Source organism: Hakea prostrata, chromosome 3, assembly GCF_041222555.1.
Source record: "Hakea prostrata isolate BN-2017 chromosome 3, UWA_Hpros_2, whole genome shotgun sequence".
Classification (NCBI taxonomy): domain Eukaryota; kingdom Viridiplantae; phylum Streptophyta; class Magnoliopsida; order Proteales; family Proteaceae; genus Hakea; species Hakea prostrata.
The window spans coordinates 19,050,030-19,162,379 of record NC_142602.1 but is presented as its reverse complement, the minus strand read 5'-3'; the positions used below and the strand labels follow the sequence as shown (position 1 = coordinate 19,162,379).

General features: G+C 38.4%; 6 protein-coding genes and 2 pseudogenes across 9 annotated transcripts; 5 read left to right on the top strand and 3 right to left on the bottom strand.

Moving 5' to 3' along the window:
• The first annotated feature begins 3,125 nt into the window (after positions 1 to 3,125).
• LOC149021392 (Protein kinase superfamily protein) lies at positions 3,126 to 15,006 on the top strand. The gene is made up of 4 exons (XM_089149628.1): positions 3,126 to 3,657; positions 3,901 to 4,887; positions 13,211 to 13,258; positions 13,336 to 15,006. Exons 1-4 carry the CDS (start codon positions 3,457 to 3,459, stop codon positions 13,771 to 13,773), a joined length of 1,674 nt encoding a protein of 557 aa, XP_089005754.1. The 5' UTR covers positions 3,126 to 3,456; the 3' UTR covers positions 13,774 to 15,006.
• A 156-nt stretch (positions 15,007 to 15,162) lies between these two features.
• On the bottom strand, positions 15,163 to 39,377 carry VTE5 (phytol kinase 1 VTE5). 2 transcript variants are annotated; one of them, XM_089149629.1, is made up of 6 exons: positions 38,737 to 39,377; positions 16,358 to 16,425; positions 16,082 to 16,213; positions 15,867 to 15,982; positions 15,674 to 15,788; positions 15,163 to 15,559 (listed from the first exon to the last, which is right to left on the bottom strand). In XM_089149629.1, the coding sequence occupies exons 1-6, from the start codon at positions 39,070 to 39,072 to the stop codon at positions 15,352 to 15,354; spliced, it is 975 nt and encodes a 324-aa protein (XP_089005755.1). In that variant the 5' UTR covers positions 39,073 to 39,377; the 3' UTR covers positions 15,163 to 15,351. The 2 variants fall into 2 exon arrangements, with proteins under 2 accessions (XP_089005755.1, XP_089005756.1); XM_089149630.1 differs by lacking the exon at positions 38,737 to 39,377 and adding an exon at positions 16,928 to 18,003.
• Positions 39,378 to 49,951: 10,574 nt separating this feature from the next.
• Positions 49,952 to 52,023, top strand: LOC149021390 (late embryogenesis abundant protein, putative / LEA protein). Its single transcript, XM_089147450.1, has 5 exons — positions 49,952 to 50,244; positions 50,284 to 50,422; positions 50,942 to 51,502; positions 51,582 to 51,706; positions 51,792 to 52,023. Exons 1-5 carry the CDS (start codon positions 49,952 to 49,954, stop codon positions 52,021 to 52,023), a joined length of 1,350 nt encoding a protein of 449 aa, XP_089003576.1.
• Positions 52,024 to 52,611: 588 nt separating this feature from the next.
• MGT10 (magnesium (Mg) transporter 10) lies at positions 52,612 to 65,622 on the top strand. Of its 3 annotated transcripts, none has more exons than XM_089149625.1 (14): positions 52,612 to 53,093; positions 54,919 to 54,991; positions 56,631 to 56,701; positions 57,896 to 57,981; positions 58,093 to 58,183; positions 59,326 to 59,394; positions 61,229 to 61,309; positions 61,401 to 61,566; positions 61,677 to 61,722; positions 63,516 to 63,596; positions 63,929 to 64,011; positions 64,673 to 64,716; positions 64,887 to 65,024; positions 65,290 to 65,622. In XM_089149625.1, the coding sequence occupies exons 1-13, from the start codon at positions 52,677 to 52,679 to the stop codon at positions 64,980 to 64,982; spliced, it is 1,404 nt and encodes a 467-aa protein (XP_089005751.1). In that variant the 5' UTR covers positions 52,612 to 52,676; the 3' UTR covers positions 64,983 to 65,024; positions 65,290 to 65,622. The 3 variants fall into 3 exon arrangements, with proteins under 3 accessions (XP_089005751.1, XP_089005752.1, XP_089005753.1); XM_089149626.1 differs by having other exon boundaries at positions 65,272 to 65,622; XM_089149627.1 differs by lacking the exons at positions 57,896 to 57,981; positions 58,093 to 58,183.
• A 79-nt stretch (positions 65,623 to 65,701) lies between these two features.
• LOC149021388 (ARM repeat superfamily protein) lies at positions 65,702 to 77,394 on the top strand. The gene is made up of 9 exons (XM_089149624.1): positions 65,702 to 66,702; positions 67,028 to 67,393; positions 67,597 to 67,662; positions 67,768 to 67,907; positions 69,054 to 69,180; positions 71,721 to 71,869; positions 76,081 to 76,216; positions 76,534 to 76,618; positions 76,699 to 77,394. The coding sequence occupies exons 1-9, from the start codon at positions 66,433 to 66,435 to the stop codon at positions 77,088 to 77,090; spliced, it is 1,731 nt and encodes a 576-aa protein (XP_089005750.1). The 5' UTR covers positions 65,702 to 66,432; the 3' UTR covers positions 77,091 to 77,394.
• Positions 77,395 to 77,957: 563 nt separating this feature from the next.
• Positions 77,958 to 78,746, top strand: LOC149021387 (protein MIZU-KUSSEI 1 pseudogene; annotated as a pseudogene).
• Positions 78,747 to 80,587: 1,841 nt separating this feature from the next.
• Positions 80,588 to 100,413, bottom strand: LOC149021386 (uncharacterized). The gene is made up of 10 exons (XM_089149623.1): positions 100,086 to 100,413; positions 99,014 to 99,165; positions 91,480 to 91,551; positions 91,300 to 91,380; positions 91,165 to 91,194; positions 90,580 to 90,666; positions 89,244 to 89,304; positions 89,019 to 89,094; positions 81,766 to 81,839; positions 80,588 to 81,262 (listed from the first exon to the last, which is right to left on the bottom strand). The coding sequence occupies exons 1-10, from the start codon at positions 100,231 to 100,233 to the stop codon at positions 81,138 to 81,140; spliced, it is 906 nt and encodes a 301-aa protein (XP_089005749.1). The 5' UTR covers positions 100,234 to 100,413; the 3' UTR covers positions 80,588 to 81,137.
• A 7,481-nt stretch (positions 100,414 to 107,894) lies between these two features.
• LOC149021385 (pentatricopeptide repeat-containing protein At1g80270, mitochondrial pseudogene) lies at positions 107,895 to 109,079 on the bottom strand (annotated as a pseudogene).
• Between the last annotated feature and the right edge of the window lie 3,271 nt (positions 109,080 to 112,350).

The following is a 112,350-nucleotide window of genomic DNA, read 5'->3' as shown; positions in this document are numbered from 1 at the left end:
AATGAAAAGGAAGGTTTCCACATCTTGTGGGAGTATGGTTCATCCATCATTCAAGTGTCATAATGAATCACTGAGTTTGTTGGAGCTAGCTTTAAGCAAATCTCTTTGGTTGATTGGGTTCAAGGGTGGACAGGTGCATGGGTTCATGGTAAGCAACATTATTGATCCTGTCTCACAAGTGGACTTTCTATGCTTATTTATTTGGATAGCCAAAGAAGAATATGGAGTCCATTTAAAAGTATAGAAGGAGCTAGAAGAGGTTACAAAGAGTTTGCCAACACCCAACCGAGCCTGAACAATTCACCCAGAGACATGGCAATACCTTTGAATTGGGTTTGGTCTGCCATGGAGTAGATAGCCATGTTAGGTTTGCTCTCTTTGTCCCAATAGTTTGTCGAGGTGTTTTGCTATGAGAGTCACTGAGGGTATGCTAAGGATTTCAAGAGATGCTAGAGCGTGGAATGCAAAGTATTAACTCCTTGGCCCAGAGGGTGTCATTTTTTCCATGTACCATTTCTTGGCCTATTTTCACTATGTGATTTTTTTTTTTAGTAAACAGCACTTCATTCAGAGAACTAAAGAAAGTACAGACACAACTGCATGACACACAAGGTTCGAACCGAACCAAGGAGCGAAAAGTGACCAAACTGTCGTACATGCAATAGACAGGGTCATCCAAGCTAAGGGTTGGGACAAGCCCAAAATGGGTCACGCCGAAAGAACCCTTAGAACAAAGATTGTAGCAACTATAGCAGCAAAGATATACAACACGCCTCAAGGGCGGACATACAACACGCCTCATAGGGCGGACATACAACACCCACATAGGGGGACATACAAAACGCCTCGAGGGCGGACACAAAACTCCTACAGTTGGAGCGACGGTAGCAGCGAAAGTACGGAGAAGGTTCAGACCTGCCATCCGGCTTTGCCGTATAGACGTACCTGTCAAGCTCGATGCAGAAGAACTTGTACCTCCGTATATGGTTGGAGGATATTCTACTTTGCTCCATGAGTTTGCATGTCCTTTTCTCTTAATACAAGTCATTCTTACAAAAAAAAAAAAAAAATCATTGAGTTAATGTGTAACTCCATTTGTATCCATTTTTCTTCATAATTTGAAATCATTCGATTACTTGTCTATGTATAATATTGTTGTTTTTTTTTTATTTTTTTGGGATTAAGGTTCATATGGGCTAGTTTACACGCACCTCGACTAATTGTATAATGTTGTTTATTGTACTTTCTTACTACATTCATTTATGTTGATTGCTCGAAAAACTAAAATTTGAATATCTATTAATGAAGAGGTCATAAGTTCTAGTCTCCCTGATGCTATATATAATAGTTTCCTACTCCTTAGTATAAATCTACCAATTCCAAAACTATATTTTGATGAGAAAGTTTTGGATTTTTTTTGGGAAAAGAAATATATAATTTTATGTTGTATCTTTAGTTAATATCTTTGTAAATTAGTATTCATCCTCAAGTCCATTGAATCTATCCGTAATTGCATGATGGTTGTGTCCATAAAACACCTTAGAAACTGGACATGGATCCAACTAATAATGTCTTTTGCAATTTTTCTTTTTCTTTGGATTAGTTAGATTTGTTAAAAAAAGTTATTAAAATTGGAAAGGAAAAAAAAATTAAGTATTATTTTTTTAATTAGTATTAAGAAAAAGTCTGACACACTACCTTAGTACATGTCCTTTAACAAGTCTAACCATCCATGGTTTATAGTATTTTTTTTTATCTAGGTTCATTTGGGTCAGTTAATGTGCTCCTCGATTATATCCTTAGAAGAGCTTTTATAAAATTAATATAGATGCTTTGTCTAGTTTATAAATTTTCTTTTGTATAATGTTCATAATGTCATTTTAGTCAAATATTAAATTTTAAAGTTTAAACCAATTTAATACCCTCTTAAATAAACATGCACAAATAATTTCACGAAGAGATGCAAGCTAGCTTGGTTTGCTATATGAGCTAACTTTTTTTTTTTTATTATTATTTCTTTTTATGTCAATTCTCAGTGAAGAGATCATGGGTTCGACCCTTGTGGACGACAAGTATCCCCCGAGGATGTAATCAAGGTGCGCGCAAGCTGGCCCGGATGAACCTCAAATACAAAAAAAAAAAAACACTATTTTTTTTTATCATTATCAATCAAATTAGAAGGACTAAGAGCCATTAGGCCCAGTGCATGAGAGAGGTGGGGGGTGAGGGGTATAAGGTGCGGAGGTATAGAGGTTAAACTTGAAGCCTCTTTGGTTTTATTGACTCCATATAAGAGTTTGTCACCACCATGTAAGAAGCACAATCACCATATGAAGATCATAATTATAAATTAAAATCATTATATTATGATAAAGAGGTTAAAAATCATTATATTATGATAAAGAGGTTAAAATGTAAATAGTCAATTATTATGTTTGTTTCCCTTGAAAAAAAAACTATTATGTTAGGGGTATCAATGTTTTGAATAGTGGATATGACCATCTCCTACTATAGGCAATAAGATTAAAAAAAAAAATTTATTTCATTCAAATCTCCATTTCTCCACACTTTCTATTTTTCTTTTCTTTTTTTTTTTGGGTTGAAAACATATTTATTCAATCTGAGCTAAAGAGGGAGGATGTTAGACGTCTATCATCCACGAGCAGAATATGACCAGTCTATTGTGCCTAGGGCGATAGGGTGTTCCAAACTATAATGTCAACAACGGTATTAAACCTTCTAGTTACAAACAGAGCTTTAAAGCCCAAGAAAAATAACTCTAGGAATTTAATATCTAACACAACGAAAATGATCTCTATCGGTATTGGAAGAGAAGTGTCTTGAATGATCTTAACAAGCTATTGACAATTAGAGAATGTAACCTCCTTAAGAAGTTGAGAAATGAAATTTAATTTTAAGTGGAAAATTAGAAATCATCCAACGAGACAAATGAATTTGAGAAGAAATTTACAACCTCATAAAGACCTAGTTTCTAATAATCAATATCTATATTTCGTGAAGGGGATGCAACCGTGCAAGTCTAAATTGTTTTTTCAGTTTACCAAAACAAAAACAAAAAAAAACGAATTGAAGTTTATTTGTTTATTTGTTTATATATTATTTTTACCATCCCTTCCCTGAGACCCTGAGACGGTGAGACCTGGGTTTGAGTGAGTTGGGTTCTCTCCTCTCCTACTCTATCTGAAGAACCCTAATTTTTTCATTCCATCTTCTCTTCTTTTGAAGGGAAAACAATTTTTGTTTCTCGAACAAAAGGAAGAAAATCTATCTGGAAATATATAAGATTTCGAACTTTTCATTTCCGTTGAATACAAGGAAGGACTAATCGATCAAATCTGATTGTTCCAAGCATCATAACCTTTGTTTTTCTTTTCATTCCATCTTTCTGGCTGCAAATTTCTATTTCCCCCCTTCTTCGACCTTTGTGCTTCTCCAATGGGGGATAACCAGAAGGAGGATCGCAGTGAGAGTAGCGATTTCACATCGGAGGATGAAGGGACAGAGGATTACAGACGAGGAGGTTATCATGCGGTGCGAATTGGTGACACATTTAAGAACGGACGCTACGTCGTGCAGAGCAAGCTTGGCTGGGGTCATTTCTCCACCGTCTGGCTCGCTTGGGACACTAATAACTCTGTATGGCTTTCAAAATCCCTCCACCTAAATCTCTTTTTCCTTTCACTCTTGTTGTTATTATCATCATTTTGCCTTATTTTATTATCATCATTTTCCCTTATTTTCATTTATCTTCTTTGATTCAAAATGGAATACGTAGAGATATAGGAAAAAATCCCTTACTTTTTTTTTTTTTTTTGGGGTTCCATTGGATTCTGTATTGAGATTGTCTTCGTTTTCCTATCATTCTTGTTTAAATGGTAGAGATATGTTGCTCTGAAAGTTCAAAAGAGTGCTCAACACTACACTGAGGCAGCGATGGATGAGATAACTATTCTCAAACAGATTGCTGAGGGGGATCCTGATGACAATAAGTGCGTTGTTAAGCTTCTGGATCATTTCAAGCACTCTGGACCGAATGGGCAGCATGTCTGTATGGTTTTTGAGTATCTGGGTGATAATCTCTTGACCCTGATTAAGTACGCTGACTACCGTGGGATGCCTCTCCATGTGGTTAAGGAAATCTGTTTCCACATTTTGGTGGGTTTGGATTACTTGCATCGCCAACTTTCTATTATACACACTGACTTGAAGCCTGAGAACATCCTCCTCTTGTCCACGATAGACCCAGCAAAAGACTCCAGGAAATCAGGTGCTCCTCTCATCCTGCCCGCTACCAAGGATAAATCTATCTTTGAGTCTGGGGCTGCCAAGGATATTAAGAGCACCAATGGTGATTTGACAAAGAGCCAGAAGAAGAAGATTCGACGGAAGGCTAAAAAGGCTGCTCAAGGCTGCATGGGGCAGGAAGCTGCGGAGGAATCTGAGCCTGAGTCAATGACTGCTGGTGCAGAAGCAACAACCTCTGATGCAAAAGTAAATGCTTATCCCTTGGAAGACCAGCCGACCACATCTGTCTTAAAAGATAAATCATTCAGCGCAGCCAATGCATTGAAGGATTTTAATAAGGAAAGTCAGGGTTACAAGAGAGGTAGCCGCTCCACAAGGCAGAAATTATTGGCATCTGTTGACCTGAAGTGCAAGTTGGTTGATTTTGGAAATGCCTGTTGGACATATAAACAGTTTACTAGTGATATACAGACAAGGCAGTATAGGTGCCCTGAGGTTCTTCTTGGTTCTAAGTACACTACTTCAGCAGATCTCTGGTCATTTGCTTGTATATGTTTCGAGCTTGCAACTGGTGATGTTCTCTTTGATCCTCACAGCGGTGACAACTTTGATAGGGATGAGGTATGACTATTTTGCTTCTCTGAAACTTTGATTATCTTACGATGCCATTTTCTAGGACTTCTTGTTAGGGTGTTAATCAAAACAAGTGTTTGAAGTGTTTCATGGCAACTATTGGAGGAGCTTTTCATATTATTTTCCTAGTTCATGGGGTTTTTTAGTGAATTTTGCATGTCTTGGGAATTCTTTTTGACACTAAGCCAACTTTAGGAAGCACTCAAGTTTCACTTTATCTGTAATAAGTTTCATTTCTGCTGATATGTTTTCAGATTAACTTCAAATATTCTATAACTAGTGAGGTTTGTCTCGTGATGGGAAATCGTTTAAGTGGTAACCATTAACATTAAATCCCAAAACCCTACAATTCCATTTCTTTGACTCATGGATGATCATGGTTAATAACTGTTGATTTGTGATCAGTTGTGTTCTGGGACAAATAAAAATGTGGATAAGATAGGGTTTTGGTTGCTTAAGAGTCTAAAACTGACAAAACACAAACCTTGACCAGGAATGGCTATAGTTTATGACTGAAAATTTAAGATTGAAGTTTTTTTTTTGAGGGGGGGGGGGGGGGGGGGGGAGGTTGCTGGGGGAAGGATTGTGAAATCATTACTAGTTTGTTTCAGAAGTACTTGATAATTCTAGCATATGGATAGGGTGTCAGTAGGGAATGAATATACAAAATCAATCCAGAAAAACATAATAAGGTGACCCGATTAAAGCTGCAAGAAATGGTGGAACAGTATTTTAAACTCCTCTGTAGACTTCAGCAAGAAAACAGAAATAGTGCCATTCATGTTGCCATTTAGCCTCCTAGATATACTGTTGGACAGTCCTCTCTCGATGACAAATTATCAAGTACTCATAGTGTTCATATTAGTCAACCTGGAGCTGGAAAGTATTGACAACCTTTAATCCCTGTGGGTTAAAAGGCCCAAGGAAGTGACCCAATAAAGAGGTAGGATTGCTTGCAAGTGCAATACTAGGGGTGGGTGAAAGGTAATAATTGTATAAGGAAATGAAAGAATAAATAAAAGAGACAAATATAATATAGAATTCAGAGGTGGAAATTCCACCCCCTGGGTTGCGGCTTAGTTGGCAAACCATCAACATCAATAGGTCACTAGTTCAAATGTCCATTTTGTTAGATTTGGATAGAAAATGTTCTATATTTAAGCAGCTTCCCATAAACAATCAAGAACCTGAAATGCAAATAACAGTAAGAGCCAAAATCACGATTGTACTTGTTAAATGTGGATATTTGGTTCCATGCATCTCGTCTACATGGCTTTGATACACCTCGACTTATGACTCATACCTAAACTTTATTTATTTTGGGGAACACTAGCTTGTTGTAGAACATATTCCTGGATCATTACCTATAGCCAGTTGCGTTCGTTGCAGAAGAGCAAACATCAATGCACATACTATTCAACATAATAGGACATACCTCTCTGGGATGCTTCTTGATAAGTGCAGCTGCCTATCATAATTAGCATGATTTTCATAGACTTGCTAAAGCTAGACATGTCATTACTTAATTGAGCTCTCTAGAAGTCATTGCAGCTGAATTTCCATAATTGGCTAAAACATTAATGATATAAATCTATTGAAGCTTCAGAAATCCAGAATTCTTTAATGATGACTAGCTAGATAATAATTAATAACCTTTAAAGACTAGTCATGTCAACTTCAAGCAGCTAGCTTGTCCTTTTGCTTTTTGTTTTTGTTTCCCAAATTGGGGACCTTTTCTATTTTATTTGTAACATGCTGTCTAGCGTGTATATACTTGATTGTATGAGCCTGCATCCTGTTATATGGCTGAAGTGCTGAAGTTTTTGGTTTTCATTTTTTTTCTTCTTAATATCATTATCTTTATATACATATAAATGGTTGTTTTTGTATTAGAAAAAAGAGGGTGGGGGGATCCAAAAAAGGCAATCTCCTAGAACTGCATTCAGGGGAAGGAGATTCCATCAAAGGAGGGCATTCCTCTCACCCAGGGTCCCACATAGGGGGGGGGGGGACCGAAAACCCATTACATTCTAAAGTAAATGTGAGCTTCTGCATCCTTTTGAATAAGGTCCACTAGCTCCCCTGTTAAATCACTAGGTGCCTACTCCACCTGGCTCTGTGTCAACTGGATGCCAGTCATGAAATCAGCTGGCTGGTTTTGCTCCCTCCACACATGCATGAATTCCTTTACATGAAGGACAATTGCCATCTGTCTTATTTCCTCTTTCAAAGGTTGGACTGTCCACAGCCCTTGGATTCTCCCGTTAATGTCTGTTGCCAACTTTGAATCAGATCAGTAGCAACAACCTGCACTCCTTTTGATATGCGGATCTTCAAGCCTTCATAGATTGTTTTCATTTCCATAGGTAATACTGAAATCAGTTCTTCCTTAATTGCAAAAACCAGAATAGGATCCCCCCTCCTTGCCTTATCACACTGCCATAAAAACCTGCTGAGTTGATTAAAGCCCCATCACAATGCACTTCAACCATATGTTGAGGGTGCTTGAACCAGGAACGAGCTCTAGGCAGCTTAGGCTTCCATTCAACTTGTATATTCCACTTCTCAGCTGTGTAAGAAGACAGGTCAGTTCTTTTATGAGAAAGGGGATTGGCAGCCCACTTATGCTGAACATCATCTACTATTGCTGCAACAACTTGGTTTGTGGTCCTTGACTTGTTCTGGAAGATCCAAGATCTTGATGTTTCTCTCAGTCCAAATATGTTGAAATACACACACGGTTATTCCCTTCCCAGTTACAAACAAGCAATATGCACATAAGAGAGCGTCTTCTTCCTCTTGGGTTTTCTTTCCTCATCTGCTGCTTCTAGATAGTAATAGCCATGATCACAGTTAAATTGATCTCCATCGATCCAACTTCTACCCTCCTAAGAGTCTGGATGTACCTTACCTACCCATAGAGGAGCCAAAAGCCATGTGCTTAGCCCCAAAGTCATTCTCTGTTATGAAGAATCAAACTCCATCGGAGTGAAAGCTGTAACTACTGCCTTGAATTTTTTCAGAGAGTTTTTGCTTAATGAATCAAAATCTAATGAATCAAAACCCTATAGCTAATATAACACCTGGACTTCATATGGTTGCGCATTACGACTCATTTCCCAGAAAATTGGGTTTTTAGGCTTGTCGTGTGGAAGTTAATCCAAAAGTGTTGCTGCTGCCTTTCTGACATAACAATATCCATATCCAATATAAGATTGAAAAAGACAGTCCCCATAATTCTTTAAACCCCTTAACTTTTTTTTTCAGTTTCACTTTATACCCTCTCTTTATTTCATATTCTCTCCTCACCTTTTAACTATATTTGACATGTCATTCCAATATACCCTTTGTCCATCATAAGTATTATCCCACTTCTGGATTCGTTTTCTTGTTAGGTTAACAACAACAAGAAGCCTTGTCCCAACTAAATGGCGTTGGCTACATGGTTTCCTTTGTTTGGTTGAATCCCATAATTTACCAGATTCCCACCCTTTTTGGTGAACTGCAATTTATTCATGGGTCTGGCCACCTGTCTTTTTATGTGAACCTTCTATAGTTCTATTATTTGGGTGGGCCCATAAGCAATCCAATAAATGTTAAACCCAACCCCAGGATTGCATCACCTAGATTTAAGGCAACACCACCAAGGCGACCAGAGCACCTGGACACCTAGGCATCACCTTGACAACCAAGTAGATTATAAACAAAACTTAAAAGAAAGAAAAGAGAAAGGAGCTCACATTGAATAAAACTAGGTTTGCTAATCAAACCACTTGAAGAGAAATTATTCCCTTAACCATAACCAAAAGCGGACCACTTCCACTCAGAATATGCTTATTGTCATGGACTTCATGAATTTTCCTCAGTAATAACCAGACCTCTATACGACTATACCCCACAAGTATTTCGCGTTGGCTCGAAGAATAAAATCTCTAATGACGACCTTAGTTACCATTTTACAACTCCTATGAGTGCTCAACTCATTTTCTGAACAACCAAGAATACAAATTTGAGAAAGAAACCTAGAATAAAACTCCTAAGCTAATTCAACTTTCTAGAACAATAATACTGTCACAATTCACAGGTTCACACAGTACCAGTGTACTGGTCAGTCTGAATTGCAAGGTTGGGCTTGTTGCTTATGGAACTCATATCTGAAACGTTTTTGACCATCCAGATAAATGAAAAATAGTGCAAATAACAATTTTATTAAATTATGCTTAGTGGTTCAATTACAAACAAAAATAAATAAATAAATATAAATAATCAAACACTCTGTAGAGCATGTCTAGGTCACTTCAGTTTGCCACATGGATGTCTGTGTCAGAGTTAAGTAGCAATAAAAATACAATCAGCCAAGCTGATGATATTCTAAATGGAAAATCCAGCATAAAATTCTGAAAAACTAGTCAAAACTATTGTAAGGTTTTCTACCCTCTTGATTTTGAAATGTAAAGCTTGTGACTCCACCAAGTAATAGACCGATCTCCTAGCATCCATAACAAGTATGCCTGGGTTTGCCTGCAACAGAATTGACCTGGTTGTTTTCGAGTTGGAAAATCCAAAACATCAATCTGTTTTGTTGATCCGGAGACCAACCAATTGATGTCAGTATCATAACATTATGTTTGCACATATAGTCATATACAGGACTGTCATATTGAGCATTTAAATTTTTTTCCTTTCTTTGCTAATTGAATTTAGTGTTCAGTAGTATAACAAAATAATTAAATAAAGTTGTTCACTGTTCAGATAGAAATCTTCTTTTTGCTGTGGTCGGATTTGAACATATTGGTTGCAGCTTCAAGAAGTAACAAGTAGTCAGTTAAAAAAATCACTGCTTGATGTGGGGATTTTTGTTTGCGCCTGCGTGGATATCCATCGGCGCAGGCATGGTATTGTGACATGTGTCACTGAAGGATCTAAACGGCAAACATATTGGGGTATTTCAGTAATTACACATGATACACTTACAAACTTTTATAAATTGCAAAAACCACTCTCAATCCAATGAAATTCACAAAATAAAGGCTTCTTTCACAGTTTGGGGGGGGGGGGGGGGAATGAGATTAGACGAACCCTAACCCTGGCCTTTCTTTCACAGTTTTGGGAAGAAAACCCTGTCCCTGTATTTCATGATATCACCCATTCCGAAATCCTGTTGTGGCTGATCTATTCCATTGAGGCCTACATGTTAGATTTACTTAAAAAAAAATCCTAAAAAGCGAACCAGCAGTATTAATTTAATTGAAAAGATAAAAAGAACTCCCTTCAAATGTAAAATGCAATATCAACTGTTGCAATTAAGAATTTACCCAAATTTATGAATTGAACCCAGTGTAGCAACCACAGTTCAATTTTTTGCCATACACTGACATAACAAATCAAGAAGAAACCGTAGTTGGAAACCCACAAAACACAACTTACGTTTTGATCTTCTTATTAAAACAGAATAAGAGAGGGCGGTAATAAGATAGAGAGAAATTACATTAGGTGTTGGAGTTTGTCCACATCGTTATGTTTTGCTCGATTGATTCTGGGACTGGTGAAATTGTGAAACATCGGGGCAGGCTTAGGGTTTGTTTGATGGTTCTGCATCTAAGAAGATTAGTCTACTCGTTAGAGATAATGAAGGAATAGAGGCTAGGGTTAGGGTTCTTTCAGTTTCATTTTCCCCCAAAACTGTGAAAGAAGTCCTTATTTTGTGAATTTATTAAATTATGAGTCAACTTTTGTAATTTATAAAAGTTTGTAAGTGTATCATGTGTAATTACTAGAATACCCCAACATGTTCACCATTAGATCCTTCAGTGACACGTGTCACAATATCAGGGGTTGTGGACTATCTCCAGATGCCAACAAGGGAATTCAAGACTATTTATATGGAAGTAATCCTGATATTCTATAAATCATTACTGAAGTACAACACACAGGGTTGTTGATAATGCAAATGTCGACAGTGACATGTGTCACAATATCACGCCTGCACGGACGGATATCCGCGCAGGCACGGACAATAATCCTTAATGTGTGGTTGTGGACTATCTCCAGATGCCAACAAGGAAATTCAAGACTATTTATATGGAAGTAATCCTGATATTCTATAAATCATTACTGAAGTACAACACACAGGGTTGTTGATAGTGCAAATGTCGACCTTGAACTGCAGAAACTAGCAAGGGATTGATTGCAACCAGGATCGATTGAATAATGAACACCAAATTAAATAACTTTTTTTCCCCCTGGAGTCTGCCTACATATAAACAAGAACATAAAAAGAATAAGAACAGATAGAAGAAAGGGGGGGGGGTAAGGGAATGGACTATTGCAGCATTGGGTCTCTCACCTACAGCTATCTCAGCTTTTGAACATAGATTTACTCCATAACTGTGGTCTCAAATTCAATTTTGCGAGTCTTCACTTCTGTTACAATAAAAGAAACCTATTTATGGCTTGGCCGATGCTGTACACAAAATAGAAACCTAAGAAAATAGGATCTACTATCAAAAGTTAAGCAACTAAATAAAAAGTTCCTATAAACATCAAACTAAAAACTCCTAAAAAGGTAATAAGCTGAAATTGGAAACTACCTAAGATTCTATTAGAAGGAAATAAAATGTACTCTCCAAAACTAAAAAACTAAACTAGTGGGTCCACTAGATCTCCTAAAAAACATAACAAACAATACAAAGATTGCTTTTGACTTTGTTCATGTGAACAGTGTTGGTCTTTTCCCCTTTTCATTTGTGCTTCTATTGCCTGCTTCATGTGATGCTCCATTGAACCAACAAAATCTCCACATCATCAAACCAGCTGCCCCTCTCAGTTGTTGCATCCCAAAACCTTTCTGGACTGGTTTTGGGGCTTGCTTTTGTGGTACATGTGGACTTATGAGCTACATTGGAGTTCAGGGATCGTAAGAAGACATGTGGTGAAAGTTTAAGGATCGATTAATTGATGGAATGGTTGGAGGTTTTTATCTCCTGTCTAGAGTCTGTTGGTGGACAAGTTTTTTAGACTTAAAAAAATGGAGCTTCTGTGAGGGATTGATGCTGATCCACAATCTTGGACTGACCTAACTCAGTTGGGTGTCCAGATGGAGATGAACTGTGTCCAGTTTGAGTTTGTGGATCCTTGTAGGATTTTTTCTATTTATGTTATTTGGGGAAATAATGTCTTATTCTAGCAGTCACTTATTTTCCTTTTGTATTTTTATATATGATGCAAGTCCACATTGTTGGTGACAGATCTAAGATAATGCAATGAGTTCTGGTTTTTGCCCCTTGAGAGCCCTTGACTCTATTTCTCCTCAGATTCCCCCTCTTCTTCTACTGACCTTCTACTAAATTAATATCAAAGCTGGAGAATCCCATTATCTATGTATACACACACACCCCCCCATGAATACACATGGATATTGTGACATAGACATCAACACTGCTCCGCCTTATCTCAGAGTTCCTCCTTCCAGTGGGTCATGAATTAGGGTGAATGATGGTAGTGGTAGCTTCATTTTGTGGTTGGTGATGCTGTGGTGCAGTAAGCCCACACTCACTAGGAGGTCTTGAGTTTGAACCAGCTGTTAACTTTCCCTCTTACCTGAGTAAGTATAAAATCCCATGCCAGATAGACTTGGGTTTCTTCCTGAAATTTTAGTTTGGAATTTTTGCCCCTAAAATGCCAATCTGAACCCACTCCTGTTTTTTGTACAGGACTAGACTCTTTCTTGAAATTACTTAGGTCAGCATTTTTTTGATAGTAGCTAAATGTTAATGATAATATGCCCATGTACATACTATAGACAAACAATAACAGCTCCAGCAAAAAGAAGTAAGCCCGCTCAAGTTACCTCATGAACCCCAATTTAGGCCCAGTTTTATCAATTTGGAGTTTGGCAATTTGTATCCTGCGACTCCTGTCAATAAGCATTTTACTGGGTCACATATGGATGTGAACAACTGTAATGTAGAGGAGATTAGGGGTTTCCTGCTTGAATGCCTTATTCAATGTCATTACCAATTTACCACGTTGCCACTTCCTAGTTGATCACCAGCTACTGTTATATTAAGAAGATCTAATCCTCTGTGCCTGGCTTCCAAATCACTTGTGAACTGCCTCATATGGCTCTTCTGAGAATTTGATTTTTCTTCTGTTCTAAAATAATTAAGGCTGAGGCAGTAGAATCGGGAATTCTTTATTTGTTTACTTGACTCTTATGTTGCACATCATTCTTCTTCCATCTAAATCATAAGTGCTCAAGTGTTCTGTTCATGCATGAAATAACTTGACCATCTTTGACCTTCCTGTGTAGGATCACTTGGCTTTAATGATGGAACTACTCGGAATGATGCCACGCAAGGTAACTGCACTAATTTTACAGAACTGAGCATTTTAGTTTTGACTTCGTGTTGATAGATAAACAAATTTTGATTTCAGATTGCATTAGGCGGACGGTATTCTCGGGATTTCTTCAACAGGCATGGAGACTTGAGGCACATTCGGAGGCTGCGTTTCTGGCCTCTTAATAAGGTGCTTGTTGAGAAATATGAATTCGGGGAGCAAGATGCTAGTGATTTGGCTGATTTTCTAGTCCCGATACTGGATTTTGTCCCTGAGAAACGACCAACAGCTGCTCAATGCCTTCTTCATCCATGGATTAGTGCAGGCCCCCGGCTTCTTGAGCCTTCCATGCCTGCTGTTCAAAACCAGGATGTAGGTGGTGATATTTCTGAGAGGAAAAAGAGAGAGAATGATGAAAGGGAGGCAATGGAGTTGGGTGTGGGAAACATTGCAATTGGATCTCTTAAGCATGTCAAGGACCCTCAGTCTAGTAGTAAAACCACCAAGGCAGCTGTTATTAATTCTTCAAGGTAGTGTTTCGGTGCTATGTTTTCTTTATGGAACGCTTACACAGCTTGATCCACAAAACTTGGAGTTTGGTGTGGGATGATCACTACACCCATTGCTTTTGGATTCTTCAGCGATTAATGGATAATGGGTGGGTGTGACCTGGTAAGTGTTTGTTCTACGGCAGCTAAACTGGATGATCAGATTTTCCAGGTTTTTTCGTACAGTCTCTACCATCTCGTCTTGAGACATTGTTCTCCTTCCCTTCATGTACACCATAGTAGCAAGGTCAGCTTAGGCCCTATTGGTAAACTCCACCACCTTATCAGACATTTGTTGTGGAGGGATTCATGTATAACATTAACACTACAGAAAATGGAAGTTTTTTTTGGGGGGTTGGTGGAGTTGGGGGATGGGGATTGGGCGCTGGACATAATCTCCAGATTCATCTTTCATATTTGTTCAAGTCTGAGCGCAGGAGATTTGCTTTTGTTGTAATTACACCAACTCCACTGTACCCATTCAGCATTTGTGTGATTCTTTGCCCCCAACTTGTCCTGTTCTACTAAACTTAAGACTTGAACCTGGTATTTTGTGATTTACCTATGATAGATAGATGATGCAAGGTTCACATTGTTATTGGTCCTACGATGGTTTAGGTAGCTCTTTTTTCGGTAAATAGTTTTAAGTGCTTTAAATCTAATTTTTTATAGGAAGAGCGGATCCACCAAAGCATCAGCTCAGTCTATCTTTTCCTTCATTATAGCATCACATTCTCATTCTTTGTTCCCTCTTCAAGAGTTTCTTCCATTATGAGGAAAGAAGTCGAAATATTTTTCCCGCTGAAACAAAGTAAATACCAATAACAGTGGCCCAGATTCCTCCCTTCTGAGATGAGAGAAGACAAGAGTTTGTTCCCTTGGTTCTTTTGATTGATTTTTGGAGTTTGTTGAATGCACATTGGCTGAGCTTGCCAAAGCTCTCGCTGTTCGTCTGAAAGTCTGGAACTGATTGTTTTGCTCTCATTCTTCAAATATTTATTGGAAAATCTCCATTCTTTGCTGGTTGTCTCAGTTTTGCATTTGCCTGCTGGAAAATTTATAGACAACAGCAGTTTTTATTGTCTAATGCTCTAGCTGGTCTTGTGGCCTCATGCAGCATCACAGCAACTTGCTATGAGCCACATCCTTAACCTAGTTGGTGTTTCACCTTTTAAACGTGTCCATCTGCAACCTGCCCCTATCCGTGACCAACAAGAATAATAATAAACTCCTCGATGCAGCAAAATTGTAAGCTAAGTATGAAGGAATGAAGAGTCAGATTTGGAATTCACTCTTTTCATTTCGGATGTTGAATCAATCTGTGAATGGATCGGAAATTCTTTTTTTTTTTTTTTTTTTTTTTTTTTTTCTTTTGGCCAGTGAACTACGTTAAGAAATTTCCCACTCACACAGATCTTATCCTGCCCAAGAACATGGAGAACTGTCCAAATTCACATATGTGACATGCATAAATAGAAGTTGAACTAATTGACTTCAACTGTAGATTCATTACAAAGCATACTTATTTTGCTTCAATGCAAAGCAGGAATCAGAAAACAGCTGGTTAGGAACTGGATGTGAAGAAACTGTTATCGAGAAGCAGACATGCCAGCAAAATGCTTGATATAGGAACAGATATGTTGTCATCAACGACTTCGGTTGTAGGAAGTGATTCCACTACTGTAGCTCCCAACGAGACTAAGGCTACCCATCTCAGTGTCCATGACCAATCCAACTGAAAGTACCCCAGAACAGAAAAATAGTAGAGCATCCTGCAACAAAAGCCAGAATTCCATGTAAAGCAAAATTGTTATTGGTCAATCTCTATTAGAAAATCAAAACTCATTCCACGTTTCAGTTCAACATACTGAAAATTGAAAACACACCCTAGAGAAATCAAGAACCCAGATAGAAACATAGAGAAGCTGCCAATCAAGCTCTTCTGTTTGTTGTAAGGGATTTTCAGTGTCCCAAATCTTCTCCCTATGATATCAGCAAACCCTGTTGGGAACACATTTGAAAGGACATAAGTATAAAATGCTGCCAAAGATGGGAATTTGGAGAAAGAAGAGATTTTACCATCTCCACCACACATCATAGCCAACACAATCATTCCAACTGGGGAATCACGCCAGAACATGACCGTGCACAAAATCAAAATCAAAACATAGTACAGTGGACCTCTAAGCAATTCCCTACAAACACAATGAACACAAGATTACATTAAAAACAGTTTCACGTAATTAAGAGGCAGATAAGAAAGATGACTACAACATGGTAAGTTGAGGAAGTACTTGGGGTTTCCTTCTCGAGTAACAGATTTTATGAGGCCTTCATCAGTGGCCAGAGAAAGGCCATGGACTATTAGCCTTGTGCAATTGACAAGAGGAACGAAAGCAGCAAAGTATCGAGCATATGACGAGGTACTATCATAGGATTAAGGTGATCAAATCAATTAAGTGTTAAAAATTTGTAAAAAGCTGACCTTGTAGACAAGTTCTTACTTCACAAAATGGAGAAGGACCATGTAAACAAGAAAATAATTTTAAGCATCAACAGAGAGTACCTGCCTGAATAAGGGCCAAGAGAGCATGAAAAGCAACCCCGACAAAATGTGGACTAGTTTTCTACTCAAACTCTGCTTTAACAAAAAAGAAAAATATTCTGTTAAAATGTAATGGTGAAATTGAGATACAGTCCAACCTCATCACATTAAAGAAGTCATATTCTTCTAAATCACAATCTCTTACAACATCCTAACAGTTGGTAGTATTGGATCAAATATCCAACTACTGTATAACAAACTTATGATCAATGCAATCAAGCCATGATGTGATTCATCGAAAATTACAAAAATAACTGAGGTACTTCCCAAAATTCAACAGAACCATACAAAGTTGGGTTACCAGTTATTCTTCTTACCAAAATGGAAGGGAATCACCAGTTATTTTTCATCCCCCTGTTTGAATTACAAAAATGTGTTAAGACAATGACTTCGGTGTTGAACTATTTTTAGGTGGACTTTGTCAAAGATAGGAGCAGCCACTGCTGTTCTTCTAAAATGTTTTCAGCATTCAAAAAAAAATTAATCAAAGTAATTTTCTGGAGACAATTATGGAAGCCAAGTTCCAAGTGAGTACCATCATGGTGGGAGTGACAGCTCGGCTACCATTTTGGCCCCTTCCAATGGCCTGGCTGCATTCCAGGAACAATCAAATTTACACCAACATTAAAGATCACAGCAAATTGATGATATCACTGGACTATCATGGTCAAAGGTCCAAGAAAGGTTCTTACAGCAGAAAAACAAAATGAAAAATGCAATGTCATGGCAAAGTCCAACTAAGACTAGAGAAACAGAATGATTTAATTTCTTCCGTAATGATCTAACAGCACATAGAAACATGCCAAGCCAGAATGGAGAAAATAACTGTCACTTCAAGACTTATAGAGTACCATGGGAAACCAGCTTGCAGATGTGAAGACATATGCAATCTGTCGAATGTGGTCAAACTCCATGGTAATTTAATCGGGAAAAAAATTTAGCCAGAAAACATTCAGAAAGGCTGTAACGACTGTAGAGAAGACAAAACAGAGTGAGGTGATAAAGCATCTGAAACAATGCATGCAAGATTTCCATAAGCACACAATGTAGATGGAACATACATCTCTGGCAATCAATATTATTGTTAAGATATATCGCTGGTTAACCATCATAGCTAGAGTGTCCCCATTGTGGTGTGTGTTAGTGGAAAGTTTGTTTTGATGGGAAAGGAATGAAGAACTCAACCACAATGTCGACAATAACAGCAGAAACAAATCAATTCTTCCCCTTCTTGAGTGAACCTATAAAGAAACAGATAAATAGATATTCTTGCAGACAATTTTATTGAACAGATGTGGGCAATATCTTTTGCTCACAACTTGGTTGCACATTGTATCACAAACACATAACACAAAGGAATTTTAACATGGAAAACCTCTCCGATCTAAAGAGGAAAAACCACGGGACCGTAGTCCACCCAAAAATCCACTAATCACCAAAATTGGGAATACAAGGATCTTCTCTAGTTAAAACTAGAGGAAAACATCAACAATCATCGGGAACAACCGTTCTTGGCATACACTATTAAATGTATGAACTCCAATAATTAATGAAATTAAGAAGTTTTAGATAGATCTCACCAAAACAGAGCCACAAAGGCATACAAATCGCACTAACTTCACGAGCTCGGATACATAATCTCACCGTTGGATTTGAAGAATAAAGTCACCAACCTCCACTCCGAACTTCAGCTCGATTGGACACAAGATGACCACCCGATGAAGAGTTTGATCGAAACTCGACAGGGCACACTCAAAAACGCGATTGGAGCTCGTTTCTCTCTATTTTGGGGATTTCTTTCTTCTCTATTTCTTCTTCTTCAACAAACATGCAATTAGTCCCTCTTTTAACTTCTAAAGAAAAAGGCTAAAATGCCCTTCCATAAAGCATATGGGCTAACTTAAGTAATGGGCCATCCTCCACATGGAGGGAAACCCAACCCAATAAATCTCCCCCTCTTGACAATGTGGAGGGATTTGCCAACCCGACGATCGAACAACACACCTGAAGCTTCTCCCTTGGTAGAGCCGCCGTCAACATATCGAAACTATTATGATCATTATGAATTTTCACAATTTCTAACAACTTGGAATTCAACACATCCCTGGTCCAATGGTATCTCACATCAATATGCCTTGATCTAGCATGAAAAGACAAATTCTCACCGAGGTGGATAGTATTTTGACTACCACAAAATAGCACATACCGATCTTGCTTAAAAACAAGTTCCTACAAAAATTTCTTTATCCATAACAACTCTTTACAAGCTTCCATTGCTAAAACAAACTATGCCTCAGTAGTAGAAAGGGCAATACAATTCTCCAATCTTAATTGCCATACCACCGCACCACAAAAGAAGGTAATCAAATAACCCGAGGTAGATCTCCTAGAATCAACATCCCCCAGAATATATCTACATCTGTGTAGCCAATCAAAAGAGGTTTATTATTTCCAAACCCAAGCTTTAAATCTGAAGTACCACAAAGATATCTCATAATCCACTTAACAACATTCCAATGCTCTCTTCCTAGATTTGAGAGAAAGTGACTAACAATACCCACAGCATGAGCTATGTCTGGCCTTGTGCAAACGATGGCATACATCAAACTCCCTATTGCAGAGGCATATGAAACTCTTTCCATGTCTTCCTGTTCTTCAGCTGTAGAAGGACTCTGTTTGGTGCTCAATTTAAAATGAGTAGCAAGAGAAGAACTGACCACTTTAGCCTTGTCCATTTTTAATTTTTGAAGGATCTTCCCCATGTACTTCTCTTGAGATAACCATAGCTTCTTTGCATCTCTATCTCAAATGATTCTTATACCAAGAATCTGCTTTGTTGACCCCAAGTCTTTCATAGCAAAATACTTGCTTAATTACTTCAACTTAGCAATTCTAGTTGGATTCCTACCAACAATCAACATATCATCCACATAGAGCAAAAGAATTATAAAATCATCATCAAAGAATTTATGAACAAAAACACAATAGTCAAAAGAAGTTTTCTTGTAGCCTTGCTCCCCTATAATTGACTCAAACTTCATATACCATTGCCTCAATGTCTATTTCAAGCTATAAAAACTTTTCTTCAAACTACTAGCATAATCCTCTTTTCCTTTCACCTTAAAACCCTTTGGTTACTCCCATGTAAATTTTCTCTTCCAAATCACCATGAAGGAAAGCAACCATTTGAACTAGCTACTAGACCAATAACAACCCAAATGGATGTCATCTTCACAACTAAAGAAAATATCTAATCAAAGTTAATGCCTTTCTTTAGACTAAAACCCTTGAAAACCAATCTAGCTTTGTATCGTGGAAGTAAAGAGTGTTTTTCCTGTATTACTCTATGTCTCTATACACCCACCTGTTCTTCAAAGCCCTCTTACCCCTAGGAAACTTTACTGATTCAAAAGTATGATTTTCATGCAAGGATTTCATCTTATCTTCCATGGCGCAATCCACTCATTCTTATGCTCATCTATCATTGCTTCTTCAAAGCACACTAGTTCTCCCCCATTTGTTAGCAACACATACTCATCAACAAAATATCACGAGGAAGGTTGTCAGTCTCCGGTATACCTCTTGAATGGAACAGGTGATAGAGCCTTCGATATTTGGTACTACTGATAAGAACTATCATCTGTCTCAACTTTTATGGGAGCATCTACATCATCTAGACCTTGTTGTTCATGTCGAACTTCATCTCCAACCAGTTCTAGCACCATTGTTGGAGGAATTGGATACAAGTCAATCAAATCACCTTTATGCTTAGGCATTGTTTTTTCCATCTTGTCAATGTCCTTTATGGTCTCATCCTCCATAAAGACAACATCCCTGCTTCTAACAATTTTCTTGTGAATTGTATCATACAACTTATAGCCAAAATCATCTTGACCATAACTTAAAAATATACAAAACCGTGTTTTGGCATCAAGTTTAGACCTCTCATCTTTGGGAACATGGACAGATGTTTTGCATCCAAAAACACGCAAATGATCATATGAAAATCCTTACCTGTCCATACTCTATTTGGCACATCAAACTATAATGGAACGCATGGTGTCAGATTCAAAACATGCACAACTGTGTTCAAAGCCTCACCCCAGAAGGATTTTGGCAACCCTGCATGTGAAAGCAAACATTTGACTCTCTCCACCAATGTCATGTTCATTTTTTCAGCCAAACCATTCAACTAAGGAGTTTTTGGAGGTGTCTTTTGATGCTGAATTCCTTGTTCTCTACAATAAATCTCAAATGGCCCTTTGTATTCTCCCCCGTTATCTGTGCAAATGCACTTCAACTTCTTTTTAGTTTCTCTCTCAACTGAAGCTTGAAATTGTTTGAATTCATCAACCGCTTGATCCTTTGTCCTCAAGGTATAAACCCACAACTTCCTTGAATGATCATCAATGAATGTCACAAAATAAAGAGTCTCCAAGAGTTTTTGTTTTCATAAGACCACACACATTTGAATGTACTAAGTCAAGTACATCTTTCTTTCTTGAAGGAGAGGAACTTTTGAAGAAAACTCTATTTTGTTTCCTTGCTAAGTAATGACATAATTATTTAAATGTGTACCTTTCATTCCAGATAGGAGATTCTTCTTGGGCAACATCATCATTCCCTTCTCACTTATGTGATCAAGCCTCTTGTGTCATAACTCAACTGCACCTCCATTCTCCATTACATTTAAAATGCCCTTGGAGAGCTTTGTTTGCATCAAGTACAATGATAAAATCTTCTTACCTCTTGCCATAACCATAGCACCACTGGCTATTACTAAAGGTGTACTACAATACCCTTCATCATTAAGCTTGCCCGCAGAAATTAAATTAAAAAATGGAAGTCAGACATATGTTTCACATCTTTGCGAATCAACCTTATCCCAATATTGGTTTCCAAGCAAACATCTCCACTGCTAATAACCTTGACCAAATCATCATTTCTCATATTTACAACCCCATAATCACCTGGTATGTAAGATGTAAGGAAATCCTTCTGAGATGTAGCATGAATGGAAGCACCACTGTCAATCACCCAACTAGTCTCTTGACACATAAAATTAACATCATCATTCTCATAGACAACAAGAAAATTATTGGCAGTGGTAGCAACTCTATCATCATTTTTGTCATCGTCTTTCTTTTCTTTGTCTTTTTCCTTTTTAGTTTCTCTTCTACTTCTGGCAACTTCTGGCTATACCTTTTTGTGTGACCTTTCAAACCACAGTGGTAACATTTAACATTGGCAAACTTGCTGGATTTACTTCTCTTTGGGCTTCTACTCTTACTCCTCCCCTTTTTCTTAACAACAAAACATTTGACTGTGAAGAGGTACCTTGTGATTTTTTCTCATGTCTTCATTCAAAACACTACTTTTGGCCAAATCCATTAAGATTAAACCATTTGGAGCTAAGTTAGATAACAAATTTCTAAATGTCTCCCAAGAATCTAGCAAAGAACCAAGAAGTCATAAACCTTGAATCTATTCATCAAACTTGATTCCCATAGTTGCCAATTGACTAATAATTCCCACAGACGGCGCCAAACTGATGTGTATTAGTTATGTTGATGCTGCACCCGAATGAGCCCCCTTCAAGCCAAAGACGATGAGTCCTGCAAAAAGAGTTAGACGTGGGCCGGCTAGAGTACCGGGCAACCGCCTCCAATGGCTAAGTCAGATAGTGAACAGTCTAAGATCTCGTGCAAGGATTACACAAGAGGATGCTCAGAATGTATTGGATGCTTACCGGAGGGGTATGTCCATCTTCTTATACCATTAATGTTACCTTTTATGTATTTGGTAAGTCTACCCAACGGTGGCTGTTGTTTCTCTTGAGATCACGCCTTCCTGTCATCGATCCCACTCGATCAGTGACGGAGTTGACTTTCCTCATTGAGAATGGTTGCCATATTAGTTGAGCGTACATCGCGCCTTGATCAAGCCAGTCGGCTCTTATCCCGACTAAGTGTGTGGAGCCCCAGCTAGGTTTGACCCGGTCGGGTAGGAAACTTCCGTATCATAAGCCCCCTATCCCAATCGTTGTTTACAACGTGTGGGATAGCAAGGAAGTTAAGCTGTCGGGTGCATTTATCTTTCCCGACTCCTAATCTTGATGGGTCCTCTCCATACAATACCACTTCACAATCTGCCAAGTTTCTGAGAAAGTACTGGTTATCCATGATCGAGGGAGATGTCGGTGATTGTCCCGAGGATAGTTATATGTAATGTAGAAAAAGTTAGGTTAAGAGTGAGAGACGTACTGTTTATGTTTGGCAATCATATGTTGTCTCATCGTTCGTCCCGACCAAGGAGAGGGTTTGTATGTGCCCGAGTTTGTATAAAATTGGAGAGTTCCAATTGTCAAGTCAAAAACATCTTGTCCCGAATGTTGCTCTACTTTATTCGGGGGAATAAGGGAGTTTTGCCATTGGGCGCATTAAATGCCTGGTATAAAGTGACTAGACGTTTTCGTAACGGTTTTCCTCGAAGTCCTCGTCCAATCTAGCCTTGCCATGTCAAACGGCTATGCCTAGAGTTATAATGATTGCCTCGGGGAGTTACATTGTCACCCTTCCTGAACCGTCAATTGTGAAACACCGTATCCGTTCCATCAGGAAGTGTAACGCTTCTTCCGGCAGTATAAATAGGACCTTTTCTTCTTTGTTTTGATCTACAGTTTCCTTTCCTCTCAACTAAGAATTGCTCCCGACTAAGCTCTCGAGATCCTTCAAGTCTTTAAGCAGTAAGTTACTTTCTTTCCTTTATGGCTCTGAAGAAACCTAGAGTGAGTTTGAGAGGTTTTAGGCATCATCCTAAGGTTCCCGTCCCAATCTATCGGGAAAAGAAGCGTCGTCGGGCCGAAGGATATACGAGTGAAGGTGATAACGATCAGACTAGGAGGTTTAACTTGACCGGGGATCGCCTGAAGGACCTTCATGAGCAATCCTCGGACGATGAAAGCTCTCGTTCTTCTAGTGATAGTCCTTTTGATGATGACCCTAGGATTCTTGAGGAGATAAGGGAGATGAAAGCTCTCATTCTTCTGTTATTTCCTTGATATCTCAAAGTCATCATTTGCTTGATCAAAAATAATTTATTATTTCCTGTCTTTCGAGCATACAATTGCTTAGGCTTACACTACAAAGTGTGTGTATGTGTCTCTCCACTAATATGGTTCAAAATACTATCATCCACCTATTGCCTTCTATAGCCACATGTTTTTTATGAAAAATAGTTCATTCTTCATCCATTTTGTTTTCAGGTTTATCACTCGCAAACCAGGCAAATAAGAATCCGTGGAAAAAAATTCGACCAAAGTGGTCAAAATTTTGACCAAAATGTCCACGTTTTTTGAAAACAAAATGAAATACAATAAGATACATCGTAATGATTCGTATTGACCAAAACGATACGAAACTCCAGTCGATACGACACAAAATTTCGTATCGTATCATTCATTTCGATTGGAACTTGCGTTATTTCGCAAGTTTTGCGATTTTGAACGAAATCGCCACTAAGATTTCGACCCATTTTTCAATTTATTTTTTTATTTCTCTTGGATTCTACACCCATATCACCTCATTTTAGCAACTCCTTTGAATTCCTTCTCCAATCTTGCTCCTCCATTGTTGGGATTTCGAGAATCAAAGAAGGTGAGTACCAACTTTTTTATTTTTTTGTTTTTTGTGCCTTAAATCTTCTTGGATTGCTTCCAAATTTAAGCATGTTTAGAGTGTTGATTTATGAATTTGTAGTGTCAAAATTAATTTTTTGTTCTTCCTACTATTTTTTTTTCTTTTTTCTGTTATTAAAATATATTTGTAAATTATGTATATTGCTAAAAATGTATATGTATAGTAGATGTATGAGCTTTAAATTAATGTATGTGAGAGTTGAAACACCAAATTGCTATGATGGTGTTGAATCAATTTTTTTTTCTGTTAATCATCTATTTTTACTATATTGAATATATATTTAAATAATTTTAAAACTATTTAAATATTAAAAAACACTAATTAATTTCTGATTTAAATTTAAAAATAGGAGAGTATTAGTGGAAGCATGTATGCAATTTTTGGAGCTTGTTGTGGAGCTTCTTAAGATAATTAGTGTGTATTTTATATACTTTTTAAATTATTTAGATATTAAAAAATACTTATTTACTTTTTGTTTTATATTTAAAAATAGGAGGTTATTAATTGAAGCATGTATTTAATTTATGGTGCATATTGTGAAGCTTTTCAAGATATTTAGTGTGAATTTCTTGTATCAGACACTCTTTTCAAAGATGTTAGATATAGCTTGGCAACACGGGAGAGCAATAACAGCTGATAGGAGAAAAAGCAAGTGTAATTACTATAAGAAACAAATAAGAGGTGACGCCACTAGACTGAAGGTGCATCTAGCTGGTGGAAACAGGAATGTAGTAGGGTGCCAAAAGATGCCTTCAAAGGTCAAAAGGCAATGGCATCATACTTAAGTGGGGGAAAGCAAAAGAGGAAAGAGAAGAGAACACAGAGGGAGGAGTTTGAGGATGCATGCCTAGATGACCTTCGAGAGCTAGAGGATTATGATCTAGAGGAGCCAGGAGATTATGAATGTGACCTTAACCCAGAGGCCAAACAGATCAAGAGGGTGATGATGATGAGTAGGGATCCGGCGAGGGTTGATGACATAAGGAGGCAACAGAGGTCTATAGGTTGTGAGTCCTCGAGAGAGCCAACAAGTATGGGAGGCACAGGCAGCTCCCAGGTCCCTATGAGGAGGAGTTAGAGTGTGAGGCAAGAGGTTCCTATCCCACAGGCCCCAACAAGGGGTCAAGCTTCATCAGCACACCCTACAGATCCGTATCTAGAGATTCTTCGCAATGATCCGGCCCTATTTAGGAGGCCTAAGCAAAAACAAAGAAAGTTGAAGCACTTATGGGGGAGTGTGAAGGAGAAAGTAGGGATGGCTTTCTCCAAATGGGTTATATACCATAGTATTCTAGAATATACAGCCTAAGGGCCCTATTATAGGGATATGATTGAGGAGATAGGCATGCTTGGGAGTGGTGTATAGGGGCCCACTCCATATGTATATAATGTCTATTTGCCTAAGCATAAAAAGGATTTAAATGAGTATATTAATGGATTAAAGCCCATGTGGGCTTATTATGGAATGACTGTGATGGCTAATGGTTGGACTAGTCCTACTAGACAGTCCATCATCAATTTTATGTTGAATTGTGAGGGGAGGACAGTGTTCCTCAAGTCAATAGATGCATCCAGTGAGAAGAAGGATGCAAAATACATTTATAAATTATTAAAGCAAGTGGTGAAGGAGGTTGGGGTGGAGAATGCAATCCAAATTATGATTGATGATGGCTCCAACTACAAAAAAGTAAGGTTGAAGATGCAGGGGAACCCTAGGTATCAAAACATGCTTTTACTTCTAGTACTAATTTTCATTTTTAAATACATATATTTACATTACATGTAGACTTTAAAACTTTGTATCGATGCCTTTAATGATGGACAAATATAGGCTCTTTTGGACTCCATGTGCTGCTCACTACATTGACTTAATGTTTAAGGACATCGAAAAGGTCAAGCTCGTGAAGAAGACCGTGGAGCAAGCCCGACAAGTTAGCACCTTCATTTATAACCACACATATGCATTAAAGATGATGAAGGACAAGTGTCAGGGTGACTTAGTGAGGCCATGCATAACTAGATTTGCTACCAATTGGATAGCACTGCAAAGCTTTGACAAGAAAAACTGGCCTTAGGAGCATGCTTGAATAAGAGCATGGGTTTAACTAGGAGGGTTCTTCATCTGTAGGAGGAAGGAGAGCACAATTGACCATACTTTATGACAATTTGTAGCACAATGTCTGGCACAATGTGAGGATAGTGGTGAAGATGCTTAAGCTTGGGGTGTATGTGTTGAGGATGGTAGATCAGCAGAGAAGGCCACTCTACCACACATATGGGCTACAATAGATGGGATGAAGCAACAAGTTGCTCAGGTCGAATCACATGGCAACAAGAAAATCCTCAACATCATCCAAGTTAGATGAGAGTCTATGTTGCAGCATCAACTGCATAAGGCTGGTGAGTTGTTAAGTCTAAGAATCAATTTAATTTTCATTATGTTATCACACTATTAAGCATTGACTATTCCCTCTTATTTTTGCTTTTTCTTACACAGCACACTATTTAAATACCAAGTACCATTACAAAGACAATCTTGGGATGAGGCAAGATTTGATGGATGCCATCCAAACTGTAGTGGAGAAGTTGGAACCGGATCCATCTAAACAAGCAGTCATCGTTATGGAGGTGAGATAGTGATTTGATAATCACAATTCGTAGTTTTATACTAAGTTATTAACCTAGTTATTGTCTTTTTTCTTTATATATTAGATAAAGGCATTTAGGGATGCCACTGGGAGCTTTGGTTGTTCCATGGCCGTATCGGGACAAAATCCGCCCCCGGGGGTAAGTTAATTCATTATATATCTAATTGTTATATTCTATCTTTAACTTAATTATTTAAGTATTGAAATAACTTAAAGAGTATATGTTTGTTGCAGCTGAATGGTCGTTCCATGGCCATATCAGGACAAAATCCGCCCCTGGGGGTAAGTTAATTCATTATATATCTAATTGTTATATTCTATCTTTAACTTAATTATTTAAGTATTGAAATAACTTAAGAGTATATGTTTGTTGCAGCTGAATGGTGGTTGCACTTTGGACGTGACTCACCCCACTTGAGTACGATTGCAAGCAAAAGTGTTCTCCCAAACATGTTCTGCCACTGATTGTGAGTGAAATTGAAGGTGGAATCTAGTCAAAGAGGCACAACTGATTGGGTGTGAAGCATCTAGAGGACCTTGTCTACTTACATTATAATATGAGACTGAGGGAGGATCATATTAGACAAAGGATGGACAAAGAGAGTAACAATATGGAGTTGGTTGACATATTTGAGAAGGATGATGATGATAACCCCGTAGTTGACTAAATGAGGGATGGTGGACAGTCATTGCTGGATGAGGAGGGAGGTCGTCCCAATAGACAGATTGCAGAGGAGATGGGGGCTGATGTGGAAAACTTCATGGCCCAGGAGGGCAGTGCACATGCAACACCCACATGTCCCTTTGTGCCACACCTTAGTGCATCCACCCAAAGTAAGGATTTGATTGTCTAGTTTGAACACCAAAGATGATGCGACTCAGGCCCCCGGCGATGACGAAGACAATGAGGAGGGTGTTTGACCTCGTGATCAGGATTCAGCTGATCTTAGGGACAGACCACCACCACCACGTGAGACTCAAGGAGGGGGAGGACGACCACCAAGATTCACAAGCGAGAGTCAATTCACCCACGCAACATAGGATTCAGACCATACTAGAGCTGCATCTCGAGGCAAAAATGTTTCCTCGACATATTTGAGGAAGAGAAAGGGGAGACATAATGGATATAACACAGAGGACACGCCATCATATAGGTCTTACCGTCCGGCTGATGCGGAGAGCTTGGTGGAATCTATGGGATCGAGAGCATAGATGATTCCAGAGACTCCACCTCCAAAGGATCCGGATGACATAGCCATGCAGAGTCCTCATATGATACTATCGTGGAGAGTATTGGTTATACTAGGTTGACTTATGGAGCTTATGGTTGTGGACCCTATGGTGTCCCTCCTGGCTATTAGACTCAAGGTCAACCACCACTAGAGCCTTATGGTCATGGAGCTTATGGAGCTTATGGTGTCCCTCTCCTTGTCACCTATCAGAGTCAACCACTGGAACCTTATTGTCAATATGGAGCTTATAGTGTCCCTACCCCTGCCGATGACCAGAGTGTTCCTTCATTTGTTGAACAGATCTTCCACTCTATACCACAGCCACCACCAACCTTTCCAAATGCAGTTGAGCCAATTCTTCATCTAGAGATTCACAACTTCCCACCATCAGGACATCATTAGGCATGTGGATGAGGCCACATACAGAGCTGCAGTTGCCGACTATGTCAACAACTATATGGGGCAAACATCATGGGACTTGTATTGTCATTTGTATGGGGTGCAAAGGGAAGAGGGAGACATGGAATACAATAGACTTGTAATTGGTAATATTCTCGGTTCTTCTCATATATATTATATACTTGAATGTTCCCTTTTCAATGGTTTTTTTGGTTAACTAGTAGTTCCATAGTGTTTATTATGCTTGAAATAGGTAGTATGCAAGAATCCAGATCATTTTGAGTCCATTTGAGGTCCAAAACTGAAGTTCAAAACTTCAGTAAAAATATCACTAGTTTCTACCAAAATTTCGGCATTTTCCTAGGTCAAAATTCCAGTTTCAACCGAGATTTCTTCCTTGTTAAAATCCTTCACATAAGGAAAGTCTTCCATCTTCCCTTTCCAAATATGATAATTAGAACCATTCAAAGTCACCACTCACAATTCTGTTTGTGTTTGTTTCCATTGTTCAACTCAAACAAACACTCTAACAACCAACCTGGAAGCTCTGATACCACTCTGATTGGGAAGGAACAAAGAACTCAACCACAATGTTGACAATAACACTTGACAAATCAATTCTTCCCTTCTTAAGCAAACTTGTTAGGAAATAGACAAACAAAGATTCATGTAGACAATTTATCGAACAGAATGTGGGCAATAACTTTTGCTCACAACTTAGTTGTAAACAATCACATCCACAAACATATACTCAAAAGCATGTCCATAAAATCACAAACACATAACACAAATGAATTTTAACGTGGAAAAACTCTCCGATGTGAAGATGAAAAGCCACCGGACCATAGTCCACACAAAAATCCATTAATCACCAAAATTGGGAATATAATGATCTTCTCTAGTTAAAACTACGGGAAAAATTAACAATTATCAAGAACAGTTCTTGGCATACACCATTAAATATATGAACTCCAATAATGAATGAAATTAAGAAGTTTCAAATAGATCTCACCAAAACAAAGGCACAAAGGCGTACAAATCGCACTTACTTTGTGAGCTCTGATTCACAATCCCACCATTAGATTTGAAGAACAAGAAGTCACCAACCTCCAATCCAAACTTCAGCTCGATCAAACATGGGATGATCACCCGATGAAGAGTTTGATCAAAATTAGACAAGGCAAACTCAAAAAGGGGATTGGAGCTCTTTTCTCTCTATTTTGGCGATTTCTTCCTTCTCTATTTCTTCTTCAAGAAACATGTAATTAATCCCTCTTTTGGCTTCTAAGGAGAAAAAGATTATAATGCCCTTCCATAAAGCATATGGGCCAACTCAAGTAATGGCCATCCTCCACATAGAGGGAAACCTAACCTAACATGTTCTTGTATTTAATTGTTAAGGTTACGGCTTGTTATGTTTCTACTTCTACAAAAGTTGTAGTTTTCATTTGTTTATACAAAAGGGAGGGAACACCAACACACATGGATTGCTACATCAATCTTTGGTATCCTCCTCTCTTTTCATCTCCATTGTTCCCCTTCACAAACACAAACATTGGCTCTTGTATAAGTACAACAAATATGAGTCATTATTATACAGCAACAAGTTATTTGTTGACATTTAATAGAAAGGGTTTATTTTAGGCAGAGGAAAGCTCTAACAGCAAAGTGACATCAACAATATTCACCCATGGTTTAGGACCACTATCAAAATTTGAAGGTGGGGACTAGAAAGGATTGGTAAGTATTAGTTCAATAAGAGTTGACAAGGGATGCAAACACCGTTACATTAGAACCAAAGTCTCAGACTCAATGTTAGGAATGATACATAATGAGCAAAGTTTTATACTCCAGCAGATAGCCCAAGTTTGAAACCTTTTGTTCTGTTTTCCTCAACCTCAAGGAGTGAAAATGCAGTTAAACCAGAAACTGTCAAAACTATCAGTCAACCTAAAGGAAGATGAAAGATTTGATACGGGGCGCCATGGAAAATTTAGCACTTCTGCTTGCAGCAACACGTCCCTTCAATACTAAAGTAAACTTTGATAGCAGTTGATGTTCTATAACATGGTGGTACATCGGGAATGGGTGGATCCATGTGATAGAAGGACCTTTTCTGCCTCTTGGTAAATTTTCAAAATTACAAAGGCATCCCTTTTTTTTTAGTCCAAGTGGACTTTAAGCAACTCACTCCATTTGTATTGAAGTTTTACAACTGAAATGAGGATACTTCTTTAATCATGATCATAATAAAAATCTGAAAGTGATGCAGGACAACCAGCCGGGATCCAATTTGAACCAGCATTGAAGGTTACCTCAAAACATGAAAGAGAGGCCAAAACACTATTCACGACATTGTTCATGTGAACAGTGTCACAGCCCCTTTTTTGGCATATTGCGAATATTCAGAGAGGATTTTGTGGGACCCAAGATTAGATATTTTTGAAGGTTTTATTCTTGGCAAATCTAGACCTTAGTTTAATTTCTATTTAGGTAGTTTTAAACTTTAGTTAGTTTCTATTTTCATAAGATTCAATTGTCATTTTTTGGGTAATCCTTAAGATTCTAGTGTCACTAGTTTTTTTTTTTTTTTTTTTTTGGATAAATAATTATATTAAAATAGGAAGGACAAATAATGATACAAGAGAGGGGGGCACCCTTCAATTAGAGGGCTAGAAGGAGGAAATAAAACCCCAGGAAACAACAATGAGCATGTTCCTTGGGGAATCAACAACCAAAGGGTGGGGGATAAAGGGAAGCCTAGCAGAAACATCAAACTAGATGGCAATCCAAATCGAGTCTAGAGAGCAAGATTTGGAAGTCCATCGCCTAAGATTGCACTCCCACCATAGATGGTGGACCGTAGCACAAAAGACAAACTTACCGATTCGATCACAAATGGAAGTACCTGAAAAATTCCTCAACACCCAAGATCGTCACAATCAAAACCAAAGGAGCGCCGGGAACGGGGCCAGATGGAGGCAAGGGTTTTTCTGCAAATGGCAAGAGAAGAACAGGTGCTCTAGATCCTCCGAACCATTCCAACAAATGATACAATTGGGGTTAGCTAGGATATGGTGACTAATAAGAAAAGCCTGGGTGGGTAGGGCTAGGTTTAGAGCTCTCCAGAGGGTGAGGGAGTGGCAGGGGATATGACCTTTAAACCAAGCCAAAGGGGGCCAAGGGGGCTAGGGGGAAGGCAAGTGGAGAAGGTTCCAAGCTGAGGAGATAGTGAAGGATTTGGCTGTAGAAGGGAGCCAAACAAAGAGGTCACAGGAGGAAAGCAAGATAGGAGGGAGCGAGTTCTAGACTTGTGTGAGACTATGATGAGGGAGGAGGGCCGAGGAGCCATTAATGATGAAAGTGGACAGGGGGTGGATTTGGGGATGCAAGTCTCATAACATGGGGGCCAAAAAGGGAGAAGAGGATACCCGTCGGATGCCATGGGTCAAGCCAAAACGAGGTAGAAGTGCCAGATGAAAAATGGGTGGTAATGGTGCGGAGAGCGCATGGCCTTAACAGGAGAAGCTTCCTCCAAATCTAGGAAGAGTTAGAAAGGATAAAGGCAATCCAAAAGGAATCATATTTGAGGAGAGAGGAGCAGACCCAATTAACTCAAATGGAATCTTGTTTGGAGACAATTTTCCAGATGAGTTTGAGGAGACAAATGGAATTGACCTCTTGGATGTGGCAAATACCAAGGCCCCCTTCAGATTAGGACCCTATTGTCACTAGTTAATAGAATATTAATTTCTATTTTTAGGCTACTAAATTTCTTTTTCTTTTTTTGTTTTGTAAAGCTTTAACCAAGCTATAAATGGGCCCTTACATTGTAATAAAATAGAGACTTATGGAATCAAAAAAAGATGAACTGAAGCTTCAGCAGTGGGCGTTTACAGGCCCCTTCTCTCTCTTCCCTCTTTTCTTCCTCTTCTTATGAGTTTTCTTATCCTTCTTCAAGACCGATTCTTCTAAGATTTCCCATTCTTCCCCCTATCTTCTTTATCCTTCTACCTTCTCTATCATGTCCCCCATTAGAAAGCCTTACCATATTTATATTTTCAATGCATCATCTTTGACAAATCTTTTTTTTTGGATGAATGAATAATTATATTAAAGAACTAAAAAAAACAAAAACAAGGTCTTTAAGAGGAAGATCGAAATGGGGAGCTAAAACCCCAGGAGACAACAATGAATCTGTTCCTTTAGGTATCATCAACAAGGGGATGGGGTTAAGCTAACAATCTAGAAGAAACATCAAAATAAATGGCATTCCAAATCATGTCTGAAGAGCGGGATTTAGATGTCCATCTCCAGGATTGCGCTCCCACCAAAGATGATGAATGGAGGCACAGAAAACTAACTTACCAATCCGATTACAAATGGAATAGCCCGAAAAGTTTCACACTATCCAAGACCAATCACAAGCAAACCCAAAGGAACACCTCAAACGAGACTAGATGGAAACTAGGGTTTTTCTCCAGATAGATCTAGAGAAGGGGCAAGAGAAGAAAAGGAGCTCAAGGTTCTCCGGGCCGTTCCAACAAATGATGCAGTTGGGGTTTACTGGGATATGATGGCTAATAAGGAAGGATTGGGTGGGAAGGGCATGGTTGAGGGCTCTCCAAAGGGTAAGGGAATGGCGAGGGATGAAACCTTTGAACTAGACCAAGGGGACCCGAGGGGTTTAGGGTTATGGACTCGGAGGAGATTCCAAACTAAGAGGGTGGAGAAGGCTTTGGTGGGAGAAGGGAGCCAAACTATCGAGATCATAAGAGGAACTAGCGAGAGGGGGGAGAGAATCCCAAACGTGAGAGAAAAGGGGAATGGGGAAGCGTTCCAAGAGCCATTGGTGACAAAGGCTAACAAGGGGGTGCTTTTGGGGATACGGGAGACAAACATTTCGGGGACCAAAATAGTTATAGAGAATGCCCATCGGATGCCACGGAATAAGGTAGAAGAGCCAGAGGAGATGATGGTAAAAATAGCAGAGAGGGCATGGGGGCCCAATAAGAGGATTTTCCTCTAGACCCACGAAGGGTTAGAGGGCATAGGAACACCCCAAAAGGAGTCAACTCGGATCAAGTACGAGTGAACCCAATTAATTCAAATGGAGTCATGCTTTAAGGCGATTTTCCAAATGAGTTTAAAGAGGTAGGCTAGATTGAGATCAGTGATCCGGTGGATTCCCAAGCCTCCTTCGGAAGTTGGGCGACAGATAGTCGACCAACTGATAGGGAGGAGAAAACGACAAAGTACAAAGGGCATTTGATTTTTATTGTAGAGAACAAGGAATTTGGCATCAAAAGACACCTTCAAAAACTCCTCAGTTGAATGGTTTGGCTGAAAGCATAAACAAGACATTGGTGGAGAGGTCAAATGTTTACTTTCACATGCAGGGTTACTAAGATCCTTTCTGGGTAAGGCTTTAAGTACAGTTGTACATGTTTTGAATCTGACACCATGTGTTCCATTACAAATTGATGTGCCAAACAAAGCATGGACAAGTAAGGATGTTTCTTATGATCATTTGCATGTTTTTGGATGCAAAGCATATGTCCATGTTCCTAAAGATAAGAGGTATAGGATCAGCCGTACTCTGGTGTTAACTTGGTTTGCCTCCTCAAAGCTTATCTGGAAGATTGCCACCAAGCATAATTCCATATGGGTCTCCATGGTTTACTCACACATCCTCAAATCGGACTACTTTTGGACCGCTCCTTTGCCTTCCAAACCGTCTTGGATTAGGAGGAAGCTCTTGCTTCTTCGTCCTCGTGCCATAACCGCCATCTCTACCCAAATCTCCTCTGGTTCATCCACTTCCTTTTGGCTAAACCCTTGGCATTCGATGGGTATTCTTTTCACTATGATTGGTCCTTGTATAATCTATCAGACTCATATCCCTAAGTCTATACCACTCTCCTCCTTCATCACCAAAGGTTCTTGGTCTCCCCTTCCCCACCCCAGTCTCACACAAGTATGGAATTAGCTCCCCCCCCCCCCCCATCTCATCCTCCCCCCGTGATACCACCATCTGGCTCCCCTCCCCCTCCCCCTCCCCCTCAAAATCATTTATCACCTTCTCCACCCGGAAACTTTTCCGATCCCCTCTCCCTCGGTCCCTTGGGCCCCCTGGTCTGGTTCAAAGGCCACATCCCTCGCCATACCCTTACCCTTTGGAGAGCCCTTAACCTTGCCCTCCCCACCCAATCCTTCCTCATTAGCCATCACATCCCTGCCAATCCAAACAACATCCTTTGTTGGAATGGCTCTAAGGATACCAAGCACCTTTTTTTCTCTTGCCCCTTCCCTCGCTCCCTCTAGGAGAAAGCCCTTTCTACCATTTGGCCTAGGTCAAGGCGTACCCATGGCTTCACTCGAGAGTGGGCCTGGATCTTAAGGAATTTCACTAGCTCTTCTATTTGCGACCGGGGTTGCAAGCTAGTCTTTGGAGCTACCATCCACCACTTGTGGTGGGAGCACAATCTTAGGAGATGGACCTTCAAATCTCGGCCTCTAGAAGTGATTTGGAATGCCATTTGTTTTGATGTTACCTCTAGAATTATTTCTTCCCCCCACCCCCCAATTTTTGACACTCCCAAAAATAGGTTAATTGTTAGTTCCTAGGACCTTAGCTCTTCTTCTTGGACTTCCCCTGAAGTCCAGGCTTCTCCCCCCTCCCTTTCCCCTAATTTAATTAGTTATTCATTAAAAAAAGAAAAAAATATGAGAGGTCTAAACTTGCTGCCAAGACATGACAATGTATATTTTTTGGTTATGGTTAAGATGAATTTGGTTATAAATTGTATAATCCATTCCATAAGAAAATTGTTAGAAACAAGGATGTTGACTTTATGGAGGATGAGACCATAAAGGACATTGACAAGATGGAAAAGATAGTGCTGAGTATAGTGTGACTTAATTGACTTGGATCTAGTTCCTCCAATAGTGATTCCAAAACAGATTGGAGATGAAGTTCAAGATAAACAACAAAGTCCAAATGATGCAAACGCTCCCATGGAAGTTGAGATGGATGATAGTTCTCAAGAGCAATCACCAACACCAGAAGCTCTATTGCCTATCCCGCTCAGGAGGTTTACTAAAGACCGACAGCCTTCCACAAGAAACTCTGCTGATGAGTATGTGTTACTAACAAATGGGGAGAGAACTAGTGTGCTTTGAAGAAACAATGGTAGATGAGCATAAGAATGAGCGGATTGAAGCCATGCAAGATGAGATGAAATCTTTGCATGAGAATCACACCTTTGAATTAGTAAAATTACCTAAGGACAAGAGGGCTTTGAAGAACAGGTCGGTCTATAGAGTAAAGCAAGAGAAACGCTCTTTACTTCCACGATACAAAGCTAGATTGGTTGTCAAAGGTTTCATTCAAAGTAAAGGTATTGGATTTGATGAGATATTTTTTTCAGTTGTTAAGATAGCATCCATTCGGGTTGTTCTTAGGCTACCAACTAGTAGACGTAGAGGTCGAGCAAATGGATGTGAAGACTGCTTTCCTTCATGGTGATTTGGAGGAGGAAATTTAAATCGGAGCAACCACAGGGTTTCAAGGTGAAAGCAAAAGAGGATTATGTTCGCCAGCTGAAGAAAAGTCTTTATAGCTTGAAACAACCACCAAGGCAATGGTATAAGAAGTTTGAGTCGATTATGGGGGAATAAGGCTACAAGAAAACTTCTTTTGATCATTGTGCTTTTGTTAAAAAAAAATAATTCTGATGATGATTTTACAATTCTTTTGCTCTATGTGAATGATATGTTGATGAGAATGCAACTAGAATGGCTAAATTGAAGGAGGAGTTGAGCAAGTCTTTTGCCATGAAAGACTTAAGGCCAGCAAAGCAAATTCTTGGTACAAGAATCATTCGAGATAGAGATGTAAAGAAGTTGTGGTACATCAAAAGAGGTACACTGAAAAGATCCTTCAAAAATTCAAAATGGACAAGGCTAAAGTAGTTAGTTCTCCTCTTGTTACTCACTTTAAACTGAGCACTAAACAGAGTCCTTCCACAGTTGAAGAAAAGGAAGACATGGAAAGAATTCCATATGCCTCTACGCTAGGGAATTTGATGTATGCCATAGTTTGCACAAGGCCAAATATAGCTCATGCTATTGGTGTGGTTAATCGCTTTCTCTCAAATCCAGGAAGAGAGCATTGGAATGTTGTAAGTGGATTACAAGATATCTTCATGGAACTTCAGATTTGAAGCTTGGGTTTGTAAATGATAAAACTCTTTTAATTGGCTACACAAATGCAAATATGGTTGGGGATGTTGATTCTAGGAAATCTTACCTCAAGTTATTTGATTACTTTCTCCGATGGTGCGATCGCATGGCAATCAAGATTGCCAAAATGTGTTGTCCTTTATACTATTGAGGCAAAGTTTATTGCAGCAACAAAAGCTTGAAAAGAGTTGCCATGGATGAAGAAATTTTTGCAGGAGCTTGCATTTAAGCTAGATCGGTAATGCGCTATTTTATGATAGTCCGAGTGTCATCCACCTTGGTAAGAATTCGACTTTTCATGCTAGATCAAAGCATATTGATGTGAAAGTCCATTGGATCACAGATGTGTTGAGTTCCAAGTTGTTAGAAAGTGTGAAAACTCATACTAATCAAAATGGATCCGACATGTTGACAAAGGCATTACCAAGGGAGAAACTTCATGTTTGTTGTTCAATCGTGGGGTAGGTGAATCCCTCCACATAGTCAAGATGGAGAAATTTGTTGGGTTAGGTTTCCCTCCATGTGGAAGATGGCCCATTATGTAAGGATATTTTAGTCTTTTTCTTTATAAGTCAAAAGAGGGACTAATTGCATGTTTGTTAAAGGAGAAATAGAGAGGAAAGAACTCCAATTCTGTTTTTGAGTGTGCCCTATCCAGTTTTGATCAAACTCTTCATCAGATGGTCATCCGGTGTCCGATCAAGCTGAAATTTGGATTGGAGGTTGGTGACTTCTCGTTCTTCAAATCCAACGGTGGGATTGTGAATCTGAGCCCGAAAAATCAGTGTGATTGTCTTTGTGCCTCTATTTTTTGTGAGATCTATCTAAAACTTAATAATTTCATTTATTATTGGAGTTCATGCAATGGTGTATGCTAAGAACTGTTGTTCTTGATGAATGTTGATGATTGTTAATGTTTTCCTCTAGTTTAACTAGAGAAGATCCTTGAATTCCAAATTTTGGTGATTAGTGGATTTTTTTTGTGGACTAAGATCCCCTGGTTTTTCCCTCTTCACACTAGAAAGGTTTTCGGGCGTTAAAATTCCTTTGTGTTATGCATTTCTAATTTTGTGGACATGCTTATAGATGTGTTTATGACATAATTTGCAACCAAGTTGTGAGCAAAAGATACTGCCTATATAGTGTTCGATAAATTGCTTGCAAGAATCTCAATTTGTCTGTTTCCTAATAGGCTCACTCAAGAAGGGGAAATTTTGATTTGTTTCTACTATTATTGTCAACATTTTAGTTGAGTTGTTCATTCCTACCCCATCAAAATATTGCATGGTGAAGTTCCTCACACCATCCTAGGGTTCACAAACCGAAATAAGGTTTTAGTATGTTCCCAAAATAAGTCCAACACCTTTGAAGTGATAAATGGATTCATCATGGCTCAAAGAGAAAAGTATAATAAACAAGGAAGAAGAATGTTATCCCATCCTATCTTGTTCTGCGTGAGGACCACGCCTAGACACAAAAACGCCTTGGAGCCCCCAAAAATAATTGTCTTTATCACCATATAAAGGTAGAAATTTTGAAGTACCCCAAAGCATCTTGTGTCTAGGTGTGCTTCCCATGCACACCATATTTGCATTCCTTCAGTCCAAATTTACTTAAAAGATTTGAAAAGACCATTATTCTCCACCATATGAAAACCATTATTCCCGACCACCTACGTTGAAGAGAGGAGAATACCTTGGGAACATATTAAAACCATTATTCCCCCCCCCCCCCCCCACCGACATTCAAGAGTGCAGAATACCTTGGGAACATATTAATACCATTATTCTCCACCAACCACATTCAAGAGAGGAGAATACCTTTGGGAACGTATTGAAACCTACAGGGATTTGTGAAACCTAAATGATGGGAGTGAACCCTGTGAGTAAAATATTCACCTAATTGAAATGTTCTTTAAACTCAGTAGGTACGGCATTTTACAAACCAAAATTAAAAGAGGAGAAAGGAATGACAATAAGGGAGATAAATGCAAGGCCAAATGGATTCTGTTCCATCTACACTCAATGTGATGGTCATAGGAAAGGGGGAAAAGAATTTCCTTGGCTTTATTCCACTTGCAAACATACAGAGGACAGAAGAAATGAAAGGAATGGCAGGAATCACCTGTTGGATTATGTTCCTTTTGGCAAGCTCGTCGAACCCGAGAACAAAGGAGTAAGCACCAGCCAAGACAAGTGCCGTGGCACCTACATCCTGCAAAAGTACGCCGTGATGCTCGTCAAAGGGAAGGAGAATTGCAGACAAGGGCCTGAAGCCGGACGCAGAGCAGTTTAAATCTCTATTACTCATAGTGGTAGTAGCCCAGCATCCTCCCTTGGGAAGACAGGGAAAAGCAGGTGAGGTCTTGGTAACGGCAACTCTCTGGCGAGCAACACCAAATAATCCCGAACACCGGAGGGAGGGTGTGATGAATGAAACCCCATAAGCCACAACCCCCATGCTTGTCCTGAGGCCTTACACTGTTACACACTCTGATAACCACTGCAACTTCTCTCTCTCTCAGTTTCTCCTTGCTCGTCCTCGTTAAGCTTTATAAGCTTCACTGCGTCCGTCCTCTCGTCTTCATGTCAGCTTCTCCTGTCCTCTCGTGTTTCAATTTTTGGCTTCAAGGTCTCCCCAGTCCCTACTACCTCTCTGAGCTTCATGTTGGGTCGAATATGTACCTGGTTAGGTGCATTTTGATTTTACAGATCAATTGAGTAGGCCACATCGCTTGACCAAAAGCAAATGACTCGTTTACCCGAAAAAACAAAAAGCAAATGACTCTTTATCGAGCATTCGAGCTTTCGTAAAGAACAGAAATCAATTCCACCCTTCTCTCTCCGCCACACAAAAAAAAATATAATAAAATCTAACCTATTCCGCTTGAAGTCGAGGCAATCATTGAGGACGCGTTGACTATACATCAACATGAAATGGTCCGGATCAGCTACCCGTCCAGGAACACAGCTCCGACGGCTTTACCACCATAAATACAGGGGTATTCTATGCTCCCTGGTGATGATTTAGATTCTGCCATTATACCCTTTTATAGTCCGAATTCCTCCCCAGTAACAATTTGACAATTTTACGTTTGAGTCCCCTATTTTGAATCTAAAGTTGTGGTTCACTACCTATATAAAAAAGTTTTAAAAAAATTGTGTTCACTACTGATGAGTCCAAAGTTACTAGTGCACCACAAGGGAGTTAAACACAGATAGCTTCATTGGTTAAATGATAAAAATACCTTCATATCAAATTAAAAGAGATAAAATTATTAATATATTTTTATTTTTATATCATACGCTCTTTCTTTGTCTTTTATTTTTGGTAATCAACATTTCATTAAAGATGGGCAAGAAAGGAAACTGAACAAAGAGTTAGCAACCACTCAGAAGAACATGGCTAATAACTCGGGGCCTGAACCAAGCAAGCCTTCCAGGCTAGCAAGTCCGCTACAGCGTTGGACCTTTTAGGAGCATACGTGGGCTTGAAGCCCAACAACTTACTTGCTATGAACTTAATATCCTCAACAAATACGGAGAATAAATGTAGATGGATGGGGGTCTGCATCTAAAATAAAGCCCACTAGTTGTTGACGATCAAACTCTACTTCAACATGTTCAAACCCATTAGCAATTGCTTCCAGCAGGCCTGCTCTCATAGCTTTGGCTTCACCTTCAACAACTAAGGAGAAGGATTTAGGAATGGAGACAATGACTAGCGGGCTGCCTTGCCAATTGTGAAAATAATTCCTATTCCTCCCTTTTTTTTATTTTGCTTTCCAAGCGGCATCAATATTGATCTTCACATATGGTTGTTGTGGATGCTGCCATTCTTCATTCCCCTGTAACTACTGCTCCCTTGCTTGACCTTTGCTACCAACAGTCCAAAATTCATTGTGGTCGACAACAACAACATGAATGACCTCATTTGGAGACCACTTCTTCTCCCCCGCAACTTGTGCATTTTTAGCTTTCCACAATAACCATAGCAAATAAGACATTAGGCTTTTTACTCTTTCCCCTTCACTTTCCTCCACTATTTATAATCGATCCTAGAGTTGTAACCATTCATACACACTAGAACCACCTTCTTGTGTAGATCTCCATGATATTGGGCTCTCATACCAAACAGCTTGAGCCAAATTACATTGAAACAGGGCATGTGATATGGATTTAGCCTCCATCCCACATTCCCCACACAATTGATCTATTTTCATGCCTCTTCTACCCAACTCCATTGAAGTGGCTAAGCTGTTCTCGCAAACTTTCCACATAATTTTTTCTATCTTCGGTAAGGTCTTACAATTCCATACTTCATTCCAAGCTATTGAATTCAGTTCCTCCCACGTATGTGATCTTGAAGAAGAGAGTGTTATTGCCTCATCTCTCTCTTGTAACTCTTCTAGAAGCTTATATGAAAATTTAAGTAGAGAATTTTCCATCATTTCTAGCCCCCCAAATCTGAATATTGTGTGAAGGAAGAGAGACAAAGGAATACTCAATATTGCTTCAGCTTCTATAGGGATAAAATACTCTCTAATTATTTCTGCCTTCTAAATTTTCTGTTCAATCTCAATTAGATTGTCTACCTTTTCCACCATACAGCCCTCGGGTTTAGGAGTAGACACCACAAATCCTTGTAATCCCGACACCCACTTATGCTCCCATATATTGGTTGATATACCTTCTCCTATTTCCCAAATTAAGCCTTATTTGAGAACCTTCCTTCCTTCTAATATGCTTCCTCCTAGCCCAGGAAGGGTTACTCCAAACTCTTGCTCCGCTTTAAGGAAACAAGCCCAATCCGCCTCTGGTTGTGTGAAGAGTCTCATGCTACCTTACATAGAAGGGCCTTACCGTGTAACAAAGGATCCCTCAAACCATTACCTCCTTTATCTTTAGCTTTACTCGATCTTTGCCAAGACATCCAATGAACTATGCTCTTCTCTTCATCCCCCCACACCCCCACCCCCACCCCCCCCCCCCCAAAAAAAAAAAAAAAAAACTTGTTGCTTTTGCATCCACCTCATCATGAATTGTCTTTGGGATTTTGAAGTGTGAGGGTTGCATAAATATTGGATGACATAGCCACAGATTTTAGTAGAACCTCTCTACTTGGTTGGTTTAAAAACTTTTTGGTCCATCCTTAGAATCTCCTCTACATATTATACTTAGAGAATGAAATAGCTCAATCTTTGATACTCCAAAGTTTGTAGGGAGTCAAATATATTTTTGGGGACCATCTTTGTAGGGCACTTTGAATACTTTAGAGACGTGATGGAGTGTTTGGACTAAAGCACATAGAGGATTTTTTGTATTTAATAGCTTGGTCTGATGCCCTATAATAAACTTCGATGCACTCTTTAAGTGTGTATATACTTCCCAGTCTAGCTTCAGAAAAAAGAATGCAATCATTTGAAAACATCAGATTAGTAATAGGTGGAGTTTTATTTCTAATACGAATACCCTTGACCTTTTGGGACAGATCCTTCTGATGAATCAAACTGATAAGGCACTGAGAGCAAATGACAATAAGGGTTGGTGAAAAGAGGATCTCCCTGTTTGATATCTCTTTAAGGGTTGACAATGAATCTCTCTGCTCCATTGACAATGAAAACATATCTAACTGAAGAAAGCACATTAAGCACCATATCAATGATTTTTACCTCGAAACCAAGGCAAGTGAGAATAGCATCAACAAACCTCCATTCCACCCTATCATAAGCTCTCTTCGTATCCAACTTAAGTGCTAGAAAAGACTTCTTCCCTTCCTTTCTTCCCTTCATATAATGAAATGCTTTATGTGCTTTGTAAATGTTATCAAAAATCAACCTTTTCCCTTTACAAAAGTAGAATGAGATGCAAGAATAATTGAATGGGTAGCACCTTATGAAGCCTAGTAGCTAACACTTTAATGGCCACCTTAATAGCAACACAACACAAACTGATAGGGAGAAAGTCTTCTGCCACCTCTGGATTGTCTTTTTTAGGAATAAGACAAATTAGAGTATCATTACTACACTTAGGGAGGAAACTTGTGGAGAAAAAATCATGCACAAAGCTACACAACTCGACATGTATTAGGTCCCAAAATCTTTGAAAGAACTGGGGGGGGGGGAATCCATCCACATCGGGCTTTTAAGAGGTCCCATGTCAAACAGAACTTGCTTGATCTATCACACCTCACTCATCCAATTTTGGACATGTCCGAATACCCGTAGGGGTGATACACTACAGGATCTAGGTTCACGGCCAATCCATAACCTTATAACACAAAAAAACATAATTCAAGAGCAAGGGAAATAAATGTGTCAAATTATCAAATGTTATTGCAATCAACCTCAAAGTATTAATCAAAGTTAATCAAAATCATAATCATAGTTAAAAAGAAAAGAAAAGAAGATTAAAGTTTAACAACGAAGTCTAAGTATTGTTTTCAAAGTTTAGGAGCTTAAGTAGCGCCCTTGCCTAACAAATAAATAGATAATATAACTAATCACAATTATTGCAACTACTTTCTCAAATGAAATATCCAAAGTCTTAGAATGGCTAGACTCCATAAGCGCAATTCAAGTAGGGACACGTCTCTTCGTGTACCTCGATGTCCTCGCACGCATGTCCCTCATAGGAGTTCGCCGGATGTAAAATCTCCAAGTATAGGGTGTCCTCATAACATACAATAGAATCTAAGAAGAAGATATGTAGAAGAGTGAGTTCCATAGAACTCAGTAAGGTCAACATAATCATACATTGTGCATCTATCACACACATTAATATACAATAAAATTATAATGAGATAATAAACGAGTCGTGTAATTATGTTCATAAACTCTAACAAATGTAGTCTCTATGGTAGACACGCATTAAGTCATAACACTAACCTCCTTTGGGCGGTCTCATCACTCTTCCTCAAGGACTGGTTACCTTTATTGGGAATCTGCGGTAATGTGTTTAGGTCACATCATACCATGGTTGGGGATTAAGCCACCACTGCAGTCGCCAACACAATTTGTCTTAGTATTGGCGCGTGTCAAGGATAAATTTAACCCAGTGCAAGGTCATCTATGTCTCTTGCTAAATGTGATCTGGATACCTTCTCTCATGCTTAGTGCCCTTTTAATCTGTGTATCCTTCTCACCTAAGGATGTTGTTCCCCACAAAAATTGCACATCGTGCTGGACTAACATCCTGTAACCCTATGATTATCCACATATATATAAGTAGACGCTCATGGGGTTACCTAGCCAACACAACTAGACACCTAGTATCCATGTATTTAGGTCTAAGTGCATATATTTATAGAGTCACCAGGGTAATGGGCCTAGTTGGCATATAAGTATAAGAGGACAAAGTCCCACAATCAAATCCACACATTCACATCATTCTCATATCATAATTCATGAAATTTGAAAGTAGAAACAAACATAGGATGATCTTACCTTTCGTTAGTGCAAAGTCACACACAATTTATAATAGAATATGAGATATCAATAACAATGAAGATTTAAATAACACCAACAATCACACAAGATATGCTTAAGTGTTTTCCTCACATTTCAAGCTAATATCAATCTTCAAGTTCCAAAGAAATCCACAAAAGAGAGTGCAATTGACTCCAAAATAACCCTAGAAACATAAGAAATTAAATAAACAACAATTGGGGATTGATCGAGGTCAGGGGGTAAAAACACGCATCCAAAATAGGGGCGGGGGGATTCAACATTAGCCAATGCCTTGCCTACCAAGATTAGTAAAAGCTCATCCCTCCAATATGTCTTTGAACCTCTGGATATCCCAAGATCCCTTACAAGATCCCTCCACTTTTCTCATGCCATGAGATAAAAGAATTAAAGTCGCCTATACACAACTAGCCACCCTCCCTATACGGACGACTTAATAAAGCTAAGAGTCCCATACTTACTGTCTTAAGTTCCTTTTTGGATCCCCATACACAAATGTTGTAAAAAAACATCTTCCCCTTTGGTAATTGTATCGAGCAATCGATCAGTCTCTGTTAGGCATCCTTGACAAGCAATTAAATATTAAACTTTCATGGGATTGCTAATCCACCTACCAAGCCTTTTGCATCCACAAATAGACTACCCAAAATTCTTCTATTTATATCAATCCTTATACTATGAGTCTTTATTTCATTAAGTAGATTATGTTTGAGTATCTTTGTTTGATGAGATTTTGCAGAGAGTGAACTATAGACGAGCTCACCAAACCTCTACAGTTCTAGTTGATCACGATCATTGTGCACCATGGTGCTAGTCTCCACCAAACACCATGGAGTTATCCATTAAAAAGAAACATTTGGTTCAAATTTTTCTATGTTCTCCTGATCTTCCCATTTGGCTTCAATACTCTTACCTTTTTTGGAAGTTAACATGTAGCTCTGGGCAGGGGTAGGGGTGGGTTAAGAGGTCACGAGGCAATTAACCTGATGAGTGACTTGCTTGGGTTGGGTAAGGGTGTTGGGTTGTCTGTATTTGGGTATTGAGGGTTGGTTCATGTAGATTTTGAGTTAGGGTAATGGTGGATTGAGTCTCTCCATATTGAATGAGAGTTGTTGGGTTCTGCAGTGTAGTATTTGGGCGAAGTTGGAGTGCTAATGGATTATTTTGGGGGGGGGGGGGGGGGCGGATGATGAAATACCTAGTTATGTGCAATTGTGGGCTTGGTGGTTGGTTTGGATGAATAGAATGGTTTATGTGGTTAGTGGGTGAAGTAAATGGGCTTATTGGGCTTGTGGGTTGGCCAGGAATATAGTTGCAATATTGGGAAGTAGTGTAAGAAGTAGTTTTTGTAAATCGTTTTGGGATAAATTAGGGTTTGCGAGGGAGCTGTTGCAAGACAGCAAGAGGGAGGTCAGAGTATGTTGTAGAGGTGGTTTCATCGTTGCAGAGCTTTGGAGACCAGATCATGGGGAGTTGGCTGATGTGGCTCATAATTTGTCAAATTAGGTTTCAAGCAGGGAATACTAACCTGCTGCAAATCCTTTGACGACTTGTCTCGTGGTCTAGGGTTCAATGTCTATTGTAGATTCTGGAAAATTCTTGTAACGGAAATCATGGAGTTGTCGTTATTCGCTCCTTCCCTGTTTCGGTCATCTTCTTTGGCTTCACTCTGGTTATGTTCTTGATTTTACCTCCTATATTGCTCAAATTCGCTGAAGTGCAAACTTCCCTCTGCCACTACTAACCTCCTGTCCATTGCGATTCCTCATAGGTGAGGACCATATTGTTGCCTTCCTTTGTTTCCTACTTGATCTCCAAATAATCTAGGGCATTGTAGATCTTCATGGCCCATGACTCCACACCGATAGCAGAAGATAGATAATTTCTCTCATTTGATCATCACTGCTGCTTGATTACCAGATCTTCTCCGAAGGGGAATATACTGTTTCAAAGGTCTGCGGCGATCAACTGTAATATTACATTTGAAATAGTTGACCCTATATTAACATTCCTCTTCCAGGTTCACCCACCTTAGTAGCTAATTGAAACCCAAATCCCAAGTCTATTAAATCGGAGGGGATATCATGGAATTGACACAAAAAATCCATATATGTAAATGTCCAGTTCGACTCTTCTTGTCACGGCTCCAGCACCATAGGTTACCGACAACTGCCCGGGGGAGATTCTTCAATTACGTTGAACAAATCTTGGGGATGTTCAAATTGAAACATGAATTGGTTCGGATCTTCATCCATCTACAAAATAGTAACTGGTTTGACATTGTTCCATGCCATTGGTAATGCTTCGTATATTGCGTCTTTCATATATTTATTTCCAGGTATAATCGGACCTACTAGAGTGTTCTCCCTTTTTTCTCTGGCTTTATCTTTGTTTTCATCATCGAGGCCCTTCGTCATCAGATAGAATCACTTCTGTTTGATTGTATCTTCTTTCCTCCATGTAGTTTTGAGATGGAGGACAACCTTGTCCTCTTCCCCTCATAGCTCTTGTTGGAAACATTGTTGTCAAAGAGATGCTACTATTGTTGTATGGACACTATTGTGTTGATTGGATTTCTTTGGGTGTAGGTTATACGACTAAAGTATTTCACTCACTGTGAGGAGAAGGTCACTCACCGTGGAGGAGAATCATCTGGGCTTGGAACTTAATGAACGTGGAACTCACATTTCTATTTTATTGTATATCTACATCATTCTTTGTCATGCCATACCCAGCCCTTAGAACCATTGCCACGCCAAAAGTTATTGTGCTTATTAGTCCCTTTCGTGGGCTACCTATAACTCTTTCTCTTGCGGCATATTGCTAAAATAAAACTCTTCCATGATGGTAAAGATCCCTTTCAAAGGATACTTGTATAATACCAATAAATTACACTAAGCCAACTGTATTAATTGTGTTTTAGATGATATACTCTCCTTCGATTTCTTAAAAGATATTTATTAATATTCAACTTGACCCAATCCACAAAATATTTTTTACTTTTGACAGCGATGATACATTAGTTGGAGACTTAGAAGAATTTAACCGAAACCATTTAGAGATTACAAGATCTTCCTCTAACCTAATCGTCATGGAATTTGCTTCTTTTATATCTCATTTTAACAATAAAAATATTGATCTCTAGGTCCTTCCCTTTACCCTCAAACATCCCGTTATTTCACTGTACATATGTGCATTGTGAACAAAACAAAGGGAATATAAATGATTAAATAAGGACAATCTTAATAGAAACTGTTAGTTTAATAAATTTTGTGACGAAATTAACCTTGTGTTCTTTGGATTTTTCTTTTTTCATTTTAGTTTAATAGAAATTAAAATAAATAATAATAAATAAATAAATGAAAAGCTTACGAAATTATTCCACAAAGTTTGAAAACAAAAGAGAATAGTTGCTCTGCAAGTTCACAACCGAAGGAGAAGATGAACAACTTGCTTCAAATCCATCACTTGAACCGGTTATTCCTCTCCGAATTTGAATAAGACATTGAGTTTGGGATTTGAAGCAGGCTGTTCTAATTGGGTGCTTCTTTTTATTTTTTTATTTCTATGGTTTGTTCTCGACTTGTTTTGTTCTTGGCTTTGAATATGGTTGCTCAGCCCAATCCAAAGTTTCATTGTAGTTCGTTAGATTGAACAACTATCCTTCGACAGCTTTGGTAATCTTGCCTACTCAGAGCGTCTACAGGAATAGTTCCTTGGATGGGATTTATGTGCCCCGATGCTTCTCTCTTCTGGCATCTGTAAACCCATTCCGCCTCCACCAATGAAGTTTTTGAAGAATTAGATCTTATCCAACCAAAAGCAAAGCCCATTTCTAATTCAATTTTATTTACTCTACCGATATATATATATATATATATATCCTTTCTCTAAATTTGTTTGGGCTTCTGATGCGTGTTCTCACCATTACTCTTATATAGATTACTACTAAATCAATGATCAAGCTTTGTATCTGGTTATAGATCATGGCTTCATAGTCTTTGTATCTTAATATAGGTGATGGATTTGAAGCAATTTGTTCATCTTCTTCCTTCGGTTGTGAACTTGCAGGGTAACTATTCTCTTTTGTTTTCAAACTCTATTGTTTTTGTGTTGGAATAGTTTCGTAATCTTTTCATTTATTTATTTATTTTAGTATATATTTGAGTAGATTAATACTGAAATAATAAAAAATAGGGATAATTACTGTTGCCCCCTTGTACTTTGATTTTATTACTAATAAAAACCTGTTCTTTACAAAATTACTGTTGCCCCCTTCCCTATAATGGTGTTAAGTAGCCGTTAAGTTTGAATATGTAATGTCCACTTTGTCCTTCATTAAAATTAAGAAATCAAAAGACGATACTACCCCATTTATAAAAACCAGATTAAATGTCAATTTTACCCTAACTTCATTTATTTTGAATTAAAAAAACATTGGTTTTCCACCTTCGCTAAACTTATTTATTTTGAATTAAAGAAATTGGCAAAATTCAATTCAATTTGGTTTCCCACCTTCTCCTCTAGCATCGTGGGAAGGAAACCACAAATTTTTTTTTTGGGGCGGCTTTTTAATATTGGAACGCGTAACACCTCCCCTGGAAGTTTAGACTTTTAACCGCTTTACTAACCCACCATTGCGAAACCACAAAATCTTGCCGGAGAGGATTACGGTAGGTGATATTCGGCTTTCCAAATTTGAGTTGAATTCTATCTTCCCTCCTCTTCGGTTTCTATTTTAATTTTATTCAATTATTATTTCTTTATTTTGGTGATTTTTTTTTAGAGTAAAACAGATTATGATAATTTTTTTCTCCACAATTAATTAAGGGTATTACTGTAACTTGACAAAAGGGCAAATAAGTAAAGAGATAAGTAAAAGGGTATTTTGGGATTTTCAAAAAATATGGAGATGCCACATCATCAGTAAACTAACGGAACTTAACAGTAGGGGGGCATTAGTAATTATAGAAAAAGTTACAGGTTGGATTAGTAATTTTTCAAAATACAGGGGATACATTAGTAATAAAATCAAAGTACAGGGAGGCAATAGTAATTATCCCTAAAAAATAAAAATCAAAGAACACAATGATATTTTCGTCACAAAATTTATTAAACTAATAGTTTCTGTTAAGCTTGTCCTTATTTAATCATTTCTTAAAACCACAGGAGAGCCATATGCAAAAGAAAACTTAAACTGAATCAAAACAGACATGGACCAAACCTAAGGGATCAAGATGAAAATTACCCTAAAAATATTGATCTCTAGATCCTTCCCTTTACCCTCAAACATCCCGTTATTTCCCTTTACATATGTGCATTGTGATCCAAGTGAATAGACCATGGACATTTTTGTCGATTGGAATTTGAATAGCTTACCTTCTAAGTTTCTATCGATTTATGAAAACATAACGATATTTACCAAAAAAGTTCAAAAAAAAGCGAAACTATTGATAAATGTAAATTGAGCTCTTGTCTCCTGCCAAGGACCAGGTAGGACGTAGGAGAACAGATAAAACAAATCAACACCAGACCACTTGGCGACCTTCCACGTTTGCATAATTGCAAACACGACACATTCGAGTCTTGTTGTACGCAGGGATGCCACGTGTAACGATTGTTTTTGTCTATCATGGACCGCCAACTAGACGATTCATAACTCATACGTGTCATACAGCATAGTGCCACGTGTTCATCAAGTGCAACCATATTGTTGCACGTGTCCGTTAGCCGATATTCTACTTCTATAACTCCAAACGAAACGAAGAGCCTACCAGCATGCTTCACAGGCGCTTCGTCAGGCAGATCAATCACGACTTACAAATCTGTGCTTAGTGAGATCGCGAGAGAGAAAAGGCGTAGAGGTATACGAAGATGTCTTCGTCACAAGCTAGAAGGGAAGAACGAGCGGAGGCTGCTGCTAAGGTGGCTGCTTCGGAGCTCAGTGAAATCAACCGGAATCGAGAGTACGAAGAAGGTGCCAAGGCCACCGCGGACGACAAGCGAGACCAGCAGGGAATCAACGTGCTGGTGGCCATTGAGAAAGGCACTGACACCATTTTGAAGGCCGTCCAAGGCACTATAGAGCACGCCAAAGAAGCTGTCATCGGCAAACCTCACGATATGACAACCAGTGAGGGCGCCTATATCGCCAGGGACCGTGCTGGGCATGATGAATCCATGGAGTTTGATGCTGGTCAGGCGAGAGGAATGACAGATAAGATGGGCGAGTACAAAGATTACACGGCCGATAAGGCGAAGCAAACCAAGGACTCCACTGCTGGGAAGATGGGAGAATTCAAGGACTCTGCGGCTGAGAAGGCTAACCAAGCCAAGGAAACCACTGCGGGTAAGATTGGAGAATACAAGGACTCTGCCGCTGACAGTGCCAAACAAACCAAGGACTCCACTGCAGAGAAGATGGGAGAATACAAAGGCTCTGCCGCTGAAAGTGCCAAGCAAGCCAAGGACTCCACCGCAGAGAAGATGGAAGAATACAAGGACGCCGCCGCCGAGAAGGCGAAGCAGGCCAAGGACGCCGCCGCCGAGAAGGCGAAGCAGGCCAAGGACGCCGCCGCCGAGAAGGCGAAGCTGGCCAAGGACTATGCGGCTGATAAGGGAACGCAGGCCAAGGACACCACCGCCGAGAGGGCGAAGCAGGCCAAGGACGCCACCGTCGAGAAGATGGGCGAGTACAAGGACTATGCGGCTGATAAGGGAACGCAGGCCAAGGACACCACCGCCGAGAAGGCGAAGCAGGCCAAGGACGCCGCCGCCGAGAGGGCGAAGCAGGCCAAGGACGCCGCCGCCGAGAGGGCGAAGCAGGCCAAGGACGCCGCCGCCGAGAGGGCGAAGCAGGCCAAGGACACCGCCGCCGAGAGGGCGAAGCAGGCCAAGGACGCCACCGTCGAGAAGATGGGCGAGTACAAAGACTATACCGTTGACAAGGCGAAGCAGGCCAAAGATGCTACTGCCGAGAAGATGGGTGAGTACAAGGACTATGCAGCTGAAAAGGCAATGCAAGCCAAGGACACCACCGCTCAGAAGATGGGCGAGTACAAGGATTATGCCGCTGACAAAGCGAAGCAAGCGAAAGACACCACCGCCGAGAAAGCGGTCGAGTATAAGGATTATGCTGCTGAGAAGGCAAAGCAAGCCAAAGATGCGACGGGGGAGAAAATGGGGGAGTATAAGGACTACACTGCAGATAAGGCAAAGCAGGGGAAGGATACTACCATGGAGAAGATGGGGGAGTACAAAGATTACACTGCCGAGAAGGCCAAGGAAGGGAAGGATGTTGCAGTTGAGAAGCTAGCTGAACTCAAGGATGCAGCGGTGGGTACTGCTCGAAAGGCTGTGGAACTGTTGGCGGGTAAGACAGAGGAGACAAAGCAGAAGGCAGCTGAGACTGGAGAGGCGACCAAGGTTCGTTAATTGTAGTGCTTAAGTTGATTAATGTTAAACGCAATTATTATTGCTGAAAATGGTTTATTGCAAATTGCAGGAGAAGATGAATGAGAAAGAGGAAGAGGCAAGACGAAAAATGGAAGAGATGAAATTGAGAGGTGAGGAGCACCAGGGTGAAAATCGACAAAAGGCTGGAGAAGCGAAAGATATGGAGAGCAAGAGGTTTGTCATTGATCTCCTAGGTTTTTAGGGTATTAATGTTTGATTAATTTTGATTTATGGAGTTCAAATTGACGATTTGGTGCAGCGGAAATGCTGCGAAAGGAGGCATATTGAGCTCCATTGGGGGCGTGGCAGAGACCATCAAGGGGAAACTAACGAACACAGGAGAACAGAAACGGGATGAGAAGACTGAGCTCAGTGGTGCTGGTGGTGACAAAACCGCAATTAGAGAAACCGTAGTAGTGGAGACGACGGAGTCTCCGGCCGGGGTGGATACCGTTAGTGTCAGGTCGTCGGAACGTCACGGCAAGATGTGATATCACATTCTAGTGATTCTCTTGCATGCGTAGAGGGTGTTTCCTGCAACTTTTGTGTTTATATATATATCTGTTCAAAGTGTCTTTTCAGAAGATCCGTAAACGTGTTTAGTGGATCTGATCTCACATTTGTTTTTTCTTTTTTCTGCAACTATTTTGATATGATAATACTTATGAGGTTAGAGGAATAAAATGGTTGAACAAGTCTATAATCGTAAATTCCTGTTGTTTACTTTCTGTTGTTTTAATGGCGGATCGTGGGGATGTAGAGTTTCGGGATAGGAAGAAAACCCGCCGATCTAGCTTTTAAACCGGGTCTGATCCAAATCTGATAAAATTGCAATCGATTAATTTAAATTGATTCGGTTTAATTGAGTTCCGTTAATTCGGTTTGCTTTAAGCTGAGTCAACATGAACTGGGAAAGTTTAAATGTTACGTACTTACGTTACGTATTTTTGCCGTACGTCTTCAATTTTATTGGAGATTTTTTAAAGAAAAAATGTTAAATAAATAAAGAAAATAAGATAATTTGGGAAATATTTATGTTATCCATTGAGTGACTTGGAAAGGGTAGATATTTCAAATGGATTAAGCAAGTGATCGCCAAAGTAACAGGTGGACAAGAACAGCATTTGAAGCTTTACCTTGAGCAATGGCTGCTTCTCTTCTGCAATTCCACTCCCTAAACGTTCCATCTTCTCAAGAAACTCCACTTCTGTTATTTCTACCAGAGATCGCAAATTCTCGTCTCACACGATCTTCATGGTCGCCTTCCCTTTCTCATATTTCATACATCTCCTCCTCCCTGAAGAGCTCCACTGGGAATTCCTATTCTACCTACCCTATCGTGTTAAAGCATTCATTCGGGATAAATTGCTATTCTAAGTCGACTGAGGAGGGATATTGCGAAGGGGATACCATCGAGACAGAAGGCAGTGGTGATGATGACTGCAGCGACAATTACAACCACTCGGAATCTGGGTCTCCAAGTGCTCCCGTCAATACTCGGAGGGTACAAACGTATTCCTACGACTCTCTTTCTCTGGGAATTAAGGAGCCGGTGTACGAGGTAACTCTCTTTCACTTGGTACTTAACGTTGTGGCAGTTCAATTATGTTGCCCCAAACTCTTTACTGATCTTGAATCCAGATCTGTCTTTGTAAGTTAAAGGGTGACGTAAATGATCTCTGTTGACATAGTAATGAAAAAAACTTATTGTGTTTGATGGTTTGTTGGTGTCATTTCTCTTATTTTAAATTCAAATTTTTGTTTCTCCTCCACGGGGTATACGAGAATTAGGATACCTTCAGCAGGTTTTTCATATTTTATTTTTAAAAGTTGGATACTAGAACTGTTCATTTTGTGTTCGTAAAATTATTATTGAAGTGGAAATTAGTGTTCAAAGCGATGATTTTGGAATCGGTTGTTTTCTTTTCTTTTATTTAATTCAATTCACTATTTCTCCCTGCATTCAATCATAATTGGATAAAAGCACAAGGATCTGATTAAGGTGGAAACAAGATATTCATCCACAATCAAAGGCAAACTGATGAGAAACCCAAAATCTTAGAGTTGGATGTATCTTCGACCTTACAACTGGGACACAGTTGCCGAAAAGAAAAAAAGAAAAAGGGCGGGGGAGGGGTCTTGGACTATCGACTGGGTATTGATCTTAAAATGTAAAATGGGACACTTGGGAATATGAGAGAGTTCTGTCAGCATATTTTAGGTATGTTCCGGGATTTACACACTGTCTTGGGTAAACTTTTGGCTACTTTGGAGCATGATAAGGCAGTTGAGTGTAGAATATGATTTTGAAGGGAAATGATACTATTAGTGACAAAGAGTTTTGCAGTTAAGATGTATTTTTTTTAAATTTTTTTAAAATAAGGGACTTGATGTTATTGCAGGAATTGATGTAAGCTTTAATAGATGCCTCCGATGAGAATCTTATGCATGTTTAAGTACTACAGAAATTTCATCCGCCAAACTGCGTAAAAGGTTGGGGGCTTGCTGGAATTCAAAATATAAACTTTGTGATTGGCACTTGTGTTGTAGTGGGAAGAGATGGGTCTCTGTATCAGAATCAGTGATTCAATATATGTGGTTATCCATGATTGAAATCTATAAAAGGCAGGTCATCTCTTGTCCTCTAAAAGGGGTCACAGAGAAATTTGTGAAGGTCAATTAATTTTCGGTGGTGTTTATTGATGCTTGCCCTTGGCTATGTAGATCCTCACCCATCCTGTATCATGCTTAACTTGCATGATTACTGGAATTGAGAGACAGGTAATTGCACCACCCTGAGGAGATCCTTGCAAGACTGTAAGTGATGAATGCACAAATTTTCTTTGGTGTTCTTACAAAACCACGATTCACCCCATTAAAAGAGACAGCCAATGACGGGCCTAATGGCATCTTGACATCTTCTGTTGCCCTTTCCAAAATTGCATAGAATGACAGTCAAATCTGTGAAACTTTAAAAGGATTGGGCACAAAGGTCATTCCTTGTGTTGGAGCTTTTACTTTTGTCATGCTGCTTCATGGATCATTGATAATGTACCATTTGGATGTTCATGTACGTGGATTTTTTCACCCTGTGTCATCTTTTTTCTCTTTTGTGAAATTCATTATTAAATTAAATTTTGGGAAGTTTTCAAGCCTTTTTCTGTTTGACATTTAATGCATAGACTTGCAACCTAACCTTCTTTAGTAATTTCTAAGGAAAAGCCACCCATGTTAGGTTTTATTGAGTGAATGTTGATTCATTGTTGAGAAGAGCATCATGGTTCTCCCACATGTGTGACATTTCATTTTTTTTCTTTTTCTGTTCCTGCTTCAATGACATAAAGATCAACAAACTTATCATGATCCCTTCCAAAATGTGCGTTCAGGTGGTTGAAGTTAAGGCAGATGGAAAAGTTTCTACAAGAAAAATCAACAGGCGGCACTTGTTGAAGTCAAGTGGTGTGTGAATATTAACCTCAAATCTGCAAAAGTTATCTTCCTTTCCTGCTTATTTTATAATTCTCATGTATAACCTCAACATTCTTCTTTGTACCCTTAAAAATATGTTTTAACTTCTTATACAGTTTTCTACCTCCACATGATCAATATTAAGTAGGATCTGCATCCATGCTCAATATTAAATCTGAGAAAGTTTCACCATAATTTTGAAATTAATTGATAACAATTTTTGGAATTAGTCAATTCATCTTTTCCTTGCTTCTATTAAGGGTTTCCTAATATTATTTTCCATGAGCATCTATATGATGTTAAAAGCTCAAAGCTTCAGCATTGACAATCACTTCAAGGGTGAATTGGGATCAGCACTGTCACACCATGGAATATACTCTAGTTTGACTCACTATGGTTTCTTGACATTGTGTATGGTATCTCCACCCTTACACCACCAATCCCCACCCAAAAACCCAGAAAAGAGCATCTGTATTGGCATTATGAATTTGATTTCTGAAATATGGATGTCCATGGCAAACCAATGGAACTGGTGGACATTCCAAGTGAATTCATGAAACTTTAGCAAGGATACAATAACTTGGGATCCAGTACAAAATCTGTGACAATTGTACAGAATTGTTTAAGACAATTAGTATTTATTAAGATAATATTAAGGTATAATTGATCAAAAACAACATACTATTAAGGTAAGTTCTTGTGAAGACTTGAGCCCTAAGGTTTAATAGTAAACATAAACAATACCTGTACAAACTAAGTGGGAAATGTAATTCACCTTGCCTCATCCAAGCAGTCCACCCTGTCATGCCACGTGGAAAGCACATGGACTGTTAGCCATGCATCAAATTTCAGGCAAAGATTTGTTCAGATACCTTCCCATCTGTGTCTTTGTGTGCTTTGTATTTATGACCCCTATAATTACATCTTACATGGTCCTGATTCTTTGGAGACTATCTATAAAATAGCAAACTCTGCTTAGGGTGAATTTTGACGTCTGCACAGGGCAACCTTGAGTTCTGTCTGTTGAACAAATTTGGGCCCCACTCCAGCTGCTTTGTGGCAGATATATGGGCAGCTGTGGTATGCTTATCAAAACAGACTGTGCTGGAAAGTTTTGGCTAGATTAAACACACCCATAGAAATGATACAAACTAATTTTTATAAGAACTGCATTTACATAAATGCTGGTTTACTCCATTGAATATATATTTTTTTGGGATTTTTTTGCTGGTCATTGCATCATGATTATATCAAAGGCATTTTCATCATTTTTTTATGGTTAACACTCACAAATGCAAGTTAAGGCACCTTGATCACCTATTTTACATAGCCTGCTGATTTTGTATTTCCTACCATCCGTAATGCATGGTACAGTACATATTTTTGTAAAAATTCAAGTGATAACAGTAGGATCCAATGTTTTACCAAATGTTATACTGGGTTACCATTGGGATGATTTGTAGTTAACCAAAAGCTTAACTGTTGTGTTGGTTTGGTCTGCTGGAAGTGATGTGGGCTGTGTGACTTCCATTTGTTTCTGCAGATTTTTCAAGCAATGTATGTTGTATCTTTGTGATTTTGTGATACACTTACTTCTCTGTTCTACTCTGATTACATTTTGTGACATCAGGTCTTCGTCCACGAGACATCCGGAGCATTGATCCTTCATTGTGGGTGACTAACTCAATGCCATCATTGTTGGTAGTGTGACAGTTCTTTTCTACTCTGGGATACTTTTGATTGTCCATTGTTATATGCTTAATATTACAATTTTCCCTGAAACTGAAGTACTTTCACAGGAGGAGGAGTTATTTAGTATGAATAAGTCAAATTAGAATTCATAAAAGAAAATTCTAAATAGTTCTTGAAGGTATCTAAGGCTGATTGGACATAATTTTAGCTATTCTATGCACTGTTTTTCTCGATAGGTGGAATTGTACTAGAACTGAAGGTTTCTGGATGATTGAACTCTACTTCCTTCATACCTATTTTCCATGTGTTTTCATCTGTACCACCCTCCAGGTTGGATGCTCATTAGAAGTAAGAGTTGTAGACATGTGCTTTTCATCATTTGTGTCACATATGGACACATTTTCAGAATTTGTAATTTCTTAGGGCCTATATAAAAATGCTGAACTTGACCTAGAACTTATGGACACTGTGGAATTAGGTAGTGGTCACACCTTTTTAATGTTCTTATTGAGAAGACATCTAAGGGCTCAGGTTCTTTCTTTGATAGGTGTGGATCCTATCCTGGGTTAGTGGAGGAAAAAGTTTAATGAGTGGGGTGGAAGGATGCTAAAGTTACTTGGGGGATTTAAATAGAAAAAATTAGTTTCGTTGACTGCTTTGACTTAACTCAAAGCAAATACAGGATTAGCAGCCACTAATTGATTGTGAGGAGTTACTTTCATGTGATCATGTTTTTGGAAAATGATACTGTACAATTTCATTTTGATAGAGAGGAATATTCGTTGGCACTTTTAGACCAGAAAGATGTGTTGTTTATTTGGGTTGCTATTGGGATTGGGGGTACAAACCAATGTGTTTCCCACTCTCCATTCCCAGTTCTTGACTTCCTGTATGGCTGTTACTATCTCTCTCTATCCAATCTTCTTCCCGCCATGAAATTTTGTCAATCCATATGCTTCCATAATTCTCATCATTCTTCTTCCGAAGTTCTTTCAAAAGAAACCCCCCCAAAAAAAAAAAAAATGGAAATTTCTTATTTTTTTCCAGATTACTGTTAACTTTTATTGAAGTTGATATTTGGTGCCATGAACTGATCCTTATCTTAAGAAATCTGTTGATAAGATATGGATGATATTTGCAAGGTTCATTTTGTTAAAATCACAGAATGTGATATAACTTGCGCTTTTTTTCTTGGAGTTGTAGGTGCGTGAGAATGCTATTTTATTGAATCTTGGGTCATTAAGGGCAATAGCCATGCAAGAGCATGTTTTTATTTTTGACTATAACCGGTAATCTTTGGGTTCCACTGTAATTAAGTACTTTAGGTTTTGAGATGTGCTTTCCCATGGTTCTGAGTAAACTGATTGTGTTAAATTTGTATGGTCTTTGGAAATCTATAGTAAAGGAGGGAAAGCTTTTCTTGCTTCATTGTTGCCTCGGTTAAACCAGAAAAACACAAATGGTGGTCCATTCATGCCATTTGAACTTGAGGTAAATTAGCTTTCACAAAATTTTGAATTGTTTGGAGCTTACACATCTTAATTATTTTTTTTACTTTCTTATTTATTTTAAATTTTTGCCTACCAGATATTTGTTGAGATGCAGTTCTACATTAAAGTTTTATGGGTAACAGGTTGTACACAGCACAAAATTTATCAATATTTGAACTTTGTACATTAATTAGATTATGTATGTTAGGCTCAAACAGATGCAAGCCAGTAAGGTGATGCGAATTTGTAACCATGCAGCAGAAAGCGATGACAAATTATTAATATAACTTACCTCATTCCCTACCCCCTCTACCTCTTACTGCCTACTGGTAGTCAATCCCCTCCTTCTCTTGCTTTCTACTAGGGTAACAACAATCACACAACTTGTCAACTAAGCTTGGTTTGAAGTTTGAACCACCATCTTGCTCCTTTTCTTCTGGTTATTGTGGCTTACCTTGCTTAGGTGCATATGCTCATATTTGGTCATAGATGATGACCTCAATAGCTGGTCCCAGTGAATAGAGTGGAAAAATGAGAAGCTATCAATATAATAATCAATCTGTATATATTATTTACAGTGTAATCAACCATATAATTGAACTTTAGCTTTGTGTTTAAGTTCTTAAATTTCTAGACCACCAAACAGTAAGTGGAAAAAAAAATAGTGATCAGCTCAGCCAAAGGCACTTTGTAGGGAAGCATTCTCTCTCTCTCTCTCTTCCTATCTGTGCAAATGCTAGTGAATTCTCTTTTGCTGCATTAGTGCTGCAAGATGTATATTGTGGACCAATATTTCACATTATATTGCACAATGTATGAACTGGTCTGCCATCACTTCATAACTTTCCATTTTCACCAAAGTTGAACTATGAGCCCTTTACTCCCATTGAATCACTTGTTGTAAAAACTAAGACTGCACTAAATGTTTTTTTGGATCTCCTACCCCCAGGGTTGCACATGGTAATTTTCTCATGACTTGTTTTCATGATGTTTTTACTGCATTTGTGATTAAATTTGATTCATGCACAGCACATATCAGGATTTGAAGTGTCTAGCACAAGGATCAAATTAACTAACTTGCTACATGTTTGTTGTACAATCTTACTGAATCCTTGTGCACTTGCACTTTGACATGGAAATTAGGTTGTTGAAGCAGCTTTGGTTTCAAGAATACAGCGTTTAGAGCAGAGATTAATGGATGTGGAACCTCGTGTGAGTATGGAAACATAGTGAGTATATCTTTATTCTTTCAGTTGGTGGAAATTGTGATGAGACAGCATGTACTTATTGCCAATTTGCACTTTATTGCACTAAAGCTGCTCCATTTCATAGATTGGGGGTTTGGTCAACTGACTCTTCTGTTGTGGTATTGCCTTCTGAGGTGGAGTTCTGAAGTGAGAATTCTTTGATATGATTTCTTTTTAAATAATAGGATCAACGTTTGACTTCTCTTTTAATGATTGGAAATTAATTATTTACAATGTCGTTTTAGTTTTAAGGTTATTAAATATTTAAATGCACACACACAACTGTACCCCAGGAATATAGATATTGTCCAAAACTTTTGTGAGCCTGTGCTTAACGGGTACTACTTCTGTGGGTGGCCAGAATGAATTCTTGTATTTCATGTTTATGTGATTTACTCCATAGGATTTGATACAAGAATCAGGTAAAATATTAATCCTTAGTTGAGATATCAAATTTGTCTACCCTTTTATGGAAACATTTATGGTTCAATTCTGTGACTTTCTTTTTGTATTAGCCTATTAGGTATATATTACAAATTTACAATTAATGTATTCGTAAACACTGAACTTGTATTGCCATCTGGTCATGTAGTGCTGCACCAGCAGATAGGCCAATGAGAGCACAAACAGATGCCTATTTTTTATTTCACCAAGGTGGTACTTTCATGGACTCCTGTCTTTGTGCAGGTGCTGTGTGACCATGGCATTCTAATGTAGAACTGTATTTGACTGATCAAACAATAGCCAAATAGGATCTTTTCACAGGAAGGAAATTCAGATTTTGCAGACTTAAGAATGAGGCAGATTTCAGGGACAATAGGGACAAATTTATACTTCAAGGTAAGGGTAGTAATAGAAGATTAAGAATTAAATGGAGAAATGAGGGAATGATATAGCATAAACGAGAGAACAACAAGAACAACAAAGTAATACCCGGGCTTTACACCGCAAGCTGGATCGATTGGACCAGACACCAACCTACCTTGATCAAACACAAGGTTTTTCCAAAGAGAAGAATAGTTGACAAAGCAATTTGATTTCAAATGATGAGTGAGTGTTCTTCCCGTAGGTCCCTTTATATAGCTTTTCAAAAGAGACATAAACATTAAATGCAACATCCAACCACTAGCTAAAACCTACCTATTAATGACTCAACCATTACCTATCTCTTGACAAATGAAAACCCCTTTTGACAAGAGTTCTTTATTTCAAACTCTAGCCCATTTTATTGACTTTGATGTAAATCTCAAAGACTAGACTTAGGCTTCGGTCTATCCCATGAAGGTCATAACATGTGGGCTGACTTTAACCTACTAAAACAGTCCTAGCCCATGAAAGCTATGGGCTGATTTGGGTCAATATCCTTAGGCCTTTGATGGGCCTAACCCATTAGACTTTTTCTTTCTAGTATATGTCTTCAATTCTGCATCACATTCTTTTCCTCAATATACAATAATCCATTATGTTGGGAATGAGTGAAGAGTCAAAATTTTTGGTAATTCCTCAAGGGGCAATCATAAATTTAAACTAGAGCTTGGGAATTTTGTTATACCTCATCATAATATCTCAATGGATAGACTACTAGGATTTAATCCAAGAACCATTTGAAGTATTTTTGAAAAGTCATTTACCTTCTTCTCGGAACATCTATTGTGCAACACTAATGCCATTTTATGATTCTAAAGCTTCGCTTCCTGAGCTCACCACTAAAAGCTTGGAAGTTGATGTTGGTGGTTAGATAGTTTTACTGTGTTTCCTGATGTATACTTTGCTACTAAAATGAAGTTGCTGGATTTTAGGTTGCCACATTACTTGAAGTTGTACCAAATCGTTTGACAGCTGATGTACTAGAGCAACTTCGTCTTAGTAAACAAACCTTGGTATGATATATTTATTCTTTTTTAAAAGACCTATTTGCTTTTGAAATTCTTAGTTTTGAGTAGATTGGATCTTGTTTCTTTTTATTCAAAGGTTGAATTGGGTTCACGGGCTGGAGCTCTGAGACAGATGCTGCTTGATCTTCTAGAAGATTCGGACGAAATACGGCGTATCTGTATCATGGGAAGAAACTGCTCTCTTAGGAAAGAAAATGGTGATATTGAGTGCTCTGTTCCTGTAGACAAGGAGATTGCTGAAGGTATCTCAAGAACTTATGGTTTCCCTGTTCTTTGTTTGTGACCATTATGATCAATTGATTAAATAATCCAGTTTTTAATGGTATAGTTCGTTTTCCCCCTTGATTTGCAGAAGAAGAGGAAGAGATTGAAATGCTTTTGGAAAATTATCTTCAAAGGTTATGTCTAGAACCAATTAAAATTTGTATTTCCAAATATTGTAAGGAATGGGTGGTTGCTTCCATGTTCTGTGAGTTTGACTTTCATTGTATTTCCTAAAGAATACTGTTATATGTAGGTCCTACATTGGCTGTAAGTGGGATCCCCATTCCCTTCATATACCTGGTAGTACCTCCACTTTGTGGTCTCATCTTTTGAAATGGAAATCTAATATGATTTTGGAGTAGGTCCTTATCCTGCAATGGGTCCCAATGCCGCCTCTGTGTGTCCCCTCCCTTTGTTCATATGTAGAGTGCTTACAACCCATCTGCATGTGAGGAGGTGTGTCAATTCCTACTTCCCATTTGCATACCTGGTAGTACACCCGCTTGACAAACATTATGTACTTTTGGCAGCCATTCTTTGCATTTGTTTTGCTTGGTGCTCAGGAGTGAATGTTTTTGGTTCCCATGCTTTGTTTGTCTTGTAACTTGGAATTTTTGTGGCTTCTCAAATGTGGTAGCTGGAAAAACTAATAATTATATGTAAAGGGAAGTATCCCCGTATGTATTAATATGTAAACTACTTGAATTATGTTTAAATTATTTCAAGAAGTACACCTTTGGCATCCCTTTTCTTTTGGGAAGGGGAACATGTAGAAATGTTGCATACTAAATATTTATATAACCAAGACACCAATGGATGCAAGAGATGATAAATTAATGTGTTTAGCTCAAAAAGGTATGTTATCTCTTCATTCACTGCAAGGTTAAGAAGTAGCTATATGAGGATAGTTCCATTGACATTTTAGGTGTTGATTTGAGGAGATGGAGAGAATGATGGACATTCTTGTCCAGAAATAGTCTCAGAAAAATATTGAATCTTGTGGAAACTCATGATGAATGTGTTAAAATATGGAAACATGAATGAACCAAGCAAAATGTTATGGGCCTGACATACTAGTTAGCTTTAGGGTTCAATGAAGCAATCCCCTTAGGTAGGGTCCTTTCTTTTGTTGTTTCTCAATTTGAAAATTTGTTTTTAAAAAATCTATACATGCGTTTTTCATCTTGTATAGTTTTCCTCACTGCAATTGAAAAAAAAAAACTATAAAAAAGAATCAAGTACTAATGTGATTTCCCTGTCCAATTACATGTAATGGAAACCATAACATTTTGACACATTTAGTGAATGGTTTTCCAATCGATTCCAGTTTGTCTTATTAATTTCTGGGAAAATTATGTCTACCCTGTTGGGATTGCAAACCATTATCTCTACCACCTCTGAAATTTCAAAAGTACATCCTTATCCCATGGTATTGCCTCTCTTAGTTTTCAATGGAAATGACAAATTTGTCCTTTTTTCTCCTTCTCTTCTTCTTTGCCGTTTCTGTGTTGCTTCTTCTTGCTCGTCCTTCAACCGCACGTGCACTAACCCCGTCCTGCCCCACCCCTCTGCAACCTCACGGATAACTTCTCTCTCTAATAGATGAAAATATGAATCATGGAGCATGTCTCAACTTGAGTTACAATCCCACTCAGTTCAAATATTCCTAGCATGTATTTTTTTCGGTTGTTCAAAGGAAAGTTGCCAGCCAAGTTGATAATTTAATTTTCCAGTGAGAGAGATCCATATTACAGAGAACTTTTCTGAGATTTCAATGAGTTTTCAAGCTCTGCAGGTTAAAAGAAGCTTGTCTTGGTTTCCTGGAAGCATGAAATCTTTTCTATTTTATTTTCAGATAGACTGAACCACTAATGGATGTTGATTTATTAAAAGTATATATTTTCATTATAATTTTATTAATCTGCAGGTGTGAATCTTGTCATGGTCAAGCAGAAAGACTTCTTGATTCTGCGAAGGAAATGGAAGATTCTATAGCTGTCAACTTAAGGTTTGGATAATACCTTTGGTCCCTGAACTTTTTACCCCTTTGAGAATATGATGGTTAGATGTCTAGATTGACCTTAGAAATACATGGATAAGCTTGTTAGGGTACTTGGAAACTGATTTCAAATTAGTATTTGTAGGGAAGCCTTGGGCTTTAATATCATGAAGGGAAATGAAAAACTTTCTTTCAGAAGCTTAAATAACTTTCCTGACAAAGTATTCAATGGTGTCGGCTTTCACATACAAATCATAATAAAATGGTGTTAAGAGTTCCGGACGTCAAATTGCTCTGTGGATGTGAACCTCGTTCTTTATGATCTGTTTTCTTGCTTTCAGCTCTCGGAGACTTGAGGTTAGCAGACTAGAACTACTTCTCCAAGTTGGGACATTTTGTGTGGCAGTTGGTGCTCTAGTAGCGGGTAAACATTTTTCATTTGCTTAATATTTGAAAGCTGTCTGCTTACATAGATTGTGCTGGTACTTATTATATGGATTTATACTACTTTCATTTGCTCTCCTTTCGTTTTATGTCTTGTATTACTTGATAAATGCATCATTTCAGTATACCATCCTGGTCTAACATCAAAGTACCAATGAAAATGTTCTTAATGGGTAAAAGATTTAGTGATGGAGGCTACTGGGGAGGGTGGTAGTTGCATATATATATATATATATATATATATATCCAGTAGTGTGTAACTGAACATAATCTTACTCCAACTATTTGGGTTTTGGGTATGCACATCTGTTTCTAATATGACCTCATTGTACTAATGGTATTTAAGACATTTTCTTCTCTCCTATTCTTAGCACTTCTGTTGAATCCATTGTTCTGTTATGACATCAGTGTCCATTATGTTGGTGTGCATTCTCTAAGCTTCTGAAAGGCATGATGAACTTGAAACCAACATTTTGTACTGAGCCTGACCTAAAAGCTCCTAGTTGTCTTATTTTTGGTGGAATCATATCTGTATTACAGACTTCAGCCCTTGCAGTTGCCAGTTGTAAATGCAGATTAGAAAAATGAGATCATTAATATAAATTTCTGATCTCCATTTCCCCCCCCCCCCTTGGTTGAAGGTATTTTTGGGATGAACTTGAAGTCCTATCTTGAAGAGCAAGTGGTACATTCTCACTATCCTTTACTCCATTGTCTGCTTCCCCCCCGCCCGAATGCTGACTGCAAGCTTAAGCACATGGCTAAGCAGTTTTCTGATCAACTGGTTGAGTCTGCAAGACTAATGTTGCCATTTTGTTGTTCGCCATAACCCTGTTCATCCTTTGATTGTTGCAGTACGCTTTTTGGCTTACAACTGCTGGCATTATTCTTGGTGCTTTAGTTGGGTTCTATCTTCTGTATTCTTACCTTAGGACGAGGAAAATACTTTAATGTTTAAGGTTCTTCAAAGGTTGGCAAACTTATTTAACAAAGGTATGCTTTTTATATCCTGCAGCTCATATTTTTATTTAAGAGCACATAAGGGTTCTCAATCTGGAAATGACATATTATTATGTCATTATCTATAGGTGCCATTATTACTCACATTTATTAGTACAAATATGAAATGACTCTCTTGTGTATATCATCACATACCCAAATGTCACAAAAATATGGTTACAAAATTATTTTGACACCTTAATGGGTACTCTCTTGAACTCTTGAACTTAACTTTTTATAGAATCTTAATTTATTGCAGGTCACACATACATAATCCATCAGCTGAGCAGTGGAAAAGTCAAGAAGGCGCTGTTTTGGTTCATATATTTTATCAGATGCTGATTCTTTAGAGGATGGCTGGAAGCTTAAATGAAAACATCCTCCAGATTTTTGAAATCGTCCTTTAGCCTCAGGTTCTTATGGTGAATGCCTTCTGTAACATGAAACTTTTATATCGAAAACTATAATTTTATGTATAAACAGCTTCTTCTTCTTTTTTTTGCCCTTTTCCTTTCCCTGTAATGTGCTCCTCTGATATATGTATAAGTTTGAAAAGGTGCATGGTCTCCATATATACTCGAACATTCATTCTTGAAGGTGACCCTTCCTCATTTATGTACACCTGTCTCAGTATTTCTAGAAATTTTAACAAAGTTGAAGCTACTCTGGCCTTACTGGGTTGTCAGCATGCATTCAACTGGTGATTCTGGTCCAATTCCAAGAGGCAACCGTTTGGTAACTACAGTTATGCCTGATGAAAGGCAAGGCTGCCCATATTTTTCTGGCCTGTTTATGAGCAGATTGAAGCTGTGCATTCAAGATGGCATACTTAGTGCAGATTTGGGGAGGGTTATAACGTATATAAAGCTTTGTTCTTATTTTCATTGAGAAGTTCAATTTTAAATGTGTAATAGCATTGCAACAAGACTTGCCTTTATGATCATTTTAAAGATACTAAAACACATGTTAAATTTTAGAAATTTAGACTATGCATGAATATTAGGTTGCATCTTTACAATTCTCATGGCAATTTCTTTTCCCTTCTATTAGAACTTGTGTTTGAGTGAGGCATTGCATTTCTGGTTCAATAAGAAACCTTGTACTTTCGAAGGATCACGAGGGATGTTAAATCGTATGAATATAACTTATGATTATTATTAGCATAAGAAGTAGACACAGGGATAAATGATTTTCCTTCTAGTCGTTTTGTTACTAGATAAAATATTTCCTGAAAATCTCTTCTAAATTTCAATTTTCAATTCATTAGCGTGGAATTTTATGCTGGATATATTTTTTTTAATAATAATAAAATAAACATCAGAAAATTTAATTCCTTTTTCTTTTTGTCAAAATCAGAAAATTTAATTCAAGAAGTGAAGTTTTGTTGAACTTCGAAGTTTAAATGATAATTTCATCGGACCAGACACGAAACTTAGACCAGACCGGCGCGAAGCTATTCTCGTCGGCGGTTATCGACTACGTCTGTTTGTCTGATTTTCTCATTCCTACTGGTTTTAATTCAAATTGCAGAGCCGGGCTTGAAGAAGAAGAGCAACGACAAAGAGCAAAACCAGAGCCGATGGCGCCCGAGCGACCGACAGAAGAAGAAGAAGAAGAAGAATTGGACGCGGAGGAGGCACTATTCTATAATCCGGCTGCCCCTTCTTCCGAGGTACTAAGAACAGCTACTCAAAGTTTCCTCTTCTTCCCCCCCACACCCACTTCGTCTTGTTTTTTTTTTTTGAGAAAACCCTATCTCATATCTCATGGCTTTCCACTCATTTATGTCGCGATAGTCTCCCATATCAGCCTCTGTGAATCTAGTGATGGCAGTAGCTATTTCTATTTGATATTGTAGTTCTTCTTGTTAGCTAAAATTGCTATGCTTTTAGTCATCCTTTTGCAACCAATTTATAATATTGCATTTTGATGCTAAGCATTTATCATAAGTTAAATCCATGGAGGACTGGTTGTAATTTTGTTATTATATTTTGCAGTTATTTGACATCTCAACGACAGTTGATCCTAGCTTTATAATCTCTTTGATAAGAAAACTTCTCCCCCATCCTGTGAGGGATAATCCTTGCTCTAGTGTAGGAAAAGATGAGAATGGTTCCATTGGATCGGAAACTGCTAGCTTGGAAGAATGTGCAGCCAGTCCCCCTCGTGCTGGTGCCCCAAACGGCACAGACAATGAAGTTGAGGCCATGGATACCCTGGATGGTCGTCCGGGTCTAATTGAAACAGAGGATTCTTTTCATGGTTCAGGACATTCCAGTGCAACATCAGGAGAAGCGACTTGGGAAGAGCATGGCTGCATTTTGTGGGACCTCTCTGCAAGTAGGACGCATGCAGAATTTATGGTATCTAAAATCTTGTTTCTTTCCATTTACATACTCATAAACTCCCTTCCCGGTCATTGTTCTTCTGTGTTTGTAGTTTACATATCAGATGGATAGATGGAACAATGTCGCCCTTTATGGGTGGAGTGTGTTATATTTTCTTATTATGAATTTCTATCACTTGAGTTTTAGTATTTTTACTGAATATAATTACTTGGGTGCAGGTGGAAAATTTTATCCTTGAAGTGCTTTTGGCAAATCTTACCGTTTCTGAATCTGCAAGGATTAGGGTAAATCATATAACTATGTCTTTGGCCATTCCCTGTAAGTAGCAGTGTCTACTATGTCTTATAAACTTTAGTGAAATCTGTAACACTTGTGCAATTCTTTAGCAGGAGATTTGCCTTGGAATCCTTGCAAATTTGGCTTGTCATGAAGTCCCACAAGCCCATATAATCTCCACAAAAGGATTGCTTGAGACAATTTTGGATCAGTTGTTCATTGATGACACTCCCTGTCTTGGTGAAACTTTTCGGTAATAGGAATTTAAAGGATTCATTATTTGATATCTGCTTTAGCTTCTTGATGTTGGAACCCCTCAGTGATTTTTTGTTCTCTGAGGACATATATTTAATATGAGCCTTATGTTTGGATTTTTGAGTTCAGACACCTTCTTAATTTCATTATGTCATGTATGAGTTCTGATATATAATGTAAAAGAATCTACCTTTGTTCCTTAGTCTCTAAATCTCTTGACTTATGAGTTACAGCTAGTGCTTGATGCTTTTGGCAACTAGTGATTTATATACAGTGGAAAAGTGCAAAACCAATTATTTTGGTAACCTGATTAACCTCTTAAATCATGATAGGTGGTTTATACTAGGGTTTTGACTTCCATTAGAAAATATACATCCACAGGCTTTGTGATGAAATTAGAAGAAACACAACACTCACAGCAAGGAATGCCTACTGAAAATGGTAATTGGACCTTGTTTAAGGACTTATTGGCTACTTTATGCACTACTCTTGTTACTGCCTTTGAGGTAGGTCATTGAATAGCTCATGAGTTCCTTTCTGCCATCTATCCCCCCAACCCCGGTTCCCCCTTCCGGAAGTGGAACTCTCACCTATAATCATGTGTATGTTCCTCCACTGCCTCGCTCTTGGGTTGCTAACAGAGCATGATTTCAAAAAAAGTCAGGAAGGGAAAAGGAAAATATATGTCTCTTTTGTGTGGAAGTTTTGGTTTGACTATTACACTATTCCCTTTGATATAGCAACATTATGCCTCAAAATTTCTGTTGTAGCTCTATTATGGATAGATGTCTTGTGGATTAGAAAATGTGTCCTATTGGTATAATGTATTATATAGAACAGCGGCAGCACCCCCCCCCCCCCCCAAAATCTGCTTGTGCTGAAGCCTTTGGCACCAGGTTTCACCTTCCCATCTGTCTTCATGTGCATGATTAATAGCCTTCATTATGACTTAATCCTAACATTTACCATAGCCTACTAACAGTAAGACTCCTTTTCTATTCCTTGCTTATTTATGTTGTTTTTCCATTTAAGCTTACGATGGGTGTTATGTAGTGTTCTTCAAGCTTGTTGACACAATGATAATATTTATCTATTTCCTTATTCAAATTAAACAGCTCTTTTTTAATCAAGTATTATGACACAGGCTGTTGACTTTGGGTCTACAAGGTGGTGGTTCTGCTACTTGGGTTGAAGCATTGCAACCTGAACCTGTTCTTGGCCGTTTACTATGGATTACAGAAAACACATTAAATATTCAGCTACTGGAAAAGGTTTTGACTGTGTTATCTTCATTACAATGTCTTTTGTTGCATGTTGATCTCCTTTAAAACATTACAAGAGGTTTCCTAATTGTACTTGCTTGAGTGCAGTAGGATGGCCTTTTTTCTTTGAGTTCTGAAATTAATGATTTTGTAGAGAAAATCAAAGATGTAGTGGTGCAATCTACAATCTTTGAAGAGTGGAACCACCCCCCTTAGCCCTCACAAAGTAGAGGCACAACAGAAACATGTACACAACGTCACAACAAAGTTGTTACAGTGTTACCAAAACATATTGGAGGCTGATGTATTCTTGTTTGCTACATTACTGGATCTTGGCTTTCATTGACTTTACTTGTTAATCAATAACATTAGCCAAATTTCCCTGTGGTACATGGTTCTCCAGTGAGTGTAACACTGGTGGAATAGATGGAGGTGCACTGCTGGACCAATACAATTGGAAATGAACACCGGTCCTAATCTGGGTTTTTGTCTAGTGGGTTATTATAAATTTATTCTCTTTCGGATATTCAATCTTTTAGTTTCAAAGCTTAGGTACTTTGATATTTGATTTCTCTTTTGTTCTTGATTTTGTTTGCTTATGCTTGTTTCAAGTTTAACAGGTTTTCCTATGCTAGTTAGGTTTTCTTAAAGTGGCTATGTTAAGATGATCTTTATGATTGACGAATGGAATGGATAATGAGATATTAAGTGCCTGTGTTGCTAGTGAGGTTCCCAACTTCCCATACACCTCCATCCCAAGTTCCCAACCTCCAGGCCCACCTCTCCTCTTCTTTTGTTATTGCCCTCTATTTCTCTCTCTCTCTCTCCCCCCCCCCCCCCAACTCTTGACTTATTTCAGAATCTCTTCTTTCTCATAACCGGCCTTCCACCTACATGATGTCTAATAAGGAGAACACATCATGGTACATTTAAATATTTAATATTTTCTTCAACATAAATTTGTTGGAAGTAAACAATTATTTAAACATTACATTATGCAATTTTATTGTACGAAATAGTGCTGATGAGAGAGAGAGCTGATATTTGTTTTAGGTGAATATAGTGATTAGTAAGGCTGATTTTGGTATAATAGCTTTGTTAGAAAACAAGCATTAAATAATCAAAACAGCAGCTGAACTTGAACAAAGAAAGAGAGGAAAGAAGCAGAGAAGAATGAAGAACTATAGAAGGGCTCATGATCTGCAGGGCACGAGCCCTTTTATTTATAGCTTCTAATGAATCTAATCAAATTGAGAGCAACTATTGTCCTCTAGAAAAAGAAACAAAATTCGCTTTGTACTTTCGCTCCTAAAATAGAGTTCGAATAGACTAACACCAAATAGAAACTATGCTCTAAACCCCCTTGTGTCCCTACATCGTAGGTGCATATACGTTCACGTGAATAGGTAATCGTCGCCGCGCCGGCAGATTTTTATTGTTCTGTGATAGTGTCATGCGTTGCCGTGTATTCTTCCGCTTATTATTATTCTTGATAATCAGGTTGATTACTTTGTGGGTCAAGTAACTATTTTGGTTGCTCCTAAAATTAGTTGACTAATATATAAGCTATTTATGGAAAACTTTTTAAAGTATATTTTATATATTCTGAGTAAGTCTTTCCTAGAAAGTTCATGATCAGGATTGACAAGTATAGCAGATAAAATTTATATTTTGAATTACATGGAAGTGACATATAGGTATGGTTAATGACACCATTACTTTGTTCACCTCTATATTTTCTGACCCTCCTTCTGTGTGTTGCCTTTTCTTTTGGTTGTCTTGTTAGTAGTCTAAACCCCATCTCTCACTTTATTTCTCTTGGGTACTTGTAAACCTCCACTTTTCTTTTGGTTGTCTTGTTTGTAGTCTAAACCTCATCTCTCGCTTTACTTCTCTTGGGTACTTGTAAACCTCCACTTTTCTTTTTCTTGGCCTCTAGTTAGTTCAGACCTCCTTCTCTCTTGGGTGGTTTTAAACCTGCTCTTTAGGTGGCAATGATATTTGGACAGGGGACAATTTTGCACATGCTCACATTTGTTAGTTTGTATCTTTTGATGGTCTGCATTGTTGTTGCTTACGCTCTCCGTCTCTCTCTTTTTTCTTCTCCCTTTTTGGGTTGAGATTGTTGCTTACGTATCAACGCTGGGGAAAGTGATAGGAACTGACCATGGGGTGGACATCTCCACACATAGTTCACAAATTTTGTTAGTCATTTTTTTCTTCTTCTTATAGTGTGATTATTCATTATTCTGCACTGTAGCAAAGCATGAGTATGTCCCATCCACTGTTGCTTCAGACATTCACGAGACTGCATAAAGATCTCCAGAGAGCTTTTCTGTCATACAGGGTACTTTTGATAGGGCTTGACAGAGGGATAACAAAATATAGATGGACCGAAAAACTATTTATATGATGAACTGCTGTCATCACAAAACCACTAACCCTCTAACCTGTTGCTTGTTGTCTCAATAATAGTTTTGTAAATAATCTGAAATAGGAAATTTGTTATGGCTTTTTTTATGCTAATATTGGTCTTTCAACTGGAACAGAGTGTGGAGTTGTTGTTGTCCATGTTGGAATGTCAAAAAGTGGCTCAAATTGTTCTTCCATCTTTGGTTAACTTGGGTTTGCCTGGTCTACTGGTTAATCTGTTGGCAACAGAGATGGACATTTTGATTGGTGAAAGAATGCCTGAAAGGTAGATTCAACATCTTTATGCTCCTCTTGCGAACTTCCTGTTCCTGTTATTATAATCCTTTGAAAGTTATCTGAGCTTATTGTAACAGATTCGCAACCTTCTGTCTGCTAAATATTGCTGAAACTTTTTAACCTTTTTTCTTGTGAATGTTGGAAACACTAGGCATCCTTGATATTCATACTCCTGAAAAAAACTCCACCTGTCATGGTTGCTCTGTGGTTGTGTGGACAAGCCTGTATAGATAAGCCCCTCCCAGATCCTGCAGTAGAGTGTGCCCTGTGCACTGGGTACCACTCCTTGATGATGTGCTCACCATGCATGGCATAGTGCTACTGGACTAGTGCACGCATGGTTTAGCGCTTGGCGTTTCTCCCAAGACTCCCCTTGTTCAGGGCAATAGTAAACTTGCATGGAGCATGAATTGTACAGAAATAAAGGTTTACAGTCTTGGTTTTAACAAAAATTTAGTTGAGAAAGGTGAAGCTGCATGAAAACATATATTAAAACACAGCTAGTCCTTGGACCACAACAAGAAACTATAGGATGGGATTTGATCACTAGTATATGCACTGTCTCGTCAACCTAGACTGGGGTGTATCAGTCAGATTGATGCCAGTTCGGCTGCCAGTGGATTGCATTTTGACCTGGATCTATTCCAATGCGGCGCTCATCTGATCATGATCATTTGGGATCAGATTTGATCTGTTTAGAAGTTATCTGATCAGTAATTTTATAAATTTCATTATTGCCTCCTACCTATTTATAATCTGGCCCCATTAAAATTTGCAAATACATGTAATGCACGTACTATGTAGTAACTTCACAAACATACATAGTGGTGCAGATCATACTGAATTCAGGCTGACCTGGCTGAGGTTGTATCTGGTTTAAAATTACTTAATCTGGCAACCCTGCCCCAGCTTATTGGATATGATAATCAATCAGATTATGAGGTCAAACTGGATTAAAATCATGACACTTTTGTTGAAACTCCATCCACTCCTAATGCCTTAAATGTCAAATCTCATCCGAAAGAGAGATGCCTCTAGGTGCCCCTAAGAGTAGTGATGTGAATAGGGTTGACACCCCTTGGCTGAAACCCTAAAGTGGGCACATCTAGGGCTGGCTGAACCCTAAAGACCGTATTTTGGTCAAACCAGCCCTAAATAATTGCTGGTTTTTATTTTCTGAAGAGTTTCAGTCAGTTAGGAAGTCCAGTTTGAGTAATTAACGGCCATTGAGTCTTTAGTTCCTTTTAATTCCAGCGCATGTCAGTTAGAGTTTAATTAAATAGATTTTTGCCTGTGTCTATTAGTGTTTTAGTGAATTAGGATTTTGTTTCAGCATGTGTCAATTAGAGTCCATTAGGCCTTTTATTGGTGGTCAGTTGAGATTGCTGTGGTCGGATCCTAATCTGTGAAGGTTCCTACTTAGAGTAACGGTCTTTTAGTAGGCTATAAATAGCCCATTCTTTCTTTGTATTTCTTAAGTTTGATTATTTGAATAAGAGTTATCAAGTTGAGGACTGTGTTTCCTGATTGAGGGGCCACGACAGATTTAAAATTAATTTCGAAGATCAGCACCTTTCTTCAATTCCAGCATTCTTCTTCCAATCTTCAGCATCCATCAAGAATCACAGCAGCTTTCCAAGTAAGTACAGCAGTCACAGCCCTTCCCCCTTCTCCCCTACCATCGCAAGTCTACTCCACCCCTTCCCCTTCACTCGCAGCGTTCCCGCAGCGCCTCCTTCACCTCCTACACCCATCGCACCCCTCCCCAGTCCCTCCCCTGCCTGTGCAAGAGGCTAGACTCCTACCTCTTGCTGTTGCAACCCTGGCAGCAGCTCCCCCAACCCCCTACAGCCCTTAATTCCCTCATCCAGCCCCCTGCGATCCTTCATGGTCACTCCCCCGCCCCTCCCCTTCCCTGCTGACCTTTCTTTCCCTCACTTCTCTCCATTGCACCCTCCTCTCCCCTCCCCCACCCCTCCCCATTTTCTTCCTTGCGGCAGGAGGGGGGAAAACAGAAAATAAAAAGAAAGAAAGAAGAAAAGAAGGAAAGACAAAATAAAAGAAAGAATAAAGAAATAAGAAAAGGAAGATCAAGGAAGAAAAAGAAGAGATCCTTTTCCCTTTCAAAAATCCAACCTGTATCCATCATAAAATCCCATCTTAAACCCAATTCTATTTTGAAACCCCAACTTTATCCTTTTTCCAAATTGTCCCAGCCCATTTAGATCTGTTAACTATTTGGGTTTTTCCCATCATCCTTTCTATTTCAGAGCAACCCATAAGCTTCCCATATAATTGTTGGTTCATTTGCTGGAAGATTCTGGGGAAACCTCAAATTTTAGGGATTTCTTCCAAGAAACCCTCCTAAAGTTGGGTTTCACATGAAGTAGAAGATATACGTTTAATAACCACAGGATTTACTTTTGATATATTTTCACTATGATGCATGGCTAAAAGCAGCCTCAGATGTGGGGATCCACCCTACAACAACACCAGTAGGTGCAGGGATCATCCCTATACCAGCGCCAGAATCATGGGAATAGTTGGGGTTGTTTAAATTCTAATTAGCTGTTTTTTTCTTTCTTCTAATTTGTTGTAGTTCCAACAGGAATTCCAAGTTACAGCTCATGTGAGGAGTACTCCTAGGTTAAATATGACTATATGAGTCCTAGTTTGAGTTTCAAGTTTTATGTCAGCCATTATGGCTATCCCCTTGACATTCAATCCAAAGCTGATCCAGTTCTGCCTAGTAAAACTTCCAGTTTCATCTTATGCCTTCTAGTTCTGTGAATTCATCATTAGACTTCACATCCAGGTCACCCAGGAGACCTCAAATTTTTTACTTCATCATCCTCCTCCCATGGATAGTTCAGTTGGTTCCACCCATCAAAGCCCTAAAAACTCCATCACAGTTTCTTCTCATAAACCCAAATATTCACCCAGCCCAAGCCACCCATTAGTTTCCCTCCATATTTGGATAAAATCTTCCCCTCACCCACTATACTTGTTTTTAATGGCAGCCTCAACTGAGCTTTAGAAACCCTAGATTCCCCTAAAATTCCATTTTCCAGTAACCTGGGTATAAAACCCTAATTTGTTTTTTCTTCTCATACAGCAATACTCCTCTGCCTGCAAAATCCCAAACCTTCATTGGTGGACTTGTCTACATTCACTTGACATAACCCTTCCATCAATGCAAGGCTGTACCAAACCCTTACCCTGGTTTTGACCTATTCAAGCTTAACAGTTCATCCCAAAACATAGATGTTGGATCCTTCCCATCTAAGAACCATTGCAATGCATTATGTTTCATGCTGCAGCCAGACAGACTCTCTTTTTGCTTTTTATCTTTTCAGTAGCATAAGACATCTGCATCGAGGTGATTTGCACCTGGGGAAACTGTTGTACCCATTTAGAATGTAACTCAGAATCTTTGTGCAGAGGCTGACTTTTTTTTTTCTTTCCAAATCACCATGTTGATAATTCAATATCGTTTCCATTACTGTTGAGATATTTAATGACAAGTGTATTCTTTGTTATTTTAAGTTTTTGCAGTGTAGGTTGCATTTTACAGTGATTATATGTACCTAAAGTTGGTATAATATATGCTTGTGCATGTTGTGTGGGCTTGTCATCTAAAAGTCTTGATTCTCATGGATGCCTTGGTCAGTTCAAGTTTCAGAGGATAAATTTGCTAAATCAAGTGTGGTTTTGAAGTTTTACTCTACATCAGCATAGAATAGATGATGGAGTTTCCATCTTATTCCAAATGGGATGCATCTGAATTCTGAAGAATCAAATAATTTTGAGTAGTAGGTGAATTTCACTGTCTTGAAGTTATTGAACCATTTGTGATCAAATTTCTTCCCTCACGTTTGTGTCAGTGGTCTTGCAAAGAATGCAACAGGGCTGGATTCTTGGCCTAGCTATGTCAGAAAATTTAAGTGCAGTTATGAATTGCTGCTGAACCTGATAAACTGTAATGCATCCTATGAGATAGCAAAGATATTTTGACTATGTGATTGAGTGGTTTCATTAGGTTCTAATTACATTTTTCTGGTTATGAAATTTTCAATGTTTAATCGTTTATAATGCCGGTTCTCTTTATTTCTTTTGTTTACTGAATGTGTCACACAAGAATTTACAGGTGATTTGCAGACATTGTTTGTCATTTAATTTTGTCTGTGTTCTCTATTTTAGGTTCCCTGTTCTTGATTTGATCTTGCGTGCAATTGAGGCACTTTCGGTTGTTGATGATTATTCACAATTGATCTCTTCAAATGAGAAACTTCTCAGACTAATTTATGACCTGGTCAAACTTCCTGACAAAGTTGAGGTATTCTGATGCTAAATACCATGCCTTACTTAAATTATTAATTTTTCTTTTTCCCATTGTGTATACTATTAAGAAAACTTGAAATTTGATCTTAGGATGTTAGAATTGCTTAATGTTATACTCCAACAGCAACAATGATAGCTGCCTCGAGCATGTTGTGTACAGTAAGGAAACAAAGGCAGAAAAAATCTGTTGGATCATAAATTTGTAAGGGATGGATGCAATTTGATACCTCCTTCAAATTGGTAACGAGCTGAAAGCAATATGGTGAAGCATTAGCCAGTTTTTGAGTTTCATAGAACATTAATTTTCTGCAGGTAGCCAGCGCTTGTGTTAGTTCCATGGTCTTGATTTCGAACATACTGTCTGATGTACCACATCTAGCTTTGGCCATGTCTCATGGTAAATGCATTTAAGTTCAAAAATCTTTGACTAGTTATTTTATCCTTGCCACCTGAGACTAACACATTTGGTCCACCCAGATCTACCTCTCTTACGGGGTCTTCTGGAAAATTTCCCCCTTGTTTCGGATGACTTGGAAGCTCGGAGTGCACTCTGGAGTGTGCTGGCGAGGTTATTGGATAAAGTAAAAGATGATGATATGAGCCCATCAAATCTGCACAATTATGTTGCAATTCTTGTAGAGAATTCTGACTACATGGAAGAAGATCTCATTGATCACCAGGTAGAAGGCTGCAATGGAGATTGTGAGAGCTTAAGCTCTTCTGGCATCAAATCCACTCCCAGGGCTGCTCTTAACCATCTGGTCAGTATTTTGAATAGGTGGACTGCTGCAACAGGTGACTTATCGAGGGAGTTTGATCATGGAAAAGTTGAGAGACTGTTGCATTTGTGTCTTAAACATGCAAAATGAGATGGTTTCTTTGTACTTTCTTCCAGTATCTTCATCGTAATAAATCCAGTTTCATAATTCATACATCCAAAATATAACCCAAAAAAGAAAAAGGAAATTAAACCATTTTCCTGTGTAATGCCATCCATCTAATTTTTTCTTCTACAAACTAAAATTAGAGCAGCTGCTGCTGGAACCTTGTTTTAAGCCAACTGGTATCTAAGACATCAGTAACTCAGAGGCTTACTGCATTAACCACTCACAATTTGGATCGTTAAATTGGCTGATTTGGATAAACCTTGGTGGTGGCGAATTAATATTCTTGATTTTTTAATTTGGTTTTTAGAATTGAGGTTTGTTTGGGCCAGCTTGTGTGTGCTCCTGACTAAGCTCCTGGCTACATTCTTTTTTTTTTTTTTGGGGGGGGGGGGGGGGGGGGGTGGGTGTGTAAACTCCTCAACTCCATTCTCAGAGAGGTAGATTTGGGTGACTAACTATTTAAATATAAGGAGAGGTTTTACCCCTGATTTCAAGAATATTTGTCTTTTGATCTCATATTATGAGTTATTGATCTCGCCAAGGCATTGTGGAGCCCCATCTTCCCGATCAACCATGAACCAATGTCCTCACCTATATCTCGGCCTTGAATCACCGGTGTATCTTCAAAGTCCACATCGAAGTGTTCGAAAATGCGTGTCAAGAGTCGACCGAAAGCCAAGTTCCTAGCCCCAGGAAGCTCAACTCGATCTATCATGACGTTTTGCATGATGTAGGCTAAGTCTATCTACACTCTAGTGTACATGCTGTAGATGACCAATGCCTCCATCGCTGACACCTTATTGTTGTGCCTTGCCTTCGGGATAACCAGTGAAATCAGCATTGCCCAGAATGCCAAATTCGGTAGCTCGGCCTCTGGAGCAGCCAAAACCACAGAAAAAAAGTCCACTCCCATCACCATTCCCATCACCTCCTCGTACTCCAACCTCTCTCCAACAACCTTCAAACAAGTCCAAAGGCATTCCCCATTATCCACCCCTGCATGATGATGCCACTTCCACTATATACCAACAAACCCGGCCAAGATGGACTCATTCATGGAGGAACAAAATTGACTTGCACCCTCTATGGCTGCCGAAAGGCAAGAGCCACACTTGCTGTCCAAGAAAACAGAAGGTGTTTTCCCATGCTAATACTAGAATTAGGGTTTCCAACTGGAAAGCTGCTACAAGAGATGGGTTCTGGGCTTATGAGAATCGCGCTAGAGTGCGAGAAGCAACAAGTTGAGAAGACAAAGCTCATTGAAGAACCTCTTTGGAACATGTTCTGCAATGGCAAAAAGGTTGGGTATGGTGTGAAGAAGGAAGCATCTGATGAAGACTTGAATGTTATGCAGCTTTTACATGCTGTTTCAATGGGTGCAGGTGTTCTACCTACTTTGAATCCAGAAACACCTGATGGGGAGATGACCTACATGAGAGCTTACTTCGAAAGAGTTATAGGGTCTAAAGATTCAGAGACCTACTATATGATGAACCCAGATGGCAACACTGGACCTGAACTAAGCATATTTTTTGTGAGGTTCTGACATTTTTCATCCAAATGGGGGAAATCACAGGTTCACCAGAAGCTTGATTCATGGAGATTGATGCATAAATAGACATGTTACCAACATTTTGAAGGGTAATGCTCTCCAAATCCGGCTCCAGTTCTCTCTCCTTCTCTGCTTGGAGATTACCAGTTCCATCCTTGTTTTCTGAGTTTGTAAGAGTTTGTACTCCTGCTTCAAATCGGCTATAGGAACCAAGGCAACCTGAGATTCTAAATCTGTGTTGATAGGTTTTAAGAAATTCTAACTATTGTGATTCGAAAAAATAAAATTAGAATGTAGATATTTTACTATCTGTTTGTAAACATCTCTGACTGTTAGAAGTAAAAGAAACAGTAATTACTTTGAAGTTTGCTCAATTTCCCCCTTGTAATTCTCGGTCTGAAAATAGATTGAAGGCTTTGGTGCAATCGTAAAGTTTTTTCATTGTGACTGTAAGTGACTTTGAATCTAAAACATCTTTTAGGGCTTGTTTGATTACTTTAGTCTGGAGATTTCAAAAATCTAGAGATTTCAAATCTATAGATTTCAGAAATCTAGAGATTTCAATTCTATGGAGTCTTGGTCATAAAATTAACTGTTTGGTTAGCTTGAATCTTTGGAATGAAATATGTAGATTCATCCTGAAAAAACATTTATGGAATCATGGTTCAAATGTTTAGTACTTTTATAGTAGGGGTGAAATCTCTAGATTTCATCTCATACCCATAAATCTATAGATTCACGTTTTTAGTGTAAAAAGGTGAATCTCTAGATTTCATGAATCTATGGATTCACACAACCAAACGGGTATAATAGCTTAGTTTGTGAATGAATTTCTTTTTCACAAACAAATAGGAATCAAGTGAGGCTGAATACATTATACATTATATGACAAAACGATTCATAAGCATACAAGCAATATAGTGGGAACTATATATGACAAACTATAATGTCACTCAATAAAATCTAAGATTGCACAATGGTTATTAAGGACTCCATTATTTGCCATGTATATGAAAGTTTAATTCCTAGAAGAACAACTGCAAACCATGGTCTAGAAATAGATGTCTCCCAGAAAGTTAATGTTATCCTAATTTAGTTTGCTCGTAACAGTGTTACTTTATAGTTGTATGTCATAATTGTGAAGGCGTTGAACAACCCAAGGCTCAAAAAATTAAGAACATAGGGGTCACCAAGAGGAGTAGTCAAACAAAAGATCGATGTATGTACACCTATGTGATGCCCTGACAACTATGCTTGTAGCAATACACTTCTAGATGCCCGTAACACCATTAACCAATCTTGTTACAACTACGGGCAAAAAATTATAAAGATTAATTAGTTTTCAATTAGTTATATGAATTACCTTTTGCAGAAGGGGGTACCATTGTACCAATACAAAATCAGCTCATCTTACCATTTTTCTGCACTTAGCTATTGACTAGTTTTCCAGCTCAACTTGCCTTTTAATCTACTAGAAAGTTTATCATTTGCTTTTGGCTTTAGGAAAACAAAGACTTCTAAACAGACGTCTTTGTCTCAATCATACAAACACAAAAAAAAATGTTTAAAGGGCCCTAATCTTTCATTCACAATATTTAATTAAGGGAAAAGAAAGCTAAAAATTCATTTTATTAGGAAATTAAAGGTGAAACACTTGAGAAGGGAGTAAGAGTAAATAGAGAATAAGTATATGAGACTTGAGAGGGGAGTAAAAGTAAAGAGCAAATAAGCATAGGAGAGACAAAAAAATTCCCCCTTATTATTCTTTGAATAGCTTTAATGAACATGTACTCATACAGCTTGAAAAACAAGGGTAAGAATGCCATTTACTTTAAGAGACCAGAAAAACTTCTAACCCCTCCTATTTCTATTCTATTAAAAATATATTAAAGAACTATTTACAATTATTCACTAACCAAACATAATTTTATTTCCACAATTTATTCTGGACAATAGTTACTAACTTCATTTTTATCAAAAAAAAGATATTTAACTGACTTCTAGAGCAAAAATCAGAATAAAAATTGATACCAAAAAGAGCAATAGAACACTGTCATAGTATTTGCTTACACTTCTTCCAGGTTCTCATTCCCTAACAATTTTTCTTAGTGCTTATTCCATACAGATTTCTCATTCCATGGTTGGGATTGTTACCCTTTCCCACACACATGATTCAGGCATTTCCTTCGGTTCAAAAGAAGAGTAGCATTTGACCCAAAAAACAAAAAGAAAAGTCTAGCAATGAAGTAGAAATTCATTCACACTAATGGAACCAGTTAGTTCACCCAAAAATTGGGAAGTCACTATTAATTTTTTAGTATTCAGCACCATATAGAACATAGGGTATCATTAGGACATTCACTTGAGCTGCACCTGGCTGAATTTATATCCCGGTGATGCTACCCGAGGTACAAGCTCTACGCCTCTACCAATACATATATATCGGTCTGAACTGATTCTTCATTTCAAGTATTTCATCAACTTGACTCTCCCTTCGTCTTCTGTTGAACAATTTCTGCAAATTCCTCCAAGCTCATCACCAAGACATCATCTCTGTCTGGAATGGCAACCATCACAGATGACACAACACCAGCAACAATGCCTGCATGGCAGAATGGGGAAACAACGATTACCATGAGGTAGATAATTTGTTTGGATGGTTCGGTCAATGTACCAACCAAGTCCATAGTGAGGCATGGAAAATAGACATGAGAGTGAGATTGTAAAGGTACAATCGTGAGAAATGTTTAGACAGGATAAAACATTGTGCAACATTTTGTGCCCGCTCCAAGAAGAGGTGAAAAAAGGTACACAAAATCTGGATAGTGACTAGAGAAATTGAAGGATTCATAGATAAGGGCCATTAAGAAGTGCCGCTCCCACCTATGAGATTAAGGATTTAATGTCATGAGGAAATTTTCATAGCACTACGAGGTCAGGACATTGAATATGTCCGTGAATATGTACTCCAGTTGCAGGTAGTTTATAAATAGTGGCTCCCCACAGGGACAAATTCATTCGACCACTATGAAATCATGCATGTCTATAATCAAGGGACCGGTAATAGCAAGTAACTAGATTGCAAAAGCCACTTCTTCACCTTACCATTATCAACAACACCAGGTATTATATTGATGCTCTTCTCAAGCTCAGCTGGATTTTGGATCCCATTTGGAAAGCTGGAAACACAGGATAGTAAGTTAATTAACTAGTCACAGGAAACTTAACACAGATACTGCTGATAAGATTTAGGAACACGCCTTCAATTAATGAGGATTTATATTACAGATACTACAAACAATGCAGTAATCAAAATCAAAGTTCAGAAAAATCCTACACCAAGACTGACATGGACTAAAAAGTAGAATACTGAGATCTGCAAGAAGAACATAGTTTTCGAAGGTTAGGAAGTTGTAGAATACCCAAAACCTTTAACAAGAAGCATGAAACCAAATCTTCCAAATCTGGATGATTGGCCCAAGAGAGGATGGAGATTCCAGGCAGGATTCTAATTCATAATGGCAAGTTGAAAATTGAAAGGCAAATCAGATTCAGATAGGTTCAAATGATTATGCTCACCCAAATATTCATATCCAAGTGAAGTTGCAAATTAAGTGAATATAAAATGGAATGGATCCTTTCCTAGCAATCATCAGGTCAAAATTTTGAAGTGAATGTCACTGGTCAATTGGATAGCAGGGCAAGATATCCTTTAGCCTACTTTCATGAATAGACAATATGTGAACTTTATAAATCACCAACACTAGCAATAGACCACAGTAGCCAAAAGATGGATGGGCTGGATGAACTTATTAGGTATGACTGCCAGCTGGTTTACAAATACCAGACAGAAACAGTCAGTACTCGGCCAGACAACTCTGCCAGAAGGCAGCAGACTTGTCCAATAAAGCATTCACTAATTGCCACATTGGAGCCTTACTATCATTAGATGCTCCACCAAACCCAAAGCACATCTGAGAATGAATTAACTGTTCAACAGTGACTATAACAGTCGTCTTCTCATGATCCCATTTCATATAAAGATACTTATTTTAGCTTTAGCTGTAAAGTAGCATGCGCCCTATAGAAGTTCACTTTTTTTTTTTTGGGTAGATCTTCAAGATATCCCAAAAGAAGGAAATACAAATAAATAAATAAAAAGTAATTTCACTCATGATATTTTGGGTTTACACACGGATCAGACAATATATCAACTCTCACTCCTTCCATTTTTAATAAAAAGTAATTTCACTCATGATATTTTGGGTTTACAGACGGATCAGAAAATATATCAACTCTCACTCCTTCCATCAATGAAAGAAACTACCGTCAGCTTCCCTTGAGTGCATTTGCTTCTATTTCTGTTTGTCAAGTTTTTCAAATCATGCATCCAAAAACTACATTTTAGGAAATATCTATGGAAGTCTTTGATGGGATTCCAAGTCATTAAATGATAGAGGTTAGGAGATGTTCTCTGTCTCACAGGTAGGTTGAATCAGAATTAGGACATGTTCTGTGTCTCACACCACATCCAGGAAAGGACAGAACTTCAGTTAAATAGTCCTGATAAGATGCTGACAAACCCAAAGCTGATCAAATCCAACGGCTGGCTATGAACTCAAGGCACCAGTACGAAGAAAGGAAGTATCTAAAACAGATAGAAACTAGGAATAAATGGTTATACAAGGCAGAATGATAACTTACAAAAAACATCCTAAATTGAAATAGAAAGTCACCCATATCAGGGGGAAGAAACAGATTACAAACCAACAAAAATTGACTCAACAACTTTGGAAAGTGAGAAGGTGAGGATAAAAAACAAGAAATATATTAGAGACAGGAAAAATTTGGTGGCTGGGAGATGGAAATGTTGAAAGTTTATATGCCGTTAGATTTACCAGCACAAAGGTACTTTGGGTATTATTGGTTTTTATTTTGTTTATATGGTTATAGTAGGGGTATTATTGCAATGTAGAGATTTTCTATAGAAAAAGGACGAACCCAGTGCCGAAGGCTTCTACACAAGCTGAGTACAGAGGGCAGTTTTCCCATGCGGCCTTACCTCAACAATTTTTGCTGAGGCTGTTTCAGTACCTTGACCTCAGAATTATCATGCTTGCACAATTCCTAGTTGGTTGAAAATCAAAAAAATTTAAGGTCTCTTCTACTACTGCCTTCTGAAATTATGAACTTTTTTTTTTTCAAATGAGAAAAGATGACACAAAAATTCAACTTGATTCATACACCAAATCAATGTGCTACATCTGTGGGTGAAGCTGAAGATGATTCACTACATCCAACATTATAAGATAAAATGGAGATCTCTCAAGAACACTCAAAAAAGGCAGCAAGAACTCTCACCCAGAAATTCTTACTCTCTGGAAATCCCCAAATCTCACTTGTTTCACTTGATTATATATCACAAGGGATAAAGCATAAATACTCGACCAAGTGGGTCAATCCATCATGTCAGGTCGTATAGTAACACAGGGACTTTGCCCCACATCCCCAAACAACATCAGTAATGGACTCCTATAGGCCAAAGCCCTTTCACTGCAAAGTTCAAGCATCGCATAAACTTCATTGGTGTTTGACACATTTGAATTGAGCCCCTGTTGGAGGAGAACTCAGGCAATGTGTTTGACGCATGCGAATTGGCTATTGAAAAAGATGGAGAATCCAACAATATGTTTGCTTGTTGGAGGAGAATTCAAAATAAGGAGGAGATTGTTGTGTCCAGCTTACTCTTTAATATTTTTTGGCAGTGACTTCTATGGGATGTTTTCTGACAATACCATCAGATTGTATTGTCATAGACATAATGGTCTTGCTGATCTGATAGTATATTCAGATGCGGACTGACTGATGCTGATGGTAATAGAGGATTTACCAAAGAAAATTGTACGTCATGGTAATCGTATCAGGTGGAAGAGCTAAAAGTGGACTTGTGGCAAGGTCTACTGTGGAAGCTGAGTACGGAGATACGGCTCATACTGCAGATGAATTAATGCGGTTTGAGATCACTTATCCATGAATTTGGGTTTTCCGTAATCCAGCTACCAAACCCAATTATATGTTTTGTGACCATCAAACCATCCATCTAAACAGCTAGTAATTTGGTGTTTCATGAGAGGACCACAGACATTGAAATTGATTGCCATCTTGTAAGGGATGCTTATATGAGAAAACTAATTGCCACTCCATTTGCGCTTCTGCAGATCAGTTGGGTTACATGTTAACCAATTCATCCTAACTTTCTGAAAGATTGTTCCGAGCTGGGATGAATGATGCATATTCCCCAGCTTGAGGGGGAGTATTTAAGTTTATATGCTGTTATATTAAAAGGGTATGGTTAGCACAGATACTCTTTTTTATATTTTCCATTATTATTATTATTTTTTGTATGGCCATGAGTAGATCTGATTGGAAGCCAAGGATCCCCGTAGCCGAACCCATTTAGTCGATAAGGCATGTGTTATTGTTGGTGTAGTGTTAGTAGGAGTATTATGGTGTTGTTCCCTGTTTATATCTATTATATAAACCCTACTGCTCTAAGACACATTCGTTAACCTTGAGCCATTTCTTCTCCTAGTGGTAATTTTCTTAACTTTCTCTTACTTTGCATATTCAGGGATTGGTTCCAGGTCCTGATTTCATGAGAGACAAACAAAATAAATCAGAGGGAGTAAAGGAAGAAGGGCTGTAGCAGCAGATTGATGGCAGCACCCAGTAATATCTAACCCCAAAGCTGTGGATCGATGGGAGGTGCATGCAGTCTAACTAATATAGATCTATAACAAAATAGGGAAGTTAACACCAAACAAACGAGTCCAAAACCATATTAATACCACTCATCTGCAGGCCTCAGAATAACAATACAACCTCTTGGGGGTGGGATTTGAAGGAGGACGCTAGGAAGTTGTCCTGCATTATGAACAAGTCCGAAACTATAGTTGTCATGGTTCTACCAAAAACCAGCACCACAGTTTGCATGGCATGTAGGCAAGACAAGACACTGGAGAGGATTGAGCAAGCAGAAGGGAAAAAAGGAAGAAGGATAGGTAAGACCTAGGTTTCTCACCTAGGCATTGGCCAGCAAGTCACTAAGCAGTTCTGTATCTCACAGAGAAAACTTGCATCCCTCAAGGAACAGCAACAGAGATAGGCTTTTCTTTTTACCCTTTTTTTTTGGGGGTCAAGTGTTGGATTAGTATGAATCCCCTGCTACTTTACTTATATCTTTGCTTGCAGCATCACAAGAAAATAGTAGCTCTTCCTGCACTAGCAAGAGAGTTCTTGAGGAATCAAAATAGAAAGCTGCTACATTAATACAATTAGAAACAAATTTAATCCTGTATAAAACCTAAATCCCTAATATTTGGAATTTTATAGAATTGGCCCATTATATTAGGGCATGTTTGGTTATACCCATTTGGTTGTGAAAATCTCTGGATTCATGAAATCTAGAGATTCGTCTTTTTACTGGGTATGAGGACACCTCTACTATAAAAGCACTAACATTTGCACATTCACAAAAATCACAAATGAATCCACAGATTTCATTCCATATATTCAGGTTAACCAGACAGTTAATTTTATAAATTATAACTCTATAGATTTGAAATCTCTAGACTTATGTAACCAAACAGATACTTAGAGAACTCAAATTTTAAAAATTCCATGGCCCAAAAAGCCAAGAAAGTGAAACCAAACCCAAACAACAAGCCCAGCTTCTCTTCCTGCTGAAATCTGTCACTATTGTTCCTCATTTTTGTCAAAGCTCTAGGTTCTTGAAGGATCATTATTCTTGAATTGTATAAGACCTTACTCCATAAAGCATAGGTGTTCCATGGAAACCCTAGAACAAATCATTTTTAATTGGGATATAGCATTTTTAATTGGGATATAGCAGCATGTAACATTCCAGACATGTCTTCACTTCAACCTCACTTTAGTTTGTTACAAAACATCAATTTTCCTCTAATATTGGATAATTGATCTGAGTAAGGAAGTGCTTTCTTAAAGATACTTGCAGTCAAACAAAGTCTTAGGCTCATGCATTCTACTTTCACAAGAAAGTGTGGTTTTAAAATTTATGATGAGTTTACAGAGAGGCAGGCAGCCCAATAAGTATTATTTAGGGTTTTTTACATAAAATAATGAATTTTCGTCTCTTCTCATTTTCTCATCCTCCCATCTTCTTCACTTTCTCCTTTCCCCCTCTTAACTACAAGCTGGACAGCATGTTTTTCTGAGGAGTTGTCAGACTTCCTAAGTCCATCCCTCCAATGCCCCTCTGCTGCAACCCTTACTGTCACTAAAGCCACCTGCATCCCACTAAACAGCCCAGGTGAACTGCTTAACAGGGGCCACCTTGCGCTATTATTCCTGCACAACCAGTGCCATGAACTCTTTCTTCCCTTATTCCATTCAATTCTGTTTTTCTTCTTTCCCTATTCATCCTTCCTAGCTCTGATGAAGACAAGGGAACTCTCTGTTCTGAAACCAAAAACTATTTGTTTCCCTTCTCCTTAGTGATCCCAAAGCCTCCCCTCCCCCAACTACACTACATGGCAAGACTCACACACCCTAGGGAAGTAGTCGATTCAGGGCTAATGTTCTCGCTTCTCCTCTCAATTCTGAACAGGTTTGTCAAGTCTCCTAGGTGACCTGGCTTCCCCCTCATCGTCATATACCTTACATTTGAAGCCTTGATGAGGAAGACCACCACCAACCTGTGCTTATTTTCTCCCTCCTCTCTTCACCTGCCACACTCTATTCTCAGTTCCAGAGAAAAGAATGTTTGTATCCATTGATTTCTGAACTACATACCAGGAGAAGGAAATTCCAATCTTGGGTGTACTGAGGATGCTGGAGAGAAGATCACTGTACCGTAAAGTCAGCAATTCTTGTAAAGCATTCTGCCCTTGGCCATTACCATTACACTGCCACATGCATGGAATCAGGGGTGATAGTGTGAGACACAAGAACATGATTACCTGGGTTTTCCTTCCCGAAATGTTCCTTCTCTTTTGATGTTTTTAATGGAATCCTAGTTATGGAGAATTTCAGAAGGTAATGGACCCTTTTCTTCATCTTGATTACAGAAGTGAACGATGCACCATGTGACCCCAAGATTGGGGACGAGGGAGTAGATAAGTAGCATCAAGAGCTGGTAGGACTAGAAATAATGTTGGCTTAGCCAACTGAGACTACCAGGCTGGTTTTAAGCAAAAAGAGAATTAAAATTCACCATCATGGCTGGGTCCTTGCTATTGGGCATCACCCGTCAAAATCTCCTAATCTGGTACAGTAGTAGGATATAACATCTTTCACTGACACCCTATTTTAATTGATCACAGATAATAGGTAACAAGTACTATAGGGTGGATGAAGTGGAGAGGTGCATCCGAGGTCTTGTGTGGTCGACATACTTCTTTAAAGCTCAAAGGAAAATTCTACAGGACCGTCATTCGACTAGCTATGATGTATGGTGTAGAGCGTTGGGCCATTAAAAATAATCATATAGACAAAGTCAGTGTAGCAGAAATGAGGATGCTAAGATGGATGAATGGCAAAACTAGGAAGGATAAGATATGGAATGATCATGTTAGAGTTGGTCTAGGAGTTGCTCAGATAAGTGATAAGCTACAAGAAAGTCGTTTGAGGTGGCACGGTCACATTCAACGGAGGTCTTAAATGCCCCTATACGGAGAAGCGATATATCCACAAATATAAGGAATTAGAAGAGCTACAAGAAAATGTAAGATAACCTTAAGAGAAGTAGTGAGAAAGCATATGCATACCTTATGCCTTGTTTCTAGCATGGCCTCAAATAGAGCTTATTGGAAGGCAAGAATCCATGTATCCGATCCCAGTTAGTTGGGACAAGGCTTGATGATGATGATGATGACAGATAATAGGTAACATGCATTGCCTTTATGACTAAACCTCAGATCGGGGATGGTTACATTATCCCACTATAAGGGTAATATGGCTATTCTAGAAAAAAAAATTATTAGAATTTTAAACCATTATTTAACAGTTTTGACCGGCTTGTTATTTGGACCCTTTTCAGGGGGGTGCATGTAAGGTGAGATTTTCGAAGGGGATGCATGTAAAAAACCCTATCATTTATTATTTGGGGATCTAATTTATAATGGTTTCTAATGCAATGTCAAATCTGCAACATAAAAAGCACTATTTTATAAATAAAAAACTTGCTTAATGCATGAACATGCTACTTCTAATTCCAATTCAAGGGAAAAGAAAACAGTAATCTAGTATTCCTTACACTATCAAGCAAGAAATAATTCCATCTAAGAAATTGAATGCATGTCATTGAATAAGACACATACCTCACATCTACCATCATATTTCCTAGATCTGTGATCACTGGACCATCCTTCCTCAAAGCAGATCGAATTTCAGGTACTGCCATTCACTAACTGCAGTTAATACCAAAACTCCTCCTGCATGTAAATTACATGAACTAATGCAAAATATCTAGATAAGGTCATATAATGAAAAGACGACTGTTATAGCATTGGAGTTGGAAGTCTATTCAGCATATAAAGGCCAACCTCCTCCAAGAGTCACAAGACGCCTCAAGACAGGTGATATTGCAAGAGGGAGAACTTCAACCTACAAAATGTGTAGTAATTTCTGAAAAAAAATAAAGAAAATGTATAGTGATGGAAGAGAGGGGGGGGGGGGGGTTGCAGTCCTAAACATGATATTTCATGGAGAAGTACTTGATGTCATTCATAATGGATTTTTGATGATTTCAACCATTTAAACAAATTTTCTCATGCTCAAACCATAAGATACCTTATACACTTGAATAGTAACTCAACCATGCACCGTAAAATCCACAGAAAATTAACATTTGACTGTTGAGAATATCTGTTCCATTGAAGATTGAACTCTGAATAAATGATTAAATATCGAAAACTCTCCAAAGTTATATCCTTCATCTACTACATTCATATATCTGGTGGTCATTTAATTGAAGCATGACATTCCAAAAGGACTGTAAAATGAATTAGAACACAAACAACTCAGCCTTATCTCAACTAAATGGAATCTGCTACATGGATCCTTGCCTTCGGATCAGCTCTATTCAAGGTCATACTGGATACAAGACCTAAGCGACGCATGTCTTTTCTAATCACTTCTGCCAAGGTTATTTTAGGTCTGCCTCTAGCTCATTCAGTTCATTCAATGGATCGGGAATTATCCAAATTTGAAAAGTGATCCTATATAATTTAACAGATCAATCAGAATACTTTGAATGATCCAATTAGGACCAAAAAGGGAAAAGGATCTAAGCTACTCTAGAGAGACATATTGTAATCATTCTCTCTCTCAATTTTGTCAAAGTTTTAGATAATAACGTGATCTTCTTGAGAAAGGAGAGTTCAGCTATTATGTATCACATAAATCGGGTTTGTGTTAGATGTTGGAATCCATATCAGATTTCAGATTTTGATTGCTATGTGATTTAACAGGTCAGTTAACTCCTCAATCAGATTCAGATTCAGATCAGATGAGACGCAAGTCCAACTCAAATCCTTGATAGCCCCAACATTCCAATACTCCAAAAAAGAACCCAATACGGTATGGTAGCTCCAAAGCTTTTTACCCTCCACAATGAATTTGTTACGTATACTCAGGTAAATGGCAAGAGCTAACCATAACATAGTCATGGTCGGTGTCATGACTAAATGAACATGAGAATGTGGCAATCAAGCGCATGCAGTGACAGGCATGCATAACCCATATTACCAGTTACATGATATTCAAATATACACATATATCCTATGTCATCGCTAATAACACACTGGGGGGATACACTAAAGGTCTACATGTGCCGAGAGAAATACTATCAAAAGTAACCACCGAAAGATATCAACTCACAGGAACAGGAAACGTGCTACCAAGCTGGAGAACCACTTTCGATTGGTCCACCAATATTATGCACTCCTTTGCCATGGAATCAATTACCTGATTGAGACAATCAGACATGAAAATAATTACAGTTGAAAATAATTAAAAGAACCAACTATAAATTTTTATAAAAAGTTAAATCAAACTTCAGAGACAATTTATAGACACTGGTACATTCCACAAATTGACCCCATTTTACAATTGTGATGATTAATGGGCCCAGTAGGTCAGCAACTACAGAACATAGGCTCATTTTTTAATATGTTAGTGATGACTTTTTACCTTTGTGGGTCTAATTCCTTTTTAGTTGACACTGCCAAGTTATTTAAGCAAGACATTTAAGTGTCATCTCTAAACAGTTAAAGGATGCCATAGCATGTCAAAAAGTGTAAGTGGCTCAATAAAGAATTTTATCATTTCATACTCATTATATCTCACATACAATATTTTGAACCCCCCCCCCCCCCCCCCCCCCCCCAAAAAAAAAAAAAAGAAGAAGAAAGAAGAGGATTTTGTAGCCAATAAATCATTTAAGAGAAAAAAAAGCAAACATACCTTTTGCATGGTATGAGCAGCTCCCCCACCCTGGCAAGAAAGAAATCTCTGTTTAGTGTGATCAGCACTAAGCATGCCTTGAATGTAACCAAAAGACGGAAAAAAGAAAAAGGGAAGATTATGAATCAATTCAACCTTCAATAAATTTTTATTCAAGTCTACTTCATCTGCTCCATCAAATGCAATGTCAATGTTATTGACATCATTCAAGTCAACCTGCAAGTTAAGAAGATTACAAAAGTGCTGCGAAGAGTATAAAATTACTTCTATTTTATTTTCAAAACATAGAGAAGGGAATCTAGAAATAGAACTCACAGTCTTTACACCAAATTGCCGAGCCAGAACTCGTGACTGATAGTTTGCTCCCACAGCAACAACATCTTTCAGCTGAAAAGAAACATGAGGAAGATCAGCGAAAATGGTTAATAAGTTGGAACTTCAGTATGGTTTCATTAGTTCTTATTAACATTAGTCAGCTGGAAAACAATGAGAGGTCCAATTCTCCAGAGACCAGTTGTGAATCCTACTAGAATATAAGAACTACAATACTTCTGTGATTTTTTAACATGTAGCACTCAGGATTATTTTACCAAAGAAACAAAAAATAATTCTAAAATTCCTCTGGTCATATACTACAAAAATCAGCCTTCAATACAACAATTTCACTTTTCATTGTGCATTAGAACCAGATAATTTTCCCCCATATTAGTACCAATAATCACATTTACAAATTCAAATTTCAAGGAAATAGAAACTTGGCAAAATGAAGGTATTAATAGTACAAGGAATATAACTTTTTTTTAACCCACTTTTCTTATGATGCCAAATAGTAAATTTTCTTCATTTTCTGCTGGAATTTGGGTCTATTGAAATTTCTGGAGGGCAAAACACTTCTACATCCCAGAATTGTGTCTTTTGCTCTTGAGCCCAGTTGGATTAGTTTTTGAACAGGAGCCTATGTCATTGACTAGGGTTTATATAGCCAATGTAGTTCAAAGGGTTTCATGAGTCTTTCCTCTTATTTCCATTTCTGCTCTTCATCCTTTAATTTTTAATACTCTGGTCATGTTTCCTTTTTTTCTTTTTTCATTTGTCAGCTCATTCCCTATCCCTCTCCTCCTTTTCTTGTCTCGAGAAGGTCTTCAACCACTTTGGTTTCTATTGGAACCATGTAACCAATCCCATAAGTTAGGAAAGGCTTAGTTTATTGTTGCTGTGAGAAGGTATGTAAATATTCTTCAGATTCCTTTAATCAGTGGCTGTAAGGGTGGGCCCTAGCGCAATGGTTGGTGGACAACAGTTGCAGCCTGAGGTCGAGGTACTGGAAAAGCCTCTCAGAAAAAATTGGCGGGGTAACCGGATAGAAAATTCCCCACCCCTGGACTCTACCTCTGCGGAAGCCTTCGGCACCGGGTTCTCCCTTTTATTAAACAGAGGTTGTACTGTAATTATGTGTCACTGGGTTTCTGATATTGCATTCTACTGGTTTAACAAGTTTCATGAGTTTGTAGTAAAGGAAAATAAATTTATTTTTGCAGCTCTCAATTCTTATAGTTTCTAAAAGTACCATGATTAACTTTGAGGTTACTGGGTGTTTATGACTGGTGGATTCCAAAAGTAACTAGGGTACGCATCTCTAGGTCTCACACATGGGGAGGCTAAGATCTATCTGATCTGTTGCGAGTAGTATTATATAAGTTGAGACTTAGAAGTTGTCTGTTACATAAATTTCTAATATAAATGGATGATGCATTTTCATGGACTACATGTGTTTTTGACTTATTTGTGTGACAGCCTTGCATGGTTATTCACTTCAATTGTATCGTTGCATTTAGAGGAGGTAGAATTGCATTGTGCTTATGTTTCCCCTCACTGAGCTTGTGTTGGAAAGCTTACCTTTCAAGGAATATTTCTTTTAGATACCCAGATGGGTAATACTCCAGTGTTGAAAGAATACATTTGGCGGGCACAGGAGATAGAGACACAATGTTTGTTGCGTGTGTGAATTGTGCTTACAGACATTAGTGATAGAACCACTGAAGAGTCCCATATCAGGAAGAATTCTATTAAATTTTCAGTTCAGGTTTAAATTTGAATACAATTCACAATAGTTTAAATTTTGAATTTAAAATAATATAAATTCCCATGATTTTCTCATGTAAACATTCAGGTTGTTGTAACCAACATATACATGTTGGACGTTCTAGTTGTAACTTGTAACCCAATTCAATAACCGTTTGAATTTTTCTATTATTAAACACAAGTCTGACTTACCTCCATGTAAGCAGTTTTCCTCCAAATCTTGTTCATGCTTCCCAGAGCTTCAAGTTAAATGATTAACAGATGAGCAATGACTCCTTTTGGCTATAGTAATACCAATTCCCCTCTACCTGATCCCACTTACACTACAGCTCCCCTTAGCACCATCCACTCAACAACCAAACTATCGACAACCCAACACAACCAATTACCCAGACCAAATAACTGTGGATCCTTGATTGTCACACCAAAATTCTACTCATCATCTAATCGATCTCCCAATTACTATATTCAACCCCTCAAATGCTAGATCTATATTAAAATTGGTCATCCAGCTAGCAAGTTCTATTTTCAGTATTCTCAAAGATGAAATAGTGCTCCATTACCCCCTCCTACACCATATGCAAGCGTGTGCACACCAATGCAATCTCTCCAAATAATACTAAGTGGATTCTGAACACTGGTGCTACCAATCATATGACATTTGATCCTGTTACTTTGCAACAATCAACTGCTTATAATGGAGATGAACAGGTTTCAGTCAATAATGGTATGAAACTTCCTATAACTCAAATTGGATCATCACTTATGATAACTCCATTAGAATCTTTGCAATTAAATGACACTCTTGTTGTCCCACAAATTTTCAAAAATTTACTTTTGATTTCTCAAACTACTACTAAAAATAACTGTTCTTTTGAATTTTCCATGGAGTTTGTGCATAAAGGATCTGAAGTCCAGTGCAATTCTGCTGAAGGGTCTAGTCAAAGATAGGCTTTACTCACTTTTGGCCAATGATGTGCCTTCCTCGGCTCTTTACAGTTCCAAAGCATCTTCTAAAATTTGGCATCATCAGCTTGGTCATCCATCTCCGTTAGTTTTAGATAAATTACGCAGTAATATTTTGATTCATTCATTTTGTAAAATAAATAGCTTTTGTGAGGCATGTCAGCTTGGAAGACATCATAAATTAACATTTTCTTCTTCTGTGAGTATATTACTCACCTTTTAGAACTCATTCATTGTGATTTATGGGGACCAACAAGAATTTTGTTTGTTAGTAGGTATTATTCCTATATTAAATTTGCAGATGATTTCACTCATACATGGCTTTATCCTTTGCAAAACAAATGATGCAATCCATTGTTTCAAACATTTTAACACCATGGTTGAAAATCTCTATTTTTTAACATTAAATTTTTTTCAAAGTGATGGTGGTGCTTTTGAGTTAACACGAAGGGAGCTTTCAAAAAATATTCAGATGATTGTGGAATTGGTTCTCACATTTCATATCCTCACTCCCCTGAACAGAATGGTGCTTCTAAAAGGAAACATCACCACATTATAGAAACAGGTTTATCTCTTATGTCTTAGGCATATATGCTAAAGGAGTATTGGATGAAGGCATTCATGACTACTGTATTTTAAATAAAGCGGACAAGGCAAATCACCATATGAAATGCCATATAGACAGGCCCCAAATTTTTCTATCTAGTGAGTTTTTGGTTCACTATGTTATCCCAATTTGAAGCCATATCGAGAAGACAAATTAGACCCAAAGTCTAAACCTTGTGTATTTATTGGTTGCAGTCGAAATCACAAAGGGTATCGGTTGTTTCTGAAAGGAAATATCGCCACATTACAGAAACAAGTTTATGTCTTATGTTTCAGGTATATGTGCCAGAGGAATTGGACGGAAGCATTCATGACTGTTGTATCTTAATAAACTAGATGCCAACACCAGTCTTACAAGGCAAATCACCATATGAAATGCTATATAGACAGGCACCAAATTATTCTATCCTGCAGGTTTTTGGTTCACTGTGTTATCCCAATTTGATGCCGCATTGAGAAGAAAAATTAGACCCAAAGTCTAAACCTTGTGTATTTATTAGTTGCACTCAAAATCATCAAAGGGTATCAGTGCTAAGACAAAGACATTGGTAGGGTTTTCCTTTCTCATCATATTACAATTTATGAGAATACTTTTTCCTTTTCAACATGCTTTCCTCAAACCAACCCTACCTTATCAACCTAAACCTACAGTCAGTATTCAACCTCCGCCTTTGCAACCTTAATCTATTACCCACCCCACCCTCCTCACCCTCTTCCACTCCACCATATAATCATCCCATACCTCAAACCCCAAACCTCATCCACCACTATGCCAACTCCACCACCACTACCCTCTCCCTCATCTCCATTGATCCCACCCCCAACACCACCGATTGCTCCAACTCATCCCATGGTGAGAAGAAGCCAACCCAGTTCTATTAAAGCCAAGGTCTATGTCTCTTTTCTTACCACCAAACACCCTATTCCTAAAGCCTTCATAGCATCGACCACAACCATCCCAACTGAACCTAAACCTACAAAACAGCCGGAAAAAATCCTAAATTGATAGCAATAATGTAGGAGGAATAACAAGCACTGATGAAAAACCAAACATGGACATTAGTTCCTTACACTCAAGGCATGAATGTTGTCGGTTGTAGATGATTTTATAGGATCAAAACAAAAAGTGATGGGTCTATACAGAGATAAAAGGCAAAATTGGTTGTCAAGGGCTTCAACCAACAAGCAAGGATAGATTTTCATGAAACCTTCAGTCCAATTGTGGAAACCAGCCACTATTTTTTAGAATTGTCTTATCAGTTGTTGTCTCCAAATCATGGCCAATTCATCAACTAGATCTTAAAAATGCAATTCTGAATGGATCATTAACTGAAGATGTCTACATAGAACAACCTCAAGGATTTGTTTTGTCAAACAAACCCACCTATGTCTATCATCTACAAAGAGCACTTTATGGTTTGAAACAAGCTCCAAAAAGCATGGTTTCAACTTTTCAAGGGATATCTTCTCCAATACCAATTTAAACAAAGTGTTGCAGATCAATCTATGTTTATCTACAGCAGCAATAGTAATATGATTGTTTTGTTATTATATGTAGATGACATCATACTGATAGGTTCCGGTGAAGCACAAATTCAAATGGTGATCAAGAAACTAAGTATGGAGTTTGCTATGACCGATATTGGAAACTTACATTATTCTTTGGGGATTGAAGCAAAAAGGGATTCCATTGGTATTGTCCTCACACAAAACAAATACACACTGGATCTCCTACAATCAACTGGTTTGGATGAGTCCAAGCCTTGCTTCACACCATTAGCTTCTGGAAGTAGGCTCTCCCTCACGGATGGCACACCTTTGGTCAACCCAACTGATTACAGACAGCTAGTGGGAGCTCTACAATATCTAACCATTACTCTGCCAAACATCTCGTTTGCAATTAATCATATCGGTCAATTTATGTAAAACTCCTACAGATGCATATCCATAGGCAGCAAAACGCATATTACGATATGTGAAGCACATATTGGGTGTTGGTATTCAGCTCAAATCCACTAATATCACTCAGTTAACTACCTATACAAACGCTGATTGGGCTGGGTGCCCTGATACACACAAGTCGACATCTAGATTCTATACATTACAAGAAACAACTTAATCTCATGGTCTTCTAAAAAGAAACCAACCGTTTCCAGATCTAGCACTGAGGTAGAATATTAAGGCTTTGGGTAGTAACCATTTCAGAAATGTTATGGATCACCTATATCTTGTGTGATTTACAAATTACACATACCACGCCACTAGTGGTACACCATGACAGTCAATCTGCTACACAAATGGTAGCCAATCCAGTTCTACGTGCCCGTACGAAGCACATGGAGGTGGACTACCACTTTATGAGATTTAGTTGTTAACAAGACTCTCAATGTTCACTACCTCGAATCAAAAAGCCAAATTGCTGATATATTCACAAAAGGATTACCATCATCAGCTTTTTGGGAGCATTGAACCAAATTGCTGCAGCTACCACCTATCAGTTTGAGGGGGAATGATAGAACAACTGAAGAGTCTAGATGAGGAAGAACTCTTTTAAATTTAGAGTTCATGTTAAATTTGAATTCAATTCAAAATAGTTTAAATTTTGAACTTGAAATTTTGTAAATTCCCTTTTTTTCTCATGTAAACGTTGAGGTTGTTGTAATCAACATATACATGTTGGCAGTTTTAGATGTAACCGAATTCAATAACTGTTTGAATTATTTTTATTATTGTATAATATACGATGATTAAAAGGGTACAAGAAAAAAAAGTAATGGCTTGATGATGACAACATAATCTAATGATGGTTTAATTTAATTAGGCACAATTCCGTGGCATCAAAAGGATCATCCCCAACCACATTTTTATACTAATAGGGGAAAGGTCCGGTTCGAGGTTAACCCATAGCACACCCCCATCATCTCCTGATCAAACACAAGTCTGACTTACCTCCATGGTAAGCAGATTTCCTCCTTCAAAACTTATTCGTGCTTCTTTTAATTAGAGCTTCTATCCAAAAAATTTAGTTTTAATTTATTTAATTGATTCAGATGTAATAAGACAATTGAGATAACACTCTAATAGTTAATGTGTGAGAACCTTAGTCATTTGAATTAATTTAGTTTAATTCTTCTTCCGCTAGTAATGATTATTGGGTTCTCTTATGCCATTAATATTGAGATATATGGTGTAGATGTGAGATGTGGCCCTTAAACTACACAATCTTGGATGTGTGGTTTGCCGAACATATCAGTCATGTCCTGAGACTATGTAGTTCAGGTGGAGTGTTACATAAACTACGAATGACATACCCTTCAGGAACTAGCACTTTCTTATCAATTAGGGCAATAAGTACCATGTTAGGCTTGCAGCAAAATTATTCTCATAATAAAAGGATCAGTTAAGTTTCCTCAGTTAAGCTCAACCAAAGAAGACTAAACAGCTCATGGAATACAAACATACATCACTTCTGTGGACATTAATTCATGACCCAAACTCCAACAAACTATGGTAAATCCTAGCACAAAATTCCAATAGAAGCATGCTAGGCCAATGGATATATTAGAACAGCAAGTACCTACATGTAATTGGCTAAGTGCATCGAAAAAGAAAACCAGCCATTCCGTCACGATTGGCTTACAATGAAAAGTTTGAAATGGTTAAACTCTAAATAGGAAGCAAGGAAACATAGGCTACAGAACTAAAAGGAAGGATCCTTCTCTGTGGTCTGTACTAACTCACTGATAGAAATTGAGTCATGCACAACGAGATTCATTCTGGATATGATCTGATTATGAAAAACAGAAATTGGATACGAAGCAAAATGCTTTACCATTAGCTTCTTTGTAGTTCTCAGATTAATCTTGAACATTTTTTCTTAGAAATACCCTTAACCTTCATATTTTTCTAATAAGTTCCTTGACTCACTTATGTTGATTCATATTTACAAGAATCCTCCTCCCGCCACCCTCCACACCCCCCCCCCCAAAAAAAAAAAAAATAATAAAACCATAAAGTTGTTTGTGACTTGGTGATGGCTCATTTTACTTAAGAATTCTGTTTGGGAATGCTTTCCAAATTGATTGTGTTAACAGTCTCCCAGTTGCAGATCATGCAGACATGAGATTCCTAATGCATCTCAATCATCCTTAGCCAACAGAGGAAAATCAGTGGTAGTAAAATTTCAAGTTTGCACCTTCTGTTGACTAAGCAGCCTACCAAGCTCTTCAATGGCAACTGATGCTGTACTTCCTGTGCCCAGACCAACCACCATTCCAGATTTAACAAGTCCCACAGCCTTCTTTGCAAGAGCACGCTTTAAAGCATCCTGTGCTTCATAAGTTGAACCTAATATTTCATAGAAAAATCATTTTCAGAACTTTATCTACAATTAATTTCATTTGCAGGAAAAGAAAGAAACAAGGATGCCAAAGCACAAATCATCAACTTCTTTTTAAGGATAAAAGAATCACCAACTTTTAATACTTAACATTTTCACATATATTTATCCAAGCTTTGTATAGATCATCAATTTGTGACTGCAAATTATACTTAAAGGGATGCAAATCTGTATTCAGGAAGGGTATTTGGAGGTCTTCATCAGATCTGATTCTAAATTGTCAGTGGATATTCTTAATGGGACTACCCAAGGGCCTTGGTAGTATCAAGCTATAAAAGGGCAAATTTTGCAAGAGCCTGTTTTGTTAACAGAGGTGGAGTTTAGGCATGTATGGAGGGAATAGAACCAACCAGCCAATTACAAGATAAGGGTTCAGCTTAGGCACCAACAAGTGTGGTGGGATCCTAATCAATTCCCTAGAGAGCTAGTTGATCTAATTCAAAGGGATGCAGAAGTGTGATTGGGCTTCTTTTTCTACATGGGATACTGGTTAGGAGGTAATTCCCTCTTTGTCTAGATCCTCCTTACCCCTCTTTCTAAAGGGTTTCTAGGAGGATGGCTTCTTTGTAAGCTTCTCTTTAACATAAACCATACTTATACCCTCACCCCCACCCCCAAAAAAAAAAGGAGCAAAACAAAACATCAAGAATTCGTGATCGTCTGTTACAGTCTATCCAAAACGTATAAAGAGACATGTGTTTTGCAGATTCTATTTAAGAGAAATGAGTATCGCACACACCACACGTGATCCAAGCTCTCAAAATTCTGGCTTCAAACTTCGGCAATTCAATCAAAACCAAACTCTAAACTTCGAGTACAAGAATTGAACGGACAAGAAAGAGAAAACATCAATATTTCTTCAAATTACCATTTTGGGAGACCGCAGAGATCGACAAACTTAACCTTCTACTATGGAAATCATAGAATTTACTTCCATTTATGGGATGGCTGGTTCTAGAGAAGAACAGAGATTTATCCCCGGCTGTTAGCTGCTTCAAAGAAATAACTCCTTGCATTGCAGAAAAAAGGGGAAGCTAGGGTTTTGAAGGTGAATAACTGCAAAGCGCCAAAGCAGCTTCAGTGAAGATACTGAGATCAAGAAATTCGAGGGAAGTAGGAAGAAATGTCGAAATGATCACTCCTCTCCTAACCTTTTCGAGTGCGATTCAGTCCAACAGAGATTTGACTCTGGTCTCGCGGAGGGGTTTACAAACGGTCAAATTTAATAAATCAGTAGTGGGCCCCGATATCAAAATCTTTACTAACCGGCCCAGCCTAGTTCGCAGTTCTAGGGCTGTAACAGGGCCAGACTAGGCCAGGCTGGGCCGAGCTTTTGCAATTCCAAGTTCAGCCCCGTAGATTCTAACATAAGTCTATTCTCACCCTGACTCTAATTCTAATTCAGGGCCAAGGATTATTATTCGACCACCCTAAGCCCTACAGGGCCAAGCTAAGCCCATTCCAGCCTGATTAGCCTTGTCCTTGGCCCTGATTGCCCATACATTTGGCTCAGGCCGATTGGTCATTTCCTTGTCCTATTCCTAATACATTGAAATCAAGCATCAGGGACAAAATTAGAGCCAAGTTTATGGCCAAAATAGGGCCAAAGTCGGGGCAAAAAATTAGGGACGGGTCAGGACAGGCTAGTGGGCCAAAGAGGAATCCCAAGCCCGCCCTTGGCCCTAGTTAGGGCAATAATATTTTGGCCCTAACCCGCCCTTAAGGCCAAAATATTGAGCCCAAGCCCTATTTGGGCTCAGGGCGGGCTTAGGGCTAGTCAAGGCTGTCAAGGCCAAACTTGCACCCCTAGTTCGGATACCACTAATAAAGTGTTGGATCTTCTTCACCTAACTCGTTTGGATTTCTCCCTTGATGGGTGTGCCCCCCGACGGCTTTACAATCACAAAAATGTTGTCAAATTTCTACTCCTTCAATGTTGGAAAACACAGCATATTTTCAGTTGTTTATGGATTCTTTGGTGGCTTCCTCTTTTGACCCCAATTCCCTCCTTTATAGATGATGTTGGGAGCTAGAGTCTCAACTAATGGAGATGAGGTCAGGCTATTGCTCGGCCTTTCCCTACCACACCTTTTACCAAGTAGTTCAACAAACCAACCGCTGGTGAATATTCAAGTCTCCCCTTTTGTCTTTTTGATTCATTTTTACTTTACAGATGATATTTGTTGATTTCTTGTTTTACTTTGCTTGTGTATCCATGCTTTTTGTATTGAGCTTTATAAACTTTGTTATCTTTTTTCCTACTTATCTTTTGTTTATGGTATTGTCTATTCCGTAACTCTTATTTGTGGCCTTGGTTTATCTGTCCGTTGGGTTATTTCCCTTTGGATGGATTTGGTGTTGTGGTTGAGATCTAAGAAATTTTCTCTATGTTCTAAATATGAAGATATCTTGGAATATAGGTGGAATTAAGGAGAAAATTAAAATCTAGAATATCTCTAGGATTATTAAGAAATATTCAATTGATATTTTGTTTATTGGTGAAACTTATTGTCCTGACTTTTTCGGCCTTGGTCCTAAAGCTTCCCAGGCCTTTACTCTCTTCTCTCTAATCGTGGAGCCTTCAACTAGGGGATCTAAAACATTGAGGGGGGGGGGTGTTCTTGATTTTTGCAAAAGCTTTCTATCCTATTAGGGTTGCAAGTTTGGCCGTAGTAGCCCTGATCCGCCTATCCCTCCTTCAGCCTGAATAGTGCTTGGGCTCAACTTTTAGCCCTGAGGCAAGCCATGGACAAAATATTCTAGGCTAGAATTAGGGCTAAGGTTGGGCCCCGTGATCATGGGTTCGGCTCTTGCCCGCGTTCTTCTCCCCCGTTCTTCTTCCTCTCCCCTTCCCTTTTCCTCTTGTGTTTTTTTTCATCGTGCTGTTCTGTCCCCCCTCTTCTTTTCTCTGGTTTGTCCCCTCTCCTTTTTCTTTTGTGCTTTGCTCGTCTTCCCCCTTTTCTCCGTCCCGCTTCTTCCCGTTTGCTGTTTGTTGTGCCCGTCCTCTCTCTGCTTTTTTCTTGTTTTGTTTCCTTTCCTTGCTTGTTTTTTTTCCTCTTTCGCCTCGTGTTTGTGCCCTTTTTTTTTCGTGTCCCCTCGTCTTGTCCCTTTTTTTTTTCTCGTCGCCTCGTGTTCCCTTCCCTTTTGCTTTTTCTTTTTTTTTTTTTTGCGTTATTGCGTTTGGCCTGCGCCTGACGCTGTCCCTTCTTGTTTGTCCCATTTTGGCTATAGTTTTGACCTTGATTTTGTCCATGATTCTGACTTATTTGGCCCCTGAATTAGGGCTAAGGGTGGGGCCTAGAACACTATTTGTCCCATTTTTGCCCTAATTCAACTCCTGATTTGGTCCATGATCTTGACCATAAGTTTGGCCTTGATTCTGACTATAATTTGGGTCCTAATTTTGACCCTAATTTTTTGCTTTGATTATGACCCTAACTTCCATCCTAATATTGATTTTCATACTTACTTTGATCCAAGCTCTAAATTTTGACCCTAAGTCATTTTGATACAATGAGTCCACTTATTTTTATATTATTTTTCATTTCTATTGATGTTATCATTTAGTTAAAAACAATCAGAAATTTTTTTATTTAATTTTTTTCTATGTTATAATAAAAACAAACTAAGTCATTTGTTATATCCTACATTCTTATTAAATATATTTATGTAAAAACAATTGTTGGCTTACTTAGAATAAAAATTATAATCCAATTTAATTGGGGGCTTGAAAATCAAAATTATAATTAAACTGGGCTAGATTTTAAAGGCCATCATAAATTATTACTCATAACTAGGGATTGGGGCGCGCGGATACCTCCGCGCAGCCCACTATATGCCGTTGCACATAAAATGACGACTGGGGGTGGGGCTTAACAATTTAGACTATTTCTTAAATTACAAACTTCCCTCGTTAATCAAATTTTCAAAGAGGGTCGTAGACCCTACCTTTGCCGGTTTCTCTCTCCGGTGCCGCTGTCCTCTCCGTGTTTTCCTTGTGCTTCGTTTTCTCTCCTCTGGTGGTTCTCTTGTTTGTTCCTGTTGTTGCCGCTCTTGTTCTTCCGGTTTTCTGCGTTCATGTTTGTCTGCTGTTCTTTGTTTGGGGTGTCCGTGTCTCCTTCTTTTGGGTCCTCTTCCCGGTTTTCTTCTCCTTTTTTTTTTTTTTGTTTCGTGGGTTTGGGTCCTCTGTTCTTCGTTGGGGTGTTTCCTTCGTTTTGGTCCGTCTTCCCCGTGTTCTCTTGGTTCTTGCGTTGCTTTCTTGTTGCCTGGCGTTTGCAGCTTCGGTGGCTGTTGCTCTTCGCCTTGCGGTGTGTCTCGCCCTGGCGTTTGGTTGTCTTTTGTATGGGGCTTCTCCCTTTTTCCCGTTCTGTTTTGCTTTTCTGCTCTTTTTGGCTCGCCTGGCTTGGGTTTCTGGGCTCTCGTAGTTCCGTCCTGGCGCGTCTCGCCTTTGGTTTCGGGTGCTGTTCTTCTCCCCCTCTGAGGGTTTCACCTCTTGGCTGAGGACCTCGATTTTTATGAAGGATCTTTGACAGAGGCCCGGTGATGCCTGTTCACCGGAGATGGCCGTAATGGGGTTGGTTCCCGTTCCTTGCGCCCTATTTTTGTTATTTTGATTCTATCAGGGTTGTTTTTGTATTCTCATAACTTTTGCTTTTAACTCTAATCTCTGTGCCCATTCTGGCCTATTTTTTATTATGCCGGTGTCGTGATCTTGCTGCGCGGAGGTTCCCGCGCCGCCCTCCCTCTAGGGCATTATACAATAAAAATTTCAATTATTATTCTAGGTACTTTTTAATAATCTTCCACAAAAACAAGTTTAAGTGAGTGTGTACTAGCCAGCCTCATACTATAAACAAAAATTGAAAACCAATTCAAGTCATTCTTGTACCTAAGCATTACTTTTATAAATCAACAATCCTAATTTGGAACATCTAAATAAAATGTTCTTAAGAGAAATTAGAATGACATGATCTATAGATTAATTTTTTTATATCTCATAATGCATTAAAAAAAAAAAACTTTTTAACCATATTAATTGTTGATAAAAGATAATGCATCGGCCTCCAATGATGTGAAGTATTTAATATCTATTGTATATATTTTTTATTAATAAATCAATAAATGAACATGAAATCAACTTGCAAAGAGATTGACAAATAAATTGTCGTTCGAATGCAATTCATTGTATTTTTTTAATGTAAGAACCTCATTGTTCAATCCATAATTGACCAAATTATTGGTATTATTTGAAAAAAAATTAATTTTGAAGAATAAAATATAATAACCTATGTTCTTCCACTGTTGATGTCCATTCACTTATATCATTTGTGAGAGTCACTGTAACCAATAAATATGCATTTGCAGGAGCGATATTACAATTTTATTGTTATAGGGACGAAGCCAAGAACAAAAGGCACATTTATACACAAGTAATTGCAAATAATCAAGTAGAGTTTTAAATAAAACTTAAAAAACACTCTGATTATGAAGAGTTGCAATAGGAAGCCAATTGATCAAGTAGATTGTTGTCTCAAATGCAGTTAACCAAAAAGACATAGGAACACCTTAATGAGAAGATTGAGGTGCAATACCTCGAATAGAATGAACTAATTGAGAGGGAAAAGAGGCATTACTATGATTTAAATTAAAATTACCCATTTGACAATCTTCACAAATAGAGTGGGATTGGGGACTAAACTAATGAAGCTGAATTTCGAAAAATAAAAACAAGACATTTAGAAGAAAGATGACCTAGACGATCATGCCACATAGTTTTGGAGATTTTTTTGTCAACAAATGCTTGAGGTGGTGAAGGAGATGCCTGCAATGAGGCTGGAAAAAAAAAAATAGAGGTATTCATTCCTTAGAGTAGGATAGAGCTAGAACGAGGATCCTTCACAAAACAAGAAGGGTGAAATTCTAAAATTACATTATTATTAGAGGTGAATTTACTAACAAATAGCAATTTTTTTGTAATTTTAAGAACATGAAGAATGTCATTAAATGAAACGAGTGAGTGGGGCTAGAAAGAATAGAATGTCAGTATGTGTTATGGCCAAACCTTTAACTTACCAACTTTAACTTTGTCAGATCCATTATAGGGAGTGGTCATATGTAGATTGTCCAGTGCAAAAGTAAGATGGTGAGATGTGCCTAAGTTAGGGTACTACGCAGTATCTAAAGAAGGGGTTAGTGGGTTACTAGTAAGCCTATAGGAGATAAACAATGGGGTGGTCCTTGAAAAGTTCGGTTATATTTGTTGTAGTAGTCGAGACCAAAGTGATTGCCACCTTGACAAATCTAATAGAGAGTAGAAGCTCCTGGATGATTAAGGTTATGTGAGAAGCGTCCACGGCCACTTCCACGTTTGTTGAGATACCCATGGCCACAACCAAAACAGCAATTGGAAGAGTTCTATGATTGAAAGGGGGTGGTATGGCTACTTTGTTTGCTTCAACCGATGGAAGATCCAAAATTAAGAGAACGCTGCTCTTTGAGAATTTCTAGACTATAAACAGGACCAGTGAAGTGATCAAGACTAAAAGGATCAATACGATTCATATTCAGTACCAAGGCCACAAAGAATAGTGAGACTGATGTTTGCATAAAAAATAGGATGAGAAGCAACAACTAAATTTGCAACAATTTTTCTAACATTCCGGAGATTGCCATCCATAGAGGAGGAGCCCTTTTAAATTTGCATGAGTTGATGTTTGAGCCGTATAATTCATGCTTGAGAGTGAAAGCATAGGTGCGTTTGAGAGTAAGTCATGCTACTTAAGAAGAAGATATACCAACAATATAAGTCATGGATTGAGTAGTGAGAGAAGAAAATAATCCAGCTTAGAATTAGTTGATCCTGTCATTTCCAAAGGGAATGCTTTGGAGTTGTAGGCGGTGGGGATGGAAAGCTTCCATCAACACACCCTAAAAGATCATATGGCATGAACTATGCACACCAAAAAAGGAAATTGGTGTTGTCCAATTTAATGAGAAGATGTTGGATCACGTTTGAAGGAGAGATGAGGGACGAAGCAAAAGAGGAAGAAGTGGTGGTGGAGTATTAGTGCTAGACATGATGTTTTAAACAACCGATTCCTCCTTTTCTTTATTCTGTGTAATAACCATAAAAAGAATAAATGGAAAGAAGGAGACGATAGTCGTTATTGAGTCGCAGCAAAAGGAAGAACGAAACAAAGATAAAGGAGAAGAAAGAGCATAATTGAAGGGAAGATCTGTTTCTTTCTTCTTCTTTTCTTCTTTTTTTTTTTCCCTTTTGGGACAATAGTCAGAGGCTCTGATACCATTCAAGAGAAAGAGGTGTATTAGCCATAAGCTCTATGTGAGCTATACTGGATTTAGTTATAGTGTTTGTATTAGAAGAGTTATGATAATACAAGAAAAGAAAGATAGAATGAAACTAGAGTCAAATGATTATGATGTTAGGGTTGTGCCTCTTTGAGTTTGAGTTTGAGTTTGAGTGAGATAATAATAACATGCCTGAAAATGAAGTTTGAATACAAATATCGTTAAACTTTACATAGGGGAATCCAGAGAGAGAAGAGAAAGGAAAATTAAAAGTGTCATCCGCCATAAAATGAAAATACGATGTACATACCCAATTCATTTCTAGAAACAATCAAAAACATAAAGGTCTTGAACAAAGAATTTATGCAAGGGATTAGCATCTTTTTTCATATCACCAGGTATGAAAAAACATAGGAAGAAGAGTATGCATTATTAAGTGGAAGATAATAACATAACATCACTTGTAAACAAGCAAGAAGTTCGAGAGAAAATGGGAGGAACAAAAACTATATCCCCTTGTAACTCACTGCTGCAGCTGCATGATTTTCCCAAAGAAGATCAAACGAGTGAATCACAAACAAAGAGATAGAGAGATTGCACTTACCTAGAAGCCTCCATTGATGGCTAGAATCTAAAACCCCAAACCCACTTTGAGCTTCTAGTGTTTCTCAAACTAGAGACACTTGATGGGTCATCAACGGATGCATAATTGATAACCAAGCATCAAATAAGCACTTAATCAATACACTAATTTTGACCTTCAGAATTGCTAAATCTTGCAATTTCTATTGAAGAAACTTTGCAAGGGACGAATACCCAAAAAATTTTCCTTCTCCCAAAAAGTCTTCACTCCCTTCCTCCCCCATTGGAGGACCATTAAATTATCTGCCCAAATATCTCTAAAATTGCAAAGCAATGGAGAAACTAGGGAAGATCCAGATAAAGGTATAGTGGCAAAAATCCTTCAGTTACATAATGGAAAAGACGGACAAGAGACATGGCATGTAAACAATCCTACATTTGTATCATTCCACTTCCTTACCCATTAACCAATGTAATGCTCACTCTTTCTTACCTTTTTTTTTTTTTTTTTGGTTGGGGGAGGATGTAGAAAAGTAATTTTTTTTTTTTTATTTTTATTTTTTTTTTTTTTTTTGGGATTGGAGGGTGGGGAATTTTTTTTTTTTTCGGGGGTGGGGGGAGGATGTAGAAAAGTAATACTCATTCTTTGAAACCCAAGAAGAACACCTACTTTGATATCACCAGGGAGAACATTAAAGCAGTTGAACCAGTGAGGTAAACACGAAACAACCAGAAAAATTGGAGCTATGAATATTAAGCTTAGGAGCAAGACAAAAGAGTACCACCATATAGCTCTGTTCAGCCCACCCCTACACTTTGAAAACCTAAAATTTTTACATGATACGAAACCCCAGCATAACCCAAACCAAACATATTATACCAAACCAGGTCATGTAATACAATCAGCTCAATTCGCCATATTATCAATCAAGCAGATCGACCACTGGATTCTTTTTGAAGGCATCTACTTGGGCCAATTTTGCTGCCACTGCTTTGTTCGGGAATATGTTGTCAGCCTTCATCCTTTCCCTGAACCCATACGCTGGAGTCTTGGCATTCAAATAAGCCTGAAGAAGAACATCAAATGGTCGGAGCCGACCAGCATAACCCGCCCGTTTCAACCTGTTGAACATCTTCTCAGCATTATGGAAATCACCCATTTCTGCATATTGGTCCATGATTATGATATGAGAATTAAATAATGGTTTCACTTTCTACGAGCTCTGCTGAGCTGCCTTCTGCATTATTTCATCTGCCTTCTCCACCTCCCCAGCCTGTACATAAAGCTTTACGAGCCCATCCAATATAAATGGATCAATACGGCATCCACTATCAATCATCCGCTTCGCAAGATCTTTTCCTTTGGCCAGCAGTTTATCTCCTGCATAAACCTTCAATAGAGCAGCATAAATCTTTGATGACATCTTCCAAGTAGTGAACGTCTCTTCAAATACAGCTTCTGCCTCCTCTACCTTCCCAAGCTTACCCCAAGCTTCAATGGCAGCAACGCACTCCTCGAGCTGGGGTTTTGACTGACATGCCTTCCAGACTGCAAATTCCAGGTTTAAGCTTGATCCCGTGGAGATGCACCTTATTTTTCATGCCTAGAGCCACTCTCTAGCCCTTAGGGCCTTAACCATTTCAAACCGGATCTTCTACAAAAAAAGAAAAAGCAAAAATTCATTACCCTGAATTGTAAAACTCTTCAGAAATGAGTCATGGATATCTTCTACAAATAGAAAAAGCATAAATTCATGGATGTCTTGCATTCAGAAATCTGTTGTGAGCAGAATATTATGTAGTCAGATATTCTATTTTCTTCTACCCAAAAAAAAGAAAAAAAATGTTCTATTTTCATAAACTAGTCAATAATATTGTATCCAAAAATAAAAAGCACACCTCAAGATATGTGGCAAAAAACATAGATACCTGACAAATACGTTAAATTTACATAAACAACCCAAAACGTCATATAATATTGTATAAAACTCCATTAGTATTTTATGTTAAATCATGATTAAATGTTGGGGTAATTGTATTACAAATTCTTCAAATACACAAAAATGAAATTGCAATACACTTGAAAGATGAAGATCTTTAGCAAATTCGGAGAGCTTGAAGTTGCAACCGAACGAACCACCGATGGATGACGTTGAGTCACACCTTGAGTGCTGTCTTTAAGGTAATTGATGCACCCTACTACCAAGGGTTCTTCGCACCACCACCTCCAAGATAAAGCAACCTCCAACTAGAAGATAAGGTAGTTCTTCTAGTCCCTTCAAGGAGCGAAAAGCTAGAGCACAACACTTAGACAAATTCAAATAAATAAATTTACTTTGTAAACCAAATTATGCAAGTGTGAGGAGTGTCTCCATTGCACACCACATGCAAGGAAATGTTGGGTTTATATAGGCTCAAACCTCACCTTACACCCCTTAGGATTCTTAAGGCAATGAATTGGAAAATCAATTCTCCACTAATGAGAATAAACCCCCTTGACCTAACCTCCCCACTACTTGGAGAAGTAACTCTCATATTCACTTCTTTGGAATGAATTGGATTTAATCCATTCAAAGACCTTAACCCCACTCATGGTAATGGCCATGAATGGTCATGAAGTTGAAATGAGAAATGAAGGTCAAGAGTTAGAATTTGAGTAAATTCCATCATTCAAGTAAGCCCACCTCATCACCATGATCAAGACCTTTAAGACCCATGACCAATGTCATGAAGAGCCTCATAACCAAGGTCATGAAGGGCCTCCTTTACTCATAATGCCTCATTACCACCCTTACCTCATGGGTCCCACACACTAACAAAATAATTAAATAAAAGAAAAACAAAAACTAATTTTGAAACTTAATATAGATTTTTAATAAAAAACCTAACATTAAATAATTTAATTTTCAAAACTACGCTAATTCTCATGTGGATTTACCTTCTTGACTTTACTAAATAAACGATCATTGATAATTAATTTTATCCTTGAAAGTAGGGAATGTTTTATGTATCAATATTGTCACTTTCTATCCTAGATAATATTTGTTTCTTGTAATTAAGGAATGTTTTAGGCATCAAGATCCATCCTTTGTTGATGGGTTCAATAAAATATCTCTAGGATTGAAGTTGTCGATTACCACCCTAAATCTTGGTTTCTTCAAACCCTAAAAACTATGGTGTTCTATCCCTTTTGTCCTCCTGTTAAATTTCTATGTAGAAATGAATTTTATATAGGACAGGTAGAAGCTTTGGAAATTGCTAATTAGATTGTCAGATTTCTATGAGTCCTAAAAGCAAAGGTGTTTGCCAAATCTTTTCAAATCCCCTTTTTTTCTATTTTTTTTTCTTTTTTCTGTTCACACTCTTTCCCTACATATTTTAATTTCTTCATTAGGGACATATTAATTTTGACTTTTCAACTTTGACCAAGCCTCCTGTACGTAAAGCCCTTTAAAACTAGTTGGTGCTTATCCTAACAACGAATGGACAATATGGTGAGAAAAACAATGAACGGACAAGAAAACAAATAAGATTGAGAGAGAGAGAAAGTCAATTTGGAGGATGGAAATTGCCAACAAATAGTAGAAGAGGGAGAAAGAGATCCAACATTGTTGTAACTAGCAACAAGTGTTTCTCTATTGTGTGGTTGGACCAAGTCGGTTACTACAAGATCCCACAATCCAAGTTACCCCAGATTCCAATAATAAACAATCACGATCATTGTAGTCACCTTTAAATACCCCAGAACCATTGATCTCTGTTTAACGTAGAGAGAAGAGAGAGCTAGAATGGCAAATAAAACTGTAGCAGTGTTTGTGATGTGCGTGGTTCTCCTTTCATTAACGCTGAACCTACCAAAGGCAGAGGCTGAGTTTGGATACATCACCTGTTTGAAAGATTGTCTCAAAGAATGCTTAGGCTCTGGGTTGGGCCATAACCCTTGCGAGATGAAGTGTGATTCGGATTGTGGAGCCAAAGATAAATATGGTAAGATACACTACTCCAATCTCATGCACGTGAAATCCTGTTAAGAGTTGATTTGAAGTGAAGAATGCATCATTTGGTGGTTTCAAGAAACTGTTCCAGTGTAGCATTGGTTTGAGTCCAGATCCTTTTCACCCAGGTGCACAATCCATTCCATTTTTTTCTCCCAGACACAGGTAGGCCGGAGTGGCCGGCCTGCGTCAAGTTGAAGTTGAGTGTGAGAGGGGAAAATGGGTGGATTGTGCACCTTGGTGGAGAGGATCTGAATTATACTACCTTTCTGTCTTTTTTAAGGTTCATGCCTACTACCAATTAAAAAAAAAATGAAACTGGTCGTCGATTATTTATCAGGCCAGGCTAGACTTGACCGCACCTAGCTAGATTTGATGTGAAAAAGGCTGGACCAAGTTTGCCTGTTGGTTGTTCAGGCCAAGCTGGGCTAGTCTCAAGCACGTACCAGACGATGTCAATTTTGGTTAGATTGACTCACATCTAGATAGGCACTTGATGGGCTGAAACATTGGACCTAGACTGACCTACTAGTAACCAAGCTAAGCCTATGCTGACATATTTAGGAAATATTTGAGATTCCTTGGTAGAAGATTATACTTCCCTTACATCCCTCCATCACGTTTAGGAAGGGGATTCATTTCTAGTTTACATTGTTAGTGATCAGAAGCAAGCCCTCCTCCTAAATATGTGATGGAAGAGATGTGAGGAAAACACAATCTTCAACTTCTTTTTTTTTTGTTTGCCATCCCGGTTTCCAAGGCTTTGCCCTGACTAATCCGGTATTCGACTCGGGTTGCACACCTGGCTGTGGTGGGTGAGTCTCCCAGCGGGGCTTTTTTGCATCCATAAAGTTTCGATACCCGAACCTTGCTTAAGCGGACCAAGCTGCTTTACCACTTGGACCAACCCCCGTTGGTCACAATCTTCTACTTCTATGGATTGAAGATCTAGACTCTTTAGCACATGGATTAGGTCTATGTGGGACTTTAGTCTATCGGGTTCTCCCTCCAAAATGAGGGGAAAAAATCTTATGCTTGGTTGACAATAAGTGTAGGAAAAGATACAGAATAAAACATAATAAAAAGAACCATGAGGAATGTTTAATTCATGTGTTTATCTCCCTAATGTATACTTTATAATGAGTTTCCCTCTTCAAATTAAAAAAAAATAATAATAAATTGCATTTTTCTCTCATTATGTAACCATTTCTTGCTTAAAAAAAATGTAATCTTATCCAGCTTCCTATG

Bases quoted from the DNA above. Each gene is read 5' to 3' on its own strand.
- LOC149021392 (XM_089149628.1), top strand. From the start codon at position 3,457: ATGGGGGATAACCAGAAGGAGGATCGCAGTGAGAGTAGCGATTTCACA. The intron at 4,888-13,210 runs GTATGACTATTT...CTTCCTGTGTAG, and splicing joins ACAACTTTGATAGGGATGAG to GATCACTTGGCTTTAATGAT. The intron at 13,259-13,335 runs GTAACTGCACTA...TTTTGATTTCAG, and splicing joins TCGGAATGATGCCACGCAAG to ATTGCATTAGGCGGACGGTA.
- VTE5 (XM_089149629.1), bottom strand. From the start codon at position 39,072: ATGGGGGTTGTGGCTTATGGGGTTTCATTCATCACACCCTCCCTCCGG. The intron at 16,426-38,736 runs GTGATTCCTGCC...TTGTTAAAGCAG, and splicing joins AAAGGAACATAATCCAACAG to AGTTTGAGTAGAAAACTAGT. The intron at 15,983-16,081 runs GTACTTCCTCAA...TTGTGTTTGTAG, and splicing joins ACTCGAGAAGGAAACCCCAA to GGAATTGCTTAGAGGTCCAC.
- LOC149021390 (XM_089147450.1), top strand. From the start codon at position 49,952: ATGTCTTCGTCACAAGCTAGAAGGGAAGAACGAGCGGAGGCTGCTGCT. The intron at 51,503-51,581 runs GTTCGTTAATTG...TGCAAATTGCAG, and splicing joins AGACTGGAGAGGCGACCAAG to GAGAAGATGAATGAGAAAGA. The intron at 51,707-51,791 runs GTTTGTCATTGA...GATTTGGTGCAG, and splicing joins AAAGATATGGAGAGCAAGAG to CGGAAATGCTGCGAAAGGAG.
- MGT10 (XM_089149625.1), top strand. From the start codon at position 52,677: ATGGCTGCTTCTCTTCTGCAATTCCACTCCCTAAACGTTCCATCTTCT. The intron at 57,982-58,092 runs GTAATCTTTGGG...GGAAATCTATAG, and splicing joins TTTATTTTTGACTATAACCG to TAAAGGAGGGAAAGCTTTTC. The intron at 58,184-59,325 runs GTAAATTAGCTT...CATGGAAATTAG, and splicing joins TCATGCCATTTGAACTTGAG to GTTGTTGAAGCAGCTTTGGT.
- LOC149021388 (XM_089149624.1), top strand. From the start codon at position 66,433: ATGATAATTTCATCGGACCAGACACGAAACTTAGACCAGACCGGCGCG. The intron at 69,181-71,720 runs GTTTTGACTGTG...CAACTGGAACAG, and splicing joins ATATTCAGCTACTGGAAAAG to AGTGTGGAGTTGTTGTTGTC. The intron at 71,870-76,080 runs GTAGATTCAACA...TCTCTATTTTAG, and splicing joins GGTGAAAGAATGCCTGAAAG to GTTCCCTGTTCTTGATTTGA.
- LOC149021386 (XM_089149623.1), bottom strand. From the start codon at position 100,233: ATGCAAGGAGTTATTTCTTTGAAGCAGCTAACAGCCGGGGATAAATCT. The intron at 91,552-99,013 runs GTGCAAACTTGA...GTTTCTTTTCAG, and splicing joins GGCTGCTTAGTCAACAGAAG to CTGAAAGATGTTGTTGCTGT. The intron at 81,263-81,765 runs GTAAGGTGAAGA...TCTGCCATGCAG, and splicing joins ACCTGGTGTTGTTGATAATG to GCATTGTTGCTGGTGTTGTG.